A 108,641-nucleotide genomic window follows, 5' to 3' on the forward strand; every position below is an offset into this window, starting at 1 on the left:
CTCATGACCTCAGCTGGGCAGCTCAAGCCTTGCACAGTGAGGTTGCAGCCCAGACGGCCGATGTTATCCGTGAACGCGTGAAGGCATGGGCGAAGATGCCATTCACGTATGGCAACAGTCGGCCAGTGTCAAACGTGGTTGTGGTGGGAATGTCCCCAAGGTATGAGATATATGGGATCGACTTCGGGTGGGGAATGGGTCATTCTGTGATCGGTGGACCAGGGAGCAAGTTTGATGGGAAAATTGAAGTTTTCCCAGGAAAAAGTGGGAATGGAAGCATCGATTTACAGGTTTGCTTGGCCCCTCAGTATATGAGTGCCTTGGAGTCAGATCAGGAGCTATTGGATGCACTTAACGGGGCCTAACTTCCCTTATCCATCTATCTATCTATCTATTTTAATGCTAGCTTGCTTGTTAATGGGGAAAAATCAACGTGTAACGAGCAACAGTTACCACTACCTTAACTATGTGATGCTGTTGAGGTGAATCCTTGTCCCTTTCTTATGTAAGTGTCAAGTAAAAGAAGTTTATTATTTAAATGTATTTGGTGCATTCTTTTAAGTTGTTGCTTGATCATGTTCACTTTGTGAATTTTGTTGGTTTAGTTGTTGAGCATTCATTGAGTAAACTTTGTCAAGTTTATTACAAAAATATTTGTGGTATCAAGACTCTATCTGCTTTTCTCTGCATAAATTATTTGGACTTGGATCCAAGTTATAATGGGGCCCAAGTCATCCCTACATCTTCTACACAACTCTCTTTCTACAATGGACCACAGATATGAACTATAAAAGTTAAAACCGTGCTGAAACTAGCTATAAAGGCCTGAAACCTTTTAATTCTAGACATAATGTTGTGATCATGCACCAACATGTTGAAGAATAGCTTTTGCTTTTTGGGTTGCCACACAGACATGTTCGATGGTTGCAGTGCAACAACAAAAGGGTGCTGGTTTCTAAAATAAATCACTAAAGGATATGCCAATGAACCAACTTGTTGGCGCACCACACCATTTATCATCTAGAGCTCTTTCTTTCTTGTTCAGTTTCATCAGTCTAAAGAGCAAGCCTAATCACCATTATTATAAAAAGAGAGTTAAGTAAATTTCTACCTACATTAATGGAAGGATACCTAGACTCAGTTGGTTGATCATTGCTTGTATAACACCGTGAAAGAAAGCCACCTTGCTGGAGCAACGGCGAGCTAGGCATTGAAGAACAAAAGAATTGTACTTTTAGCGTTTTTTGTTTGGGGGTGTTTGATAGCCTGAAATAAATCTGTGGATGACATTTTTCCAACCTCGGCTGAGTTAAATATTTGTTATCATGGTAAAAAGTGATAATCCCTTAGAGGTCATTTGATGGTTACAGGACACGCGGAACAGAACAGGCGTGTCCTGTTTAATGAATTTTTCCATCAAACGCCGTCCATGGTATAGGATGGACACGATGGACAACGGAACAGGGGTATAAATTGCTCTCCTGTTCCAGGCTGTTCCGAGATAACCCTCGGAACAGCACGGAACAAGACACTCGTCTCTCGCCCCCGACTTGTCTTCGAGTCGAACTCAGCTGTTTCTCTTCTCCTCTTCGCATTCTCCTCCCGCTTTCTCCTTCTCTCGTTCTCCTCCATTTCTCCCCCTTCTCTCTTCTTACTCTCCTCCTCGCCCACTTCTCTGAGCTCCTTTGCTCTCTCTGTTGGTCCCTTCGTCCATTCCATCAACCGACGGTTTTGCTTCCTCCATTCCATCTCGTGCGATCACCTTCATTGGTGCAAGGAGCTCCATTGCCATGAATAACTTTTTTCAGGTGAGGTATGGTTTTCATTTTTCTCTCTTTCTCTTGTTTTCTCTCTCGCTCCTTCCCTCTATTTGTCCCTGATTTGCAGTAACTAGGGTTCTTGCTCCTTTACGTCGATTTGGGGTCCTTTTCTCTTTCTTTCTCTCGTTGTCTCTCTCCCTTCCTTCCTGCATCTATCCATGCCATTGAAATTGTGAAATTTTTATGGCATCCTTGAAACGCCATTGAAAAACATATTTGTGTGCTTATATTTTTTTTCCCTTCGCGCTCTTTCTTACGAGCCTACAAGGCCAAGCAATTTTTAAGGGCATCCTCTCTGTACTGTTACCAAAAATATGACTAGCAGAGCAATGTGCTTGTTAGGTTTTTCTATCTGATGTTACTTTGTAAATTCATTAGCCGCAGATGAAGTGTTTGCTGAAATTCTTAAATGACTTACATTTGTATTTTAGTTCATCTGGTCCACATTTGACAGTTGTCAACAAATTTGGTATGTTCCTTCTCAATCATTTTGCCACCTCATGTTTGCGAAAAAAAAAAAATTGGAACATGTTATCTAACCAAAACCATAGCTTGAGAAGCTAGAGAGTAAATGCACACAGGATCTTCAACAGAGCAGAAATACACTTGAAGCTTTTTGCAGCTCCTGCGGACCTTCAATCTTCCAAAAGGGGTGGAAAGAATCACCTGATTTTCATACTTTTTTTTTTGTAATGGAAATAACAAAAGTGATCATGAAATCATCTTGGTTGAGGTTTTCTAGAAACAGGGATCTTCGACAACTACATGATGAAAGGATGAGGAGGGGCACAGTAAATGTGGGTAGCTGCAGTCGTTTAGTCTCCAATCCTATGGTGGTTACTCTCTTTTCTAAAGAAAGTAGATACCTATGAACAGATCTTGGTGGAGCACCCTTTTTCTATAAATTTTATCAATTATTATATGATTCAGCTTTGGTTCCGAAGCATACGAACCTTTATTTATGCTTTAAGCAAGTTGTGCTTCTCACTATTTTTCATTTTCACTCGGAAAGAAACCCTTAAACCTTGCTATTGTGATATATATATTCTAATTTGTTGGTTGCTGGATGTTGTTATATGGTAAATGATTAAAACTCTGTTACTGAAATGCACTGATGATTTATATTCTTTTAGCAACAGTTTTTGATACTTTTAATGCCAATTTTTTTTGCTTTTAATATATTTCAATCTTCCTATATGTGGAAATTAAGACTACATCCTGCTCTCTTGATGTTCTTTTATGAGTGCAGACTTCTCTTGTAGCCATTGATACTCTTATGTAGGCTTTGTTTCAAGTTTGAATTCCCATGTTGATAGGCCATTTGTCGTTGCTCGATCATAGAGCATCGAGTTGATATGTGTTTAATAATTATTTTGTGCTGCAGAAAAAAAAACTTGATTGTGGCTTTGCACTTGTTGTAGTTAGTGAACCATGGAATTCCAGTGGAGCTTCTGCAAAAAGTGAAAGGGGTGTGAAAGGGGTATGTCCAAAGAGTGCTGACAAATGTCAATTGTTTTTTCTTTTTTATTTTTCTTTCTTTCACTTGTATTACAGTTAGAAACAGAGCAGATGCAGCGAGCAACATGAATTTATAAATGTTATCGACAAATACTATTCAAAGCCTGTAAAGATTGAAGGCAGAGTTGCTGCCGCTCTTGACAGAAGCTAACCATATAATGGTTCCTTCAAAATTGAAATGGATGGACGGTAGAGGTGTGAGCACCCATGGCTGCCTGGCCTGGTCGTCTAGTGCCGAACTTTTAGCTCTTTGTAGTGTGAATATTGAGGAAATTTCATAGGCTGGATAAATAAGGGCAGTGTGTTGCTTGTTTCATTCCGTAAAGAATGAATAGTGCTATCTTTGTGGCATGTTTTCTTTTCTTTCCACTTGTTAGTTTGTATGTAATAAGATCCAAAGTTGAAGAACATGGTAAAGTTGGCTCTATGGACTCATGTACAAAACTTGAGGCTTAGACGTTGTTACCTCAAATTATAATCTTCTTGCAACTTAAAAGACTATTTTGACATAATCAATCTAACTTGAGATTGTCGGTGTATTGCTTAGAACATGTAGATATAAATATTCATGACATATGGAACAAGTAAGGTGGTTATTTTCATAGTCCAATTGATTCCAACTAAGGAAGTGCTCATAAAATATCTTTTTATGGTGATTAAAAAACAAAGATTTTGTGTCCTTCCGTTTCCAACTTTTCACAAAAAAAGGAAAAAAAAAACTTGCTAGTTGAATGTGTTCTTTCTTGTGGGGTTCGGCTTGGTGTTTTTTGGATGCACCTAATTTGATATTGATATAATTTTATATAGCGGATAGAACAAATATAATAGTTAAAACTGATAATGGAAGGCACAAACACTTGATAGAACAGACACTTTGAACAGAGACCATGAAAGACACAAACATCAGACAAAACGGATAAATCAAACAAAACAGAAACAAACCTTAGACAGGACAGACAGAATGGACATATACAAAACAAACGGTGGACAAAAGGATCATAGTGTTCTGTTCTTAAAATTATCAAACGGCGGACAAGAAACATCGTTGTCCATGAGAACAGGACAGTAATGTAATGGACAGGACGTCCTGTCTGTCCTGTCTCAATGGACAACAATCAAACAACCTCTAGGGTTGTCTTTCTTTTCTCCTCAAATTTTGTACTGTTCACTGCAACGTGGGTGAAATTTTTCTGCCCGACATTTGTTCAATATGAACAAGCAAGTTAAATTTCCGTAAGGAGATAGGGCGGGTGGATGAATGATGGCTGTTGGATGGAAGTCACCATCAAGTGAATGAATTGGGGCCATTCAATCTTTTAACATCCTTTTGCCCATTAACGAGGGCAAACGCAAGGCATTCATGGCAACCACTATTGAAGGCAATAAAGGCAAGAGATGCAGAAATATGGCAAGTGTTGAAAATGCGGAGCATGTTTCCTCAGTCAAAAATTCCATTAGAATGGAAAGCAGTCATCTTAACATTAGATATGGAAGTAGAGAACACAATTGGAAGGTTGATTCTTTCCGAACAAAATACATTTTAAAGATGCTTAAGAAAACCAACATGATTGAAGCCAAACAATCTCCACACCTATGGTGATATCTCCCTTGACTCTTCAAAATGGGTCTATGCTCTGTGACCCAATCTTATATCGAAGTATTGTTGGAGCACTTTGATATGCCACTATGACAAGGTCTGACATGTCATTTGCTAATCAACAAAGTCTGTCGGTATATCCAACCCAATTTCATTGGGTGTAGGCTTATTTTTCACCTATTATTTACTTGCACATTTTGTCATAAATATTGTCTTAAATGTTCTTGTGAAGAAATAAAAATTTTTAAAAATGGAATGGGGGTTGTAAACAATCAAATATGATTTTAATATTGGAACATTACTTAAGTTTTTAAATGAAAATTGAAATTTTAGGACTTAGAAAAGAGATAGTAAAATGAAAGAAAAAGAAAGAAGAAATTATTTAGAGAGAAAGAATATATATATATATATATATATATATATGATCATTCATAAATTATTTTAAGCCAAAAGAAATAGTGATAAAGAGAGAGAAAGAAATTTTGAAAGGAAAGAAATAAAAATATTAAAAAAGAGAGAAAGATGTAGGTATACGTAGTTATATGTATGTATATGAAAATTTATAAAAGAAAGATCTTAAATCAAAGAAAGAGAGAGATAAAAACACACACACATGAAGAATCGTTTTGCGTCCAAGATTATTAAAGAAAGAAGGCAAGAAGAGATTGGGAAGAGGAGAGAAATGGAGAGAAAGCTAGGGAAACATTCTAAATTTTCAAGTGGAGAAAGCTCTATAGATTCTACAATGGTTAGCTCAAATTTGAGAGGTATTTATAAAGAGTTTTGGATTCAAAACTCAAAATTTGATTTCTTTTAATTTAATAACATATTTATACAAATTTTATATAATTTTAAATTATGTTATTACTTTTTTTTAAAAATAAGCATTGACCAAAAAAGATTGACCCTTGACCCTGCAAACACCTACTCGAAGGTGGGCTAGTGCCCACCCAAAATGTCCCCCAAAGAAGCTGTTTTTAGCTCAAAACAAGGCAGAGGCCCTGTCCCCTGCCCATGACAGCGTCTAGCATTGCCACGCTAAGTGTGACATGGCCACGTGCTACTCGGCCAAGGCATGCTAGTGGGGGAGCAAAATGCCTCCCAAAGTGGGGTCCCACATTAAAAAAAATTTGCGATCTACTTTTAAAATGCATATTTCGGGCTTCTTAGATCTGGATTGAGTTCGTTTTGATGGAGAGCGTGACAATCATCCGTTGTTTGTTTTTGGGCTTAAAACATATATTTTTTTAATTTTGGCACAAGACAGAGACGAAAAACGAAATGGAGATTTGTGTGAGCAAGTGCAGTGCTAAATAGGGTTGGGATTTGTTATTTTGAACTCAACTTGAGATTTTGAGTTGAAATTTTTTATTTGGATCCAAACTTTAGTTTTGGATCTAATTTGGACCTGAGAGCAACATTATGAATCCATTTTCTTATTTTGAACTCGATTTCACATGTTGGGCTTGATTATTACCTTGGCTTTGTATTTCGGATCCAAGTGTGAATTTTGGATCTAAATATCTTATGAAGTTGGATTTTGGATTCAGAACATGTCCGATATGGGTCTAGAGTTCCGTTTTGGATCTAACGTTGGGGTTTGAATTTGAGTATGGATCTAGAGGGCTGTTGTGGATCTAGAATCACGATTTCGATTTGGATTTGGATTTGGATTTAGATCCAAAGTTCGTTTCTGTACCCTGTCCACTGTGAGGAGGTGATCTTAACAAGCCAAAAGTAGAAACCACATTGCGCTTAGGTGCACCTCATCATGCTTCTGCTTGATCAACACAATAATCCAGACATGACCACGATCACCAAACAAGGAAGGAAAGCCGATAAAATGGAAATGTATATCAAATTTTGAGGACAAAAAGTCCAGGAAAGAAAACCAACCTTTTTATAGCAATCCTCGCCTGCAACCTGAAATGTTTCCAGCTCGGAAGGCATTAAGTTGTGCAAAGCCCTCATGGGCAATTCCCATAAATGAAGTTGCAAGAATCTAAAGAGAAATGAGAACACCTTCAAAAGGAGCTAGTAGACGAGATCATCACAGTTATCACCAACACTGATTGGGGAGACCGTTTCTTATTTTGCTAAGAAAAACACGAGTGGAATGTGAGATATAACAGAGGAATTATATAAGCAAAAAATATATACGTGAAAACAGAAATGCAGGAAAATCCAATAAGCTAAACAAACAATAAAAAATCACGTACTCTCCACCATATCCGTTTTCTTTAATATTTACATATTTGGGTTTGATTCATGTTCGAATAGGAACGAAGAGAAGTCACATTTAAATCAGGAATCTGATTTCACAATCAAAATTCGATCCGAATCCGAACTTTAAACTGAATCTGGCTGATTTTCAAAATGTAAGAGTATTAAATATAGCACATTTATTTAAGTTTAAATTTGATTTGAATCTGAACGGAATATTTATATATATCCGAATCCAAGTCTGAATATGATCAAATGTCATATCTAAATTCGAATCCAATCTAATTTCTTAATCAGATATTAAATTTTTTCCATGTTCATTTTTTTTTTTGGAATAGTTCAGTCGAATATCCAATTCAAATTGGATACATTGACATTCCTGCTCTTAATTGACGATTAATCTGCTGTTGAGTCGCAGATCATGGCTACAGCGCTTTGTAGAACAACCGTAAATTGATACCAATTTTTCAAAGAAGCATAAGTTTTTTTGTTCAAAGCTAATCTTCAAGCGATCGTCCTTCAAATGTTATCCTCAATGTTGAGGATATAAAAATAAAGACAAACACTAATACTTGATTTATATATTTCAAATCATAATTAAAATACAAAACCATAAGGAATTATGATGAGTACTCCATGCCCACCCTTCCCCAGTCCCCTCCAAAAAAAAAAATCAAAAGAAAATAAAAAATTCTGGAGTATTACAAATTATGTAATGAGATATTTCTAATTTTCATAATAGACAAATTAGGGTTATATATGCAATCCCCCACCTCGCCCATACCAAAGGCTTTTGTGAGACTCTATAATATTAACGTCCCTTGATCGAGCTCCCCAGACATAGTTCCTTGGAAACGGAGACAGTAAAAAGAAAATCGGGCGATTCACTAACTGATGAGCTGAATCAGCTGTGGATCGGGAAAAATGATTAAAAATTAATTTTTAATATCTAGTACATAATGAAACAGAAAAAATATTATAAAACTTTAAAAAGTATTTAAAAGCTAGCCGACTTGTGGTACCTTTGAATTTGGAGCAGCCAATTCTGACGGACAAATGCATTGGTTGCTAGAATAAGCCAAAGTTGGGTCGGGACCAAATCTACTCCGGCACGTCTACAGCATCAAATGATTATACATGCGGATGCGGTTCAAAAAACCCCTCTAAATTTGTGCGGGAGAAGTGACACTTGAACATTTATGGATAATTTGTAACTACTCGGTCGAGGAAAAAAAAAAAAAAAAAAAAAAAGCATCGAAGACTACTAAATTGAAGACTTGCTGTCATGGGGTTGGTCTGTTGAACGGAGTTGGTAGCAGGAACGGAGCTAGGATTTTATTGAGAGGCGAGTCGATAGTTAGAGTGAAGATGGTTGAACGGAGTTGATAGACAATTAGGGTGAAGATGGTTGAACGAAGTTGATAGACAGGAGTTGATAGACAGTTTCTATTTTGAATGTTGATGTCTACTTTCTTAGTTGTAAACTGAACTATCAATGTATAAGTTAAAACTTTATTGAAAGCATGCCTTGTACCTTAAAAAAACTCCTGTGGAGTAAGTAGAAGTTGCTTCTGTACTTTGTGAACTTCCCTATTCACCTTGCCTAAATTGAACTCCCCAACACAAGAAGGAAATCAGATCTTCCTCTCTCTCTCTCTTTCCTCTCAAAAGTTTCTCTTTTTTTTTTTCCTCTTTCTGGTACTGCAAAATTTGCTTAAAAGTGGAGATGTCAATTGTCAACGGATCAGTATAGAAGGTCATTATCTTGTTTGAATACCTAATCAGCAATTGTAAATTTGACTCCTAGTTGAACCAGCAGTAAAAATTACGCAGTCTGATTTTTCACGAATAAGCAGATTCCAATGTTGGGCATAATCAAATTTGCGTGGTTTCATTTGAGAAAACTTCCACGCAAGATTGGAATTCGACCACTGACCGATTATCAAATTACGGAGTCTCATGTTTACTTAAAATCATAGTTGAACATGAAATAGCATCTGACCTCCCAAGTAGTGAAAAATTTAAGGGTCCAAACCAATTTCTTAAAAACCTAATGATACGAGACTCAACTTAGCTCTTAAAAAATTTAACAATTTTTTTTTTCTTAGAAAGAAACGGATGTATAACTTGTCATGATCAGGCTATATTTATCCACGTAACAAACAAAAACCTTACCATCGCGTTATCTTACTGTTGCAGACTTTAACATGATTGAGTATGAACTTATCATAATATCAACGGAAAACAACTACTAAACAAAACAAACATTGAATTCAAGATACCATTTATCGTCAGGTTCTAAGCGAGTCCAAAGAGCTTTGGTCTAGTCAAATGAGTTGATTCAATGAGTTGAACAGCTAATTCGGTGGGTCGTTCCAAATTTTGGGTCAAAAAAAGTCTCCAGCCAAATCAGCGAGCTCATCAAGTCGAAGCTGGGAGATCCATTGCCTTGACCCGTTAGTTCTCAAACATTTGTTCAAATTGGGAAGCCACGACTTTTCAACTCCTTCCCCAATACATAGCCAGTGATGCAGAGCCAGAAGCGGATAGATCCAGATCCATATTTTTGTAACTGGATCTAGATAATTTTTTGATACATGTAAATGGGTTCAGGTTCGAAATCCATTCCTATATAAAGGGGCGTGGGTTTCATTTTGTTAAACTGTTGTTGAAAGAATGAAATAGAAGTTCTTGTTGCATTTCCTCTACTTTCTTTAAATTTTAATCAGTTTTTTTTTTTTTGTTAGCTCTAGTATCATCTTTCCTTAGTTTTGAAACCAACTGGATTCGGATTTGTTTAATCCTAATCTTTCTGCTCCTCCCTTTGTCCACCCACTTCCCTTCCTTGCTGTCAAGCCCCGTGTGGATGAGATGCGGGTCAAATAATGGACTTAAGTCTCTACCCATAATCCAGAAGTTCCTTTCTAACCAACTGTGAACAGTGGATTCTTAGATCCGACTGAATCTGAGTTCTTATTAAAACTTACGTCCTCACTAGCCTGTTAATTTGTTCTTCTCCACAGGAAACGGAGATCTATATGGCCATTTTAAAACAAGTGTGAGTCTGTCCAGTTTCCGGAAGTACTGGAGATGAGCCCTTCAAAATACATGACACTCCTTCTTCTTCCTCCTCTTCTTCTCTTGTTGGCGCTCCAGAATTGCCCCTTCTCAGCCCAAGACTCGTTGCCGCCTATATAGATTTTGATGGAAGCTCGCGAAAGAGCTTGATTCTTCGCTCTCAGTGGGCGGTCCATTTCGAGTCCCACCTTGTAAATACAATAAAAAAATATACGGAAGCTGGTGGAATATTTCATGTACTGCGTCCCCTACCTCTACTTATGTTGATGTCATGATAATTAATTGGGGTATTGTTGGTCATGGGACATTGATGACATCTCAAATGCCTATATATTCATCTAACAGCTAGATATTTTGACTCTCGCTGGTACTCATGGCTAGTGTCTCATTTGCATATAACCATTTGTTATTCCATGGATGATATAAAAATATTTTCAATCACTGGAAGGATTGAGAAACAAACAATATTTTTATTTTGAGCGCCTACTATAAAGTAGAATATTATGGATGTGTCCATGGCACCGACCGGCATCTTGTGAACTTACTTGCATATAAAATAACTTCAAGAAGATCCGGGAATCCAATATTGCTTAAAACTTATATTATGGCTGTAAAGAGTCATCACCAACTCTCTTGGGACGAGTCGAGAAGACTCGAGGCAAGGAGCCTCCTTTTTTAAGTCGGTGATCAAAATATAAAAATAATAAAAAAATAGTTAGAATGTGGTGGATACTTCCACCACCGACTTGTCCTCCCTATAAATAAGAGTGACTAGGAGTGTTAGCTCATGTGATCATTTCATGAGCTCTAGTGTCAAAATTTCAAGTGTGTGCTGCAAGGGTGTTAGGTGTTTTATCTCACTACGTGAGCCGAGGTGAGTTTTCTTGAGTCCTCTTTTGTAATATCCAGTCTGATGAATAAATAGTTTACATTTTAAAATTACCAACGGTTGGTTTTTAGCACACTTTGTGAGTTATTTTCGTTTGGTTATTAAGTTTTTATTAAGTATACTTTGTCAAAGTTATTATTGAGAATCATTTTAGACGTTGAGACTCTGCATGATTTTTCTGCATAAATTTGGGTTTGGATATAAGTTATATCTAAGGCCCACATTCGTTTTTCGTACAAGTGGTATCATAGCGAGGTTACGTCTAAGGGCCGATTGACTAGTGAAATTAATTGGGCCAATTATATTAAAAAATTATGATAGCATTAGCGGTTGCATTAAATAATATTGAAAAGGTTAACAATAGCAATTATGACTATTGGAAATCTTGCATGGAGTCTTATTTTTTAGGATAGGAATTATTGGATATAGTATTGGGATCAGACACAAATATTCTTGTCGATGAGAAAGCTAAGAAGAAATGGATGATCAAAGCAAGGAAAGCTCTATTTGCAATTAAGGTATCAATTGAGAAGGATTTATTAGAGCATATACGTGATGCTAAGACTTCTAAAGAAGCATGAGATGCTTTTGCAATACTATTTTCTCGAGCTAGTGATGTCCATCTACAACTGCTAGAAAATGAATTAGTTACATTAACTCAGGGAAACATGTCGATAGCAGAATAATTTATGAAGGTTAAAAACATCTGTAGGGAGATTTCTTAAATTGACCCTGAGTCTAAGATTAGTGTGACCCGTATGCGGAGAATTCTTGTTTGTGGACTTCGTCTAGAATTTAGCAGTTTTATAATTGGTGTTCAAGGCTGGCCAGTTCAACCAACATTCTTGGAGTTGGAGAATCTTTTGATCAATCAAGAAACATTAGCAAAGTAAATGGCTGGACTTTCACTCAAAGTAAATAATGAGGAAGCTTCGTCATGAGGGAGCTAATGAGACTATATAGAAAAGAGTTTGTTTTTATACTCAATGGAGGTTAAAGATGATATTACGCAAGAAAGATGCAATTCTGCTTTTATAAAACATGTAAAAGAAAAAAAAAAGAGAAGAACAATTATGAAACTGATTGGATAATTGATTCTGGATGTTCAAACCATATAACTAGTGATATACCATTCGGCAAAGTACAGACCCATCAGTTGGAGGTAAATTGTATTTTATCACATTTATTGATGATTTTCCAAGATATACTTAGGTTTATTTTATGAAAGAAAAGTCTAAAGCACTTAAAAAGTTTAAGGAGTTTCACCAGACGGTGCGAAAAGAACTTCGATATAAAATTTGGTGTCTACACACCGATAATGATAGTGAATATATATTTGACATGTTTATGACATACATAAGACAACACAGTATTCAAAAGTAATTCACATGTGCCTATATGCCACAACAAAATGGAGTGGCAGAATGGAGAAATCGCCACATAGCAGAAACATGTCGAAGCATGATGCATGCAAAGAACATGCCACCTAGATTTTAGGCCGAGTGTGTCAGCATTGTTATACATGTCATTAATCAACTACCATTGCCAAGATTTAATTTTAAATCTCCATATGAAATGCTCCATAAAAAGAAGCCGTCTATGAGTTATTTTAAGTGTTTGGTTGTGTATGTTATGTTTTTATATCTGGGAAGCATAAGACTAAGTTCGACAAGAATGCACAAATATGTGTCTTTGTTGGATATGATCCATATCAAAAGATATCTATGCAGACTGTGTCATCATGGAGGAGATCGAGCCAGCTTCTTTTGAAGAAGTAAAAGACGTTAAGAAATGACAAGCAGCAATGAAAGATGAAATGAAGGCATTGGAGCATAACGAGACCTAGGAACTCATACCAAAGCCTGCAGGAATAAAACCCATTACTTGTTAGTGGGTTTACAAAATAAAAAGAAAGACAAATGGCTCAGTTGATAGATATAAGGCTCAACTAGTCGTGAGGATTTTCACAACAATATAATATTGACTTTGAAGAAACTTTTAATCATGTTGCAAAGATCACATCCGTACGTATTCTGATAGTCGTTGCTGCAAGCAAATCCTAGAAGCTATGGCAAATGGATGTGAAAATGCTTTCTTATATGGAGATCTCGATCATGAAATCTATATGGAGTAGCCTGAAGGATTCAAATCTTTAAACAAGCCAGACTATGTCTGCAAGCTAAGAAAAACACTCTATGGATTTAAGCAAGTGGTGCATGGTATGAAAAAATAGCTGAATTTTTTATGTTTAGTGGATTTCAAGTTGCCTCAGCAGAATCAAGTCTCTTCGTCAAGACAAGAAGTACGAAGCTTACTATTTTGTTAATTTATGATGATGATTTAATTATTACTAGAGAAGAAATTAATCTCATTCGTGAACATCTCACGTTGAGATTGAAAATGAAAGAGTTGGGAGAGTTGCGACATTTTCTTGGATCGAAAATTGATTACAAATCTAAAGGATTATTTTTAGGTCAAAAGAAGTATGTTCACGACTTACTACGTAAGTATGGTATGCTCGGTTGCAAACCTATCTCAACACCAATTGGGATAAATGTGAAGCTTAGAATTGATTAGAATTGATGAAGGAGACAAGCTAGAAGATGTCACTATGTATCAACAACTGGTTGGAAGCCTGATCTACTTAACACTGTCAAAACCAGACATTGCCTATGCAGTTGGTGTCGTAAGCAGGTTCATGCAAACTCCAAGGAAGCCACATTTAGAAGTAGTAAAAAGAACATTAAGGTATATCAAAAGAACTCTTGACTTTAGTATACTTTATGAAAAATGGACAACTTGTCAAGTTGTTGGTCATTGTGATGCGGATTATGCTGAAGACTTATCAACTCGAAGATCGACCATTGGATATACATTCAGTCTTAAAAGTGGTGCAATTTCATGGTGCAGTAAGCAACAGTCGACAGTTTCACTGTATACAACAGAAGCATAATATAGAGCAGCATCTTAAGTAGCACAAGAATGTGTGTGGTTGATGACATCAAACAAAATGTGGATTATGCAGTGAGCCTCTACTGTGATAATTAAAGTGCAGTCAGACTTGCAGAGAATCATGTCTTTCATACTCGAACAAAACACATAGAGGTAGAACATCATTTTATCATAGAGAAGGTACTCAAAGAAGAGATTCAGTTGCAGTCAATCGCTTCAAAAGATCAAGTTGCTGACATCTTTACTAAAGGCTTGTCAGTACAAACATTCACCAAGCTTCAAAGAATATTAAGACTTCTGAGTAGAAAGTCGGTAATGAGGGAGAGATTGTAAACAGTCATCACCGACTCTCTTGGGGAGAGTCGAGAAGACTCCAAGCAACAAGCCTCCTTTTTTAAGTTGGTGACCAAAATATAAAAATAATAAAAAATTAGTTAGAATGTGGTGGATACTTCCACCACCAACTTGTCCTCCCTATAAATAGGAGTGACTGCCATTTTGTAATGCATAAAAAAAAAAAATCAGGTTAAGTGATCTTGGGTACTCCCTGTGTGAGTTGAGTGTGTGCTCCATTTGGGAGCTGGTGAGTGTTAGCTTATGTGTTCACTTCGTGAGCTCGAGTGTCAAAGTTTCAAGTATGTGCTGCAAGGGTATTGGGTGTTTAGTTCATTACGTGAACCGAGGTAAGTTTTCTTGAGTCTTTTTTTCTAATATCCAGTTTGATGAATAAATAATTTACATTTTAATATTACCAATGGTTGGTTTTAGCATACTTTGTGAGCTATTTTTGTTTGGTTATTAAGTTTTTATTAAGTATATTTTGTCAAAATTATTATTGAAAATCATTTTGGACGTTGAGACTCTGCTGGATTTTTCTGCATAAATTCGGATCTATATTGTATCTAGGGCCCACATTCGTTTTTCCCACAATGGCTGCATGTACCAAACATGTAGCCTTAGACGCTGCAAATCTTGTGTTTCATAAACTGACAAAACATATATCAAAAAACGGATTGACGAAGTTTCTCATTAGGCCTTCAAATCTTACCCTCAATGTTTAGGATGTAAAAATGAAGACAAGTGCTAAAACTCGATTTATATTTCATTTCAAAATTAAAATACAAAGTCTTAAGGAACTATGATGACTCCACGCCCACCCCTCCCCACTCCCCGAAAACTAAAAAACTCAAAAAAAAAAAAAATACTCTAGATTATTGCAAATTATGTAGTGACAGATTTCTAATTTTCACAACAAACAAATTGGGGTTTACAATTACAAACAAGCCCCCACCTCGTCCATATCAAAGGCTTTGGTGAGATATTAGAAAATTAACGTCCCTTCATCGATCTCACCAGACTTGGTCCTTGGAAACAGAGACAGTAAATAGAAACTCAGGCGATTCATCGACTGGGTTGACTCAGTTGTGGATCGGGAAAATTAATTAAAAATTAAATGTTTAATAACAATAAGTAATGTAACAAAAAATCAATGGGGTCTCATGTTTATCATTAAATTACCCGTTTAATGGACTGCTGAACGTTAATCGGGTCAGGGATGGCATTACCTGTTTCATTGCTAGCTTTTAATTACTTTTTTAAGTTTTATAATTTCTTGTTATCTTATTTATTGATTAATTTTTAATAATTTTTTCGTGTTCCAGAACTGATTCAGCTCAGTCGGTGAATCACCCGGCTTTCTATTTACTGTATCTGTCTCCAAAGAACCATGTCCGTCGGTAAAATTAAAATCTAGCACTTAATAAATAATATAACAAAAAAAAATAGTCTATTGATTCTATTATCAAATTACGGGGTCTCATGTTTGTTTAAAATCATATTTGAACATGAAATCGCACAAACGAGGCATCTAACATCTCAATTGTAGTGAAATTTTAGGGGTCCAAACGAATGTCTTAAAGCCGAGTGACAGGCAACTCAACTTAGCTATTACTGACTTATGACTCCGGCCATACTCGTGTTTCTGTTATTTGAAAAAAAAAAGAAAGCAAGAAAATGGATATATAACTTGTCATTGAAACATAAAAAAGTTCTAGGACTTAGTTGCTTGTATAATCCAAAAACAAGCCAAATTAACATTTAAGAGTAAAGCCATGATTAAGCTATATTTATTCATGTAACAACAAAAAATTAACCTTACCATCGGGCTATTTTACTGTTTCAGACTCTGGCATGATTGAGTATGAAACTCTCATGGTATCAATGCAAAACAACTATTAAACAAAAACAAACATTGAATTCAAGATACCATTTATCACCAAATTTTAAGCGAGTCCAAAAGGGCTTTGGTCTAGTCAAATGAGTTGACTCAATAAGTGGAACGACTAATTTGGTTGGTCTTTCCAAATTTTGGGTGAAAACAAGATCTCCCTACTGACCCGCTGGGAGGTCAGGTCCAGCCAAATATGCAAGGTCATCAAGTTGACTCGTGACTCTCCGAGTTTTTAAATATTAGTCTAACGAAATTCCTTATATCCGTAATCCAGACGTTTTTTTTTTTTTTTGACCAACTGCCGACCGTAGATTCCTTACATCTGCTTTTGATATTCTGTAATTGATCCAATACTAATTGATCCAAGTCTGACCCGCTTAGTTACTACTACTAGTAAATGAAGCGATTTGAAAAAAATCCAAATTCAGAATTATTAAATAAAATTACATCGGAATATGAGAAGGGCTGCGATTTCACGAACAATTTTGTAACGTTACTAAATGAAACAAAACCGTCATAGGCATTCAGGATCCGACGAAAAGCTGCGAAAAAAGGTTGCGGTTCAACATATAACAAAATAAATTCCGACTAAATCTGAGTTCTTATCCGGACTTGATTCCAAGTTTTATTTGGGTTTTTTCCTGTGAAAAATGACCGATCGATTCTGGGATACATTTTCAAATGAATCTTTTACAAAGGCAAACTTGTTTCTAATATTCTATGAAAATTCGAGCATGTATCTAGGAGATTTTCAAATGAATGTCGCGTACCATCGCTCGGAGCAGGAAGAAGCGTACATAATATACGCGCATTTCGCTAATTTTCAACTTGATCTACGCGGCTCATTCTTAGTCTTCCAGGAGCTTGACTAGCAAATCAGGAAACGTCGGATCGGTAATTAAAATATTCGCCCTTGCTACGTTCTTAAATTGTTCTTCTCCGCAGGAAACAGAGATCTACATGCTTATTTTAAAACAGTGGTGTCAGTCTGTCCAGTTTCTGGAAGTACTGGAGATGAGCACTTCAAAATACATGACACTCCTTCTTCCTCCTTTTCTCCTCCTGTTGGCGCTCCAGAATTGCCCGCTCTCTCATGCTGCAAACAAGTCTGCAGTGCCTGTAAACGTCGGCTTGATCATCGACTTCGAGTCCCAAGTAGGGAAGATCAGCCACACTTGCATCGCCCTCGCTCTGGAAGAATTCTATGCCACACACAACCACAAGAAAAGGTTGGTTCTTCACGCACGCGACTGCAAGAGAGATGATTCTGTTCAGGCTGCTTCTGCGGGTAAGTTAACTTCTATAGTAGCTAGCTTCTCTACTGCTGCTGCTCAGTCTTTTGGGCATTTAAGAAGTTTGATAGTTCTCAATTTTTTTAAACTAGATTATATACATTTAATCTTGGAAAGAAATAATGATCCAAGGGTGAATTCATATATACAAAAAGCCTACTTTGAATCATCCATGGATAAGTTCTATAGAGATTCCTAAGTTCACCCGCGTGAATAATAAGCAACTGACAAACCCGTTCCTAATTAGTTGGATTGGAAAATATATCCTTGGGACTTGCGCTTGTACGAGTAACGTGTTCTTGCACTCTTTCATCCATGGCTGTCTGCTAACTTGACTTTTCAAACCGCAAAATGAGTTCATTATATTTGAAAATTACTTGGCATGCGTTCTGCTTCTATTAAGGGTGTATATGTCATGCACGAAAAGAAAAAAAAAAAAAAAAAGAAAGGTTTGTATAATTTAGAAGGATTAGTTAAAAGGCCCGATTGCCATAAGGGGCGGAACCAGATTCACATATATTTTAACTGTTTTAATCTGCAGATCCGAGCCGCCGGCATTCGATATTGGTCTTAGATCATGACAAGTTTTCACCATCTTCCTTTAACATCGTTCAAATTTCCCGTTATTTCAGCATCTGAGAAATATAACAATTCAACCCACCTTTTCATTAAAAAGATGGGGAAAAAATACTTAGTACAAGAAAAGAACAAGTGAATAACATATATTCTAAGAGATTCCATTATTTTCCATCTCTCGTTCTTTTCAAAATTTTCCTGTTGCTGTAATTCATGATCAGCTGAAGTTGCACAGGGGAAGAAATTGGCGACTGTTGGCGCCACCGACTCAGGATAGACTGCATCTTCCATTCTCTTATGAGCAACGGGTAGCAACACAAAGAGATGCAAACTGTAAATCAATGAATTGTAGAGGCTACATCAAGCTAAAGAAGCGAGTACTTAGAATCAATTCTATACACCATTCTCAATCTTCCATACAATGACTAATTAATCTTAGGCTACCGTCATCACAGCAAGACTTACGCTTCCCATGATCTACTGTATACATAAACACTTTTAGTTGCTCATGTGGTTGACTTAACGTATCAGTTCTACACAACCAGCATGAAGCCTATAGCGTTTTAATTGTCGGGAATAGATTGCAGAAGAAGCTATGAAAAATTATGATTCAATCGAGAGGTCGTTTCTTGTTGTTAAAAGGAAAAAGAAAAACAATAGAGAAAAAGGTAGCCTATTCTAAATGAAATTTAAGAACAGTCAAAAGGGTCGAAACGCCTAAATATGGCCAAACGGGCAGAAGGCTGTTGGGATTTGGGTTTTTTCCTCTGCCATCACCTTCTGCCCGTTGCGGACTACTATTGGAAGCCGAATGTAAGAGTCGCGGGGAGGATGAAGTTTTTCCTTTAAGAACAACATACTTTAACTTTATACACACACACACTATATATATATATATATATATCAGCAGAATTTGGAAGAGGTTAAACTTAGATATGTAGGCATGATGAGAACTGCCTTCTGATGCTCTTTCCTCTGGATCTTAGCTATTGATCTACTGAAGAACTTGGAGGTGGAAGCCATTCTCGGACCACAAACGTCGCAATCTGCAGAGTCCGTGGCAAATTTAGGAAGCAGGACTCGAGTACCCATTATTTCCTTCACCGCAACCAGCCCCTCACTCTCGTCCACCAACACACCTTACTTTATCCGGACTGCACAAACAGATGCAGCACAAATTGAGGCGCTAGTTGCAGTCATTAAAGCTTGTCAATGGCGTCAAGTCGTGCCAGTGTACGAAGACTCGGCCTTCGGCGCCGGGTTGATTCCATTCTTAATAGATGCCCTTCAGCAGATCGGTGTTGCAGTTCCCAACAGAACACTGGTCCCACCTTCGCCCACAAATGGAAACGTCATTGCTCGAAAGCTGGATGAACTGGACGGAATGGAGACAAGGGTCTTCGTGGTGCACATGACTCATATGCTTGGGGCTCAATTCTTTCGGAAAGTGCATGAAAAAGGAATGATGAGTGAAGGGTATGTGTGGATCATCACCAATTCAGTAGGTGACATGTTCGAATTCATGAATGCCTCAGATATAGCACATATGAGAGGTGTTGTTGGAGTAAAGACACACATACCGCAATCCAAATATTTGAAAAAGTTCACAGAAAAATGGAGGCAAAGATTCCGGTCAGACAATCCCGGGAGCAAACCGCCAAATGAGCTCAACAAGTACGCCATATGGGCCCATGACACTGTGTTTGCATTAGCTTTCGCTGTAGAGCGAGTCGCCAGACCAGGGAGTTCCAAGTTCTTTCCAACCAGAGACCGGAATTGGACGAATTATTTCCAAACGTTGGGGACTTCTCCTTCTGGTCCAGAACTGTTGAATGCAGTTGAGGGGACCAAGTTCAGAGGACTAGGCGGTGAATTCAAACTCAACAACGGGCAGCTTCAGTCTGGAGCTTTCAAGATAATCAATGTGGTGGAGCGTGGTGCTAAGCAGATCGGATTCTGGATACCAGGTTTTGGGCTATCGAAGAATTTCAATGTGAAAAACGAACAGCAAAGTAGGAGCAGTTTAGATGCAGGCAGTGTCCTCAAAGGATCAGTAACTTGGCCTGGTGGATCAAGAGAAGTTCCAAGCGGTTGGGCAATTCCCAAGGGAAAGACGCTGAAAATTGGAGTTCCAGTGCAACCGACCTCCTCAAAGTTTGTAGTTGTAAAGAATAATGGAACGGAAGTCACCGGATTTTGCATAGAAGTGTTCAAGGCAGTTGTCGCTTCCTTGAACTACACGATTCTCTATGAATTTTTGCCTTTTCAAGATTCTAATGGCAAGATGGCGGGGTCCTACGATGAACTTGTTTACCAGGTCTACCTTCAGGTCAGTTTAATTTTCAACCTCGCCTCCTCGCAGAAAAAAAAAACAAAAAAAAACTCAACATACCTCTGCATTGAAATTAGCTATTGCCGGATGTGGTATGATACAACCATGTTACATGAAGTTTTTAATAACGGTTCATGCAATTAACCATGTAGGGCTTTTAAACATTTAGGTAATTCTGACAACATGAGACACCTTATAAGTTTCAAGTTATATATATATATATATATATATATATATATATATACTAAATTGTTATTCATATTGAAATTTCTTGGTTGGTTGATGAAGCAGAAGTACGACGCAGTAGTGGGTGACATGACAATCATCGCCAACAGATCCAAGTACGTGGACTTCACTTTCCCCTACTTAGAGTCAGGGGTGTCAATGGTTGTACCGGTCCAACCCCGCGACGACAATGCGTGGGTGTTCTTGAAGCCGATGACCAGGCCATTGTGGCTGACCACCGGCGCCTTCTTCGTCCTCACTGGCACCATAGTGTGGATTTTAGAAAGTGGTAATGATGAGTCTGAGTTCCAGGGATCTCGTTCTGAGCAAACCGGCAAGGTCTTCTATTTTATCTTCTCCACCTTGGTCTTCGCACATAGTAAGCTTTCTCTTTTCTTTTTGGTCATCTTTTATTTACATATATCGTAAAATGTCTTATGGCTTTTGCTCATGCCTAAGTTGCAACTGTCCCTGACATCTTGCTTATTCAGCAATAGAGGAACAAAAACTTGCACATTTTATCAAGAAAAACTTCTGAACTCGCACGTATTAATATACATATGATGTGCTGTATATATCTCAACGAAAGTAAACAACTTAAACTACAGAGCAGGGCACAAGAACAACATGAACAGTGGAAAATACATAGTCGAAACCACCAGTCTCTGAAAAATGAAGTTATCTACAAAGTAATTGCCATGCTTGAAAGTAACAAGCCGACCCCGTCTTATCTGCAGAGCCGAAACTCGTCAGCAACCTTTCTCGGATGGTGGTGATCGTTTGGGTGTTCGTGGTTTTGATTCTGACTTCGAGCTACACGGCCAGCTTGACCTCCATGCTGACCGCGCAGAAGCTCCAGCCTTCTGTCACCGACCCTCAAACGCTGATCAGAAATAAGAACATGATAGGGTACAGAAAGGGGTCGTTCGTGGTTCATCTATTGAAGCGTTTGAACGTGGATCTTTCAAGGACCAAGGAGTTCGATGACATAGAGAAGGTCGCAGACGCGTTATCAAGAGGTGATAAGGAGCCCGGAGGGATCGCTGCTTACTTCAATGAAATTCCATACAATAAAATTTTCCTGCAAAAGCACTGTAGCAAGTACACCATGGCCGGTCCTGTTTACAAGAATGCTGGCTTCGGATTTGTAACTCTCTCTCTCTCCCTTCTTTCTCTCTCTTTTTGGGTTTTCAGTGCTTCTCTAAGAAGCCACCTGGTTAAATGTCTTTTCGTATATATATATAGCTGGCTGTTAAATGTCTTTTCAGGTATTTCCAAAAGGGTCGCCCTTGGTTTCTGATATTTCTCGCGCAATTTTGAACCTGACAGAGGGAAATCAAATGGCAAAGTTAGTGGAAGATTGGGGTATCAACACTGAATGCGCTAATCAAGAAACAGAGAAGATCTCAAGCAGCCTGTCCCTTTCTAGCTTCTGGGGTCTCTTTTTCATAACCGGAACTGCTTCACTTGGGGCTCTCATCATCGGCACCATTTCAATCATACATCAATATAAGAAGAGGGAGTTAGGAACCTCCCCATCTGTTGACTCAGAGTTCAAAAGCCAATGGCGAAAACTTCTGGACTTTGTTAGATACTTCGATGAGAAGGATCTCACCTCCCCAGCCTTCAACAACAACGTGGCGGCAGCGTCCGGAAACCGGACTGATGCTGTTACTAGTGAGTGCCACTCCCGGGGACAGAGCCCAGTGAGTATGGATGTACAATCTATGCCTTACGAAGATGCCAACTTCACAGACGAAGATGAGCGTTCAGTCCATAGATATTTGGAGACGCATGAAAATGCCCATAGAAACAGCTGAAACTCATTATTAGCATAACCGTAGTGCTTAATATAGAGTGTAAAAGCCAAGGCAGTAATGGACCAGGAACTTTGTTGTCAAGCCTCATTGCCGCCTACATAGATTTTGATTATAGAAGCTCACGAAGAAATTTGAGTCTTCGCTCTCCGTCGGCGGTCCATTTCGAGTCCCACCTTGTAAGTACAATAAAAAAATATATTACAGAAGCTGGTGAAATATTCCATGTGCTGCGTCCCCTACCTCAACTTATGTTGAGGTCATGATAATTAATTGGGTATTGTTGGTCATGGGACATTGCTGACATCTCAAAGGCTTATATATTCATCTAACAGCCAGATATTTTGTTTCTCACTGGTCCTCATGCCTGGTGTCCCATTTGCACACAACCATTTGTTATTCCATGCATGACATAAAAATATTTCCAATCACTGGAAGGATTGAGAAACAAACAATATTTTAATTTTGAGCGCCTATGAAAAAGTGGAACATCATGTATGTGTCCATGGCACCGGCCAGCATCTTGTGAACGTACTTGCATATGTATAATATCTTCTGCAAGATCCGGGAATCCAATATTGCTTAAAACTTATATTTTGATTGCTTGTACCAGACATGTAGCCTTAAATATTGCTGCAAATCATGTGTTTCACAACAACAAAACATACATCCAAAACGGATACACGAACCAATTTCATTGCTTCACCAAATCAAAAAACCACTATTTTCACAAAGACACTTGAAAGTGATTTATTTAAGCTTCGTAGAAGAAAATTTTCACTCATTGATCCAAAACAACAACTTGAGAGTCTAGTTGATAGACACCGGGTATGGGATCATAATACGGGTCTATTGGACTGACCTGATAACACCTATAAATAGGATTGGAGGCCAAAACTGAGAAAAATCATTGTTGTATTTGGAGCTTATTTCCTATAAGAGAAAAGAACCCTACCATGTGATTAGGGTGTGATTTGTGTTCGTTTAGGGTTTCTCTTGTAAGAGGTGCCCCACGTCATCGGAGTATAAGTGCCAATCTCTCCTGATCGACTGAAGGAGATGTTAGAATGTTTGCAAGGATTAGTCGGACAATGGACGACACATGGATGAGAAGTTGCCGAACATGACTGCAGAATACCGGCTGATGAGGGTAATGCTAGAAGAGTTCCTCAGTAGGAAACAATATGATATTGTTGTTTTAGAGAAAATATTTCAAGTAACCCAAAGAATTATTCTGCGAAAACGGAGAACCCATAAATGCGCCAAGGCCTTTAGACGCGAAGTATGAAGAGGAAGAGGCTTCCTCACTTCGAGTCCTGCAAGGGGGAAATCAGTTGTGTCATTGAGCAGCACCATACCATACATTGATCCTTGCAAACCTCACTAGCATCAGATGCAAGCATGGAGAGTTTGTTCATCAACAACCAAACCTCTGCAACTCGGCATCAGTTGTCGGTCGATAGTGTGGTTGCTGCAAAGGGTTACAAGATGAATAGGCACAAAGGTTCATTTAAGCTCTTTTGTGCATCTTGTAACGTGAAGATGAGATATAGAGGAACATAGGAATCAACACGGGACTGCCACAAATAATAACATGCAATGTTAGTCCAAATACTATGATGACCAATTAGTAGAAGTGTCCATCATCATGTGCATGGGGCCGACCGGACTTGAAGGTCAATATGCATCAGCAAGGGAAAGGAGAGCACTAGGAGAGCATACCTGAAACAGGCAATACCACAACATCAATCTTGTTAGAGGGCAATGTAATGAGTCATCACTCTCTCTTGGAAGAGTCGTGAAAAGTAAAGAGGCTTTGAACCTTTCGTCGGTGATTAAAAAGACTAAAACTAAAATAATAATAATAAAATTAGAATGTGGTGGATTCTTCCACCACCGACTTGTCCTCCTTATAAATAGGAGTGTTGGCCATTGTGTAAAGCATCAATAAATCTAGTTGAGTGATGTTGTGTGCCCGCTTTGAGTGAAGGTTTTCAAGTGTGTGCTCAAGTGCAATGACGTTGGGTACTTGGGTGATAACTCACTATGTGAGTTTGTTGAGGTGAATTCTTCCACCTCATTTTTGTAAGTTTAACTTTGTTGGTTTGTTCTTTTATTAAGTAAGTTTTGTCAACTTTATTATTAAGAACTATTTTGGACGTTGAGACTTTGTTGGTTTTTCTCCGCATAGATTATTCGAGTTTGGATCTAAGCGACATCTAGGGTCCACATTTTCGCCTACAATTGGTATCAGAGAGAGGGTCAGTCTAAGGGCCGGTTTAATAGTGAAATTAACTGAAATAATAATATTTTGATATAATTATGGCCACATTAGCGATTGCATTAAATAAAAGCTTAACAATAGCAATTATAACTATTGAAAAATCTTGCATGGAGTTGTATTTTTTAAGACATGAATTATAGATTATGGTATTGGTATCAGACACAAATATTCTTGTTGATAAGGAAGCTAAGAAGAAATGAATGATCAAAACAAGGAAAGCTCTATTTGCAATTAAGGTATAAATTGAGAAATTTTTGTTAGAGCATACATGTAATGCTAAAACTCCTAAAGATACACGGGATGCTTTTGCAACTTCGAGTTAATGATGCCCAAATACAACTTTTAGAAAATGAGTTAGCTACATTAACTCAGGGAAAGATGTTCATAGCAAAGAAGGTTAAAAACATTTGTAGGGAGGTTTCTTAAATTGACTCTAAGCCTAAGATTAGTGAAGCCTGTATACTGAGAATTCTTGTTTGTGGACTTCTTCAAAGCTGGCCAGTTCAACCAACTTTGTTGGAGTTAGAGAATCTTTTGATCAATCAAGAAACATTGGTGAAGCAAATGGTTGGGTCTTTACTTAAACTGAATAACATGAAAGCATTGTTTAGTAAGAGTGAGGGATCACATTGGCCAGTGAAGCCAGTCATTAGGTCTCAAAGTAGGAACATTGATGAAAAGAAAGAGAAAATATAGAAAAGAAAATAAGAGAAACTACATAGTAGTACATACCAAAGAAGAAGTGTTTTAGATGTGACAAAATTGGGTCATTTTTCTCGTGACTTCAAAGTCAAAATAAATGAAGGAAATGCAACCACGGCAAGTAAGCAGCATGGAGGAGCAAATGAAACTGTACAAAAAAAAAAACATTTGTACTCAATGGAGGTTAAAGAGAATGTTAAACAAAAAAGATATAATTCTACTTATATAAAACCTACGAAAAAAAAATCAATTATCAAATTGATTGGACAATTGATTCTGCATGCCCAAATGATATGACTGGTGATGGGAGCAAGCTTGTAAGTATGAAAATATATGACAAAAATCGAGTTGTTGTTACTGCTAACAACACAAAGCTTCCAATAACACATATTGGAGAAGTAGAGGTTGTATCTAACATTGGTAAAGACCGGATTTTATGAAATGTTTATCATTTTTCATGAATGATAAAGAACTTGTTGTTTGTGCCACAACTTACAACTTTAGGTCATTACGTATTGTTCGACCCAAATGATGTAAATGTTTATAGAAACGTAGATGTTCAAGGAACTTTGATATTTGAAGGAAGAAAAGTTCAGTCAATATATGTCTTATCAGCAGAAACAACATATATTGACAAAACAAAGAAGTATGACACTCAAGATATCTTGCATGAGAGACTCACTCATATTGGATATAACAAACTTTGGGAGATGTCTAATAAAGGGCAGCTGATTGGTCTGCCAAAGCCGAGGTATAAACAGACAAAGTATGCCAATGATGTCAATATGAAAAGACACATAGGAGGTCATTTAAAAAAACAAAGTTAGAGCTAAAGCACCATTTGAGGTTGTGCATTCAGTTGTATTTGAAAAAGCACTAGCCCCATCAGTTGGAGGCAAGTGATATTTATCACATTTAGGCCCCATTTTATTGCCATGAAAAAAAATGTAGATCGATTGAAATTTTTCATTTTTGTACGGTTTCAACTGTTGCTATCAAACAACGTTAAATTTTCCATGGTAAATTAATTTTTTTCAAGGTAAACTTGCCCTAAAAAAAATCAGGCCTCAAAGGGTCTGACTTTTTTCGATAGATTTTTTTCTTGTCCGTTAGGGCTTCTTCTCTTCGACTCTTCGATGAATCGTTCTTTTTGAGTCGCGTCTTCTTTCTCAGCACTGTTTCTCTTTAGTTGTGTCTTCTTTCTCAACATTGTTTCTCTTCAGCAATGTCTTATTTCTCAGCATTGTTTCTCTTCATCACTGAACAGTTGGCATGTGATTCTATTTCTTCACAGGTAAGATCATTCGCCAACCCTCTCTTGTGCATATCTTTGCGGTTATAAATTCTTGTGGGACATTGATCAGGACTTCGATTGTTGGGATGAATCTTCTACAAGAGCCACATCGAGGTGTGGGAATGGGGCATGGTGACCCAACTTATTGATCCTTTGTATTTTTTGATAGTTTGCATAGTAAAACTAATGTGAATATTGAATATATGTTTTTGTTGTCGTGTATTTGAACACAAGTTTTTGAAAATGCCTTGCACCTATATCCACATTTGGACATGCGCCCTTGTAATGTAGTTGTAAATGAATAAGTGAGATGACAATATATATGTGTTTATTTTTAAGTCATTTGCATAACTTGACCAATTATGTCTCAGCACTTTAGTACAAAATTAATTTAACCAGCTTCTACCTATGGATACGTTGGTGTTGGGCACAGTCCACTTCTGCCTTTATTTTCAAAAGCACAACCATATTCTGCATGGTTCAACAAAAATAACTTTTTGCCAATTAATATTATGTTGTCACATTAAGTTAGTATGACTGTGATGAAAGAACTAAAATGCTCACAAGTAAAACAAATTTAAGTTCATTAGTTTGTATTAACTTCTTTAGATATACCCAATTATATCAGTAGGTCAAGTATACTCAATTTAGTTAAGCTTTTCAATATAATGTGTTAAGGTGATTGTTTCTTTATTAATTCTACAAAATTTTCTATAGAAAACTTATATGCAGCCAAAAAATTATTTTATTTTCATGTGCCACTAGTGTTTGATGATATTAAATTGTTTAAAGGTTCAAAGGAGTAGCCATACATAATGAAAACTTATTTATTTCAATTATTGTTAAGTACTGACAGTTTTTACTTTTTATTTCTTATTCTTCTAGCAAAACCATGCATTCTACTGGTAGCATTAGGTTTAAGTTGACATTGCTCTCTGGCTGCCTGCTAAGCTTTTTACTTGTTCTTGTCCTCATAATCATTGGTGCTAGAACTAGATTATTTTCTTTTGTTGAAACTGTTCAGCAATGTGAAAACTGAAACAACATGCTCTCTCATTCTCTGACGTTCATGGTGTATCAGGATCAGGTCGTCTTCCTCTGCCATCTATCCTCGTGATCGGATTATAACATCTTCCTATTTCTGGTTTGCTTTCTGCACATTGCTTTTCTTCTCATTTGATCTTTGTTTCTCAACTCTGGTTGTGATTAATTGTTTTCTTTGTTGAATCTGTACTCGTTAAACTCATATATGAGATGGGTACTGGTCTATCGTATTTGAAGTAACAAATTGGACACTAACTCCTATGTTGGACATTGCTAAGTTTTGGTTGTGAGTATATGGTTTGTTGGTCTTCAAACAGATTGTATAACTTTGATACAGTTTTATGTATGCTATGTCTCTAAATTGTAGTTGGTTATGTATTTTGTTTTTGTGGATATGTATTTGATTGTGAGTACATGGTTTAGTTATGCTATGTCTAGAGTTCTAGCATTGGTTTGGGCCATTACCCAATTGCGATGGATAGCAGGCCCTGCTGTAATGATCATCTTCACCTCTGTTATCTACTATACTTCCACGCTTCTTTGAGACTGTTACAGGTCTGGAGACCCTGCTAATGGCAAGAGAAATTGCACCTACATAGATGCTGTGAAGGCCAAGAAATTGCACCTACACAGATGCTGTGAAGGCCAACTTAGGTATGTAATATGTTTTTGTAGCAGCTATGAAACTCAAAGACAGAGAGAGAGAGAGAGAGAGAGAGAGAGAGAGAGAGATATATATCTTTGTATAGGATTATGCAATGGGAAAGGTTCAATTATATTGATTCCATTAATTCCCAAATGGTTAGATCTATTGTTGTTGTGTATGCATGCATGTGATTTTTGTTTGCTTATGATGGTTTTTTTTTTTGTGTGTTTTGCTGAGATCATGGGGATATGTGTTCCAAAAAACATCGCCATGATAAATGTGTTTATCTAGGGGCACTAAAATTTGTTCCACATGCTGTCTACAAGCTTCTTGAGAACATGCCAATGCCCTGGGAGCAGGTTTGTTTTTAGTTTAGAATTGTTTTTATCTATCAACTATATGTGTGTGCTTATATTTTTATTTAATTTTGTTGTTAGAATCTCTGAGATACTGAACTTGTGTTTCATTTGACCCTGGTATGATTGTTTCTGGTTTGCTTAGGCTACAACGTGTTGAATCTTTTGATACATCGAAAGAATCTTAACCATCTTCATCTTGATTACAATTTTAATTTGAAGCCCATGAAGACACTGACCACCAAGGAGCGTAAGAAGTCAAGTTTTGGAAATGCTTTTCACCTGTGCCATGAAATTCTGCGGTTAACCAAACGTGTGGTTGTTGCCAACATACAGTTCCATTTGCATGATTGGTGGGAGTTCAAAACTACGATTGATACTTGTGAAGGTTTTGTATGTCTTTATTCCACCGTCCAAGAATAATGATCTGCTTGGATAAAATGTGAAACTCATAATTCTTTTGGCTTGTATTGATAAAATTTTTGCCCTTCACTTGTGGCCTGGTGCCAGCATATGGCGTTATCCTGACTTAGGTGTCCTAGCTGTTGCTTCTACTAAAGATTAGACACATATAATTTTTATATATGTAGTTGTGTCATGTTTCTATATTTTTTCTTTCCTCTCACTTTGAAGTTTGAACATGTCTGATTGGTGATTTCTGCCAAGTATTGAAGAGATTCTTGGAGGGTCAGGGATTACGTTCCTCTTTCATAAAGTATCATTTTGCATTTTGAGTTATCTCTAAGCTGATTAGGGTTTGTGGTGGTAGTGTTACATATTTCTTTTGCTTATCAAGAGGAGTCGGACTATGTACTTTTGATTTTTTGTGTGGCCATAAGTTTTCTAATTTCTTCATTTTTTTCCAATTTCTTTGCAATTAGCAACTGTTGCTCTACCTCCCGTTTATCGAAATATTCATACACAACAGTAAAATAAAAAGTCTTTGCTTTATTTTTCCCTATGCACCAAACAAAGTTAATTTTTACCCTGGAAAAAACCACCCCGTCATCAAACATGGCCTCAGTTTGGAAGAAAGCAAATTTTTCCTTCTGTATTTTTTTTCAGAAGTTTTTCTCATGGTAAATTTACCATGCAAAAATATACCCTACCATCAAATGGGGCCTTATTGATGATTTTTTGAGATATACTTGGATTTATTTCATGAAAGAAAAGTTTAAAACACTTGAAAAAATTAAGGAGTTTCACTAAATGGTGAAAAAGGAACTTGGGTATAGAATTTGGTGTCTACAAACCAATAATTGTGGCAAATATACATCTGACATGTTTATGTCATATACGAGGCAACATGGTATTCAAAGGCAATTTACATGTACCTATACGCCTTAGCAAAATGAAATGGAAGAATGAAAGAGTCGTCACATTGCATAAACATGTCGAAATATAATGCATGCAAAGAACATACCACCAAGATTTTGGGCCAAGCATGTCAACACTGGAGTACACCTAATTAATCTACTATCATTTCCATTTATGAGTTATTTTATAGTATTTTGTTGTGTATGCTATCTGAGTAGCATATGACTAAGTTTAACAAGAAGACACAGAGGTGTATCTTTGTTGGATATGATCAATATCGAAAGGGATGGAGATGTGCCAGTCCTAGCACATGACAAGTTTATGTTTCTCGTAATGTCACCTTCGATGAAGCATCATCCTGGTGGTCAGGAGAAAAGAATGAGCTTCCAGACTTTCTAGTTTTTGAGAGAGATATTTGAAACAAAATACAATTTGAGATGAATCAATGAGAGACTAAGCCTAAAGACACAGAAGCAAAGCGATCAAATAAACAAGTTCAAACGTCTAACATAGCCCAAGACGAGAAAAACGAGCAGATCCATGGAGAACATGAGTTAGTCCTATTCAACGATGAAGTATAGAAGAAGACCAACTATCACAACTTAAAGAGCCAGAAGGAGCATCTATAACGTCCAAAAGATCAACAAGAGTATCGAAAGCAAACCTAAGTATGCAAATGCAGATTGTGTCATCATTGGATGAGATCGAGCCAACTTCTTTTGAAAAAGCAAAAGATGTTAAAAAATGACAAACTGCAATGAAATATGAAATGAAGGCTTTTGAGCATAACGAGACCTGGGAGCTCAAACCAAAGCCTGCAAGAATAAAGCCTATTACTTATAAGTAGGTTTACAAAATAAAAAGAAAGGCAGATGGCTCGGTCGATAGATATAAGGCTCAAATAGTCACGAGAGGATTTTTATAGCAGTATAGCATTGATTTTGATGAAACTTTTAGTCATGTTGCAAAGATCACATTTGTACGTATGCTTATAGCTATTGCTACAAGCAAGTCTTGGAATATATGACAAATGGATGTGAAGATTGCATTCTTGCATAGACATCTCAATCATGAAATATATATGGAGCAGCCTAAAGGATTCAAATCTCCAGACAAGCAAACTACTTCTACAAGCTAAGAAAAACACTATATGGATTGAAGCAAGCACCCAAAGTATGGTATAAAAAAATAACTGAATTTTTAGTGTTTAGTGGATTTCAAGTTGTCTCAATATATTTGAGTCTCTTCATCAAGACAATAAGTATGAAGATTACTATTTTGTTAATTTATGTTGTTGATTTAATTATTACTAGTAATGACAATGAAGAAATTAATCTCATTCGTGAACATTTCATGATGAGATTTGAAATGAAAGAATTGCGGGAGTTGCGGCACTTCCTTGGATTGGAAATTGATTATGAAACTAAAGGATAATTTTTAAGTCAAAAGAAGCATGCTCATGGCTTACTTCGTAAGTATGATATGCTCAATTGCAAACTTATCTCAACACCAATTGAAATAAATGTGAAGCTTAGAATTGATGAAGGAGACAAGTTAGAAGATGTCACTATGTACTGGCAACTGGTTGGAAGTTTATTCTACTTAACATTGTCAAGACCAAACATTACCTGTGCAGTTGGTGTTATGAGTAGATTCATGCAAACTCTAAGAAAGCCACATTTAGAAGCAATGAAAAAAATATTAAGGTATGTCAAAAGAACTCCTGACATTGGTATACTTAATGAAAGAGGATCAACCATTCAAGTTGTTGGTCATTGTGATGAGGATTATGCTAGAAACTTATCAACTCAAAGATCGACTATTGGATTTATATTCAGTCTTGGAAGTAGTGCAATTTCATGGTGCAGTGAGAGACAGCCAACAGTTTTACTGTCTACAATAGAAACAGATTATACAACAGCATCTCAAGCAGCACAGGAAAGTGTATGGTTGATGTGACTATTGAAAGACATTAAACAATATCTGGATTGTGCAGTTAGACTCTACTACGACAATTAAAGTGCAATTAGACTTGTAGAGAATCATGTGAGGTGAAACATCATTTTATTATAGAGAAGGTACTCAAAGGAGAGATTCAGTTGCAGTCAATTGCTTCGGAAGATCAAGTCATTATCATAAAAACTGAAGAGGCTTTGAACCTTTCTTTGTTGTGCTTAAAAAGACTAAAACTAAATAATAATAATAATAAAAAAATTAGAATGTGGTGGATTCTTCCACCACCGACTTGTCCTCCCTATAAATAAGAGTGCTGACCATTGTGTAAAGCATCAAAAAATCTAGTAAGTTGAGTGATGTTGTGTGCTCACTTCGTCAATTGTTGTGAGCATTGAGTGAAAGTTTTCAAGTGTGTGCTCAAGTGCAATGACGTTGGATACTTGGGTGATAGCTCAGTACATGAGTTTGTTGAGGTGAGTTCTTTTACCTCACTTTTGTAAGTTTCATCTTGACAAATAATGCAAGTATATTGTTTAAACGTATTTAGTGCATTTACGTCATCGTTTGTAGAGATCACTTTGTGAACTTTATTGGTTTGTGCTTTTATTAAGTAAGTTTTGTCAAGTCTATTATTAAGAATTATTTTGGACGTCGAGACTTTGCTGGTTTTTCTTCGCATAAATTATTCGGGTTTGAATCTAAGTTATAATTAGGGCCCACATTTTTTCCTACAAACAATAAGAAGTAGCCGAATGGCTTGGGAAGAAAGGCAAAGTCAAACAATCGGGAAAACCTACATGGCCCCGATGCAAAGGTGTCACGTGGCGAAATGTTTGACTATGCAATCAAATGACATGTTGAGGTATGCTTTTGCTTGAGACCTTGACAAATAGATGCTCGATTATGGTTGTTCATGAAGACCACATAGGTGAGGCCACTGGTAGTCCAAAGAAGGAACGACCACTGTGTGGATGAACTCCACACTAAAGTTGAAAAGTTGAGAAAAATGATACTCGAGGGTCAAGCCATGAAGGCATGAGGGGTCAGTGCCTTCCTTGATACTCCATTAGAGGAGGTGATGTCTTTCACGCTGACTGGAAAACCATCTGGTGCTTTGATGGTTGACGACATGAACAAATTGATAAAGATGGTTATTCTCGAGGATGATCTACGATTCTGCAGTACGTCACGAATAAAAGAGCCTCTGATCTCGGATGTTTGACAATCATGTGGCGGTTATGATCTAACAATGTTGACAACAACTCATAATATGAACCTCATTGAACAATGCATCATGCATGGAGGGACAGGAAGCGGATCAAATAAAAGTTTTAAAGGCATCCAATAGATGATCAATTGTGCTTAATTCATCGTATTAATAGGGGGGTGCATTTATCTTGTCGACTACGTAATGGCGTACCAATCGAGACAAGCTTTTTGAACTTCTAAGGAGGGTCGTTACGTCCTAAACCTTCAAGGTCTCCTGGTGAGAAAGTTTTCCCATCTGTTGCCCTCTATTATTGGAGGATAGAGATTTAGACTTATAAAAAATTGATCTAGCTACTACTGCAGAATATAATGCCCATATGGTGTGACGACCCCTTAGTCCAAAGACATTTGAGAGCTGGTTTCTCCATCTCTAGGGTTCCCCGTGATGAACTTATACTTCCGTTTGCATGTGAAGTCATCCAAGAATTTGGACTTGGTTATGCAAGTTTTAACTCCTGGAACACCTTGCACTGACTCAATCACAGATGGGCTCAAGCCCCTTGATAGCATTCCCTTGTCGTTGGTGATTATCAGCACGCCTCTTGACCATCATTTATATCTATGCCACATGTGAAGAGAATCGAGAGCCTCATTATGAAAAGATTCTATGAAGGCAGATGCAGATGCACCACAAAAGCCCTGGACTAGTTTGTGATTAACTAGAAAAGTTCTATATATCAGGTGCAGGGTGCGGGTGCAGAGGTTGCATTTTCCGTTCAAATTTTGGAAAACAACCACAGTCCCCTAGCTGTAAGCTTAATTTCTGTAGCAATTTTCATTGCATCACAGGCAGTCTACTTGTTCTAAATTGTGTTGAAAAAAAAAAAAATCAATTTCATTTGAAGTGGCTTTGTTTTAGATATAAATCACAAAGTTCAAATGTAAAGTTTATGGATTGGGAAGACCGTTTCTTATTTTGCTAAGAAAAACAAGCGTCAGACTTAGTTGTTAGGAAGTGGAAAAGTGAGATTTAATCGGCGTGCAATTATATAAACCAAAAATATGTACGTGAAAACAGAAATGCCGGAAAATCCAATCAGCTAAACAAACATGAAAAATAGTAAAAGGTCAGACAAGAGATATCGAATATTTAAATTACATATCTCACATCATAATGTCGTATCATTTTGAGAAAAAAAAACGCTTTGAGAAAAAATAAAGATAAAACAGTGATTTCCAGATCCATCGAAATGATCCAAGATATGGTCAAGGTACTAAGCTCTGATCAAAGAACCATAGTCCTTAATTAGAGATGTCAATGAATTGGATTTGAATTGGGTATACTCTTAACTATATCTGTTTTTTCTATCTTTAGATATTTGAATTGCATTTTAAATTTTAATATGAATAAAGAGAAGTCGTATCCGAATCCAAAATCTTATTTTACATGCAATCCAAATCTAAATTTTAAATGAAAATCGGCTGATTTTCACAACATAAGACTATCAGATGTACGATATTTTCCGGTCTGAACCGTATAGTTATGTATATCCAAATCTGATCTGAATATGATCGGATGTTATGTTTAAATTCAAATCCTATCTGATTTCTTAATCGAATATTAAAATTTTCTCCATATGTGTTTTTTTTTTAAACGGTTCAGTCAGATATCTGATCTTATTCACAATCAGATATATTGACATCCCTAAGTTTAAATGATGATTGATCGCTGCTAAATCACAGACCATGGCTTTAATGCTTTGATTTGAAATGACATAAATTAGCAAAAGTTTACTTATTTTTTATCTTCTTGTCTAATAAAGAACAACCATAAACTGATGCCAATTTTTAAAAGAAACATGAGCTTATTATTGTTCACAGCTAATCTTCCAAATGATGCCTTCAAATCTTACCCTCAATATCTAGGATGTAAAAATGAAAACAAGTACTAAAACTTGGTTTATATTTCATTTCATAATTAAAATACAAAACCTTAAGGAATCACGATCACTCCACGCCCACCCCTCCCCACTCCCCAAAAACTAAAAAAAAAACTAAAAAGAAAATAAAAATCTAGAGTATTGCAAATTATGTAGTGAGAGATTTCTAATTTTCACAATAAACAAATTGGGTTCACAAACAAGCTCTCACCTCGTCCATGTCTAAGCTTTGGTGAGACATTAGAAAATTAACGTCCCTCGATCGAGCTCACCATTGGAAACAGAGACAGTAAATGGAAAATCAGGCGATTCACCCGACTCAGTTGAATCAGTTGTGGATCGGGAAAAATTAATTAAAATTAAATGTTTAATAACTAAATAAGTAATGTAACAAAAAATCAATAGGGTCTCATGTTTATTAATGGACTGCTGAACATTAATCGGGTCAGGGATAGCATTACCTGTTTTTTTTGCTACCTTTTAATTACTTTTGTAAGTTTTATAATTTCATGTTACCTTATTTATTGATTAATTTTTAATAATTTTTTCCCGTTCCATAACTGATTCAGCTCAGTCGGTGAATCGCCCGGTTTTCTATTTACTGTTATCTGTCCCCAAAGAACCATGTCCGTCGGTGAATTTAAAATCTAGTACTTAAAAAACAATGTAACAAAACAATGAGACTACTGATATTTATTAATGTAACAACTATATTTATTAATAATAACCGTATATTTATTAATGTAACAACAACAAACTAACCTTACCATCGGGCTATTTTACTGTTTCAGACTCTGACATGATTGAGTATAAACTTCTCATGTTATCAATGCAAAACAACTATTAAGCAAAAACAAGCATTGAATTCAAGATTACCATTTATCACCAAGTTTTAAGTGAGTCCGAAAGAGCTGTGGTCCAGTCAAATGAGTTGACTCAATGAGTCGAACGACTAATTTGGTCGGTCTTTCCAAATTTTGAGTGAAAAGAAAGTCTCCCTACTGACCCACGGAAGGTCGGGTCCAGCCAAATAAGCAAGGTCATCAAAGTTGACTCGGTGAATTTTTAAATATTATTCTACCGAAAACATTCATGAATCTGCTTTGATTCACTAGTTATTAAATATTCGTTTAAATACGAGAAACATGACTTTTCAACCCCTTGTCCAAACCATGGTCAAGCATTCCAACCATTTCCGATGTAATATTGTTAGCCTAACTTTGCCTTTTTTTTTGTCTATTGGGTTTAAAGCGTTTTAAACACTAAGGTTTTTCTCGAGTATAATATAACGACCTTGAAAAAAATAAAAAAATATGGTAAATTTTAAAAATTTTAAAAAATTTAAAATGAAAAAATAAAATAAGTAAAAAACTAATAACACAAACATCAAAAGATCAACAAATAAAAAATAAAAAATAAAAAAAATCTATTTAACATTACAAAAATTTAAAGAAATGAAAAAAACTGAAAAAACAAAAAAAAAGTAAAACTTAACTTTTTTTGAAAAAAAATTGTTTTTTTTAGTTTTAAACGGCCAATTAATTTATTATTTTTTCATATTAAAAAAAAAAACAAGTTTTGTGTGACTATGTTAAGTTGGTATCAAGTGGTGTGAGCTTGAATTGCACGTTTAGCACAGTAGTCAGTCGTGCCCCAAAAAAAAAAGTAAACGATGGAGAACCCTTCACATATTTTTCATAGTTAAATGAACACTCGTATTTAAAACAGACCAAATATTTTAAAATACCAAATGAAAATAAAGAAATATTAAACAGCAAGTGTGGGCAACTAACCAGACGTACAAATAATGAATCTTTTACAAACGCAAACTTGTTTTTAATATTCTATGAAAATTTGAGCATGTATCTGTCAGAGTTTCAAAATGAAAGTCGCGTACCTTCACTCGGAGCAATACGCGCTTTTCGTCGTTTGAACTTACACCGGCTCATTCTTAGTCTTCCATGAGCTTGACTAGCAAAACAGGAAACGTCGCATCGGTAATTAAAACATTCGCCGTTGCCACGTTCTTAAATTGTTCTTCTCCACAGGAAACAGAGATCTACAGGGTTATTTTAGAAAAATGGTGTGAGTCTGTCCAGTTTCTGGAAGTACTGGAGATGAGCTCTTCAAAATACATGACACTCCTTTTTCCTCCTTTTCTCCTCCTGTTGGCGCTCCAGAATTGCCCGCTCTCTCATGCTGCAAACAAGTCTGCAGTGCCTGTAAACGTCGGCTTGATCCTCGACTTTGAGTCTCAAGTAGGGAAGATCAGCAACATTTGCATCGCCCTCGCTCTGGAAGATTTCTATGCCACACACAACCACAAGAAAAGGTTGGTTCTTCACGCACGCGACTGCAAGAGAGATGATTCTGTTCAGGCTGCTTCAGCTAGTAAGTTAACTTCTATAGTAGCTAGCTCTGTCGGATCCAGCCTCAAAAGAGGACCCGACCCGGCCCGTCACTTAAGTGACGGGCGGGTGAAGGAGAAGGCACCCGATGGTGCCCCTCCCTCTCACGACGCCTCACATGTCTCTCTCTCTTGTTATTTCTTTTGGGGAAAAAGAGAAGGGACCTTGTGGCTGCTCATAGAGGAGAATGAGAGGAGAAACGCAAGGAGGAGAAGAAGGAGAAATCGCAGCAAGGTGCGTGGGTCGATTGGCACGCCAAGAAGAAAGAGGAAAGACAAAGAAGAAAGAGAAAATGAAGGGAGTCTTCATTGGGTGATTTCTTTCTTGAATCTTTGGGGCTCTTTCTTTCATTCGTATAAGAGATTGTTATTGCTCTCTTGAGTTCACTGTTTTTCTTAAAACAGTAGGGATATTGTTGCTCGTGTATTTGGCTCCCTTTCTTGATATATAGAAAGTCTCTCTTGCCCGTGGTTTTTTACCCCATTATTGGAGGTTTTTCCACGTAAATTGGTGTCTCCTTTTTCTTGCATCTCTAGCATATATTTTGATATATATTGCTGCAACATTGGTGTTGGAATCTCGATCTTATGCACGCTGCCCTGTAATTCCGTTTTTCAGCAGTTTGTGGTGGTTTGCCCTATTTTATTGTTGTTGAAGCATTCTTGTTGGGGGACACGACTATAACAAAGTGGTATCAGAGACAGGTTAGCACCAGGTTAGCACCAAGTTAGCGCCAGGTTAGCGCCAGCGTGGTTGTGAGCATTCTTATTAAAGGATGGAGTCGACCCCTACTAGAATGGTCTCTTTAAATGGAAACAATTGGACTATATGGAAAGCAAAAATGGAAGATTTGCTGTATTGTAAAGACATGTATGCACCAATTGAGAACCAAAAGCCAGCGAATATGACAGATGAAAAATGGAAGTTATTGGACAGGAAAACCATTGGCACCATCAGACAATGGTTAGATGACTGTGTTTTTTATTTGGTATCCGCAGAGACGAGCGCGAAGTCGTTATGGCAGAAGTTGCATGATCTTTACGAGAGGAAAACAGCTGGGAACAAGGCTTTCTTGATTAGGCAATTGGTAAATCTGAAACTTAGAGAGGGAAAACCAGTGTCAGAGCATTTGAATGAAGTACAAAGCATAATCAATCAGTTGTCAGCCATGAAAATGATATTAGATGATGAGTTACAGGCACTCTTGTTGCTCAGTTCTCTTCCCAACAGTTGGGAGACTTTAGTTGTTTCTTTGAGCAACTCCGCTCCAGATGGTGTGCTTACGATGAAGCATGTAACCAGCAGCATTCTAAATGAAGAAACAAGGAGAAAGTCTCTTGGTACTGGTAGCTCGCAAGTGCTAGTGATGGGAGACAGGGGCAGACAGAAGAACCGTAACAAATGGCAAGACAGATCAAAATCCAGGTCCAAATCAAGACCAAAGATGACAGGTAAATGCTTTCACTGTGGTATTCCAGGGCACAAGAAGATTGATTGCAGAAAATGAAAAGAAGAAAAAGAGCAGAAAAAGAAGATTCAAGAGAATGTGAAGCCAAAAGAGTACACTGCAGTTGCTTCAGATGATGAGATAGTGTTATTTTTATCTGAAGAAAATGATTGTCTTACAGTTCAGAATGGTGATTCTACATGGATTTTAGATACAGGGGCATTATATCATGTCACACCATGTAGAGAGTTATTCTTATCCTATAGAGCAGGTGATTTTGGAGTAGTTCACATGGGCAACAGTGACACTTCGAAGATTGTTGGGATAGGAGATGTTTGCATTCAGACGAGCACAGGATGCAAGTTGACTTTGAGAGATGTGAGACATGTTCCAGACTTGAGAATGAATTTGATTTCTGCAGGAAGACTAAGTGAAGATGGATATTGTACTTCGTTTAGTCAGACAGGTTGGAAACTTACCAAGGGGGCACTAGTGTTGGCTAGAGGTGACAGATTTGGCTCTTTGTATGGGATGAAGTCTCGAATCAGTAGTGTGGATGTCCATGCAGTTACTGATGGTACTTCGTCAGATTTGTGGCATAAGAGGTTAGGTCACATGAGTCAAAGAGGAATCGACTTGCTTACCAAGAAGAATTTGTTACCAAAGGCAGATGGTGCACAGATATCTCCATGTGATCATTGTTTGGTTGGTAAGTTGCATCGAGTTTCCTTTCAGAAAAAGCGCTCTTCAAAAACTAAACATGTTTTAGATTTAGTTTATTCAGATGTATGTGGACCTATAAATGTGACATCTAAAGGTGGAGCATCCTATTTTGTTACATTTATTGATGATGCATCTAGGAAGGTGTGGGCCTTTACAATGAAAAGCAAAAGTGAAGTAAGTAGCATCTTCATGACTTTTCATGCAGCGGTTGAGCGCGAGACTGGTAAGAAGATGAAGAGACTGCGTACAGACAATGGTGGTGAGTATATAGCATCTTCTTTACGAGATTATTGTTTAAAGCATGGTATTAGACATGAAAAGACAGTTCCTTATACTCCACAGCATAATGGAGTTGCAGAAAGGATGAATAGAACAATAATCGAGAGAGTTAGAAGTTTGTTATCTAGCTCTAAGTTGTCTAAGTATTTTTGGGCAGAGGCAATGCGTACTGCAGTTTATTTAATAAACAGGTCTCCTTCAGTGCCTCTAGATGGAGACATTCCACATAGAGTTTGGTCAGATGAAGAGGTTAAGTATGATCACCTCAGAGTTTTTGGTTGCAAAGCTTTTATGCATGTACCTAAAGAACATAGGACCAAACTAGATGATAAAGCTATTCCTCTGATATTTCTTGGTTATGCAGATGATGAATTTGGTTACAGGTTATGGGATCCAAAGAATGACAAAATCTACAGGAGTCGTGATGTTGTCTTCAGAGAGGATCAGACTATTGAAGATGTCATGGGAGACACGAAGTCAGATATGAATGCTAGTGGTGTTCATGAGCCAACTTATGTAGAACCTGAAGAACTATCATCTGAGCATGGTGAGACTAATGAAGATGTAGAGGAAGAAGAAAGAGAGACAGATGAGCAGTATACAGATGGCAGCCCTATAGAGACTCAAACTGATTATGAGCATGAGTTGGAGGGGGAGCTTCCTTCGCATTCAGAGCCAATTGAGGAGCAATTGGGTAGAGGTAAAAGAACACGTATACCATCTACTAGATATTCTACTGATGAATATATTATGTTTACAGATAGTGGAGAGCCAGAATGCTATGCAGAGGTGCTAGATGATGTGCATAAAGATGAATGGATTAAAGCTATGAAGGATGAGATGAATTCTTTATACAAGAATCACACTTTTGATTTGGTAGAGCTACCAAAAGGTAAGAAAGTGTTGCAGAACAAGTGGGTCTACAAGCTTAAAAATGAAGGTCAAGGCAAGTTGAGATACAAAGCTCGGTTAGTGGTGAAAGGTTTCAAGCAGGAAAGAGGTATTGATTTTGATGAAATTTTTTCTCATGTTGTTAAAATGCCATCTATCAGGGTAATACTTGGTTTGGTGGCTTGTCTAGACTTGGAGTTGGAGCAGTTAGATGTAAAAACTGCTTTTCTTCATGGAGATCTAGAGGAAGAAATCTACATGACACAACCAGAAGGTTTTGTGGTTGCCAGGAAGAAACACATGGTTTGTAAGTTGAAGAAAAGCTTGTATGGACTTAAACAAGCACCTAGACAGTGGTACAAGAAATTTGATGCATTTATGATAAATCAAAAGTATCGCAGGTCAGCTGTAGATCATTGTGTCTACATCAGAGAGTTCTCATCAGGTAGCTTCATTATCTTATTGTTATATGTAGATGACATGCTTATTGTTGGACAGGATTGTCAATTGATTAGCCAATTGAAGATCGATATGAGCAAGTTCTTTGATATGAAAGACTTGGGGCCATCACAACAATTGTTAGGCATGAGGATTGCTCGTGATAGGAAGACCAAGAGGTTGTGGTTATCACAAGAGAAATACATTGAGAAGGTGCTTAGCAAGTTCAACATGAAAGATGCCAAAACTGTAAGTACACATTTAGCAGCACATTTTAAATTGGGAAATGAACAATGTCCTTTTTCAGCAGATGAGAAAGAAAGAATGGAGAATGTTCCATATGCCTCCGCAGTAGGGAGTCTCATGTATGCTATGGTTTGCACACGCCCAGACTTGGCTTATGCAGTTGGTGTAGTTAGCAGGTTCTTGTCAAATCCAGGCAAGGAGCATTGGGCAGCAGTGAAGTGGATCCTAAGGTATCTGAAAAGTACTTGTACTTACTGTTTATGTTTTGGTGAATCTAATCCAGAGATACAAGGATTTGTTGATGCAGACATGGCAGGTGACTTGAACTCTAGGAAGTCTCTTTCTGGTTATGTTTTTACTTTTGCAGGGGGAGCTGTATCATGGCAGTCCAGGTTGCAAAAGTGTGTTGCTCTTTCCACTACAGAGGCAGAATATATTGCAGCAACTGAAGCTTGTAAAGAGTTGTTGTGGATGAAGAGTTTTCTTCATGACATAGGCCTTAGTCAGAAGACCTATGTGTTGCATTGTGATAGTCAAAGCGCTATACATTTGGCGAAGAATTCAGCGTTCCACTCAAGGACCAAGCACATTGATGTTAGATATCATTGGATTCGTGATGTGCTTGAGCAGAAATTGATTCAGTTAGAGAAGATACAGAGAGAGAAGAATCCTGCAGATATGATGACGAAGTCTCTACCTAGAGAGAAGCATGACATGTGTAGAGACTTAGTTGGGATGACTGCCTTTAAGGCAGTGTATTAATTTTTTGTTCATTTTGCAGGTATGATCCCTCTCTTGAGGCTGGAGGGGGAGTTTGTTGGGTCGGGTCCAGCCTCAAAAGAGGACCCGACCCGGCCCGTCACTTAAGTGAAGGGCGGGTGAAGGAGAAGGCACCCGATGGTGCCCCTCCCTCTCACGACGCCTCACATGTCTCTCTCTCTTGTTATTTCTTTTGGGGAAAAAGAGAAGGGACCTTGTGGCTGCTCATAGAGGAGAATGAGAGGAGAAAGGCAAGGAGGAGAAGAAGGAGAAATCGCAGCAAGGTGCGTGGGTCGATTGGCACGCCAAGAAGAAAGAGGAAAGACAAAGAAGAAAGAGAAAATGAAGGGAGTCTTCATTGGGTGATTTCTTTCTTGAATCTTTGGGGCTCTTTCTTTCATTCGTATAAGAGATTGTTATTGCTCTCTTGAGTTCACTGTTTTTCTTAAAACAGTAGGGATATTGTTGCTCGTGTATTTGACTCACTTTCTTGATATATAGAAAGTCTCTCTTGCCCGTGGTTTTTTACCCCATTATTGGGGGTTTTTCCACGTAAATTGGTGTCTCCTTTTTCTTGCATCTCTAGCATATATTTTGATATATATTGCTGCAACATTGGTGTCCCTGTAATTCCGTTTTTCAGCAGTTTGTGGTGGTTTGCCCTATTTTATTGTTGTTGAAGCATTTTTGTTGGGGGACACGACTATAACAAGCTCCTCACTGCTGCTGCTACTGAGTTTTTTGGGCATTTAAGAAGTTTGACAGTTCTCAATTCTTTTAAACTAGATTATATACATTTAATCTTGGAAAGAAATAATGATCCAAGGGTGAATTCATATATACAAAAAGCCTACTTTGAATCATCCATGGATAAGTTTTATAGAGATTCCTAAGTTCACCCGGGTGAACAATAAGCAACTGGCAAAAATATGAATAATATGATTGCAGAAGAAGCTATGAAAAATATGATTCTATCGAGATGTCGTTTCTTGTTGTTAAAAGGAAAAAGGGAAAACAATAGAGTAAAAGGTAGCCTATTCTAAATGAAATTTAAGAACCGTCAAAAGGGTCAAAACGCCTAAATATGGCCGAACGGGCAGAGGGATATTGGGATTTGGGTTTTTTCCTCTCCCATCGCCTTCTGCTCGTTGCGGACTACTATTGGTAGCCGAATGTAAGAGTTGCGGAGAGGATGAAGTTTTTCCTTTAAGAATAACATCCTTCAACTTTACACACACAGACACACTATATATCAGCAGAATTTGGAAAACGTTAAACTTAGATATGTAGGCATGATGTGAACTGCCTCCTGATGCCCTTTCCTCTGGATCTTAGCCATTGATCTGCTGAAGAACTTGGAGGTGGAAGCATTCTCGGACCACAAACGTCGCAATCTGCTGAGTTCGTGGCAAATTTAGGAAGCAGGACTCGAGTGCCCATTATTTCCTTCACCGCAACCAGCCCCTCACTCTCGTCGAGAAACACACCTTTCTTTATCCGGACTGCACAAACAGATGCCGCGCAAATTGAGGCCCTAGTTGCAGTCATTAAAGCTTGTCAATGGCGTCAAGTCGTGCCAGTGTACGAAGACTCGGCCTTCGGCGCCGGGTTGATTCCATTCTTAACAGATGCCCTTCAGCAGATCGGTGTTGCAGTACCCCACAGAACACTGGTCCCACCTTCGCCCACAAATGGAGACGTCATTGCTAGAAAGCTGGATGAACTTGACGGAATGGAGACGAGGGTCTTCGTGGTGCACATAACTCATATGCTTGGGGCTCAATTCTTTCGGAAAGTGCAAGAAAAAGGAATGATGAGTGAAGGGTATGTGTGGATCATCACCAATTCAGTAGGTGACATGTTCGAATTCATGAATGTCTCAGATATAGCACATATGAGAGGTGTTGTTGGAGTAAAGACACACATACCGCAATCCAAATCTTTGAAAGAATTCACAGAAAAATGGAGGCATAGATTCCGGTCAGACAATCCCGGGACCGAACTCCCAAGTGACCTCAACAAGTACGCCATATGGGCCCATGACACTGTATTTGCATTAGCTTCCGCTGTAGAGCGAGTCGCCGGAGCAGGGAGTTCCAAGTTCTTTCCAATCAGAGACCGGAATTCGACGAATTATTTCCAAACGTTGGGGACTTCTCCTTCTGGGAAAGAACTGTTGGATGCAGTTCGGGGGACCAAGTTCAGAGGACTAGGCGGTGAATTCCAACTCAACAATGGGCAACTGCAGTCTGGAGCTTTCAAGATAATCAATGTGGTGGAGCGTGGTGCCAAGGTGATCGGATTCTGGATACCAGGTTTCGGGCTATCGAAGAATTTCAAAGTGAAAAACGAACAACAAAATAGGAGCAGTTTAGATGCGAACAGTGTCCTCACTGGATCAGTAACTTGGCCTGGTGGATCAAGAGAAGTTCCTAGAGGTTGGGCAATTCCCAAGGGGAAGACGCTGAAAATTAGAGTGCCAGTACCACGGTCTTACAAGGAGTTTGTAGATGTACAGAATAATGGAACTGCGGTGAAGGGATTATGCATAGATGTGTTCAAGGCAGTTGTCGCTTCCTTGAACTACACGATTCCATATGTTCTTTCACCTTTTAATGAGTCTAGTGGCAAGATGGCGGGTTCCTACGATGAACTTGTATACCAGGTCTACCTTCAGGTCAGTACTATAATTTTTATCAGTGTCCTTTCTCTCTCTCTCTCTCTCTCATATATATATATATATATATATATATATATATACAAAAAATTGTGAAATGTCATTCATACTGTGAGTTACCATGGTTGGTGAAGCAGAAGTATGACGCAGTAGTGGGTGACACAACAATCATCTTCAACAGGTCCAAGTACGTGGACTTCACTTTGCCCTACTTGGAGTCGGGGGTGTCCATGATTGTACCAGTCCAGCCCCGTGACGACAACGCGTGGGTATTCTTGAAGCCCATGACCCGGCCATTGTGGCTGACCACCGGCGCCTTCTTCGTCCTCACTGGGATCGTGGTGTGGATTCTAGAGCGGGGTAATAGTGGGTCTGAGTTCCAGGGGCCGCCCTCTGAGCAAACCGGCAAAGTCTTCTATTTTATCTTCTCTACCTTGGTCTTCGCACAGAGTAAGCTTTGTGTTTCCACCTCTCCTTGAGCCAAGCTTATAACCACCAGTTTCTGAAAATGAAGTTTCTCTGACCATCTGCAGAGGAGAAACTCGTCAGCAATCTGTCTCGCGTGGTGGTGATCGTCTGGGTGTTCGTGGTTTTGATTCTGACGTCGAGTTACACCGCCAGCTTGACCTCCATGCTCACAGCGCAGCAGCTTCAGCCGTCTGTCACCGACCCCCAAACGCTAATAAGAAATAAGAACAGGATAGGGTGCCGAAATGGGTCGTTCGTGGTTCATCTGTTGAACCGTTGGAACGTGGATCCGGCAAAGATCAAGAAGTTCGAGCGCATGGAGACGGTCGCAGATGCATTAACGAAAGGTGATAAGCATCCCGAAGGAATCGCTGCTTTCTTTGATGAAATTCCATACATTAAAATCTTCATGCAAAAGCACTGTCGCAAATACACCATGGCCGGTCCTGTTTACAAGAATGCTGGCTTCGGATTTGTAACTCTCTCTCCCTCTCTCGCTTTGGGTTTTCAGTGCTTTTCGAAGGGTTTATACTGGCTAACTAAGTGTTAAATGTCTTTTCAGGTATTCCCAAAAGGATCGCCCTTGGTTTCTGACATTTCTCGCGCAATTTTGAACGTGACAGAGGGAGAACAAATGGCAAAGATAGAGAAAGAGTGGGGTATGAGCAACAAAACTGAATGCGCGAATGTAGAAACAGAGAAGATCTCAAGTAGCCTGTCCCTTTCTAGCTTCTGGGGTCTCTTTCTCATAACCGGAACTGCTTCACTTGGGGCTCTCATCATCGGCACCATTTCAATCTTACATCAATATAACAAGAGGGAGTTAGGAACCTCCCCATCTCTTGACTCAGAGTTCAAAAGCCTATGGCGGAAACTGCTGGACTTTATCAGATACTTCGATGAGAAGGATCTCACCTCCCTTGCCTTTAAGAACAGAGTGACGACAGTGGACGGAAACCAGACTGATGCCGCTACTAATGAGTACCAATTCCAGGGGCAGAGCCCGATGAGTATGGATGTACCATCTGTGCTTTACGAAGATGCCAACTTCACGGACCAGGACGATCCCTCAGTCCATGACCATTTGCAGACTCGCGAAGATGCCAACGGCAACAACTCGAACTCGTTATCAGTATTACAGTAGTGCTTAATATAGATTGTAAAAGCGAAGGCAGTAAAGGACCGTGAACTTTGTTGCCAAGACCCATTGCCGCCTATATAGATTTTGATGGAAGCTCACGAAGAAGCTTGAGTATTCGCTCTCAGTCATTGGTCGGTTCGAGTCTCCCCTTGTAAATACAATAAAAATATATATATTACAGAAGCTGGTGGAATATCCATGTACTGCGTCCCCTACCTCTACTTATTTATTGATTAATTTTCCATAACTGATTCAGCTCAGTCGGTGAATCGCCCGTTTTCTATTTACTGTATCTGTCTCCAAAGAACCATGTCCGTCGGTGAATTTAAAATCTAGCACTTAATGAATAATGTAACAAACGAACTAGACTGCTGACCCGATTATCGAATTCCGGGGTCTCATGTTTGCTTAAAATCATATTTGAACATGAAATCGCCGACATCCGAGGCATCTGACATCCTAATTGTAGTGAAAATTTTAGGGCTCCAAACGAATGTCTTAAAGCCGAATGATAGGAGACTCAACTTAGCTATTACTGACTTGTGACTCCGGCCATACGCTTGTTTCTGTTATTTTTAAAAAAAGAAAACAAAGAAAATGGGTATATAACTTGTCATTGAAACATAAAAAAGTTCTAGGACTTAGTTGCTTGTATAATCCAAAAACAAGCCAAATTAACATTTATGAGTAAAGCCATGATTAAGCTATATTTATTCATGTAACAAACAAAAAATTAACCTTACCATCGGGCTATTTTACTGTTTCATACTCTGGCATGATTGAGTATAAACATCTCATGGTATCAATGCAAAACAACTATTAAACAAAAACAAACATTGAATTCAAGATACCATTTATCACCAAATTTTAAGCGAGTCCAAAAGAGCTTTGCTCTAGTCAAATGAGTTGATTCAAAATGAGTCTAACGACTAATTTGGTTGGTCTTCTCAAATTTTGGGTCAAAACAAAGCCTCAAGGAAAAAATATGTTGTGCCGAAAAAAAAATTATGGAGGGAGCACCTTCACAGATTTTTCATACTTAAACGAACACTTAGACCAAATAATTTAAAATACTTAATGAAAATAAAGAAATCTTATGCAACAAGTGTGTGCAACTGCCCACACCTACCCACATGTAGTTCCACCAGTTGCTCACTGTTGGTGTGTGGATTTTTTCTTTTGTGAGTGCATTTATTTCAATTTGTACAAATGCGGGATTCGCGCTAATCCTTATATTGAAAGGAGGACCGTAATTTTTGTCGTCTTTTTTTCTGTGAGTATTTGTGTTCATCTCTGAATGAATAGTGAAATATCTGTGCGATCGTGGACGTATGAAATTACTATCTCGAACCACTTAAATCTTTGTCTTCTTCCTTGTTGCTTATAACCCCCTCTTAAAAGTGCAAGAAAAGAATTTGTGTTGTTCCTAACACCGACACCTACCAATATGTGGCCCCACCAGCAATGGACTTAATTTTAATCCATACGTTGTTCTTTTGACCAACTATCAAACGCGGATTCCTTATATCTGATGTACTGTAATTGATCCAAGCCTGACCCGCTTAGTTAGCAATACTAGCAAATGAAGAGGAACGATTTGAAAAAATCCAAATTCATAATTATTAACTAGAATGGCATCGGAATATGAGAAATGGCTGCGATTTCACGAACAATTTTGCAACGTTACTAAATGGAGCAAAACCATCAAAAGCATTCAGGATCCGACGAAAAGCTGCGAAAAAAGGCTGCGGTTCAACATATAACAAAATCAATTTTCGACTAAATCAGAGTTCTTATTTGGACCTGATTCCAAGGTTTGTTTGGGTTCTTTCCTGTGGAAACGGCCGATCGGTTCAGGGTTAGATGTACAAATGAATCTTTTACAAAGGCAAACTTGTTTCAAATATTATTCTACGAAAATTCGAGCTTGTATCTGTCAGATTTTCAAACGAAAGTCGCGTACTTCACTCGGAGCAGGAAACAGCGTACATAATATACGCGCTTTTCGCTCACTTTCAACTTGACCTACACGGCTCATTCTTAGTCTTCCATGAGCTTGACTAGCAAATCAGGAAACGTCGCATCGATAATTAAAACATTCGCCCTTGCTACGTTCTTAAATTGTTCTTCTCCACAGGAAACAGAGATCCACAAGGTTATTTTAAAAAAATGGTGTGAGTCTGTCCAGTTTCTGGAAGTACTGGAGATGAGCTCTTCAAAATACATGGCACTCCTTCTTCCTCCTTTTCTCCTCCTGTTGGCGCTCCAGAATTGCCCGCTCTCTCATGCCGCAAACAAGTCTGCAGTCCCTGTAAACGTCGGCTTGATCCTCGACTTCGAGTCCCAAGTAGGGAAGATCAGCCACACTTGCATCGCCCTCGCTCTGGAAGATTTCTATGCCACAGACAACCACAAGAAAAGGTTGGTTCTTCACGCACGCGACTGCAAGAGAGATGATTCTGTTCAGGCTGCTTCTGCGGGTAAGTTAACTTCTATAGTAGCTAGCTTCTCACTACTGCTGCTGCACAGTCTTTTGGGCATTTAAGAAGTTTGATAGTTCTCAATTTTTTTAAACTAGATTATATACATTTAATCTTGGAAAGAAATAATGATCCATGGGTGAATTCATGCATACAAAAAGCCTACTTTGAATCGTCCATGGATAAGTTCTATAGAGATTCCTAAGTTCACCCGCGTGAATAATAAGCAACCGACGAACCCGTTGCTAATTAATTGGATTGGAAAATCTATCCTTGGGAATTGCACTTGTAAGAGTAACGTGCTCTTGCACTCTTTCATACATGGCTGTCTGCTCACTTGACATTTTAAACCACAACATGAGTTCATTATAGTTAACAATTACTTGGCATGCGTTCTGCTTCTATTTCTCGTATCTTTTTTTCTAAGGGTATATATGTCGTGCATGAAAAGAAAAGAAAAAAAGGTTTATATAATTTAGAAGGATTAGCTAAAGGGCCCAAGTGCCATAAGGGGCGGACCAGATTCACATATAGTTTAACTGTTAAAATCTGCAGATCCAAGCCGCGGGCATTCGATATTGGTCATAGATCATGAGAAGTATCCACCATCTTCCTTTAACTTCGTCGGAATTTCCCGTTATTTCAGCATCAGAGAAATATAACAATTCAACCCACCTTTTCATTAAAAAGATGGGGAAAAAAATACCTAGTACAAGAAAAGAACAAGTGAATAACATGTATTCTAAGAGATTCCATTATTTTCCATCTCTCGTTCTTTCCAAAATTTACCTGTCGCAGTAATTCATGATCAACTGAAGTTGCACAGGTGAAGGAATTGGCGATAGACGTACGCTTCCCATGATCTACTGTATACATAACATAAACACTTTCAGTTGCTCATTTGGTCGACTTAACGTATCAGTTCTACATAGCCAGCATGAAGCCTATGGCGTTTTAATCGTCGGGAATACATTGCAGAAGAAAATATGAGAAATTATGATTCTATCGAGAGGTCGTTTCTTGTTGTTAAAGGAAAAAAGGAAAACAATAGAAAAAAAGGTAGCCTATTCCAAATGAAATTTAAGAACTGTCAAAAGGGTCAAAAGGCTTAAATATGGCCAAACGAGCAGACGCTGTTGGGATTTGGTTTTTTTCCTCACCCATCGCCGTCTATTGGTAGACGAATGTAAGAGTCGCAGGGAGGATGAAGTTTTTCCTTTAAGAATAACATACTTTAACTTTACACACACACACACTATATATATATATATATATATATATATATCGGCAGAATTTGGAAAAGGTTAAACTTAGATACATAGGCGTGATGAGAACTGCCTTACTTAGATATATAGCATGATCAGAACTGCCTTCTGATGCTCTTCCTCTGGAATCTGGATCCTAGCCATTGATCTACTGAACAACTGGGGGGTGGAGGCCATTCTCGGACCACAAACGTCGCAATCTGCAGAGTTCGTGGCAAATTTAGGAAGCAGTGCTCGAGTGCCAATTATTTCCTTCACCGCAACCAGCCCCTCACTCTCGTCCACCAACACACCTTACTTTATCCGGACTGCACAAACAGATGCAGCCCAAATTGAGGCCCTAGTTGCAGTCATTAAAGCTTGTCAATGGCGTCAAGTCGTGCCAGTGTACGAAGACTCGGCCTTCGGCGCCGGGTTGATTCCATTCTTAACAGATGCCCTTCAGCAGATCGGTGTTGCAGTTCCCAACAGAACACTGGTCCCACCTTCGCCCACAAATGGAGACGTCATTGATCAAAAGCTGGATGACCTTAACGGAATGGAGACGAGGGTCTTCGTGGTGCACATGACTCATATGCTTGGGGCTCAATTCTTTCGGAAAGTGCATGAAAAAGGAATGATGAGTGAAGGGTATGTGTGGATCATCACCAATTCAGTAGGTGACATGTTCGAATTCATGAATGCCACAGACATAGCACATATGGGTGGTGTTGTTGGAGTAAAGACCCACATACTGCCATCCAAATATTTGACAGAATTCACAGAAAAATGGAGGCATAGGTTCCGGTCAGACAATCCAGGGACCGAACCGCCAAGTGAGCTCAACAAGTTCGCCATATGGGCCCATGACACTGTGTTTGCATTAGCTTCCGCTGTAGAGCGAGTCGCCGGAGCAGGGAGTTCCAACTTCCTTCCAATCAGAGACCGGAATTCGACGAATGGTTTCCAAACGTTGGGGACTTCTCCTTCTGGTAAAGAACTGTTGCATGCAGTTCAGGAGACCACCAAGATCAAAGGACTATTCAGTGAATTCAAACTGAACAATGGGCAGCTGCAGTCTGGAGCTTTCAAGATAATCAATGTGGTGGAGCGTGGTGCCAAGGTGATCGGATTCTGGAAACCAGGTTTCGGGCTATCGAAGAATTTCAAAGTGAAAAACCAACAACAAAATAGGAGCAGTTTAGATGCGAGCAGTGTCCTCACTGGATCAGTAACTTGGCCTGGTGGATCAAGGGAAGTTCCTAGAGGTTGGGAAATTCCCAAGGGGAAGACGCTGAAAATTGGAGTGCCAGTACTACAGGATTACAAGGAGTTTGTAGATGTACAGAATAATGGAACTGTGGTGACGGGATTTTGCATAGATGTGTTCAAGGCAGTTGTCGCTTCCTTGAACTACAACGTTACATATGTTCTTTCACCTTTCAGTGACTCTAGTGGGAAGATGTTGGGGACCTACGATGAACTTGTACACCAGGTCTACCTTAAGGTACATCAATTTTTATCATTGTCTTACGGTTTATTTTTTGTAATTAGGGGTTTTCTTGTTACCAAATTTTGTTATGTATTCTTATTATATATATATACTTGTCAGCAACCTGTCTGTAAATGATATTCAGTTACCATGGTTGGTGAAGCAGAAGTATGACGCAGTAATGGGTGACACAACAATCATCGCCAACAGGTCCAAGTACGTGGACTTCACTTTGCCCTACTTGGAGTCGGGGGTGTCCATGATTGTACCAGTCCAGCCCCGTGACGACAATGCGTGGGTGTTCTTGAAGCCCATGACCCGGCCATTGTGGCTGACCACCGGCGCCTTCTTCGTCCTCACTGGGATCGTGGTGTGGATTCTAGAGCGGGGTTGTAGCGGGTCTGAATTCCAGGGGCCGCCCTCTGAGCAAACCGGCAAAGTCTTCTATTTTATCTTCTCCACCTTGGTGTTCGCACAAAGTAGGCTTTGTGTTTCTACCTCTCCTAGAGAAGCTTCTAACCACCAGTTTCTGAAAATGAATTTTCTCTGACTATTTTCAGAGGAGAAACTCGTAAGCAATCTGTCTCGCGTGGTGGTGATCGTCTGGGTGTTCGTGGTTTTGATTCTGACGTCGAGTTACACCGCCAGCTTGACCTCCATGCTCACCGCGCAGCAGCTTCAGCCGTCTGTCACGGACCCCCAAACGCTAATAAGAAATAAGAACAGGATAGGATTCAGAAATGGGACGTTCGTGGTTCATCTGTTGAACCGTTTGAACGTGGATCCGGCAAAAATCAAGCAGTTCGAAGACATGGAGACGGTCGCAGACGCGCTAACGAAAGGTGATAAGCATCCCGAAGGAATCGCTGCTTTCTTTGATGAAATTCCATACAATAAAATCTTCCTGCAAAAGCACTGTGGCAAATACACCATGGCTGGTCCTGTTTACAAGAATGCTGGCTTCGGATTTGTAACTCTCTCTCCTCTCTCGCTTTGGCTTTTCAGTGCTTTTCGAAGGATATAGTAGCTAACTAAGTGTTAAATGTCTTTTCAGGCATTCCCAAAAGGATCGCCCTTGGTTTCTGACATTTCTCGCGCAATTTTGAACGTGACGGAGGGAGAACAAATGGCAAAGATAGAGAAAGAGTGGGGTATGAGCAACAAAACTGAATGCGCGAATGTAGAAACAGAGAAGATCTCAAGTAGCCTGTCCCTTTCTAGCTTCTGGGGTCTCTTTCTCATAACCGGAACTACTTCACTTGGGGCTCTCATCATCGGCACCATTTCAATCTTACATCAATATAACAAGAGGGAGTTAGGAACCTTCCCATCTCTTGACTCAGAGTTCAAAAGCCTATGGCGGAAACTGCTGGACTTTGTTAGATACTTCGATGAGAAGGATCTCACCTCCCTTGCCTTTAAGAACAGAGTGATGACAGTGGACGGAAACCAGACTGATGCCGCTACTAGTGAGTACCAATCCCAGGGACAGAGCCCGATGAGTATGGATGTACCATGTGTGCTTTACGAAGATGCCAACTTCACGGACCAGGACGATCCCTCAGTCCATGACCATTTGCAGACTCGCGAAGATGCCAACGGCAACAACTCGAACTCGTTATCAGTATTACAGTAGTGCTTAATAGTATGTACGAAGCCATAGTAGTAAAGGTCCACGAACTTTGGTTCAAAGAGTCATTTCCATGGAAGCTTACGAAGAAACTTGAATCTTGCCTCTTAGCTGGTCACGAAGAAATTTTAGCTGGTGGAATATTCCACGTACTGCCTTCCCTACTTCTATCTATGCTCTTGTCATGCTAATTAATTGGTCATGGGACATTAATGTCATTTCAGTCGCCTATATATTCTTGTTACTCGATATTCTCACGGTTGACGACGCGTTAGTCGTTTGTCCGCAGCCATTTATTATACCATGCATCACATGATATAAAAATCCCAATTACTTGAAGGTCCATAAACAAACAATATTTTAATTTTGGAAGCCTCTGTAAAAAGTGGAATATTATGGATATCTCCATGCGGCCGGCATCTTGTGAACGCACTTATATGTATAAAATCTCGTATACAAGATCTATGGGAATCCATTATTACTTAAATGCATATTCTGATAACGTGTTCAAGGCATGCAGCCTTAGATATGGCTGCAAATCGGAAGGAACCAAACATATATCAAAAACAGATACCTCAACCAATTTCATCTCTTCGTCAAATCGAAAGACACGCCGGAATACAGATATTGTCAACACCGGCTAGCATTTTTTTTGCTACACTAGGAAGCCGGTGGTTATGGTAGGGTCCATATTAGCTAATTTATTTTGTCAGTGATGAATTAGTGGTGCTAAATAAAGGGTTGACTGTGCATTAGGCGACAGAGCTGTCTACTTTAAAGGGATCTGAGTTACAAATTTTGTTGTCATTGTCACAATTTAGTGGTAGTTATGTGGTTGCAGCTTCATTAATTATGAGTGGAAATCGACTAACATGGTTGACAAGATATATATAAGCCATTCCATTGTTCATTAATTTCCATGGGTTGATCGTTGATGGATTTAATAGCAATTTCCATTCCATTCCATTGTTTCTTTTAATAGCAATTAATTTTTTTAAGAGTGATCAATTCTGCTTAACTTCTTTGTTTTTTTCACGGGGCAAGCTGATAAATTCTTTATTGATTCAGCGGATAACTTCATTCGTTTTGGTTTACCATCGACCAAATTAAGCTAATTTGCTTTTAACAGCGTCAAAAGTTGCCCCGTGTTCTTTGCGTGTAGATATCTTGATCAAATTCAAACGCACGCATTGGTACCATTTCTTGTAAGGATTCAAAGATTATGAAAAGAGGCTGGTTTATTTTTATTTTAGTTTAGAATAAAACAAAAGTAAAGTCAAATAAGACAAAACCTATCACCATCAGGCCACAAAATCACAAAAATCAGGAGAGGTGGTCCACATTTCTCTTTTGTTGAAATCAGATAATTTTCAATCATGAGCTCATTGCTTTCCAATTATTCTCTTCTAGTTAACTTAATAAAAAAGAAACCCCACCGCTGAAAAGAGTCACCTGACCCTATTCGTATCGACCAAGTCAAGTCCCCAAAGCCTTGGGCTCTGCCGTGGCCCGTAAGCAACTGACCTGGTAAACCTATACAGGCTGTCTAGAGCCTGCGACACTAAACAATAAGGACAAACGAATCTCCTCTTTCTTCAAAGAAATTAATGCAATGACATTGATTCCTGCAGTCCCACCAACCTACGTAAATTCGGTGAAAAATTACCGGAGAATTTCACCCTGTTTTTTTATTTTAATTAGGGTTGTGTTTGATAGTTTTGGAGAAGGATACCAATAACATAAATTTTAAAAAACCCTATGGATTTAAGGTTGGATGACAGAATTCGATTTTAAATCTGTGGATTTGAGATCCTACTAATTTTAAATCACCGCAAATGTAATAAAACACACTTTAGATGATGCCTCATTCCTCTTACTCTAAGGATCCTGAGCTGTGTCGGGACCTAACAACAGGTTTAAAATCCTAAGGTGCGTTTAGATAACTCTAAGAAAGAAGTTTGAGAAGAAAAAGAACGTTTTCCTTCCCAAACATCATTTTCAGATCATGCCATGATGATGTTTTCTCATTAATGTATCATGGTTGTTTGTGCAATGAAGTTTAACACAGTGATTTTTCATTCCTTTCTTACTAAAATAGTTCAGATACGTGTTTTTTTATCATGTGAATATTTGAGATGGTTTTTATATATGCCTCACAGGTTCGACTTGTGCCTTTAGGCATCACCATGGCACTTTTCAGCTGGTTTCATTTCTTTTATTCTTAAATGGTAATAATATAAAAATGTAATAATATAAAAATATTATCTTATAGATAATATTTAAAGGTTTCATATAGTTTTTAAAAGCACCACCTAAAACTCTTTTTTTTTTTGTCATCCAAACAAAAACTAGGTTTTAGAAAGTGAAAACCTCGATTTGCTCATCCAATCCAAAACTCGTGAAAGAAAAAATTGATTTTCACAAAGCCAAGTTTTCACAAAAACCATTTTTTTAAAGTCCATCCAAACGCAACCCTAGACTTTGTTTAACTTGAAATTCTTAGGTTGAAGAGTTCAAAACCGTGCCTGATGATGGAGTTGCCGTTGGGAAGGAAACAACGACTAACTGTTGTTGCAAGTTTCATCCCTTGACCACGGGAGGTCAATGTTACTAAAAGCAAACCGAATAGGCTCATTCGAATCAAATTAGTGGCAAATCGAGTTCATTCTATGGCCGATTCAAGAGTGCCTTGTGTCGTTTTTGAAATGTTCTTTGCAATATATATTTAAGAACTTTCTTGTTCTTAGTTATCTTAACGTATTTTTATTTTTTAAGAAATAAATTTTTATTTTTTTTAAATTTATTTCCAACGATTCATTGAAGCCGCTTCCCCAAACCAGCAGCCTCACCCGATTCGGACGACACCAGAACGACTCATTGAGCAAATATCTGCCCTTATATATGCTTCTGTAATCTACAGTCACCACAAAAGTAAGAAATCAAAGGTCGCTACCAAGATGATCTTGCGAGATAACTATTAAAAAAAATTGGGTCAAGTCCTCTTAGTCCGCCATATTGGTCTTTCCATGAAGGTTCCTCTGACCCGCCAATTTACGTATTATCTCTGTCTATAAATGTGGCCCTCTTTCAAAACTTACAGCCTTGTCTGCAGGAAAAACTTTCGCTGTGTTGATAGCGATACCAAAATCTCAAGATGAAGACCACCAATTTCTTTCTTTCCTTCTTCGTCTTCCTCTACCAGTCAATTGGCTTCTGCGTTGCTGTGAATCAGTCTGCAATTCCTGTGAAATTTGGGTTAATTCTGAACATGAGCTGTCCAGTGGGAAAGATGAGCAGCCTGTGCGTGTCCATGGCGTTGGAAGATTTCTATTCTGAAGGCAACCACGCAAAAAGATTGGTTCTCCGACTGCGCGACTCCCAAGAGGATTCCCTTGCCGCTGCATCTGCCGGTCTGAACTCGTATCTCCTCTTTCTCTTCTCCCTAATTTCCTCATATGATTCTTTTTCCTGCAAATCATTGGTAATTTTCTTATTACGTACCGAATTGGCGAATTCTCAAGATTGAATCTGATGATCGGAGCCCTTATCTTGCAAAGCTTTAGACATACAACTGTGAAGTTCGTGAGTCAGATAAGCAATTTGCAATCGAAATTTGCATAACCAAAGGTTAATCAATCACTCGATATTCTGGTTTTGAACTCACGGTGACGATGTGATTTCCAGAGTTTACGATGCTTATCTTTCTCTACTCCTCTCTTCTCTTTGTTCTAAATCTTTCTTATTTCTCAACATGTAGCTCTGGATCTCTTGAAGAAGGAAGAGGTGGAAGCCATTGTTGGTCCACAAAATTCTGGAGAAACCGACTTCGTGGCCAATTTGGGAGGCAAAGCTCAAGTGCCCACCATTTCTTTCAGCGCAACAAGTCCGCTGCTCTCCTCCATGAAGACACCATACTTCATCCGAGGCGCTCAAAACGACGCCGCTCAGGTGGGCGCCATCGCCGACATCTTCAAATCTACAGAATGGAGGAGAGTGGTCCTCGTCTACGAAGACAACGACTATGGCCGGGGGATGATCCCTTCTCTAGCCGACGCATTTCAAGGAATCGGCGTGATCACCACATACAGGTCCGACATCCCCCCCTCTGCGTCAGACCTCTACATAGAGCGCGAGCTCTACAAGATGATGACCATGCAGACCAGGGTCTTCGTGGTGCACATGGGTTCGGTCCTTGGAGCCCAGTTCTTCCGGCTGGTGCACAAGCTTGGCATGATGAGCACAGGCTATGCTTGGATCGTCACTAATGGCGTGGGAAATCTATTGGGGAACATGGACCCATCTCTGATCGGTTCCATGCGAGGGGTTATTGGATTACAGACCCATGTGCCTCGATCCAAGAAGCTTGATGACTTTAAGGTAAGATGGATGAGCAAGTCCAATAACTCGAGCCTCAATGTCTACGGGCTATGGGCCTACGACACCATCTGGGCATTAGCTTTAGCAGCTGAGAGTTCAGACGCCGGAAAATCCAAGTATAGGTATTCGAATGGGTCGGCAAATTCATCGGACCCCTTCACTTTTGGAGTTTCTCCGACAGGTGCAGGTCTCCTTAAGGCAATCCTGAGCAGCAATTTCAAGGGGCTGAGCGGCGACTTCCGGCTTGCCGGCGGCGAGCTGCAGGCGACCACATTCCAATTGGTGAACCTTGTGGGCAAAGGAAAGTTCAACATTGTTGGGTACTGGGACTCCATACATCGGCTTCGGAATCTTGCCGGCGAGTCGAATCTGGGCTCGGTGACTTGGCCTGGTGGAGGGTCGGAGGCTCCCAAGGGCTGGGTCACGCCAACGAACGGCAAGACCTTGAAGATCTTGGTTCCGATGAAGGATGGGTTCAGTGAGTTCGTGAATGTGCAGGACAGCGCTCCCAAGGTCACAGGGTACAGCATAGACGTATTCAAGGATGTGGTAAAAGCGCTGCCTTATGCCTTGCCCTACGAGTTCGTGCCCTATGGAAACAAGAGCGGGGACAACGATTGGCCCTACGACGTCCTTATTGATCAGATTTACAAGAAGGTGCGCCATACATCTCTCCCCCTCTTTATATATATACATGTGTATAAACCTACTACTCGAAAAAGACCGATGATCTTGAGATGAGTTGGGAGTTGGTGTAGTATTTAACGGATGTATTTTACGAGCAGATGTACGATGGATTGGTTGGGGACGTGACGATCATAGGGAACCGATCAAAGTACGTGGACTTCACATTGCCTTATTCGGACTCGGGGGTGTCCATGATCGTGCCCGTTAAAGCGACTAACAGGAAGAAGGCCGGGGTGTTCCTGGAGCCACTAACGCCGCAGCTCTGGGGGGTCTCCGCCGCCTTCTTCGTCTTTACCGGAATTGTGATCTGGGCGTTGGAGCATAGAATCAATCCGAATTTCAGGGGTCCGCCGTCCGAGCAGATAGGGTTGATCTTCTACTATGCCTTCTCAACCATGGTCTTTGCCCACAGTAAGTGTTCCTCAACTACTTGATCTTTGCTTTTCCAGTCATGGTCGTTAGAAACTATATATATATATATATGTTCATTAGAACCAGATGCATATTGGGTGCAATACAATTTCAACAAAGCCGTTTAACTTGACTTGTGATATTTTGATTTCCTTTGCTATGAAGATGCCGTTTTGTTGAATAGTCTCATCCAAGAAAATTTGACTTCATGTTGCTAAATTTTGGTGCAGTAATCTTCGGTTTCAGTTGCAACATCTTGACTTCATGTCCTACGTAGAGTTTGCATTTGAAAAGAGAAAAGGATAATAAATTAATGGTAGGTCCATTCGCTGACTTTGTTTCCTTGGTTATAAAGAAACGAGAACAATGACAGAGGAATAGATAAAATAACATTTTCATACGTAAACCTAAAACTTCATGACAATAGAAAGCAGACATACTTTTCGATATTGTTAAAAAGATATCTACGCTTTGCAATATTAATAGAAAGTACAGTTACTAAGTTGAGATCATCAATACACAAACATTAATTAGCATTAGCTTTTCAAATATATGGATGAGATTAGGCGTATTTTAAACTACCCTAGAGGGTTATATGCGAAGCGGTTTATGTGCACATTCCCTGTGTACAAAAAAACATTATGTGTACAAAAAGTTACGCACATGATATGTAACGACTAAAATATCTTTGGAAGAGTAAAAGATGGAGGTTTTAAAAAGAATAAAAGACTTTTTATCAACATTTTCTTTAAGAACTACATATTATAAGATCTTCAGGTTATAAATATTGGAGGTGGGCCAAACCCTCCTTTTTCTTCATATAATGTCTACATTGACTTTTGCGAGTCGTGGTCTTCTTTACATTGTTCTCTTCTTCTTCTTCTTCTCGGATGCCAAATATAGCTTGACAAAAAAAGATCTAAGTTTATCCAGGAAAAAGAAGATAATCTGTAAACCTTAATTCAGAAGTCTTAACTCAGAAGTAATGGTGGTTTTAAATTAGAACTAGATGACCAATACATGCTCATATTTAATAATATAATATGATGCCCAATACAAGCTGGTGATGGAAATGAAATTACTCCTTTGCAGATGAAAGGTTGGCTAGCAACTTGGCTCGCGTGGTGGTTGTGATTTGGGTGTTCGTGGTTTTGATCCTGACGTCGAGCTACACTGCTAGCTTGGCATCCATACTCACAGTTCAGCAGTTTCAGCCGGAAGCCACAGACCTGCAGGCCCTAATTAATCAAGGACAAAAGATCGGCTACCAGTCAGGGTCCTTCGTGAAGGACATGCTGAAGATGAAGAATGCCAGGGATGAACAGGTCGTGGCCCTAAGCACAGACCAAGAATACGCAGACGCTCTTCTAAACGAAACTGTAGCTGCCATAGTCGATGAGATCCCATACATCAAAGTGTTTCTCTCCAAGCATTGCCGTGGATTCATGATAGTTGGTCCAACCTACAAGACTGATGGTTTTGGCTTTGTATGTCATCTCCCTCTCTCTCACTCTCTCTCACTCTCTGTGATCAACATGAAAACCAACAATTGTTCGTCTTTTCCAGGTTTTCCCAAAGGGATCCCCACTGGTTTCAGACGTTTCTAGTGCAATTCTGAATGTGACTGAGGGCGAGTCCATGTCCAAGATAGAGAGGAGTTGGCTCGGCAGCCAGACCACATGTGCAGATGCTCAAGACCAACTGACCTCCAATAGACTACCACTGTACAGTTTTAGGGGCCTCTTTCTACTCACTGGAACAGTTTCACTCGGGGCAGTCATCATCTTCTTTTTCCTCTTTGTACTCGACTATCTCAAGAGCAACGCTCCAAGAAGACAAGGTTTCTGGCAAACGACATTATCAGTAGTTAAGCACTTTGACACCAAGGATCTGTCCTCCAACACCTTTAGAAAGGAAACGCAGAAGACGACTGGTACTATGAGAAGAAACAGCTCCAAAGTTCACGATGTCCCGATTGAAGATCATGATTTGCAGAATGAAAGCCATGGAAGCCCCACAGTAACACCGTCTTCTCTCGAAGCAGAGGGAAACCAGGTGCCTGATCAGGAGATAAGAGAGGAAAATACATCTGTTCATGAAGGCTACATTCAGCTTGTTGCGCAGCGCTAATAAGTGATTGTGGAGTACGCTGTCTGACAAGTAAAGTAATTTGTACAGCCGACTAATAAATGTTACATAGTGTTTCAAGTGGCAATATGAATAGGCCACAGAAAATGATCCGTCCGCTGGATCATGGCTCATGAGGTAGCTGCAAGAAATAGATGAGGTTAACTATAGTACAGTCTCTTCTCTTCTTGAGGAACTCAGATTTACAAAATGTAAGGGCAAATAGATACTCGACAAATTAATGAAACTTTCTATCAAAAGTAAACCTCAAGATCATATGGTAATAAAATATTAGTTGACCTACTTTTCAATATTATTAAAAAGACACTTAAGCTAAACTTTGCAGTAAGCTTCCCAATGAGTTGAGTTAATAAATACCCATATTAGTTTGACTCTGAAAACTTTTCAATAAACAAATGAGATTGGTGGGATAGGCATGGCAAGATCGAAAGCAATCGGGTCAACATCGATTTAAAAAGATGTCGTATGGTGATTTAATACTTTGCCTTGAAAAGGACAAACAATGAGGCTTTTCTTCCAATATTCTGCAGTCAATGGCACGAACCAGTGAGGAACCACATGAACGATGGCTAGATACGTTTCACCTAAATGGATGGTCCCTCTTCTCGTAACCAGACTAGTGACTTGTCGTTTTCTTCTCCTTCTTCTCAAATTGAGCCAAAAAAACTGCAACTAAGATAGCAGAGCAAGCCGGGTTGATACTCAACTGCGCTGCCAAAATTAGCGGTGATTATAGAACGGTAAGAGGCTTTCCGAGCGCTGTTGTTTCCGTGATCTTTCGTATAGGCAACTTATGTTGGTTAGGCAATTGGCGTTCGGGCTTAAACTATTTGATGCATGATGTCTAGCAACAGAAGAGGTATAAAGAAACTGCAAAGGCAACCGTTCAAGAAATGCTTTCTTTGCAGCACGTCACCTCCCCTTGGATCAGACATGTCGTTGGCTGCACCATGCTCAGTAAAGATGAAGACAAGCTTGTTTGGGGCAACAAACAAGCTAATCATATGAAGGAAGCCGAAATTTATAACGAAGTTAGACCTACCAACCTTGCATGGCCTTGGAGAAAAGTAATTTGGAGTAGCGATGCAGTGCCGCAGGCTAAAAAGATCCATCTTCTTGCTTTAGATTAAAGATATTAACTCAAGGCAGACTAATGAAATTTGGTATTCAGCTCTCAAACAGATGTGTTATTTGTAAAGCAGATGCTGAAACTATTAACCACCTCTTCATATATTGCAAAATGGTGAGAAGCGTTGATTTGGAAGCTCTTAGCCAACAGCAACTTTAACATTTCCTCTACGTCACAAAATTCCTTTATAAGAGATGACTGAGTGGTGGTGGAGAAGAAAGATGTAGTTCTTTGGATGCATACAGGAGTTCGATATTTTTTCAGCTTAACCGGAATTTCAGCCGGCTCGATAAGATGTACATAAAAAGTAGAAACCTCTATTGAACATCTTTTAAGACTTAAGTTTATCAAACCATGCTTGGAATGCCCGTTGGAGAACATGTACACGTAGACTTGTGATGGAAAACATAACGAGGATAAATTTTATCTTTCTAAGTGGTTTCTGCATGGTCAGTTTTAAGGAGAAGCATTCTTCAAATCAAGTTGTTAAATATCTCCATTTTTTATTTTGGTGATTGTCGTTAGTAAGTGAATCCTGATGGACCTTGTGCTGTGAGAAAAAGTTTGATATAGATTAACATCGGTTCAACTTGAGTGAGTCCCCTTGCAACTAGTTTTAAGAAGTGTAGCGTAGCTGGTTGGATTGGCAGAGTTCAATTCTCGTAAATATTACTTTGTTAAATATTCCTAAATTTATATCTTTAGTAGGGCAAAAAAGTTGAGAATGTAAAAATTGTGGAACTACGCAACGCATCTTCCGTTGAATTTGATCTTGTATTGAATACAGGAAAATGTCCAATATTTAGATTCAACCGGACCATACACAGGCGCAGACTCACTGCCCAGCCCTGCTTGCCGGCTCTGACCATAGGCCAGACGACAAGTGCGACCCAAATCTCTTTCTCAATACGAAAACCATTCCGAGATCCAAAATGTTTGGCAATTCGATCCGAACCGAATTTAAATCGGATAATCGATGAGATTTGGTTTCCTTTGCTCCGACCCGTTCACATCCCTAATTAGGGTTTCTTTGGCTTTGTGGCGAAGCGGAGTATGAGTACGAGTATAGGAAGAAAGAGGGGAGTGAGGAGGCAGAGAGGAGAGAGTCCGAGAAGAGGGAGGGAGAGAGGAGCCGCCTGAGTGAGCAAGTAGATTTCTGCTTCCGTTCCTTTGTAGTAGTCCCCCGACGCCATGGGTCGTATGCACAGTCGCGGGTAAGCACACACACACAGATTCTCTCTCTCTGTGTCTTCATTGGTCTATCCATTCCTGACGTTTCATATTGTTCGGCTTCTTCTCTGCAACAGAAAGGGTATCTCTTCGTCTGCCCTGCCGTACAAGAGGACCCCTCCAAGCTGGCTCAAGATCTCATCTCAAGATGTAAGATCTCTATCTCTCTCTATCACCTTCTGTGTGTGTTTGTTTGTGTGTGTGTGTGTGTGTAGAACACAACAGAGCGCCTCTCTACCATTGCTGAACACATATAAGTCGTTTCACCCTTTCTTTCCATTAACGCCCTTCTGCTGAACTCCGCGATTACCCATTAAATGCACATTTTCACTGGGAAAGCTGGTATTGTCTTCCTTACCTGAATCTGGATTATATCCTGACGCGGCAATGTATTTTTTTTTTCGAACAAGACTGCTTAGTGATTCCCCCCTGATATTATGTAACAATTGATAAATTGTAGATCAAGCGAAATGATTTACAGAAGAACACAATTGAAGGAAAAAGTGTAAAAACAACTCTACATCTCTATGTTGTATTCCAAATGGCTAGGTTGAAGGCCCCATTTTGAAGAACGCGACTTTTTAAAAATAACCTATATGTGACTAAAGCACATCAAGATTGAAAATCCAATCTTGCGGAAAACGCTTCGACTGTGTCTCTGACCTGCAGGAATGAATGAGGGGCTTCCCTTTTGGTTCTCCATCTTTCTTAATTACAATTAGCCTTCCATACTATGAGTTGTCCCAACAATGGAAGCTATAATGTTCGAGCGGGTGACACTGCGTTTGGCCACGTTTTATGGACTCCACCATTGTCTGATTTTTCTACCAACATGCTTACAAAAACCAGAATTTTGCATTTTTCACCATCCGTCCGAATTTGAGATTTGGCAACCGACAGTCTATATGCCATTCCTTCTTTTTTTTGTCAATATCCATATCTCTGACCTTCATGCAATTCTCAATTTGCCTCTCCATATTTCTTTTTGTTAAATTCTTTCATCTTTAATCCTCAAGCCAAATGCCATCCTAGCTTGGATTGGAACTATTAATATACTGATGCACCTGCAGCACTCGTGTAAACATTCATAAACATCGCCATAATAAGCCATTGGATCACTATAAAGTCCTATTCACTCTTCGTTCATCAATCTTGCTATCCTTCCTTGTTTTGTTACGTACTTTTGCTGATGTTAATCTCTTTTGTAGGTTATTTGATTCAATACAATTTCTTTGTTTTCTCCATTTTGCTTTTTCCTAGTGATTTTATGGTTAGTGCTGTGAGGAAGCTGAATTTGGACTAGAGTTTCTGATCTAGTGGTTGAAGACAAAACCCTTGGCTGTCTGAGCACTAAAATGTATTTTTTTTTGTTTTTAATTTTTGTTTGTTTGTTTGGGTGTTTGAGTCTAGGTTTTTAGGTTACTGCCTGGCATCAAGTTTTGCCTAGGCGCTCTTTTAAGTGCAAAGTAATGGTCTTATTTATTTATTTACGTCTTTCATGTGCATCTTTTTTCTTTTTGATTTGCTTTTACTCAACACTTTCTTTGTTGCCCTGTCCTATGAGGTTTTATTCAGATTTTATTGGCAAAAATTTCATTTCATTTGAATATTTATTTTAATTTATTTATTGTGCAGGTTGACGAGAACATATGCAAATTTGCTAAGAAGGGCTTGACTCCATCTCAGATTGGTGTCATTCTTCGTGACTCACATGGTATTGCACAAGTCAAAAGTGTGACTGGGAGTAAGATCCTCAGGATTCTGAAGGCTCATGGTACGTTCTACCTTCCATATTTCTTTCATCTATACTGTTGTGCGATTGAGTTTCAAGTGCAACCTTGTGCTTGTACAAATGCAGGCCTTGCACCTGAAATCCCTGAGGACTTGTACCATCTCATTAAGAAGGCTGTTGCTATTAGGAAGCACCTCGAGAGGAACCGCAAGGATAAGGATTCTAAGTTCAGACTGATCTTGGTTGAGAGCAGGATTCATCGGCTGGCTCGTTACTACAAGAGAACAAAGAAACTTGTCCCTGTCTGGAAATAGTGAGTTTGGCTATGTGTTCTTGTTTTATGTGCTTGTGTTTCTTAAATTCTGCTTCCTACTTCATGTTGAGTTTGAATCATTTAGATTTGTTGGTTGTGCTTTTCTTTATTTGTCTTGTTTTCTCCAATGAGGTTCTGTTTCTGTAGCCTCTTTACTGTTGTAGGTTCTCTGTTTTTTGGCTGTTATGATTTTGTTATTACCAACTTATCTGCTGGTGTTTGGACTCTCTTGTCTCTATATGTAATATGTTCTATTTTTTCGTTGGATATGTAGCAGATAGTTTTTGCATTGCTTTTTTTGTAAAATTTTATCAAAATGAATATGAAATAAGTTTTTGCAGGTGTGTTTTCTTATTAAAGTAATCTTGTTAAGTATCAACCAAAGCTCATGATTATGCTGTGATTTTCTTAGTTATTTTTTTAAACATGTAGATATAGGTAAGAGTATACTAATTCAACATGATGGCTTTCATGTTTTTCTTGATGGGATAGTAAAGCAAAAAAAATTATGGAGGTTAGACATGGACAGAAAAGGGTACAAGGCTATTATAATATGAGTAAATACTATGCAGTGACAATTCATTAGCTGCGCTCCTGGGATGTGAAGCTCATGCTTATACTTTCACACCCAGTCCCTTATGCCTACTTAAAACCAGTTTTGACCTGTCATCCGAATAGACCTTAGAATTCTGCCAGGACGAGTTGCAGGACAATACACTAAAAGAGAGAGATGATTATGGTGATAATGTTTTCGGTTGTACCGGTAGTACTAGCTATGTGGCCTATGTTGTCAAAGTCTCGCCTAGGCTTTCAGGGTTTTCTGATTGCCTAGCCAGCTTGTTTTAATTTACCACCCATTTGGGAATGTTTAGGGCATTGCTTAGGATGGATGTATAGGCTTACCTAGGCACTCAATAGCCTTGGATTTTTTTTTTCTTTTTGAAAACTTAGGTTTTTTGTTATTTTTTCATTCTTTTTTTCCCTTCTTTTGAGAATTTTTTCCTTCTGCTTTTGTGCAGTTCTTTCACTTTTTGTGGTTCATATGATTTTGCATTAAAAGTATCTGTGTGCATGTGTGCATGAATGTGCACTCTTGTAGTTACAGTTACAGAATTATGTAGCGTAGTGTGTGTATGTATATAATTATGTATGGCACATTCACAGCATAGATATGTCATTATATATGATAGCATTAGTATTGCATTTTATTAGTATCTTTATTTTTCTCTTCTTTTTCTTTTCCACCGCTTGGACAGAAATGTGACTATGCTTATAATTGACATTGATATTTTAGGCAGCTTCTATACGCCTTAAACTTCAAAAAAATTAGTGAATCACCCCATGCCCGGGGCGCTGAGCAAGCAAAATCAATCTTTTTTGCCCCATCTTTCTAGGTTTGCAACCCATAACAGCTAGAAATTGTCTTCACGTGCATTTTCTAGCTTTTGTTATTTGAGGTTGTTAATCGCATTTGTAGATAGAGCTGTACTTTTTGTTACTTTTATCAATTTTCTTTTTTGCAGAAACCATAGTTTTACATTTTATAAAACATGTATTCCTGCAATATTTTGAACTCAAAATATGCGTTCTGTTTAGACCTTTTTAACTTATGATGATTTCCTCACAATAAGAAAAAAGAGTGACAGCAGCACTGCTTAATCATCCTCCTTATATTCAGGCAAGGAAAACCTCCGATCTTGTCAGAATTGCGTTGGTTTCCTTTGGTTGTTTCTCTTTTGTCCTTTGGACACCAGATAAGATGTACTTTTGTTACTAGGCCCATTTGAATTGAGACTCACGAGTTACTTCCTCTTCTTTGCTTTTCCAGTGAAGCTGCCACTGCAAACACTTTGGTGTCTTAGGGAGGGGCGTGTTTCAGGTGAACGGTATGTTCAAGTATTAAATTAGGGCGTGGACGACATGTTTCTCAGATGCTGTCAGCTGCATCCGCCGAACGGAGGATGGGATGGTTCCTTCTGTTTTCGTGTCCCGTTCTACTTTGATCTTGTTCTCCATTCTGTCAATTGTCCAGACTCAGACTTTTGTTCTGTTAAGTGGGATTCATGCTGAACGATGAGCCTATTTGGCAAATTTTGGTTGGTGGGTGACAAATTTATTTTTTGGCTGTTGAAGGCAAGAGAAATTTAATGCGTGATCTTTTAGCTTGAACACAGTTGGCCACATAAATTGGAAATCTCTTCTTTTCTTTTATGCTCAAAGGAGCAAAATAAAATAATGCAGCACCTTAAAGCATGGTACTTTTGTAAATAACTTTTATAAGAATCTACGAGAAAATGATTCCTCTTGAAGATTTTGCCATTTTTCTCGGGGTAAAATTTGTCTCCGGGAAGACTCGTTCGTTGAAAATTTTCTAAATACAATTAATGAATGTGTCTCGGTTCTTCGAACCTCCCATGCTTGAACTGAGGTATGGTGGAAAATGGCCATCCTTAGTTTTCTTTTTCTGCAAAACAGAGAACATGCCCAAACGATGACAGCGTACCCAACACTAATAAAGTCAGAGCTATAGGAGTTGGGACAGTATGATTGGGCTTCGGCTGTCAAGAGCAATCATGATTGAAGTCTTAATAATGGATCTACCGCGCTACGGTTTATTTGTTCATGTCTGTTAATGGTTGAGATAAAGATGGTAGTCAGCAACGGCGTGTTATCATTCAAGATTAATGACGCTGCTATTAGCAGTTCCGAGTTGCAACAATCACAGCAAAGCAGATCGCAGGGCAACTCATTCTCAAAAGGAAAGAGAGTAATCGTATCTTCAAAAATAATGGAAGAACACTGAAGATGGCAAGAATATCCATCGTGATAAGAAGGATTAGAATTGCAGCAATATTCAGAGGGATAAGGGAGATGCTAATCTGAAGTTAAAACTGCAGGAAATGGTTGTTTACAAATTAAACTGAAGATGACGGCAGACTTCATGGAGCTCTTTTCATTTTACAGAGAATTTTTAAGCCAGTAAATCCATCAGAAAATTATAGAAGCGATAGATATAAAAATCTGCTCGATGTATAACCATTATTCATTCAGTTGATAAGACGTATCGTGCAGTCAATAACCATTATTCATTCAGCTGAACCATGTGAAATTTATCTCTTCCCTGTCGTTTCTGTTTTTCTTGAATGTCTACTTCCCTTTTCAGCCAACTTATGGTGTTCCAGGGTTTTTAACGACCCTCTGTGATTATCTAATTGTGGAACAGCTTTAATAATCGTTGCTTTTCAATTCACCTCGCAGTGTTATATATCCAGTGAAGGCATGGAGCAACAGAGAATGGAGAACCCAGTTCATCGTCGCTCCAGCGGAGAAGAATTATCATTCATATTTCACATTCTTTTTATCGTATATTAACAAGCCTAACAGAGTGCTACCAACCTAGCGAAGAGCCTCTGGTGATGGCGCCAGAACTAAGAACAAATACGGTTTTGCTAATGATTCTATTCCTTGAAGCAGCTGCTACTTATCATGGATCAGAAAGCTTGGAGAAGGTGCAAATGACATTGTTTTATTTTGGCTGCTTAAATTTGCTTACAGAGACACAGCCAACTGCATCAACTGTGTTGATTTGGCTGGATAGGTAAAATTAAATCGTTTCGAGGAATCGAAATTTGTTAGGGAACCAAAGCACATTAGATTAGGACGGTCAAGATTAAAATGTGAACATTGCGGGAAGTGGAAACCAGTCAGTCACCTGTTGTCCTAAACCGTCGTGAGACCTAGCCTTGCCTTTTCTCTTTTCAAGTTTTGTGAGGGAAAATTGAAATATTTTTCTTAGACTTGCTTCTCTGAGTTTTGAATAGATGTCAGGAGCAAAACATGTGGAGTATATAAAACATATACTAAAAAAATCAAAACAAAAAGTTCTGTCATGAAGTTAATTTATAGCGATATTTCAAGGCTGCAATGCCAGTATCATAGGCTTTCTGAACACGAAAATGCAGTATCAAGTATCATGTGACCAGCAATACTTAGTAACCATTCTCAAGGAGTTGCATATGGAACAGACTAACAGAGTGAAACTAGAGTAGAAAACGAGGATATGTATTTAAGTTATGTTTGGTGGCACTATTTAATCGTGACCGGCTGATTACTCTCTCCCGTTTAGTTTTGGTTATAACTTTTTACGTTAATTTAGAAATGTCCACTTCAGTCTTTCTTGTGAAGTCGCACATTCATCGATTTCTATACTGCCAATGAGCATCTGATTTCTATACTGACTTGAACGTTTTCTCCCTTTAGGTTTTTCTCATCATTCGTTTTTTGGAAAAAATTGACAATACTTTCTAATATGTTTCCGCCTTCGTTTACTGTTGCAGAATCACCCTCTAAGGCAGCTAACATTGAAGAGTAATGACGGAAACAATCTTCCCTCATGAAATGTCATTAACGCTCTGAATGATGATGTTGTAATAAAACAAATAGAAAACATGTATGTGTCGGTTGCTGGCACTGGGAAGAGTTTGCAATGACATGAAATATAAATGATTTGATAAAACAGTTCAGAAATATTACAACAGATGCATGCAGTTTTCAGCACGCGATGCAAATGGCGGGGATAGAGCAGTCAAACGTGATTAGATAAGATGGATCTCGTGGTAGTTTACAGTCTAGAAGATGAACATGAAAAAAAAATCAACTTAACCAATAAACATATTCTGTCTTCTCCATGTTGCCAATTTCTTTTCAATGAAAAGTCTGAGCGAGTACGAGGTTACTTTCCGTACAAAATAAGATCCCCTAAAAGGACCAAACCGTATCGGCTTCGGTTTCCTATGAAAATTAGGAGGTTGCCACCAAGAAACTTTTAATCTTCTTCAAGGTTGGGCTCCGGACAAACCACATGGACGATGTGAGAAGCAGCTTCCAAATAATAAGCCAAATCAAATTGATTTGGGATGGCATTTTTTAAACATTTTTTTTTTCAATTGTTAGAACGGCAACAAGGTCTTCTAAGAAATAAAAAGCAAAAGTGGAAATTTTGAACATGAATCAACGATTTTGATCTATAAGGTTCAATCGCTGGAAAAATGACAGCTAATAACCATTAAAAGTAACAGAAAAGCAAAATAGTTAAAAACTAATAAAGCTATCGCAATTGAATCAATTCACCAGCTGCATTTTCGACCTATGTCAATCTGAATCGATGACTATAATCGATTTTATGCACTGGATGGAGTTTTAAGCAATTTGTTTTCATTTCCATCCAAATAAACGAAAATTAAGGAAATACAAACAACCTTCGTGGTAAATACGAAATTTTGTATATTAAAAAAAAATACTAGGAAGATTTATGTAAACTAAGAAATGGATAGGGACAGTTCTCATAACCGATAACCTAAAGATCCTGAAAGTAGTGATAAATATGAAAGTTTCTAATACGAATCCTTGTATAACCAGAATTCTTAATTTTAGAAAAGAAACTTTTAGAAACACCGAGCTTAAAAAGTTAAAAAGCGTAACTGCTTTCACAAACTCTCTTATTGTTTTCATGTATGCGCTTTAGCCCATGTCATGACGAGTTAATAAAAAAAGATATCATGCCTGATTAGTATACTCAGTTTCACTGTGCAAAGATGTATTATCTAACCCTGCCATAGAGATCAGAGAATGCTGATATAAAAGACCTTGCATCTTTCAGGAGGTTATTTTTCTTTCCTTTTCCTAGAAAAAATATACAGCTACTAATATACAAAGATTCACCGTGGCAAAAACGCATCAAGGCAATCTTTCAGCTTATGAAAGGTCATAGGTTTAGAAACAAAAGAATCCATACCATTTGCAAGGCATTCAACAGGGCTCTCAGCCAATGCATTAGCTGTCATCTGCAATAACCAACAAAAGACAAGGACATTGACTTGATAAGTATCATAAACTATAACAAGGATAATCTTTTTTCTAGTTCAAGCCACAGTATTTTCAGGTTAACCAGTTCTGGTAAAAAAGCAGGAGATTCTAGAGTAAGAATCATAAAGATGAAATGAACATGGATGATGTCGGTACACTCCCAACCAGAACGCTATACTGTTTCCTAAGGTCATTTTCTTATGATCAATTACTTTAGTGATTTAATCAGTCCCGACCTTGAAACTGGAAAAGCTTATGCTTGAAATAAACCCAACAGCTTAGGATCTTCCATCTTTTGAATAATATTACATTAGCTCTTTCCTATTATTATAATCTCCTTCCTCAACGAAACTAATGCCATTTATTATTGTCAAATAATTGAATGGCACGATTCCATGTCCTGTAAAAGTTTCATCCAGCACTAGAGATTCGATACATTATAAAGGAAGGAAAAACTAGAACGTGATTAACCAGATACATCATCTGATACTAGATGAATGTGCTGATTAAAAAGATTCCTGCCAATAATACTATGGCCTTTTTTATAGCCATTTTGCTAATACAATTACGAAAATACATAAACAGGAATTTAAACAACCAAGAAATTTGAGTTTTAATTGCTACAAGCCTACAATAATCACGTGCAAGGGAAGTATAGAAGGTTAAGCTGAATTTTAAGAGGAATCAGTTAGGGGGGATCACTCAGTTCATCTTGAAAACCAAGAAAAGTTTGATTTGCTGACACAACACTGGATCCATGTGACATCCATCAGTAGGGGATGTAACATTCATCTAAACGAGAAAATTAGCTACTAGCATAATATATCACTCCAGTCTTACATATTCCCCATCTATACTGCATTCCAAGTATTTTCTGAGCAGTCCAACTATTTTATAAAGTCAATTAGTAACTGAACTCGTTGTGATTTGTCACATCATCCAGGCAAGGCAAGAGGACCCAGCTAGACTGACATGAATGAGGCACATGGAAAATTCTCCACAACACAATTCCTGAACATGAACAAATACGTCACCTACACGTTTGATTCCCAAGTAACATCAAACAGCTAACTGTTACCATGACAGATCATTACAAAATGTATCCATCTACTTTATGGATTTCAAAAACTACTTCACATTATCAGCACAAATTTTGGTTTGTTTCTTATAGATAATTACTTATGATGAGTACTTCTAAATATATGTCACGTTCTGTACATGCTCACACATGATCAACTAAAGCTTATGAACCAATGTACTATATATCATACTGCATCATACCATAAGCAAGATTAGGCACTAGGTGCTGGGCAGCCACCTAGATCCCTAGTCTGAGGCACCAAGGCAGCCCAAACATGAAAATTATTATTTTCATAAAATTTTAGATTCAGAAATTAAATCTTTTGGTTTAGACTATCTTATAATGCATTGAGGTGGATGAATGGAGGCAGAGGAGTTTCCCACACTTTCCAAGACTTCACTTGTTTTGGTATAGCCCCTTTTCCTCTTCCCTCCACTCTTCTTTATCTTTCTTTTCTGCCAAAATATGACTGCCCAAGTCTCTTTGCCGGTCTGCCATCTAGGCTCACCTATGTTTTTAACTACATAGGCATTTTTACCTACATTGGCACATGTATCACAACTAGAGAAATAACCAATCAGGACTACTGATGGCAAAATATTGCTTTCAGGGTGGAAACGCCCACCATGACTTAGGATCCTCAAAAGGAAAAGGTTCAGCATTTAAATGCCAATACTGACCAGGAGGTTTACCTCCATATATATATATATATATATATATATATATATAGTCCATGAGACACTAGTACAGGAGACACATCTTTCTACTTTTACAAATTTCTGTTGCTTTGTGTTTTAAAAGACTTGAAAATGAAATTCATGATATCTATGAAATGTTTCATTATAGAATATTTCATACCTTATTTGGTAACTGACTTGTATGGGACTATTACACAATTAAAAGACTGCTATTAACCACAGTTTCATAGGAGCATTCTGCCAAAATGGAAGGTTAAATGGTTAGATTTGGACCCCATACATTCTCTTTATGTGCAGTGTAATAGAGAAACTTATTTCCCAGAACTCTCGTTGCTCCCAAGACAACAAGCTAGACTTGGCAAACAATGGTTGAAGAAATAAAACAGAAAATATTTTCTACTCTTGTGGGCGTATTTGAAACTTGATACTCACATTAAATTCTACATAATCTTTTATGTAGCTAACCAATATAAAGGTGATAATCATGTCCAGAAACAAAAAACAACTCTCATATTGTATTTTCCCTTTTTTCAGGTCAAACTTGTCACGAGATTAAAAACCAACAACCTGACATTTTCTCGCATCAATACATTGAGAAATGAAAAAGAAGTTCGCTTCAACATTTTGTAGCATGGCATTACGTTCGTGCAATCAGTTTCATGAAAAACTCTCAAAAGCAGGGTTCAGAAATACAAGCATCTAGCCAACTTTTGCAGTGAAATACTGAAGACAGGCATCTCTTTTCCCTTTAATTATGCATATAAATTTTATGTTATTTCCTGAGAAACTTCACATTCAGCAATAGCACAAAAAAAATCACACGCTAGTATGCTAACTAAAAACTGAAAAGCATGTTCAGGGTAAAGAGTTCTGCTACGTTGCACGTGACAAAGCTCATGATCAAAGTATAATATCTCCCAAAAAAATTTGAATTTTACATAAAAGAGAGCTTCATCATCAACTTACTGCAATAATTGGGATTCTTTTGCATTGTGTTGTTGAATTTGGTCCATGAGACTCAACACTCGAGGAAGGCAATTTGGCCTCGTCTTTTGGCACAACAGTATCATCCCATTTTCCTGTCTCTTCAAAAGAGCGAATTAGCCTTGCTGCTTGAAGTCCATCCATTACTGGCATGCATACATCCTGCATTTAAGTGAAAGCCAGTCACATAAGCACATCAATAAAATTCATACCCAATACTCAGGGACCATGACATGTTGAAGAATTTGAAAGGCCACTCTCAAATGCATGATATGCTCAGTGACCACGATATGTTGAAGAATTTGAAAGGCCACTCCTAAATGCATGATGTGCGAAACAAGGTAAAGCAATAACAATTTTCAAGCTGCAAGCTCACTAGTTAAGGCCTCACTGAAATCAAAGGTATATTTGTGTAGTGAAGACGCAAACAATTTCAGTTCATTCCAAATTAGAAAATGTTGCTAGAGCAAAGTGGGAGCTGCTTCTATTATTGGTTAGAAATTAAATTAGCAGGTAGCTGGTCATAGTGAACATCCCTCATCATAAGATCAAAGTGGAAAAATTTGGAGCATGTAAGACAGATCTCTGAGTTTTCATGAACTTTCTATATATTATTACAACCAAAAGGATGTTTCCCAAAAAAGGTAGCTTGATGATTCCCTGACTCCCTGTACTTTTAATGATAATTCCCTGAGAAATGAAGAGATGCATGAGCTAGGAAAATATGTAAAATTATCATACCAAAGTGCTGACAAAGAATGTAAGTAGGACAGACTCAAGGTCAGATCTAATATATCAGCAAATCCAACTTAATTATCTCCAATTTAATTTGATTTGTATCCAGAGCTGAACTTGGGGTTTAATCATTTAGAATGGAACATAAGCCCAGCCCTAAAGATGAAGATCAATTGCAAGGAAATGTTACGAGAAATATAGTGAAATAAGTTTTACCTAAAAAAATGGACAGAAAATTATTGTTATCATGTTATATAAATATATTCTGTTTCAAATGTAGTGTATAGTAAAAGAGAATAGTACCATTAAAACTAGATCATATTCAGAAGACTGAACGGCATGCACTGCTTCCAATCCGTTGTACACTACATCTATATGATGACCCAACTGCTTCATCATTGACCGTGCCACCATCACATTGATCTTGTTATCTTCAACGAGGAGGATCCTGGGTTTTGACCTGGAATTTTTTGGTTCCAAGGTGCTAACTGTTGCCGTGCCACAGCTTTTAGCAGATTTCTCATCCTCCTGACTCTGATGTGTTTTCTGACATTCTTCCAGACCCATCATCTTCGAGCTGCTTGGTGCCTCACAAATTTCATGGGAAAGCGTATCGCAACTTGAATTTCTTTGGTCATTAACATTGTCATCACTTTTTGTCATGTTTTTGTCATCACTATCAAGCCTTAAATGCCTTTCTGATGAACCTTCATGGTCCAAAAATGATTCTGAAGTGTTTGTAAGTGAGCAAGAATCATCAAGTGCTGGCTCTCTGGCACCATGATTTAAGGAACAAGGTTGCGTCAAAACTGGAGGCAATCCAATTGTTGCATTAATGGTGTTGGTGAGGTTATTGTTTAGTGGTGAAGGCTTCATCCTTCCACCAACTGATAATAATACTCTAGGTGGAAAGTGAAAATGTCCTTCTTTAGCCTCCTCCATGCCAGAAAATGATAGAGTGTGATGGTTGGGCAGACCTCCAATTTCATTATCAGTATCATCTGATACCTCCTCTTCTTGAGGAACATGGCAAGGCAGTACAAATGTGAATGTTGAACCACAATTTTCATGACTTGTAACACTCAGCTTTCCTCCCATTAATTCCACCTGTGTCAAATGTTTCAACTAATCAATAGCAAGTCAACATACAATCTTGCATTAAGAACAATTACAAGTACCAAAACAAAATCGACAAAACTACATAACATTATGAAGAGAATTTGAACTTTCATGCCTTAATATGCAATGCATGTAACTGAAAATATAGAAAACTTTAAAATAAAAGAAACCCAAAGCACTGTCAATATGCACATAATTGGCCAAGTTAAATTTTTTGAGATACTTCACCCACACAATTGGAGAAGAAAAACAAATTACATGAACCATATATGGCTCACAGTTCTTAAGTAAGCTATATAGAAGACTAAACATGATTTCCTTACAAGCTATTTTAATAGCTTTATTTTACTTGCTAGCTTTGAATAAAAGAATGAATAAAATGATGAAGAAACTAAGTGCATTATGTAATCTTTCCAAATAATAAAATTAGAATAAATCACAAAAAATATTGGTTAGTGTAACAAGAAGTCAACCTTTTGACAGAAACAGCCAGCAGTCTCTAGCTTAGTAGAAAAATCCAAAGGAGATGTTTTAAGTTTTAACAAACAGTCCCTAGGCAAGAACGTGAGTAGCCTTACAATCATTTACAAGAACAAAAAAGGCTGGCAGCTTATGTAGTCAAAAGTGTTAGGGGGCCTAAGTGCTGGAACTTCAAAAAGGAGGAGCCTAGGTAGGCCTAAAAGGATGAAAGAGGGGAAGAAAGAAGACAAGAAAAAAAATAAAAAAAACAAAGAAGAAGAACAAAGAAAGTAAAGTAGAAGTTGAAGAAAGTTTAACACTTTTTTATAATTAGGTGCCTAGGTGATACAACCTAGTTCAAAAGGTGGCCATCCAGGCCTAGACATGCCTAGGCAGGCTCTCTTAAGACACACTTTTGGCTGCATAGCTGACAGAAGCAAAGCTTGAAAGCTGACAGGAGCAAAGCTCGAGGATGCAGTCTCACCAACTGCTTGCAGATGGCAAGGCCAAGTCCTGTTCCACCATATTTCCGGGCATGGTCTGCACTGACTTGCATGTATTTCTTAAATAGTGTTGGCAATGCCTTCTCTACACATGCAAGAAGACATATATCAAATATGATAAAGATTATAAGCAGAAATAACTAGAGTTGTTCCATAAAGCAAGATAACACAGAGAATGCAACCAAAACATCATATTTGTTGCAAGAAATCACCTGGTATGCCAATACCAGTGTCATATACATCACAACCTAGCCACACAATTGTTCCATCTGGACAATGAAGCTTCTCCTTGTCTGCATCTGACAAAGATGGAACGTTGCTTATTGAAGGTCTGGAACCTTCACTGAGACCATTGTGCTGACTTTGATCTTCTTTATCTATTTGATAAGATGATGCCTGCTGAGAACCATGAGATGCAGTAGAGACAGTTGCTTTACTGTCGATATTTGCCTGATCAGCATTCAAAGAGTTTTGGTAACGTTCTTTAACACTTTCAGAACAATGTTCTGGTATCACATACAGATTTATGCCAACTTTTCCTTCATGTGTAAATTTGACGGCATTGCTGAAAATTTAACATGAGATGTTAGAGCTTGTTGATAGATGCATAATAGTAAAAAATAAGAAAAATAAAAAACTTTGTTACGCAAGAAAAAAATACGACAAACAACTCTATACATGTGTGTGCATGCATGCATGGTGGAGGGGGGAAGAGAGAGAGAAACAGAGAGACAGAGGGAGTAGTCAACTAATTATAAGTCCCATGTCAACCACTGAGCTAAATGTGCTAAAAAATAATCAAAATATTGAATCCAGTTTACATTCTTAGCAGTTGCAACTTGCAAGGCTCCATATAAAAAATAACACAATTGATTTGCATCTGGTGTTCAACCTACTCAGGGGGCTGGCTGCTTTGGACTTACATGAATGCACACATGTGAAAGTCATAGCTGGTGAGCACTCAATGACATTGCTATTATCCTGCTTCATTGCTTTTTTTTTTTTTTTTGGTACTCTGATAATAACAAGATTTCCTCCAGCAAAGTGCAGTAACCAGAGGTAGGTCTCACTTTTTGACCGAATCAAGTCCTTCACATACTTGTATTTTAAAAGGCTTGGCTACTGGTGCATAATGGCTGTGAAGTTGCTTCTGTTGGCTTAGATAGTTCAAAATCTAGTTCTAAATATGTGAATATTATGCACACATCCATATGTGAAATATTCACATATAATTATTGGCTTATGTCAACCTGGAAATTTTTTTTATTGTTTTCATTTCCTTAAACTGAGAATACAGTTCTGGCCATCAAGTTTTCAGATGATAGACGTGATAATTGATGATTCATGCATAATATATGCAAATAAAGACGGAAGTGGTTTCTGCAATCACAAACCAACTGAGGTGGAGATGAGCAAAAATTAAGTAGCCTTTAAAGATACTAGGCATATGCCTACAAATAAGCTTAAAAAAAAGAAGCCTAATAATAAAAAGAATCTTACGTAATCAAGTTTGTTAGAATCTGCCGAATCCTTAGCACATCACCAATGACCTAGCATCAAAGCATGGTAGTCAAATTGGCAGGACAGACAAACAAAACTTGCAGGCTAGTAACATCAACATAGTGAATAGATTAAACTAATAAATGTACAACTTTAAGTATACTTGTATTCATTCTCTTCAAAATCCTACTAAAACTAATAGAATCAAGAGTTGGAGGATTCTTAAATGTCCTTCCCAACATTTTCAGAAAATCAACCCTTGACACTTCTGCTTGATATTAATCAACAAATGGGGTTGACATTCCAAGAGTCAATATTCATAAATAATAATAATAATAATAACAATAATAATAATGATGAATAGACCTTATATTAAAGAATCCAGGGTCAGTAATTTGACAGAGTAAAAGAGGAATATTACATGTCCCCTCTTACTTTGCATAAAAAAGAAGTGCTATTATCTCAGCATGACATCCTCTCTCATCAGAACATTACTAAAAGTTTCCCTATATATCTGCATTCCATGCTCTAGAAAGGCCACTCTAGATCTGACGTTACATATTTGTGAGCATGTTAATAATCTTCTTATTCAAAAACTCATGAAAGTGCTACTTTTTGCCATTAACATTTAAGATACCGCAGAGCTAATTATATCACTCAGAGCCTCACAAAAAAACTCCAGAGATTCAAGACAACAAAAAATCAGACAATAAGAGAGCAGCCTGTGTGTGATTAGATGAAAAGGACCCGAGGAGCCACCATGACTAGGGGCTATCATGGAACAGGGAACTCAAGTAATTCAAGGGTTGCCATGTTACAGGCAATCATGAAATGGTTGCATACTAATCATAAAAGGCTTAGAAGAAAAAGAATCCGTGCTTAAAACCAAGAGGTAATGTAAAAACATAACACTGACCATTTATTTAATGGAGCAGTTGCAGATGTTGTTGATGTAAAGAAAATTTGCAACATGGACAACCTTCTAGTTGCACATACATCACATTTACAATGAAAAGTTGGAACATTTTGCCTTGCCACCATAGCTTTGATGACAGGATTATGAAATTCAACACTGAGAATATGTCCATTTTAACAGATGTGACAGTGATGATCTAACCTCAATCGGAACTTGAGGTGTTACAAATCCTTCCAAAGTGAGCTCCTTTCTCAAGGATGCAGCGGCAGTCTGCAGTACATGCTTCACAACCTCTCTTGGTCGAAACTTTGTTGCTTCCAATTTCATGGCTCCTAGTTCAACACAAGGAAAAACAAGAACATTACATTTGAAAAAACATTATTTAGCTCATCCATCTTGGAGAATAAAGACCTATCCCCCAGAAATAACACTTTCGTTCTGCACAAAAATTCCTCCCTCTGTTGTCTTGAGAGACAATAAAACCATGGCATCTTTAATGTGTATTTTTGTAGCAAGTAATATTACAATATAAATCAAACATGCAGTCAAGTGAAACGGCGACAAATAAAGATGGGATAAAAATCATATTTACAAATTCAAATACCAACATGAAAAGGTTTAAAAGAATAAGGAATTATAATGATGTCTGTGTTAAAATGCTTGACACAACATACACCCAAGGGGAACCATGTTTCATGCAGACAGCACAACCAGCTCAGGCCAGACATTTGGAGCCTTGCTCAGCCTCATAGACATTGTCAGCCCACAAACATATATATATGCACTTATGCATAACAAAAACACAAACACATAAATACATACAATACGTTACATGTGTGTGTGTGTGCACATGTGCTATGTCCATGTGCATCTCTTCTTGTTGCATCTGACCTGCTACAGCTCAAGTTCCATTTATTACACAATGTTCATGCTCCTCAAAAGTAAAAGAAGACCAAAGAAACAGGTTGAACATGGCCAATGATATAAAGCAACCAGCTTAAGGAAACAAAAATAGAGGAGGCACATATTTTCCAGTTATTGGGCATTTTCAACAGTGTTAGAATGAAGTTCAGGCCTTTGCGTGAGCCAAGAGGAACCATGCATCTATGCTATTTCAAAATAGCCTCGCAGTTCAATCATAAAGCTTGTCAAATTACAAAAAGTATTTCCATGGTTGTACATAGCTTGATATCATTAACTCAACATCCATGAGTTTTATGCAGGCAAAGACTCACAACTCTTGGCATGTAGAAAATAGAAATAATGAAAGAATCACAAAAATCTATAGGTCCACACCTGACTCAACTTTAGAAAGGTCCAGAATATCATTGATAAGCTGCAAAACCAGATCCCCAGAGGATAGCATGACGTCTAATAACTGCCTTTGGTCAGAGTCCAGTTTGGTGTTGGCAAGAATCTCAGCCATGCTCACAACTCCAGATAAAGGTGATCGTATTTCATGTGACATGGTAGCTAGCATTTGTTTTGCTCGCATAGTTTCCTCTACAAGTCAAGAGCAGAAAAGGAAATGTGAAAAATATTTTAGCTGCATTCAAAAAATATTTCATTTCCAACTTTAAAATTTAAACTAATTCATCTGTCCAACTTAATCTTTTCTACCCGTGATATGAATTGTTTTATTCAGTTCTGTTTCTCTGGCTTTTTGAACTGCCATTTCTTCCCGAATTTTTGCCATCTTTTCTCTTTTCTTAACCTGCAAGTTAAACAAATTTTCAGCTGCAAATCCTATTGAAATATGCTCTTAGAATGCATTCTATCTTTGCATATAAAATGGAATATCGTTTTAAACTTCATTATGTATGTAAGAGATTTGTTTCCTGACAATACTCCAACCAAATCATTGCATGTGATTCCATGACTTTTAGGCTTTGTGTTTATGATATCCATGAGGGCAAGAATTCTGAAAAAAGTCAAATTACAACGAACAATCTACCTAGATCACCTAAGCATTTACACATCCAGAATCCAAGCAGTATCTTCATTGATGTAGATATCAAATCTTAGCACCTCATATTTTTGTATCAGTATATAAGATATCTAAATATGCTTTCGAGCAGCTTCTAAAAAGAATTTCCCGCAGATTTAGAAAGTAATTCCTGCATGAGAAATAAGAACAACTGTAGAAAACGAGTAGCCTTGAAGTCCTGATAGAGGCATTGAGCTATGCAATTGTTACCTACAGGGGCTTAATAAAATGTTGCCTACAAATTCTGACCCAAATGCCTATGCAGACAAACTATTGTATTCTTAGGTGCAGTGCCATAACAAATACCAACAAATTCCAACCGAAATATCAATCAATACCCTGGATTCTGGGTGATATTTATTTCCTAAAAGACTAGGATGCCTGTCCATCTGAAATGTCTTTGAACTCATATCCAAGACAAATAGCATGATGCACAAAAGAAATGCCAGAAAGCATTTCATTACTTAGCATTTTTAAGATTTAACTTTAAGTTAACCATGAGCATCTAACTCTATTGTTGCATTTAATAGGAATGTTGCACTAGCTGTTGTATACGATATTCTGCTTTTTTTCAACCCTGCCTTCTCATTTCTATTTCCATACACCGAACAAGGACACCTAGACATCTTTTAATATGAATATACAGGTTATGCCGTATATATTTTGTCAAATAACTTTTTTGAGATTAAAAACAATCTGTAGTCACACTCAAACCGTGAGGTGGTGGCTGTAATGAACCAGACAACCAGCAGTTCTTTAATGACATATGCATAATTAATAAATGAGAGTATCATTGTCACGGGCTGACTTTTTCAAGCCTTATTCGGCCCGCCCGGCGCCGAAGGTTTCCCCAAAGCCTTCGGCCAGCCCTTCTCTCTCTTAAGTTTGCGAAAGTGTTTATCTGTCTTTTGGGACTGTGGACTAGATGAGGAGTGCAAAACACTCGGCACACCATCACCCAGGTTTATCCCATTGTAGGCCATCGGCAAGCCGTGGCCATGAGGCCCTGTCAGAACTTCGCTATTCCTCCAAGTGCCTATCTACTTCCATACGAAATCTGGGTGGGGGTAGACTTCCCTTGGGAGGAAGTCCCCAGCCGAAGCCAGTTGACGACTATATGTCATTAAGTAAGGCGGCCGACCATCGCCCTACTCGACGATGAGCATTCACTTACTCACCCCCGCGTGACTCTACGCGGTTGTAGAACGCAGCATATGCGTCCACTGGGAGAATTGCCCCTAACCCACGCGCACCCCCTTGCGCATCCAAACGCTACGCGTGGGGAACCCACTTGATTCCCCAACGACGGACTTGCACTTCCAAAGGGATTAATGACCATGACGCATTTATACGCTTCGTCGTTGCACCACCGTGCTGCCATTCCACGTGCATTGCTTTCTGCTTGACTTAGCGTCCGATTGAATCCCACATGCTTCCCGAGCTATGCCTAAGCTGGCCAAGCAGCATACTGGCTTGGCCGGGCCAGACACAGTCGGTCGGCAACAATCATAGTGGTTATTATTACTTAACAAGTTGAGAGGGACGTTAAATTTGGCTTCATTATGCATTCTTCACATACAAATCTAATTGTAAACTTAATTAAACAGGTTGCATCCCTGCATCTGTAAGGGTGTGTATAGTTCACAGAAATGGAGGACTGCAAACATCAGAAGCAAAACATGAGTCACAGAATGTTTCACCTGATCCGTAATGTCCATCCCCATGTAGTTTATGCCGATAGTTTCCCCCGCCTTGCTAAATACTGGTTCCACATATATTAGAAATGTCTTTGAGCCAAATAGCTCGGTGTGAAAGGTGACTTCCCTCTTTCCTGCTATTCCCCTCTCTAACACTTCTCTTTTAAAGTCTTCATTTTCCTTGACACCTTCCCCAGAAAAGATCTCAACATCTGTTCTACCAATAACATCCTGGAAAGAAGAACGTTAGTAACTACTCTACCAAAGTACGTTATTAAGACCTTTCCAGGGCAAAACTGTTCTAGAACCTCATATACCAAGTTTTTTCACTAAATGATACAACACTGTTAGAGATCACATTGCTTATCTTGGTGTAATTGAAGCAAGAGAAGAAGCATTCGACTGAATTGACAAAATACAGTATGTTACCTGCTCTTGAAGACTGGGGAAGGGATTATATATGAACCGGTACCGCAATTCTTTATCCTAAAACAAAAGCAAAACAAAATAATCAACATTTTCCATGACAGAAGGTCATGCACGACAAAGGAAGCAAAAAATTTAAAAAGTTGCATCAAATCATTGTCACAAATATTGTTACCAGGCTTTTTACAGCGAGATTTTTCTCTGGTATTTTTTGGCAGAGTTGTTTTTATTGGGAAAACTTCAACAAACTTTAAAAAATGAAAAAAAATTAAAAAGTTAGGTAAAAATGCAATAAATCCGAAACTAATGAAAAAAATAAATGAAACTAGACAAGAGTGATAAAAAAGAATGCTTTAATGATGATAAAAATGACGAATAATAATTTATTTGGATTTTAAATTTGAATCCATGATGATATCAATGATAAAAAGAGAAAGATGAAAAAATCGTGGAAGTAACTTGATAAATCTATTTTCCTATTTTTGTTCAAAATATCACAATTTTCATGTTTTTTTCGTTAATATCATGATATTTGAAAATATCGCAATATCTGTGACACTGGAATAAATATCTTTTCAATGCAAGCCACGGTTTAAAATCATAAAGCAACAAAGGCAAAGTGCTTAACTCCAACAAGATAAACTCAAAACTAGCTTCAGTTTGAAGTGTAAATTCTGCCACACCACATATTCTGTGTGCTACCTGGAGATTCACTACTATAATATTTGGTGAACCCTTGTCCTGTGTAGCCTTTGGAAAACATAAATGTGGAAACATCTATTACTGAACACTAAAACAACTACCCGAAATGAAAACTTCATGGTGGTTTTTTATATTAATCTGATTTGTTTTGCATACAACAATATGGACATGTAAATTAAGGAACATTATGACAAGTTTACCACAGAGGACATGCTAAAATAATAAATTCATGAAGGAACAAAACCTTGATCACAGTTTTCTCCATTCACAAACATGACCTTTAACTGCCATAAAAACATGAAATAAGGAAAGGAACAAACAATTACTTTGCACCTTGTGGTCAAAAAGGTGCACCTGGACTGAGGCATCTAGGTGCCCCAAACAAGAAAAATTACTAATTTTCTATTCTAACTCTAACAGTTTACCTTTCGGCTTATTCAATCTTATAATATATTGATTTAGGTGAAGTTTTAAAATCCCACTTTGCACCTTTTTTTCTTCTCCTCCCTTGGTATCTTTTACCTTTTTTCTGTTGAATAGGATTGCCAAGGCCCCACCTAGGCCTTTTTGTGCAGAGTCTGCCACCTAGGTATGCATAGAGCTTTTAAGTACATATAATATAGCTAATGTACCATGTCAACCTACTGGATCAATAATATAGGGGATTATGCAGGTTGACAAGTAATGAGATATTCCATACGTCAAAAAGTCTTTTCAAATAGAAAAATAAGTAAAAACAGTTGCAGATCTTCTGCCTTATACGGACATAGTCAGAGCAAAAAATTTATTACGAAACCACTACATCGGACAGCACAATAGCCAAAAATACATTTATTTTTTATTTTGGAGTTTCCACACAATAGGCACCACAAAGAACACCAGACGCTACTTCAATGTTCTGCTATTAAAAAAGGAAAAAGGAAACAGGTTAAATCCGGAACCTAATCTTACCTGATGACCAAATACAACAGGAGCAGTCTGGAGAATAAAATGCAGGAAGTTATCAGCCCTTTTCAGGATCTGCGACAATTCCTCTACGGGAGAGGATTTTTTTTCCATGTTCTCTATGATATATTGCAGCTTCTCCTTAAGTCTATGTTCTCTTTGTATGCTGTCTTCCAACATTTTCTCCAGTTGCAGGGCTCTCTGTTTCCAATACTTAACTGTGTCATATTCTGCATCAATCTCTATTCGTCTTTTATCAATTACCAGATCATTTTTCGTTGCAGGTATGGTTTTCCATAAACTATAATCATCTTCCAATATAGAAACCGGTCGCTTGTCATGACCAGACTTGTCCTCTTCAAATTGATGATCTTCCAGTATCTCCAATTGTTTGAGTTCGGCTTCACATCTTTGTTTGCTTAATATGTCAAGCTCTTCATTGAGGAGCTTGACTACATTGGCTTGCTTATACTCCCATTGCTTTACAAGGTATGACAATTGGGAAGAACCTTTCTCACTGTACTTGGTTAATTCTACGAGGCGCTTGAAGTCCATAATTGAAGGATCATCTCCAATATTGACCTCCTGTAGCATATCTTGCTCTAAACTTGGCTTTTCCACATTAAAGAGTTTCCCACCATCATCACCCAAATCTTCTGGCCACATAGAAGGAAGGACTTCTAAGTCTGCCTCCATTAGACAATCTTCCCCCATTGGACAATCTTCCTCCATTGGACAATCTTCCCCCATTGCACTTGCCACAGGAAAAGGAAAGATTGAGCATAAAATGCTTAATTAGACAAGTCAGAGCCATTCATCGGAGAACTTTGGACCGCAATCTTGTAGTAGTGCAGGTCCCCCAGAGCATAAACAAAGATGTATGAAGGACCCATCACATGAATCCTTTGAAAGCTACTTTCAAAGCATTCAATCCTGATGCTGACTTTGGCAGCCTGTAAAAATCAAAGGAAACATAGCATGAAAAACAGCACTAAGATGGATCTTAGCAAATAAATTTATTAGCTCGCAGACCACAAGAGAGAAGAAAAAAATGGCAATAGATTTAGGATTCAATTAAATGAATAGCTTCAAATGCACGTACGAAGTACACATAAACGAGAAAGAGAGGGAGAGAGATTGTGCTAACTTGCTTGGCATGTGTTTAGGAGTTTTTGTTCGCTAAAGAAACGTGTACGGATTCAACATTCATCAGAAACTGAGGCAACTCGCACTTAGTTACACGAAGAATGACAACCACATATTCCATCAAAATTACTCGATGCAGATCAAATGCTTCAATTTGCTACAAGAGGATGAACTACAAAATACTAATGCATAAAACGATATAAATTATCATTTTCAGGCGTGGTAGACGCTTTAAGTTTCATCCAACTAATTAACAAAATTTCTCGTCTATAAAGAACAACAAAGAAAAAAATATTCAATGATCCTGCACCGCTAAACTTGAGGCTTAATTTCCTTTTGCCTCGTGCTAATTTGGAAATTCTTGTTCATTCATTTCAACCACTGAAATTGAAGAATTTGTCACACCGACAGAAGGGCTATCTAAGACTTCCATCAGTTTTCCATATGAAATGCCAGAATACCAACGGAAAGGGAAACGAATGAGCGTTTAATAGCCGATAGTTTCTCTGGATATGAACCACTAAAAGAAACATAGAATAAGATTATTTTAATTTCTTAACCTTAGTTTCACTGTAAAGTCCATCAAATTTACGCTTATAATTGTGTCACGAAACAATATCGAGAACAAAAAAAAAAAAAAAAACCCATACATGAGGAGAATGTCCACGTGATGAGCTCAATTTTACCCATGGCAACTTCAACCCTCTAACCTAAGATGAAAAAAATTACTCCTACGATTAAAATCTACATAAATCAAATGCTCGAACCAAATGAATGTTCACAAGAGAAAAAGAAGTTGGAAAGAAAAAAAGAATCCGAAACTCACAGGAAGACTCAAAGACCACGAAAGGAAATATAACAGCTGCTCGAAACTTCACTTTTCTCGCAACCGCAGTCGCTGAGAAAATATATAAAAGGAAAAGGCGAAGTCAAATAGAAAAAACGGAAATCGTTATGAAGAAAATCTGCTTCAGTTCTGCCGTTCCGATCTGCTAGGGGTTCATCCACGCGTAAATCTCGCTTGGACACGTCAGAAAACAATCAAATATCTACAAGGAACCACGAAATTCCACGGAATTTGCCTCCAGAATGGAGAAGACGGACTGAAATCGCACAGCAGAAAAGAAGCCTCTCAGACACAGAGGGAGAGAAGAAAATAGCCAGGCGTAGTCGACATATGAGAGAGGGGGGGTTTAAGCAAAAGGGCTAAGGATCTCTCTCTCTCTCTGTTTTTCCTCCTTTTCACCTCCACGTGATCTCCCTGTGGTCAATGCATATTTTTATGCAGCACGAACACCCTTTTTTTCTCTCTCTTTCTTGCCTCAATCGGCGGGTTCCCGTCTTTGCATTGCTTCGATTCCCCCTCTCTCTCTTCCCTCGTCGGTTTTTTCACAAATGAATTGTTTTTTCCCCATTCTCCTGCTTCTTCTCCTCCTTCCTTCCGTCCTTTCTCCTGGTGAGCGTCTTCCCTTCCCGCTTCCCTCGAAAGCAACCGAGTCAGATGGAGCCGTTGCATGCGGGAAGGTGGGAAGCCGGCCGCCATTTTTCAAGCGTTCTTAATTACCTGAATGACCCTCATCCTTTGTTGAATGGCAAATTCGAACCTCCTCGCTCCGGTGCCCGGACGAAGGAGGTCCAGACTCTTTCGGGTTTTCGACCGAGATTTGTGATCCAGGTAATGGATCAGATTATTAGGGCTTCATTGGACCTTCTTGGATCATGATATGGACGACCTGAAACGGTCTTCTGCCAAGATGCATGCTCGCATCTGATTTTGGTGTTTCCACAAAGAGATTGGATCCAGATCTGCCAAATGCATAGAAGCATGATTTGAAACCAAATTGGGTTGGTGTGCAAGGTCTCACTAAATGTAAGGATGTCCCTAATTTGATATAGCTGCTACCAGTATTTTGATATTTCTTAATTTAATTAGAAATTAGATGTAGGTTTAAATGTAAAAAGTACAAAATTACATAACTGAGTGAAATCACACGGCGACGGGGGTGGGCAGTTGCCCACACCAACTTCAGAAACTTTATTTATATTAATGTTAATAATTTCATATATTTGGTTGTTTATATATGTAAGTGCCCCTTAAAACGTTAAGGTTATTGACCTAGTGCCCCCACCGGTCAAAATTTATGGTTCTGCTAGTGGCTGGGGGCATCGACTCACTCTCATTCGAATAGTGAGATTTCTTCCCTCGCACCCAAACACCGATTAAAAATCGGTGACAGGAAAATGAAATTAGTGGCTTCAAAATGTAGATGACAGGTAATCAACAGCTCAATTAAGAAGCGACCTTTATGCTCATTAACAGCTAATCACGTCCTCATGTCAAAACTGTGACTTTCATCCCAGAAGTATGTAATCCCTACCTCAGACAAGCCTCTTTCATGGGCTATTCATTTCCAACGCAATCGAGAGTACTGACTCTATATCCATTTAGTGACGTTAGTATTACGTTGGGTAAATTTTTATCTGTAATAAGAACATGCGTCAGGCTCCGTTAAGCGGAAATTTACCCAAAGTCTTACTAACGTCACGAAATGGATATCACAGTAAGTACTCTTGGTTACTTAAGTCAAGTAAAGGGCAAATATTTTGATTTGTTTCACATATAAAGAGCAAGGTCAGTGAACGGATATGGTCAAATGCAGTTTCCCCCATTTTTTTCATTTACGAAGTACGAGTGCCGGGACAAAAAGTCAGAGCCACGAGGTTCATAAGGCTTCATTCTCTTTCCAATAGAATTAATACATTCAATTATGACCAGAAACCTACCATTGAAGGCAAAGTTCTTCATCCAATTTGTAACTTAATTTCTTCTTCAACTTGAAGGCCTTAATGCAAAAACCCTTGGATGGTGCTTTTTTTTTTTTTGGATTTATGACTTGTTATAAACTAACCTAAAAAACTAATAATTCTCATCCTCCACCACCAATCAAACATTGCTGGCTTCTATAAAGCTGTGTCCACATTGAAAATTGAATAGTGAGTTTAACTTTTCATATACACTCAACCTCTAACCATGGTCATCTGGCTCAACATGACAGATGGTTAAGATAAAACAAGGAAAAAAAAGGTGGTAATCATTTTTATCATCTGGTATTAGTTTACAATTTTTCTTCTTGTTTTTACCGTCAATAATCTATCTACTTTATATGGATGGTCCTGATTATTAAATGATTGAGTGATCCTGAACAGCCAAAGTCATCAATATAAGAAGAAATGAGTTAGACGAGTCTTGAATTTGGGGTTGATTTTCAGGTCCCCTCTCCTCTATAACATATGGCTCTTAGAGTGTGAAGGATAATTGTAGGGGGAGAAAATCACGAGTGAACATGAGTTGAGTCGAGCATAAGTTTAGTCAGCTCTAACTCGGCTCGACTAATGAAACCTCGAGTTCGACTCTGCTCAAGCTCGAGAATAGCTCGACGGAAGCAGCTCGAGCTTGACTCAGTAGTTACGTGTTGAGCTAAAACTTAACTCAATTATTTGAACGAGTTGACTCATGAACTCAAGCACGACTCATCTCGACTAATGAAACCTCAAGCTCGAGAATAGCTCGATGAAAGCAGCTTGAGCTTGACTGGGCAGTTACTTGTTGAGCTCAAACTCAACTCGATTATTTGAACGAGTCAACTCATCAACTCGAGCTAGACTCTTCTTGATTATTTGAAGGCTAAAGTTGCAGGTCCTTAATTCATAGGTTTCAAAGTTAAGTTTCCAGTTCTTCTACAAATTAAATAAAGAAGGCTTATCGTTTCATGCCGATGAACTTAGTGAGTGAGAACGTTTCCCTTTCTCTCCTTGATTAAGAAGACACACTTTGCCTCGTGGAGCGCGTCCGTATATATATAGTAGGGCTGCAAATGGCAGGTCAGATATGTGGAGTAAAAGGGGTCGTCGTACTCGTTACCTTTGGCTTAATTATATCTGGAATCTAATCCGATCCTCAATGTATAAAACTGATGCACCCAATTCTTTTTGCAACGCTTCTACTGACCACACATGTTCTGTGTTGTGGTGCCAAGCGACAGCCGACCGTGAATGCCAGTTATGCAAACATGGATATGCCACTATGGAGATTTAGTCGATCATGAAAGCCACTCTACTCAAGGAAATCTCTTGTCATCTTAGTGCGGACTAAACAAATCTTCTGCATCCGGGTAAGTTAATCATTATATCTTAATCATCTAGTATATATATATATATATATATATCAGTTTTTTTTCTTCTTCACATTGCATCTTCATTGAACTATAATAGAGCACTAAGGATTTTGTTGAACTTATATAAGTCTCTTTTATCTTTCTTGAAAACGAGAAAGAAGTTTGTAGATATGCATCTTATAGAGGCTTACATTGTCATTTTCCACTAAAAAAAAGGGTATAGAGGCAACTGAATATTAAACTAAAGAAACCGAATAACTAAGCTTCTTCCTCCTCGTGGTCTGGTATAGACGACTGAGTTGTACATTTCCCTAGAGTAGAGTAAATCTTCAACTTCTAGACAATAAACCCCAAGAGAAAAAAAAACAAACAAAAGCAAATTGGAACACCGACCTCAAAATGGTCCCCTGGCTGCGCGTGCGTTGGGATTAGAGAGAGGGGAGAGCATTACATTTACCTTTTATTATTACTGTTACTGTTAAACAATTTCCAGATGATTAAGTACACTGTTTCTCCTCCACTATACTTTAAAACCCAACTATTTTACCACTTGGGAAACAGAAACTGTACCAACTAACTCATTAATTTCTTGAGAGTGGATAGAGGCAAAGCCTCCAATAAGAATGACCAACAAGCTGGTGTTGAAAATTGAGCAAGTGGGTTCCCTTGCTGGTCTAAGCATCTGACAGACTAGCAACAGCGGGAGCTGTGTTTTCACATTGAAGCTCTGAAAATTTGGTCCTTGCATGTTTGATTACTGATCCAGAACGCAGATCATATGTTCATGGAAGCGACAGATTGCTTGGAACGTGCACGTGCCGCGGGAACGATGACTTTGCGGTTCGGGGTCGGCCTCGATAGCAGAGATCTCAGTTGCAGAAACCAAACTGCTGTGTTGAGTTTTGTGCCATCGTTTGCTTAAGGTATCAAAGTTTGGATCAAGACAGTTCCCGGAGGAGCTTGTTTGGGGTTAGGGGAATCACGACCAAGTTCCTGATGTTTGATTTGCTGCAGCGATCAACACGCCCCTGGAACATGATCTCAGTGGAACAAGCAAATGGTGAGTGCGTAACACATTGTAAAAGCCAAAGTCTGAGACTCTTAGTTGGTGCTCAACTGGACAGACAGCACCTGGGCAGCCATTTTTTTTTGCTGTAACGCCTTGGAAAGAAGAGGGCATGAACATTGTCTGGTTGGTGTGAGTTGTGGAGATTAATTTTATAGAAATGCTGTTGCTTGCTCACATTACCTCATCAGTTTCCAGTTGAACTGTTTGGAGATGAAACCATTTTTACTAATATTTTCTCCACTTTTTCTTAAGAGGAATCGGAACTCCCCAAGAACTGGATGGGTGAAGTACTACGCTGCTGGTACGGCTCCAAAACAAAAGTTCAAGGAAAAAGAAAAGAAAATTAAAAGTCAGATCTAAGGGCTTCGACTTTTTCTCCTGAAAAATTCCAACCTGCCGTACGCAGCAAGATATTCGTCCTGAACTTCTTTTACTGCTATCAACGGAATCTTTTTAAGACCTTCAAGTTGAAGGAGCTTGCCTCAAGTCTCAAGAATTCTAACATGTTTTCTACATAATTTGACAAGACTTTGCGCAAATTGATCAGTCGATCGGGAACAATGGAAGGTTTTGAGGTCCCAGTTTGACATATTCTGAAGCATCTTATGCCTGCATTTGGATTAATGGCCACGCAAGTTGCAGCATAAGCTCCAATTTATGCTGGCACCAAAAATAAGATGACGCCAATTTTTTCCCTTCTTTTTCGCAAGTCAATGTATGGAAGCGTGAGACAACGGCTATTTAGAGGGAAACAGCCATTTCTTATAATGTGATGCTCGAACTAATCAATGCAGTTGAATTGAGTTGGTACTCCCTTAACTGTAACTCTTCAATGAATTTAATATCAGTTAATGTAGGAGGGGATTCAACCAGTTCCATTTTGGGACTCATTATAGTTTCGTTTTGAGACGGATTTTTTCCAATCTCTCTTTTCTTTTGTACTTTCTCTCCAACTTCTTTTTCTCTCCTTTCCATTTCACTTTTCTTATCACAACCATCACTCTATTCTATGAATGCCGGAACTCAGGGAGAAAATTGAAAATTTATTACGGTTTATATATATATATATATATAAAATATATATATATTACAAGAAAGAGATGAAAACAAATTCATTACAACGAAACGCATCTAAGAGCAATGGATATAGAGCAGACAACAAATCAAAAGCAGAAATGATGAGCAAAGTAGAGATAAGATCAGGGCATGAAAAAAACCCTTAACAAATGGATGTGACGTCTACCGGGAAATTGAAAAGTAAAACTTGAAAATTATGCACCAGTCCTCTAAAAAAAAGTAAAAAACTTTATTTCTCATCATCCAAATATGCCACCAGAAAAACCCTCCGAGATAGCATGATCATGGTAATTAATGCTCATGCTTTAATTGAACCGTATGCCTGGGATTTATGGCCATGCGTGGTGATTTTAAGAGCCAAGTTCTAAGAGTTAACTGCTTGAATTGATACAGTATCAGGTTTCTCTCTCTAGCACATTTCAATCCTTTCGGATAAATTCAGGCACTCTTGCGTAAATCTACTTATTCTTTGCCATGAAAAAGGTAGGGAGCCTATTTGTGATCCGCAGTCCTGGATTAATAAAAAAGGGAAAATAACTTAAGTTTCTATTTAATATGTGAACAAACTGGCAACAATATCACATGGCACGAGCTTAATCTTTAGGATCTGGTTCTGAGCAGATCACTTTGTTTCTAAAAACTAAACTTTTTCTTAAAGAAAAATGCTAGTGGGAATACGACCTATGTTTAAGTTAACAAGTTATTTGATATATAACTGTCAATGAACATTTTTTTTTCAGAAACATACATGTTCGTATGATCAATCATGTTCCCCACTTAAGAAAGTGAACTTATTTTAACATGCAATTGCTTTGATGCTCTTTAGGAAGCTTTCTTCATCACTTTTTTGCGTTATCTTTAAACCCCCACAGTTTTGCTGCTGTAAACAAGTACGCGAGTATCAATTTTGTTTTAACTCATACTTGATTCTTTAGCTTGCCACAAATAAATTATCATATATTTATATTACAACTGCTGCCAACGGCATGGCTTTGATATTGTAATCAAAATGTAACCAATAGTTAACAAGCCTTTTTCTTTTTGGCTTGCTAATATTCTACTTATACGAGGAGATGATTAGAAGCCAAGCCTGGTTAGCAAAACCAAGGAGGGGCCCCGCCAATAGATGGTCATGAGTTCGCTCCTCATTATGGTTTTAATTTTAAAAAATTTTAGAACCCCGTGATAAGGACCCAAGTGGAAGTAATCAAGAGGTTTAAAGCGACTTCACCTAAGGATTATAGTTTAAGAACAGTCTTGATGTAGATAGAACTCGGGAAGGTTCTAATGCCGAGTCCTCCGGTCTTGATACAACAGAAATTCTACGTACGTGGCGATTCTTTCTTGTAAAGATAATGACTATCCAACTGTAATTAAATGGAAAGGATGTAGATCATGAATCAAAGCGTTTCAATTGGAGGAACAGGTGTTTATCTCATATATTACCAATTTCCATGCACGAAATATGGCCTAATATATGTCATAATTTATTTTAGTTTATCATAATTAGCATGATGTTATGGAATTACTCATTGACTACAGCTTATTTCTGAAAAAAAATGTCTAAATCATAGTCGCAATTACCATAGGATGTGACATATATATAAGCTTTTTTTGTACCAAAGCCTACTTGTAAAGATGTCAAGTAGAACGGATTTAGATCCCGAATTGGTTCATATGAAAAAATGGGCATAAAAAATTGGATCGGATTTGGATTTAAGCTGAAATCACATTCAACTGATGTATATTGAGTATCTGAATAATAGATCACAAAAATGCCCATCACTTTTTTCTCCTAGTTTTTTTCTTAACATCCATCAGACGGCTGTGATTAGATGACTGTCACCATTCAAATTTCTTATATATATATATATATATATACACACACTTCTTAGTCAATGACTGCTCGGCGAACTCAAGCATTATTTCTCAATTCATGTGAACATCCAACAAGATGCCAAAACCACCAAGTTGGGTTCATTAATTTATACAAGACTCGAGCATGACTAAAGAGAACTTCATAAACTCAGCCAGAGGATCAAGTCAAAATTGACCAAGTTATCCTAACTTTTAGTAAGTTGAGTAACTAGGAAACATGGACCATAAAAAATTCTGGGTCAAGAGAATCTGCACTATGAATTGAATTGGCATGCAGAATTATACTGATAATCGTTTAGTTGGTTGCTTTCTTTTAAGATTGAGTGCTTACTTAGAAAATAATTTGGCTGTATGTTTCAAAAAAATGTCTCATTTAGCGTTTAGTCTTTGTGGTGAATTTTACAAATATTTGCGTCATATTTGACATATTTAAGAATAATAATTTTATTTTAAAAATTACAAACAATGCCCTAAGTTTGTAAAATAATATGCAATTGCTTAGCAAGAAAAGGCTATTTAATTACCCTTAATAAAAGAAATCTTTTTAAAGAAAATGTTTCATAAAATATATTTTAAGTAGATCTGATCTCCACTATTTCATTTCTCTCTCTTCCTCTCTGCCTTTCGTCTTAGATAGTTATATGTAGCATTTTAAATATTATGCAGTTCTTTGTAAATACAATTAAAACAGTTCATGAACCATTTTAGTGTGTAGTTTTCTAAACATTATTTTATCTGAGTTTACTGATCACCAAGTATTCTTGTTGGCATCTAACAGTCGGCCGTGCCATTCACAAGTTGCACAATTTTTAAAGACATTCATCTCAGATATCGACATCTAAATACTAATTTTTGTTACTTAGGGAAGGGCAAAAAAGCCAACCAATACGATTCCTCAGAGGCCACGGAACTCGTAAACTGTAATGCCTTTTGTTTATACCAACTTGATGATATTGAATGGATGTTTTAAGATATCTTCTTCCCGTATTCTTAATTATTCAATGTTGGCACTGTTATTCGTCTCTAGCCATGGAAACCAGTCTCTTCTAAGATAAAACTCAAACAATCATGTCTCCTTTCCAGCCTTTTCCTATACAGTCACTTTTTTACTAATCTAAGCCTCAATTCATCTTCTTCATTTCCCAACTTCATCTTGTTCTTTGCAATATCACAAAAGAACAAGCCGAATTTGGGAGGAAAAAACAGGAAAAAAAAAAAATCTTGGAAAGTAGCATCATAAGAGGAGGCCGATCGACTATGATGGGATACATATTGTACAACTTCTATCATCCACAAATAGAATTTCTTAAAGAAAGCCACTCAGCTGCCATTAATTTTGTCATCAAGGAACAGTGAAAATAAATACGAAACAAGCAAGGACAGGCTAAAACCCAAGCTAATCACAGTGCTACTAATATATATCAAGTGCCAACAAGAACTGCTGTCGATTTCACTGGCATTCGAACTAAACGCAGCACAGTGTGGTGTATATGGCTCTGGCCTGACCTGTCTGTCTCAAAAAGAAAATACGTTACTATATATGCGAGAAGAGGCATGTAATTATGAATTTATGTCACGAGAATTCGAGAAGTCAAAAAAGGATCAATCACGTCCATATCAAGAAGTTAATTGATAGAGGTGAGAAATGATACAACAGGAAGGAAGCTAATATGAGGCATTATATAATAAAAACATGTAATCATCTTAACTTTCTTAATGTACTAACAAGCACATGCAGTGAGGAGAAAGCAATGGAGTTATAAAGCTCTAAGTTACGACAACAAACACGATGAGGCCAAGATATGGACTCCAATTCCCTTTGAGCAAGGTATGTATCCTGCATGGATCGGGAGGACGCATTTGAGGAGTCCTTGGAGTGGAAGTGTGGAATTCCATATTTTCTCTAAGTAACAGACTAACAATGGGTGTCAAGTTAAGGACAATACTGAAACAAATCCCACCTTTGTCGCTTTCACATGATGGTGGTTGGAATTCATGATCTGTTTTAAGAAATAAAACATAGAATTCTTGCTTGGAGACGATTTGCAGCAGGAACTTTTTATCCTGCTCTGCAGTCAAACTCTTCTTAAAGAGGTACAAAGACAACAGGGCATATACTTGTTTATTTCTTGTGGTGCCCCTTCTTTTCTTGGAGTGAAGTCAGCAGCCACGGCTTTCGTTTAATACTGACAACTAGTGATCTCATATATTTAACGAACCATTTTTCTTTTCTCAAATGAAGTCAATCGAGTTTCTGACATAGCCATGAGATTGCATCATCTGCTTGCAAATATATTTTGTTCTTCTCATTTGCAGTCGTACCTTTCTTCTGCTTGCTTGGTAATTTATCTCCACACTGACTGCAGCCATTTTCTTGACTCCGCTGATTGTCAGCAACATTCCTCAGTTGAGAACTGCAGTTCAAAAGGATTACAGAGACTAATAAAGAGGCAAATTAGTCTTCCACTTATCCTGGAAATAGCACCCCGCGTGTGGTGCTTTCCTTTTCCACCGTATTATTTTATTTTTTGTGAGCGAAGTGAAAGTGAGAATCTTCAAGAAAGTGAAAAGGGTAGGAAATTTCCTCTAAAAAAGATATGCATTGAGTCCAAAATATTCCCGTTAAAATGCCTGATAATAAGATATTTTAGATTTAGGTTTTTTGTAAACTGTTCTATAAGGTTGTATGTTGGTCCAGTTCAGACTATCTGCCAAGTACTTCATAATATGAGTTTATCACTTACAATCAGGGACTCAGGATGGGCTTTTATATATATATATATATATATATATATATATACTTATTTAAAGGACCATTCATATGGGTGTTTCGTGAATCTGCTCTAAAATAAGGAAATATTTGTGGAATACTTGTTCAAGAGTTTAGTGGATAACATTCTATTCTAATTTTAGGACAGATTCATGAAGCACACACAATGTTCCTAATGCCAAACAATTCTTAGGAGTGACATTTAAGTGAAAAAAAATATCAGTAAATTGCAATACTCCTGTGTAGGTTACATATGTCGGAACATGGTTTTGTGCTCATAAAGTCAGCAATATCCAATTATCGGCCATCACCACCATGGGCGAATGGTGGAAATTAAATCTTAATAATTAGATTGCTTTAAGAATTTTGATTTGGAAGTTACCAAATATGCTGATGAATTGATTTTTCCCCATAATTTGATGATTCTTATGAGAATTGGGCCCTGAAATTCTTGTAATAAAGTAATGGATGCTAATTTTCGGAATATCAGACAAAGATGGACCTCTGGATCAAGAAAATGTGTTCCTTGAACAATTTGATATTTTCACCGCCGACTTTTCACAGGATATTACAACAATAAAATATCTTTTACTCCAACGTTCTAACTGAATTCAGGGTTACTAGAGGCCCTCAAGGTCAGCCAAGAAAGGGACTCAAAGAGGTCGGCGTGGTAAGTCAGACCATAGCTCTTAGGTTGTTAGTGCTCTCTAAAAGCACCATCCGTGATCAAGTTCAAACGTGTACCCTTTATAGAGTCAGAATTGGAGCAAAACCTTCAATTTCCGAGAAAGTGGCGTAAAAAAATGCATTACATAAGCAACATATATAAATGCACATTAAACTTTATATTTCAATAATGCATGTGTTATTGGCATGAACTTGATTATGCGCTCAAAAAACTTTAATTGGGCATGCCTAGCTACTTCAAGCCATTACGAACTCGAATATTGTGTTTGCTACTTTCTGTGACCTAAAAAAGTAATGCACCGAAACATGACAGCAACTACATGATTTGAACCTCAAACCCCGAACTGCCTCGCTGACATATTCCTTTCCTCTTAATTCCGTATTGATTATGCAAGTCTGAAAGTGAGGTGTATTGAAACGATAGCTTGTATAACTCATCTCTGACTTGTAAACAACATTAATTTGCATTGCCGCTATTGATAAATGCACGCTTTCATGCCTTTTTTAAAGTGTTTCAAGATAGTGCTTGACGTAAAGCCTCTCAGTTAACTTTTTTTTTTTGTTTTAAATGAACTTAAAAGAAAAAAAAATTAAACAGAAATGAACGAGAAACACGCATGACAGATATTTCAACGGCATGCAAAAATCCTTTCAAGAGACGAACACGTACTCTGGTAGCACATGCCTACCTGGACTATTAATTTGGAAGAACAAACGAGTCAAAAATTGCAAATGTGTTAAATGTTTCTCAGTCACCCTAAGGCCAGAGATAAATTAACTAGCAATTTGTTTATAAGTCAGGGATGATATTGATATGAGAGCAAGATCTTGTGCGTTTCAGTATCTCAGGATCCTAGATTAACATTTCAAACCCTTAATTTTTAAAATTAAATCATAAACGTATAATCCTTGCATCATATAAGTTATGGATTTCAAGATCCCCTCCTCTAACTTGAGATTTATCATTTATGGAGCGTTTGATTTTCCAGATCTTAGATGCAAAGTTCTGAGATCCATAAAATTTATGGATGCGATGCTTACAAATCTGTGGTGTAATCCTTGCATGTTTCAAACATAAAATTTCATATTCTTATTAGAATTGAAAAACTAAAATCTTAAGGTTTTAGATCACGTAAGACCACATCCCCATGGATTTTAGACATATTGAAGAACTTAAATGCATACTTTGAAATCCACGATGTGCTAGAATAATGAATTTAAATAGGTCCTCACTGAGAGAAGTTATATTCGAGAGAAATCGAACAAACCCGGCCATTTAGAAGTGATGGACTTCTGTCTTGTTTCACGCTTAAAGAATAAGTCTCACTTTGTGAAGCCACTCAATTTTAAGAAGAATGACACACAAGAACAAACGTGGTGGAGAACATTTTCATGTATATGGAACGACTAAAGGAAACTCTTATACAGTATGGTATTACACCAAATTTATTTCGAGTTAGTAATGGCTGCGACTCAAAGGACCTAGCATAACTGGTCGAACTGGTAGATTTGGTGAAAGTTTGTTGTTAGTTTAATTTTTGTAGGTGCTATTCTTTAAACTGTAAACTGTGGGTGCACGATGCTTAATTGAATATCTTTCATCCTCCACCTAAATCTCCAAACAACTGCTGTGGAACCCAAAACTAGAGATGCAGACTGACTTCTGCGTCTTAGAATTATCTCCCCAACCCCCACCTAGACCTGGGCATTGGCCTGGCCCCACTCGGCCCCACCGGATGCTTGAAACTGGAGCTTGGGGCCAAACCTTATGCCCGAAACCCTAGCTCAGCAGTTAAAATAAAAAAAGTATTTTTAAATATAAAATAAACTTTTTGAATATAAAGTATATTTTTAATAATAAAACATATACTATTATTAAATAAAAATAATATAAAAATTAATCAAATCAATTAGGTTCTATCAACCCGACCCGAACCGGTTTTTTTGAGTTCAAGCCCGGGTCCGATCGAACCCAATACTGAGTCCCAGGCTTACCCCACCCCCATCTTCTGCCTGCTAAGTTGTGTGTGTGGGGCGTTATAATGAACGGGACTGTATCCAATACATTATACACTAGTAGTCGAGGATATGTATTTTGGATCGTGAGTTGTATTATAATAGTTCGGTTCTTATCGAAACCGTTTAAGAGCGAGCGAGGGGAAGAAGAGAGAGCAAGAGAGAGAGTTCATGGCGTCTGCGGGAGCAAGTGCAGCGGTGCCTTTCTGGAGGGCGGCGGGAATGACATATATCACCTACTCCAACATCTGTGCCTCCCTCGTTCGCGGCTGCCTCAAGGAGCCTTATCGGAGTGAGGCTCTTTCAAGGGAGAAGGTCCACTTCTCCGTCTCCAAATGGGTTGAGGGCAAGCCGGAAAAGCCAGGTCTCTTTCTTCCTCCGCCAATTTTTCGTTCCTCATTCTCTCGTATCAAATTTCCCTGTCCTTTATTGATTATACATTTCAATTTTCCCTCTTTGGTTCTTTTTGGTTCGATTTCTCCCCATCCAAATGGGCCCCGATCTGTTTATGATTTTCTGATTTCATTCAAAAACAAAAAAGGGTTTTGCTTGTTCAAGGGCGAGTTTCATGATGAGATTTTTATGTGGTTGATTTTGACCTTTAGTCCCTAAGATAATACGTTTCACGTAGTTGGTCTTTTGGGCACACCCTCTTTTTCCAGAAAAGTGGGATAAACTGGGAAACATCTCTCCATGGAATCATCATGTCCTTAGTTGGTGCAAATGTGGGATGAATGCAATTTGAGGTTTTCAGTTGTTCCGTAGGATTTCGAAGCGATTGAGCGTATGAGTGGAAAAAAAAAAATTGTTGGTGGCGATTATTGAGCTGTGCCATTTTTTCTAGTTGGCGAAAAACGCTTACCGGAGAACGCCATTGATCTTTTTTATATCTTCCCTTCTGCGGGGCTGGCACAACTCTGGTGGCGGTTGATATTTAAGTTTCGGACATGAAATGATCGCGTGGGAAACAGTATTGTTTTGTGTTGATCTCCTTCTCTGTGTGGGAATTGGGATGTTTGCTTGAGCTCTGGGCTTGATGGTGGTATAGTTATGACCGACTATTAAAAGGATGATTTTGAGCAACTATTCATAGAAAATTCTGTTGTCTGCCCAAATACGTGTGACTGGTAGGGAGATTGAGAATCATATCTGCAAGTTACTTGCGTATATTGTTAGAAATTAATTTTAGTTTGATTTACAGCTGTTGAGTCTAGCGTCCAAATTGGTGACCTTGTAGATTCGTTGCAATAGTTGATTTTCCGTTGAATTTCTTGTACTTGCTGCTTGGATTTTGGCTTCCAGTGTAGACGTTTCAAGGTTGTCCATTTGTTTTGGAGCGAGAGTGCTGAGAATTGGACTTACAACTTCTTTGGATTCTATATCTGCCTCTTTAGTGCATGCGTCTTGGTGTCCCATCCTTGATGAAGCAAAAACTCCTTTGCAGTGGCAGTGAATGTGTTTGTTTGTGTATGTGCACATCTTTATTTCAAAGTTATAGTGCCTTCAAGGCTTCTTCATCCTTCACTTGTGTGTAAACGGTTAAAATGTTGAATGCTTAAGTGTAGAGTTGAGTGCCTTCAATGCCTCTTCAATCTTCACAACTTCTCTCCCGTTTGATATTAGGCATTCCAATTCCAAGTGTGCCTGGTGTGGTGATACCTCCGCACTAGTTTCACTTGTTCCAAATTTTCAATACCTAATCAGTGTCACATAAATTCTTTAGGAAAATCTGAAAAAATCTTTGGGAAGTTAAACATGCTTTGAACGTTGGGCATGTTTGGATTTCCATATAACTCTTAGAAACTTGTGTTGCATGGGATCAATGGCAGCTTGTTTGACCTCCAAAGACTTGTCACCAACAGTAGTAATACTAGGTACAAGAGTTGCATCTAGAACCAAAACAGATCCGGCCCAATTACGCCATTCATCATATAATGAAGACTAAAAGAAACATATAATGAAGATTATCATACATCTTTGACATAGCCAAATTGCACCTAGGACTGAATGGACAAATATTGTGGACATTAAGACTTCTGTGTGCATTTGCTTTAAGATGCAGACATCAAACACATATCACAATCTTATTCCATCTCATTTACATCTTCGATGTTTACAACAAGGAAGCTGTCAACGAATGAAGGAAGTAGATTGCCAACCGACGTTTCTTTCAGCAAGGAGTACTAGATTGATGACAATTTTTGAACTTTTTATGTGTTTTCCTTCCAATTAGCTCAAAGAATATTTCGTCTTATACAAATGCTTACCCATAAGGCAGAAAGAAAATGGAAGGAAAATGTTGCCATCTTCTGGAAGTGGCCGCAAATAATTATCTAGGTTTATATTTTGAGCCTTTGTGGTTCTCGCGATGTTGGAGGTGGTATTGGTGATGGAATAGTGTTATGAAGATGATATGATGGTTACATTCAGATGATCATGGTACACTGGAGGTGATGATTTTAATAGTCTCATGATGGTAGCGAATGAGTGATTATCATGATATTAGATGAAATGCACATGGTGATGGGAGTGATGATTGATGAAAAAGAAAGGCGGCAATCATGACAGTGGTGCTGTTGGTGGTTGAATGAAAACCATAATATTAGGTTTCTTAGCAAGGGAAGATCTAATGCACACAATCAAACTTTGGGTTTAGGAAAATGTTGGTAAATTTGAAATCTAAAGATATGAAAACAAACCAAGATATATTAAAATATTTTGAAAATAAAAAAATATTTTGATTGTGAGAATGATGTGATATTCTCATGATAAATCCGTGATATGAATACTTGCTATTATTTCTATGAGATTTTATTTTATTATTCTGCTGCTTTGTGGGGTAAAATTCTTGAAATTAGAGGCAATAACTAAAAATAATATTCTGTTTGATGGTTGTTTCTTCTTCATCCTCTTATGTTCTTTTTCTCTTATTTTCTATGTTACATGATCGTTCAAATTTCTGTTATTTTGAGATATTGCTTTTACTTTTTTCTTTCTTTTTGAAATGCTTAATGTTACAGTTTTTGCCTCTTCATTTTTTGCAGTTGTTCGTAGTGATTCAGTTTCTGATTAACCTGAGTTAGCTTGACATATCGGGATAACTTTCCTATGGAAACTCCTGTGGACAAGCTTGTTGGGAATTTTTATGAAGCAGGTTCCTATTCTAAACTTTTCTGTTATGTTAGGAAGGTTGGAATCTATTGCACCAAGGAATAAAAATTTATGTCTCATTGAGATCTTCTTTGGGTTTGCCACTTGGATCAAACTGTCACATGATATATATTATATACTTTGTGCTGAGCTATTCGCCAAGGGAAATTAATGTTTGCATGTTTTAGAAATGTGCATTATCTGCCGCATCAGCTGATTATCTACATGTTTCCTCCAAATCGAAAGGATAAGGGGGACCGAAGGCCACCTTAAATGTCGTCCATGGCCCCATATCAGCTCATATATAAATAAAAAGTTGTTCAACTCTATTCCTGAATAATTTTGCAAGAATAGTTAGGGAAGGGATGATACGTACCTATGCTTATTAGCCAAAACCCCTTGACTGTTGGGTTTCTGACACGACACACCCTAACCAATTTTTATAAGAATATGCAATGTAGTTAGACCCTCATGTCGATCCAAATGAATCTGTCTTTCCAATCAGTCTTTCCATGGAAGTTGAGATAGGGGTTGCTAGTCAAAAGGATGGCAAGTTACAAATTCTGGCTTGGTAGGACATATATTTCTAGTTCTACTACTAAAAGTTAGGTGCGGTTACTATTTTTCTTTTTATGGTGATGAATTTTGTATCTGTTTTTAATAAAAGGAATTTGTCTATTTTTCAAGGTCTCAAAACCAAAAAGTTGTGGGAACATGTAAGAACTTTTCACTTGTGACTTGTGTAGCAAAAGAGGAAAGGGAGAACCCAGGTCTTGCCCATGATCTTTTTTTTTGAGGGGGGCGGGGGGGGGGGGCTTCTTTTTTTTCCTAATACTTCCCATTTAAACAGATCTCCTTTACTTTTTCTTCCCCTCTCAGGATTGTATTAGACTTTACTTCAAAGAGGCCGACGTTGGTTTATGATTGGAGTTTTTATGCTACTCCTTTTTTTAGTTTAAGCATGCCTGGTATGATTAATTGTGGGGTGGGCCTTGGCTGTTGGGCTTCTAATAGGCATGACTCCTGGCATAGGCCAAGGCTTGGTCCCTTTTAGGATAAAGGAAGGCTTACGGAGTGTTACCAGCCAAGTCTCTCCCGTGGAGTCTTGAGCAGGGTGAAACATGAAATACAAAGATGTATTTATGAAGGGCTCTCATTCACTTAAGCTGTGTTGTTTATTAATGAATTTATTGGTAGCAAAATCTAAAGTTGAGCTACCTCAATTGAACATGATGAGAATGTTGCCTATGGTTATGGCATGTTTATCCATTTTCAAATTCTCAATCTACTCAAACTTTCAGGTCCATAGATCTAAGGGCGGCACTTCACTTCCCTCAATTGGCAATGTAAAATGAAAAAGCGTACAATTCACGTTTAGTCTGAAGCAGAATCCAGAAACAGAGGGCATCTATGGTGGCCTAGTACGAGGAACAGATTGTTGTAGACCACTTCGCTGGGGGGTCATCTTTGTTCCTGCCCAGCAGTGTTATCATACTTTTGTCCTTTGTTTGGGTAAGTTGGTGCATCAACAATATTATCCAGATCATATAAAACTGAACACTTCCGTATCAGAGATATAGATCGGACACATTTCAGAGGGTAGGAGGAATAATATCATACCTTCATTTCTTGAGTACTTTGCCCAACGTTTGCTTCTGTTCTGTGGGCCCCAGCAATAACTTCCGACACATGCATTCTTAGATGACATCTGTTTCTCAATCAAATGTGCACTTAAAAGAATGTGGGCCTTTGCTTTTGTTGGCATTAAGGCGGGCCTGACTTTTCAAACTTCTTCGCTGTTAACTGGATTGGATTCGGTTCTAGGCCTGCTAAATCACTTTAACGATGGCGGATTATCTCCCAATAGCTTAACTTCAAACTTCCACGATCTCTTCTCAATTTACGGTCAAAGTATATCTGCTTTGGACCTACCCTCCTTTCCTATTTGAATCGGATATCCGAAAAAATTGAATATTGAAAATAATTTAGTATCCAATTAAGAAATTAAATTGGATTCAGATTTAATAAATGACATCTAATTAGATTTGGATTTAGCTATACATGAATATCCAATTAGATTCAAATACGGATTCGGATCGGATTCATTTGTAGACAAATATCTTATTAAATTTTGAAAATGGGCAAAATCTGGTTCAAAATTCGGATTTAGATCCGGATCTGATTCGGATTGTAAAATTGGATTTTGGATTTGGATTTCGATATGATTTTTTTTTATTTAAATTTGAATCCAAATTCGAATCTGTGAATATGTGAATATCCGAAAAGAAGGATATGATTAAAGATATATCCAATCCAAATCCGATTCGTTGACATCCTTCCTTTTTCATGTTGCATTCTCTCTTCTTCTCATACTGCCTCTTTTAGTGCTGCAGTATGTCTACATATTTAAAATCCTTAATTTGTTAACAAAATTATGCTACATCAGACTGATAGCCAGAGTGCCTTTGATATAAAATCTAGGGTCGAAGCTAGATTTTTTTTTTTTAATGGAGCATTAAGCTTAACAAACTTTTCATTGGTCATGAGACAGTAAGAACGAGCCGCCGCTAGGTTCTCGGCCCAAGTTCGGCCCGGGCTTGGAAAAATAAGACCTGGGTCTGCCTGACTTGTTATCGGGCCGGCCCGAGTGGGCCTGATAAGCTCGGATTGGGCTTGATAATGATTTTTTTGTTTTATATATATATATATATATATATATATATATTATTACAATTAATTATTTTTATGCATTATTTTATATTAAAAAATATTTTTTAATGTAATCGGGTCTGGCCTAGGCCAGGCTTGGGTTTTTTGAGTCAAGCTAGGCTCGGGCCCGAGTTTTAAATGTTGGGACGGCCTGAGCCCGACCCGATGCCAGACAGTAACCTAGCTTTTGTAAGAGTAACTTAGGTCTTGTAAAGATGTCATATATAAATGAATGCAAGCCATTCAAGTTCAATCAATAATTTAAGTTTTGCTATGCCCCACTCGGAGCGCTCCCACCTGTCTACGCCCCTACTAAGATCCTAGGTGATTTGAGATCCAAAAATTTAAGATCCTAGGCTTTCATCTCAAAATTGCTTGATTGAATGTTTGCTTCTATCTACACAAAGGAAGTGCTTAGATGAAGGGGATAAAGCCGAGGGCAAAACTTCCTTGCCCTGCCATCGTCGGCAATGACAAAGAACTCTACTGGCGTCTCGCTCTATAGTGGCAAGAACCTGCTAGATACCATGAGGATTCTGCTTATTTATGCCTCTAATGCCTGCAATGTCTGGAACGAGCACCTATGCTGAACGAGCACCTATGCTTCGAGGGGACTCTTGTGGCTGAGGAGGTCGTCAGGATGATGGTGCTTCGCAATTGCAGGATAGAGACGCCATCCTGAAGGCCACCGGCAGCTCCTCTTGCCAACATGGAGGCCAACAGCGGGCTCGTTGCGGATGCTCATCTCCTACCCACCACATGCAAGCACAAGGTGCAGCTTCGTAAAGGGAACATGCAACTCAATCACTTGTAGCAAGGACCACATGATCCGTGTTCCTTCTAAAGAACCTTCCTCGAATGTTCGTATTTCACTAGAAAGAATTCATTTTTCATGGAAGATACTTATTCCAATGTCTTCAAGTGGGAGATGAAAGAGATGGCTGCAGAGAGCGTTCCTCGCACAGACTCATAATGTAAATTAAAAAGCATCACTTCGTTTATGAGCTTTGAATCGAACATTGGGAAGAGGTATAGAATTTGGTACCAAGGAATGCATCAGAATTCAAACAAGAGATGGAAGACCGTGGAAGCTTACGTTTTCATGCGAAAATGACTTCCTCGTTGAGAAAGTTGCATGAGTCAGCTGCTCTCTTGAAGATGGTGCTCTCTTGAGAAAGTTGCATAAAGTTTTCGATGAAAGCATTTTAGTCGTTACATTACACACCAGCTTCGAAATTTTGAGGGGCACTCGTGCACCATCTGACATCTAAACAAGTCCAGGGCAGTTTTTTTTTTTTTAATATAATGATCACTAATGTCATGAAAAATCGGTCAATTCACAGATTGATCAGCTGAATCAGTTATTAATTGGCCAATAATATTAAAAGCAATTACTTTATATAGATACTAATTAAAACTTAATTAATATATCATGTGGCATTCTTAGGAGGCGTTTCTTAACCTCATATCTAAGATCTAGGTGATAAAAAAATCTAAGGTTTTGGCCGGATCCCAAATCTTCATTTTTCTATGGATTTAAAATTGAATGTTTGGTTACTCTGTGAGCTTACATAAAGAGATTTCATATCAATTTCATAATTAAGATCCAAGGTTAGCAAACGCACTCTAAGAAATTCGTTTGGGGTTGAAGTTTGTTTTCTAGAAGATAATCTGGATCTTTTGTAGCATATGGTTCCACTATGACATGGAAACTGCTCACATCCTTGTAGAAATTTGGAACTCATATCCACCTAAGGCTACACAATGAAGTCAACCAGCTTGAACTCACTCATTAAAAGTCTACTCGAACTCATTATATTCAACTCAATTATATAGTGAATGTTGAAATACAATAAAATATAATGAAGGAATAGTTAGACAAGTAGCAACTAAATAAGTCAAAATGAGTTAACTGAGTTGAGCTGGAGCTCGACACTGCATTGTTGAGTCAAGCTTCAGCATGTTTTATGAAGCTTGACTCAGTTTTGAGCCAAACTCAAGTTTTTTTAGTCTAGTTGAGCTTCAAACTCTTTATAGAGCTCGACTTCGAGCGAAGCTCAAGCTCAAGTTTTCTAGTCAATCTCTAACTGGGTCGTATGCAGCCCTATATCCACCCTCCAAACGGCAAAACTGCGGGAATTCATAGTTTGGTTGGATATTTCTGAATCGAGCTTCTGGGCCTCCAATATATATATATATATATATATATATATATATATATATATATATATATATATATGGGCCTGCCTTGATAGTTTTTCATTTAAATTTTTTTAAACATCCAATCAAAACCCACCTGTCCATGAGTCATTAATTATGATTAAACTGGCCACGAGCGTCATGTTATATAGGACGTAGATCTACCAGACCACAGGGCCCACGATTTTTTCCAAGTAGCATGAGCATTCATGGCAACAGGACAAGAAATGTTATCTTCAACATCACAGAACACAGAAAAGGAGGAGTCATCTCATTCACGGGATGGGTCCTTTTAAGCCTATGCCTCACATGATTGAAAGCAGACAAGATTGAGAAAAAAAGAAACGCAATGGCACCATCTCCAAGAATTTTATGGTGCACACCACTCTCCATCACCAACGCATGCATGGAATTTTCTCCATGGGTGCGTTAGATTCGTGGGATATTTTATACTTGGACTCAAGAACATTTTGTCATTGCCACACTCACGCCTTCCAATGT

General features: G+C 38.2%; 6 protein-coding genes, 1 non-coding gene and 1 pseudogene across 20 annotated transcripts in view; 7 read left to right on the forward strand and 1 right to left on the reverse strand.

Annotated features, from left to right (window-relative positions):
- Nucleotides 1-3,765, forward strand: part of LOC116252069 (uncharacterized acetyltransferase At3g50280-like) — a 4,867-nt gene extending 1,102 nt beyond the window's left edge. Inside the window, exons 2-3 of one of the 13 annotated variants that reach the window (XR_007573029.1) lie at nucleotides 1-1,813; nucleotides 3,205-3,765. The exon at nucleotides 1-1,813 is cut by the window's left edge and continues 511 nt beyond it. Coding sequence is in view for 1 of the 13 variants with exons in the window: in XM_031626113.2 (XP_031481973.1) it covers nucleotides 1-365 (365 nt within the window). In the remaining 12 variants the exon portion in view is untranslated. The other 12 variants (XR_007573031.1, XR_007573032.1, XR_007573028.1 and 9 more) reach the window with 12 other exon arrangements.
- A 13,556-nt stretch (nucleotides 3,766-17,321) lies between these two features.
- Nucleotides 17,322-22,552, forward strand: LOC116253207 (glutamate receptor 2.7-like). Its single transcript, XM_031627978.1, has 5 exons — nucleotides 17,322-17,595; nucleotides 19,162-20,504; nucleotides 20,799-21,111; nucleotides 21,470-21,879; nucleotides 22,001-22,552. The coding sequence occupies exons 1-5, from the start codon at nucleotides 17,322-17,324 to the stop codon at nucleotides 22,550-22,552; spliced, it is 2,892 nt and encodes a 963-aa protein (XP_031483838.1).
- A 10,674-nt stretch (nucleotides 22,553-33,226) lies between these two features.
- LOC116253208 (glutamate receptor 2.7-like) lies at nucleotides 33,227-46,777 on the forward strand (annotated as a pseudogene).
- Nucleotides 46,778-48,944: 2,167 nt separating this feature from the next.
- On the forward strand, nucleotides 48,945-53,844 carry LOC116253106 (glutamate receptor 2.7-like). The gene is made up of 5 exons (XM_031627871.1): nucleotides 48,945-49,254; nucleotides 50,660-52,005; nucleotides 52,157-52,469; nucleotides 52,551-52,960; nucleotides 53,045-53,844. The coding sequence occupies exons 1-5, from the start codon at nucleotides 48,981-48,983 to the stop codon at nucleotides 53,624-53,626; spliced, it is 2,925 nt and encodes a 974-aa protein (XP_031483731.1). The 5' UTR covers nucleotides 48,945-48,980; the 3' UTR covers nucleotides 53,627-53,844.
- A 2,861-nt stretch (nucleotides 53,845-56,705) lies between these two features.
- On the forward strand, nucleotides 56,706-61,487 carry LOC116252074 (glutamate receptor 2.7-like). The gene is made up of 5 exons (XM_031626122.2): nucleotides 56,706-57,030; nucleotides 57,378-58,654; nucleotides 58,783-59,095; nucleotides 60,188-60,582; nucleotides 60,662-61,487. The coding sequence occupies exons 1-5, from the start codon at nucleotides 56,775-56,777 to the stop codon at nucleotides 61,223-61,225; spliced, it is 2,805 nt and encodes a 934-aa protein (XP_031481982.1). The 5' UTR covers nucleotides 56,706-56,774; the 3' UTR covers nucleotides 61,226-61,487.
- Nucleotides 61,488-63,422: 1,935 nt separating this feature from the next.
- Nucleotides 63,423-67,816, forward strand: LOC116252177 (40S ribosomal protein S13). The gene is made up of 5 exons (XM_031626284.2): nucleotides 63,423-63,586; nucleotides 63,680-63,752; nucleotides 65,238-65,376; nucleotides 65,461-65,647; nucleotides 67,476-67,816. The coding sequence occupies exons 1-5, from the start codon at nucleotides 63,564-63,566 to the stop codon at nucleotides 67,507-67,509; spliced, it is 456 nt and encodes a 151-aa protein (XP_031482144.1). The 5' UTR covers nucleotides 63,423-63,563; the 3' UTR covers nucleotides 67,510-67,816.
- LOC116253777 (small nucleolar RNA Z157/R69/R10) lies at nucleotides 64,873-64,957 on the forward strand. The gene has a single exon (XR_004172540.1). It is a non-coding gene; the product is annotated as a small nucleolar RNA Z157/R69/R10 (small nucleolar RNA).
- Nucleotides 67,817-71,300: 3,484 nt separating the features above from the next.
- Nucleotides 71,301-87,905, reverse strand: LOC116252389 (histidine kinase 5). 2 transcript variants are annotated; one of them, XM_050077504.1, is made up of 14 exons: nucleotides 87,237-87,905; nucleotides 87,061-87,120; nucleotides 85,271-86,217; nucleotides 83,621-83,677; nucleotides 83,195-83,422; nucleotides 81,128-81,221; nucleotides 80,804-81,010; nucleotides 79,709-79,839; nucleotides 78,592-78,641; nucleotides 77,304-77,656; nucleotides 77,073-77,176; nucleotides 75,314-76,117; nucleotides 74,258-74,437; nucleotides 71,301-71,490 (listed from the first exon to the last, which is right to left on the reverse strand). In XM_050077504.1, the coding sequence occupies exons 3-14, from the start codon at nucleotides 86,012-86,014 to the stop codon at nucleotides 71,365-71,367; spliced, it is 3,078 nt and encodes a 1,025-aa protein (XP_049933461.1). In that variant the 5' UTR covers nucleotides 86,015-86,217; nucleotides 87,061-87,120; nucleotides 87,237-87,905; the 3' UTR covers nucleotides 71,301-71,364. The 2 variants fall into 2 exon arrangements, with proteins under 2 accessions (XP_049933461.1, XP_031482464.1); XM_031626604.2 differs by lacking the exon at nucleotides 87,061-87,120.
- Nucleotides 87,906-108,641: the final 20,736 nt, after the last annotated feature.

Source organism: Nymphaea colorata, chromosome 4, assembly GCF_008831285.2.
Source record: "Nymphaea colorata isolate Beijing-Zhang1983 chromosome 4, ASM883128v2, whole genome shotgun sequence".
In the NCBI taxonomy this organism is placed as follows: domain Eukaryota; kingdom Viridiplantae; phylum Streptophyta; class Magnoliopsida; order Nymphaeales; family Nymphaeaceae; genus Nymphaea; species Nymphaea colorata.

Bases quoted from the DNA above. Each gene is read 5' to 3' on its own strand.
- LOC116253207 (XM_031627978.1), top strand. From the start codon at position 17,322: ATGAGCACTTCAAAATACATGACACTCCTTCTTCCTCCTTTTCTCCTC. The intron at 17,596-19,161 runs GTAAGTTAACTT...TCTGGATCTTAG, and splicing joins TGTTCAGGCTGCTTCTGCGG to CTATTGATCTACTGAAGAAC. The intron at 21,880-22,000 runs GTAACTCTCTCT...ATGTCTTTTCAG, and splicing joins AGAATGCTGGCTTCGGATTT to GTATTTCCAAAAGGGTCGCC.
- LOC116253106 (XM_031627871.1), top strand. From the start codon at position 48,981: ATGAGCTCTTCAAAATACATGGCACTCCTTCTTCCTCCTTTTCTCCTC. The intron at 52,470-52,550 runs GTAGGCTTTGTG...GACTATTTTCAG, and splicing joins CACCTTGGTGTTCGCACAAA to AGGAGAAACTCGTAAGCAAT. The intron at 52,961-53,044 runs GTAACTCTCTCT...ATGTCTTTTCAG, and splicing joins AGAATGCTGGCTTCGGATTT to GCATTCCCAAAAGGATCGCC.
- LOC116252074 (XM_031626122.2), top strand. From the start codon at position 56,775: ATGAAGACCACCAATTTCTTTCTTTCCTTCTTCGTCTTCCTCTACCAG. The intron at 57,031-57,377 runs GTCTGAACTCGT...CTCAACATGTAG, and splicing joins CCTTGCCGCTGCATCTGCCG to CTCTGGATCTCTTGAAGAAG. The intron at 59,096-60,187 runs GTAAGTGTTCCT...ACTCCTTTGCAG, and splicing joins AACCATGGTCTTTGCCCACA to ATGAAAGGTTGGCTAGCAAC.
- LOC116252177 (XM_031626284.2), top strand. From the start codon at position 63,564: ATGGGTCGTATGCACAGTCGCGG. The intron at 63,587-63,679 runs GTAAGCACACAC...TCTCTGCAACAG, and splicing joins GGTCGTATGCACAGTCGCGG to AAAGGGTATCTCTTCGTCTG. The intron at 63,753-65,237 runs GTAAGATCTCTA...TTTATTGTGCAG, and splicing joins TCAAGATCTCATCTCAAGAT to GTTGACGAGAACATATGCAA.
- LOC116252389 (XM_031626604.2), bottom strand. From the start codon at position 86,014: ATGGGGGAAGATTGTCCAATGGAGGAAGATTGTCCAATGGGGGAAGAT. The intron at 77,177-77,303 runs GTGATTTCTTGC...TTGCATGTGTAG, and splicing joins CACTGGTATTGGCATACCAG to AGAAGGCATTGCCAACACTA. The intron at 74,438-75,313 runs GTACTATTCTCT...ACTTAAATGCAG, and splicing joins AATATGATCTAGTTTTAATG to GATGTATGCATGCCAGTAAT.